The sequence below is a fragment of the Physcomitrium patens genome, chromosome 10, assembly GCF_059467195.1.
Source record: "Physcomitrium patens ecotype Gransden chromosome 10, ASM5946719v1, whole genome shotgun sequence".
Lineage (NCBI taxonomy): Eukaryota > Viridiplantae > Streptophyta > Bryopsida > Funariales > Funariaceae > Physcomitrium > Physcomitrium patens.
In genome coordinates, this window is record NC_143419.1 from 9,142,375 (window position 1) to 9,286,553 (window position 144,179).

At 32.4% G+C, this 144,179-nt stretch overlaps 10 protein-coding genes and 2 long non-coding RNA genes across 26 annotated transcripts; 4 read left to right on the forward strand and 8 right to left on the reverse strand.

Moving 5' to 3' along the window:
- Positions 1-9,702: 9,702 nt before the first annotated feature.
- On the reverse strand, positions 9,703-15,319 carry LOC112287744 (putative trehalose-phosphate phosphatase C). 2 transcript variants are annotated; one of them, XM_024531089.3, is made up of 13 exons: positions 15,142-15,319; positions 14,464-14,579; positions 12,940-13,581; positions 12,586-12,726; positions 12,344-12,415; positions 12,052-12,174; positions 11,867-11,923; positions 11,583-11,684; positions 11,342-11,419; positions 11,135-11,204; positions 10,922-10,992; positions 10,622-10,714; positions 9,703-10,495 (listed from the first exon to the last, which is right to left on the reverse strand). In XM_024531089.3, the coding sequence occupies exons 3-13, from the start codon at positions 13,366-13,368 to the stop codon at positions 10,403-10,405; spliced, it is 1,329 nt and encodes a 442-aa protein (XP_024386857.1). In that variant the 5' UTR covers positions 13,369-13,581; positions 14,464-14,579; positions 15,142-15,319; the 3' UTR covers positions 9,703-10,402. The 2 variants fall into 2 exon arrangements, with proteins under 2 accessions (XP_024386857.1, XP_090109808.1); XM_090253682.1 differs by lacking the exons at positions 14,464-14,579; positions 15,142-15,319 and adding an exon at positions 13,824-13,969.
- A 22,920-nt stretch (positions 15,320-38,239) lies between these two features.
- Positions 38,240-40,438, forward strand: LOC141045829 (uncharacterized). Its single transcript, XM_073536594.2, has 2 exons — positions 38,240-38,417; positions 39,543-40,438. Exon 2 carries the CDS (start codon positions 39,602-39,604, stop codon positions 40,013-40,015), a length of 414 nt encoding a protein of 137 aa, XP_073392695.1. The 5' UTR covers positions 38,240-38,417; positions 39,543-39,601; the 3' UTR covers positions 40,016-40,438.
- Positions 40,439-44,128: 3,690 nt separating this feature from the next.
- On the reverse strand, positions 44,129-44,965 carry LOC141045864 (uncharacterized). The gene is made up of 2 exons (XR_012218392.2): positions 44,824-44,965; positions 44,129-44,585 (listed from the first exon to the last, which is right to left on the reverse strand). It is a non-coding gene; the product is annotated as an uncharacterized LOC141045864 (long non-coding RNA).
- A 62-nt stretch (positions 44,966-45,027) lies between these two features.
- On the reverse strand, positions 45,028-50,282 carry LOC112287892 (T-complex protein 1 subunit gamma). Its single transcript, XM_024531493.3, has 14 exons — positions 50,117-50,282; positions 49,819-49,880; positions 49,398-49,470; positions 49,185-49,252; positions 48,980-49,049; positions 48,556-48,624; positions 48,155-48,226; positions 47,825-47,898; positions 47,326-47,603; positions 46,649-47,033; positions 46,366-46,491; positions 46,004-46,108; positions 45,704-45,778; positions 45,028-45,560 (listed from the first exon to the last, which is right to left on the reverse strand). The coding sequence occupies exons 1-14, from the start codon at positions 50,139-50,141 to the stop codon at positions 45,375-45,377; spliced, it is 1,668 nt and encodes a 555-aa protein (XP_024387261.1). The 5' UTR covers positions 50,142-50,282; the 3' UTR covers positions 45,028-45,374.
- Positions 50,283-52,177: 1,895 nt separating this feature from the next.
- LOC112287488 (uncharacterized) lies at positions 52,178-54,066 on the forward strand. 2 transcript variants are annotated; one of them, XM_024530518.3, is made up of 5 exons: positions 52,178-52,397; positions 52,745-52,891; positions 53,082-53,180; positions 53,280-53,393; positions 53,569-54,066. In XM_024530518.3, the coding sequence occupies exons 1-5, from the start codon at positions 52,344-52,346 to the stop codon at positions 53,728-53,730; spliced, it is 576 nt and encodes a 191-aa protein (XP_024386286.1). In that variant the 5' UTR covers positions 52,178-52,343; the 3' UTR covers positions 53,731-54,066. The 2 variants fall into 2 exon arrangements, with proteins under 2 accessions (XP_024386286.1, XP_024386284.1); XM_024530516.3 differs by having other exon boundaries at positions 52,755-52,891.
- Positions 54,067-55,196: 1,130 nt separating this feature from the next.
- Positions 55,197-56,834, forward strand: LOC112287463 (NADPH-dependent aldo-keto reductase, chloroplastic). The gene is made up of 3 exons (XM_024530468.3): positions 55,197-55,337; positions 55,516-56,179; positions 56,314-56,834. The coding sequence occupies exons 2-3, from the start codon at positions 55,556-55,558 to the stop codon at positions 56,650-56,652; spliced, it is 963 nt and encodes a 320-aa protein (XP_024386236.1). The 5' UTR covers positions 55,197-55,337; positions 55,516-55,555; the 3' UTR covers positions 56,653-56,834.
- A 2,657-nt stretch (positions 56,835-59,491) lies between these two features.
- LOC112287373 (uncharacterized) lies at positions 59,492-67,968 on the reverse strand. Its single transcript, XM_090253943.1, has 7 exons — positions 66,247-67,968; positions 63,685-65,068; positions 63,370-63,572; positions 62,400-63,209; positions 61,697-61,905; positions 61,604-61,628; positions 59,492-61,515 (listed from the first exon to the last, which is right to left on the reverse strand). The coding sequence occupies exons 2-7, from the start codon at positions 64,004-64,006 to the stop codon at positions 60,715-60,717; spliced, it is 2,370 nt and encodes a 789-aa protein (XP_090110069.1). The 5' UTR covers positions 64,007-65,068; positions 66,247-67,968; the 3' UTR covers positions 59,492-60,714.
- A 10,791-nt stretch (positions 67,969-78,759) lies between these two features.
- On the reverse strand, positions 78,760-80,309 carry LOC112287487 (xyloglucan endotransglucosylase/hydrolase protein 9). The gene has a single exon (XM_024530515.3). It carries the CDS (start codon positions 80,041-80,043, stop codon positions 79,171-79,173), a length of 873 nt encoding a protein of 290 aa, XP_024386283.1. The 5' UTR covers positions 80,044-80,309; the 3' UTR covers positions 78,760-79,170.
- An 8,375-nt stretch (positions 80,310-88,684) lies between these two features.
- Positions 88,685-91,472, reverse strand: LOC112287687 (uncharacterized). 5 transcript variants are annotated; one of them, XM_024530966.3, is made up of 5 exons: positions 91,353-91,472; positions 90,941-91,011; positions 90,689-90,734; positions 89,422-90,436; positions 88,685-89,110 (listed from the first exon to the last, which is right to left on the reverse strand). In XM_024530966.3, the coding sequence occupies exons 2-5, from the start codon at positions 90,987-90,989 to the stop codon at positions 88,988-88,990; spliced, it is 1,233 nt and encodes a 410-aa protein (XP_024386734.1). In that variant the 5' UTR covers positions 90,990-91,011; positions 91,353-91,472; the 3' UTR covers positions 88,685-88,987. The 5 variants fall into 5 exon arrangements, with proteins under 5 accessions (XP_024386734.1, XP_024386736.1, XP_024386732.1 ...); XM_024530968.3 differs by lacking the exon at positions 91,353-91,472 and having other exon boundaries at positions 89,422-90,487; positions 90,941-91,331; XM_024530964.3 differs by lacking the exon at positions 91,353-91,472 and having other exon boundaries at positions 90,941-91,130.
- Positions 91,280-97,204, forward strand: LOC112287686 (uncharacterized). Of its 8 annotated transcripts, none has more exons than XR_016505122.1 (6): positions 91,476-92,036; positions 92,293-92,397; positions 92,575-93,680; positions 93,890-94,080; positions 94,272-94,407; positions 94,617-94,716. XR_016505122.1 is itself a non-coding variant. In XM_090253686.1 (5 exons), the coding sequence occupies exons 2-5, from the start codon at positions 91,913-91,915 to the stop codon at positions 93,956-93,958; spliced, it is 1,404 nt and encodes a 467-aa protein (XP_090109812.1). In that variant the 5' UTR covers positions 91,280-91,421; positions 91,808-91,912; the 3' UTR covers positions 93,959-94,716. The 8 variants fall into 8 exon arrangements, 3 of the variants coding, with proteins under 3 accessions (XP_090109812.1, XP_090109811.1, XP_090109810.1); XR_016505124.1 differs by having other exon boundaries at positions 91,484-92,036; positions 94,332-94,407; XM_090253686.1 differs by adding an exon at positions 91,280-91,421 and having other exon boundaries at positions 91,808-92,036; positions 93,890-94,716.
- On the reverse strand, positions 95,270-96,686 carry LOC112287688 (uncharacterized). 2 transcript variants are annotated; one of them, XM_024530970.3, is made up of 3 exons: positions 96,348-96,686; positions 95,745-96,233; positions 95,270-95,573 (listed from the first exon to the last, which is right to left on the reverse strand). In XM_024530970.3, exons 1-3 carry the CDS (start codon positions 96,684-96,686, stop codon positions 95,469-95,471), a joined length of 933 nt encoding a protein of 310 aa, XP_024386738.1. In that variant the 3' UTR covers positions 95,270-95,468. The 2 variants fall into 2 exon arrangements, with proteins under 2 accessions (XP_024386738.1, XP_073392943.1); XM_073536842.2 differs by having other exon boundaries at positions 95,335-95,573; positions 95,745-96,686.
- Positions 97,205-104,321: 7,117 nt separating the features above from the next.
- On the reverse strand, positions 104,322-105,705 carry LOC149988252 (uncharacterized). The gene is made up of 2 exons (XR_016505281.1): positions 105,223-105,705; positions 104,322-105,087 (listed from the first exon to the last, which is right to left on the reverse strand). It is a non-coding gene; the product is annotated as an uncharacterized LOC149988252 (long non-coding RNA).
- Positions 105,706-144,179: the final 38,474 nt, after the last annotated feature.

A 144,179-nucleotide genomic window follows, 5' to 3' on the forward strand; every position in this document is an offset into this window, starting at 1 on the left:
AAGGCAATATTCTTCTATATTGAATTCCATCATAATTTATCAATATATTAGCATTATATTTTTGCTTTCTTACAAATAAAACTAATTGTCTTTCAAATAAATTTGATTTATTTAAATTAAATGCATGACAACATTAATATCAAGAGGATTTGTACCTATATTATAGAAAATATAAGTACATTACTTAATAATATCTAAAGAAGAAATGCAATCACAAAATAAAGAGCATGATTGCCAAAAAAGATAATTTATCAAAAATAAAATTTCTCTAGATATAACAGAGATTTTGGAATTGAAATCTTATATAGTATCTCATAAAGGTCTTATTTTTTTTCAGATCCTTCACCTTATTTTACAATAGAAGTTTATTTTGGACCAAAAATCACAAAGTCTCAGCCTTGTTAGATTCAAATGCTTCAATCTATTTTATAAACAAAGACTTTGTCAAAAAACAAGAAATATCTTTAATTAAGAAAACCAAATTTATACATGTAGAAGTTATAGATGGTCATTTAATATCTTCTAGAGATGTTATGTATGAAATAATCTCTTTAGATATAGCAATAAGTAATCATAATAGTTTAGTAATATTTCAAGTAATTACATCTTGTCAAAGATATAAATCTTAAAGAAAGAAATCTTTAATATACTCTTGTGTCACTCAAAAGAACTAAAAATTCACTCAAATATGATATAATATTAAACTAGAATAGATATTATTAAGACAAGAAGATTAAAAAGTCTTGAAACAAAACCAAGGACTAGAAAGGCATTGACAAGAGTGAAGAAGACTTCACTCTTGCCTCCATATATACTCTTAACTAGGACCTATGTAGCAATGTTCTATAGGACCTCCAAAATGTGTTGACTTTGCAAGACACGTATCTTAACTTGCAAGGTAAGTTTTCTATATGTATGCTACATAGTTAGATTATTTTGCAAGCTACCAACATACAGTTAACTTGTTGACTAAGTTTTTAACCTATCAATTAACTACAAATACATGTAAAGTCAAAGCAATATTTATGAAGCTTTTAGAAAGCTTTTTTAAAAAATATTATAAAATAAATCTAATTTTATCTATTTCTACTTAATTATATAGATGAATATTAGAATAAATATATATATCCTTGATAATATCTTCCCTTCTTGGAACAAGTTCCACAAAGAAGAATCTTTATATATTGAAAAAATCTAAGATATGACAAATCGTATTTGCTATATACATTGATCTTTGTTTTCTTTGAAAATGGTTGATAAGCCTTCTTAACTATTGATAATGTCCTATACCAAGGCAAAAAAATCACCATAATATTTGATCATTGTTGAGACCTTTGTAACTTCCTTCAAATAAAATATTTGAAACACTGTTAGAAATTGTTCCTACCTCTAATGAAATCACCAAATATCAAAAGTCTCTTTAAAAGTCATGATATCAAATACGTTATATCTTCCCATCTATTTGAGGTAAGACATGTTATTCTTGAAGATCTTCATCTCGATTACATCATCTTAAGGGTTGTAATAATTACAATATCTTGTTTGATAAGTTAGCAAATAAAGGCTCTTGAGTTGAATCTACTAGTAGTTGATTCTCTATCTCTTTAACATCACAAATACACAAAAGCTACAAACAAGGATAAAAGATAGAATGCTATCTTCCTTGGATCTTATTTCTTATATAGTGAAGATTTATTATTCTTTATCTTGGTTTTGATGGATTTTGTCAATGAAAAGCCTCAACTCTATTTATTGCATTTGTAAGATTCTTTGTTGGCTTCCATGCTTATTCACTAATATCATTTTTGTACCAATGAACAAGTTATTCTAACCTATTTCAATGTCGCCTTAAATTTAAGACTTCTTTTATCTTGAATTCTTTATTATTATCCACTTCTATAAGAAGAAGTGGCATTTGTCTTATTTCTGAGATATTCACTACCTTATATGATTAAAAAAAAATACATGAAATATGAGATGGATCTTTATAGACTCTAATTTATATAATCAATAAGTAATAGGATTGATTTATTTACAAATAGGAAAAGGTCAAAGCCTACAATAGTCTAACTTGTCATAAGAATATGTAGTCTTAATATTACAATGAAGTAATTATACTTTGTCATCTATATTAAATTTTCAATTTGAGGATGAAAAGTTGAAAAAAGCTTTATAACTACTTTTAAAATCTTAAAAAAGATTCTCTAAAATCTTGATATAAATTCAGTCTTCCTATCTGATATAATATCCTTAAGCAATCCATGATCGCGATAGATATTAGCAAGAAAAAGCTTAGTCATTTCTTTACATGTGATAGATTTTATATATAGTATAAAATATGCCATCTTGATAAAAAAAAATCTAATATCATGAATATAAAATCATACAAACCTGAGATTTGAAGATCTATAATAAAATCTATAGAAACAAAAGAGTATAGTTATTTTGGAATAGATAATGGCTGAAGAAGTCCATAAGATTGATGGCGAGGAATTTTAAATCTTGAACAAATATCACATGATCATACAAAGATTTTGACTACCTTCCACATTTGAAGCTATCAAAAATCTCTCGATATTAACTCCAAAGTCTTGTTGTATCCAAAATTTTTAGCTACTAGAAAGTTATGACAAGTTTGAAGAATACGCAATCATGCTCCACTTTTTAAAATTTATAATTGTCCTTCAAAATAAAGTAGATTGTTTATAAACTTAAACTTTGAAGTATTATGAAATTTAAAAGAATTATTTTTGATATCATAGACAAAAAGATCAGACGACATACTTGATTGAATTTGCTTGACAAATATTGAATAAAAAATCAGTGTTGATTTTATTGTTCAAATGTGAAAATACCTCTACTTCAAGAAAATTATTCTTTATTGATCAAAAGATGCATCTCCTTCTTTTGATATAAGATAAGAATATCTAAAAAAGGCATCTAAAAAATCTTATTTTTTGGATTGATAAGTGATCTTAAAATCAAATCTTAATAAAGATATATTCCAATAAGCTTGGCAAAAATTCAAAAAATATGCCAACATGAAGTACTTAAGGTTCTTGTGATTTTTATACATGGTTATTGGACTCAAGGCACCTTTTAAATAATTTTTGAAGAAAGAGAAGTTAGAAGCCACAACACTTAGCATCAACAAGATTGCATACAAAATGAAGTATGGAGTAAGATGACTCTCACTTCTAACACTCTTTACTTATAGCTGGAATTTACATTGATTGTAGGCAAACTTAATTTTTTTTATCTTTCTTTCTTTTATCCAACTAAATCCTAAATTCTTCTTGATCTAGCCACGACTTAAAAATTCTAGTTGCCTTAGGAAATGTAAGACATCCTTGATTATCATATATTATTGGAATTTCTTCTAATTGCACTAGTCCAATGTCTTTTAAGAGTTATCTTATCTAATATGCTTCTATTGCACAATGACTTCCTACCATGTATTCAGCCTCTATAATTGATCTTGCAATAATAGGTTGTCTCTTGCAATTCCATGAAATGGCTCCGACTCCAATAAAGAACACATATCCCATTGTGGATCTTTTATCATTTGTATCTCTAACCAAATCCACATTACAATATCCTTGCAAATCAACATTATTACCTCTAAGGCATAATTTGAAGTTCTTTGTACCTTTCAAATACCTCAATATCCTTTTTATCATTGTTCAATGCAAAGGTCGTGCCTTAAATATGTGTTGGTTCATAACACTTATACTAAATGTAAGTTCTACTCTTGTGGCCACTATTGCATACATAAGTGAACCTATTATTGTCTTGTATGGAATATTTTGTATTTCACCTTCAACTTATGCATACTCTTCATCCATGAACTTCATCAACTTCAAGTTGGCCTCCAAAGATGTTCCAATGGACTTGCATTCCTCCATATTGAATCGTTTCAATACTTCTTCAATGTACTTGGTTTGGTTCATTGTAATGGTCTTGTTGCCATGATTTTTTATAAACTCCACTGCTAAAAAATACTAGAGCTCTCTCAAATCATTTATCTCATTTTTTTTTTTTACATGAATAATTATCTAAGTAAAATATACTATATTTTATTTTATTTTTTTGATATTATATTGCTTGGATTTTTGTGGTATTAAAACAAGGTTGTCTTGATTCTTATTTGAAGGTATCAAAAACATGAACTAGAAGAAGATGCATAAACTTGAAAAATCTGTGTTAAAAGAAAAGTGACAAAATAACAATAAAGTAGTATGTATATTAAAAGGAAATTGGAATAGCTTTTGCCAAAGGACAAAGAAACTAGAGACTATTAAATCTAAACTAGAAGGAAGAAAAGAGTTGATAAGAGTGAAGATGGCTCCACTCTTGCCTCTATATATACTATCTAACTAGGAGCTACATAACGATGTTCTATAGGACCTCTAATATGTATTGACTTTGCATGATACATGCTTTAGCTTACAAGGCAAGTTTTCTACATGTAAACCATATAGTTAGCTTGTTCTTTAAGCTACTAACATGTATAGCACATGGCCAACTTATTGATCATGTTTCTAATCTAAAAAGTCAATTAAAGACACCTATAAAGTCAAAGAAGCATCTATAAAGCTTCTAAGAAGCTTTTATAGAAGATATTATGGATTTAATCTACTTTTGTCTATCATTATTTAAATCATATAGGTAATTAATGATTTACATGTATATGTCCGTAACATTATTTTCTCTTCTAGAGACAATTTTCATAAGGAGCGGTCTTTATATATTGAAAAATCAAAGATACGACAAATTATATTTGCCACATATTCTAATCTTTGTTTTCTTCAAAGATAATTGATAGGCCCTCTCAGCTATTAATAGCATATTATATCAAGATAAATAGACCACCCTATTATTTTATCATTGTTGAGGCCTTCATAACTTCCTTCGAATAAAATATTTAGAACACTATTAGGAATTGTTCTTACTTCTAATGAAATCATCAAACATCAGGGGTCTCTTCCAAGATCATGATATCAAATATGTTATATCTGGCCATCTATTTGAGGAAAGATATGCCATTTTTAAATATCTTTATTTTGATTTTGTCATCTTGAAGATTATAACAATCATATTATCTCATCTGGTAAGTCTGCAAATGAAAGTTCTTGAATTGAATCTATTGGTTGTTAGTTCTTCATCTCTTTAGCGTCACAAATATACACAAGCTACAAAAAAAAAAAAAAAAAAAAAAAAAAAAAGTAGAATGTAAACTTTCTTGGACCTTGTAAGATTTTTTATTGACTTCTATGTACATTCATTAATATCATATACATGCGAATAGACAAGATATCCCAATTTATTTCGGCATTGTCTTGAGTCTAGAACTTCTTCTACTTTAAACTCTTCATTACAGTCTACTTCTATAGGAGAAAGTAGAGCTTGTCTTCTTCTTGATATATTCATAGTCTTATATGATTGAAGAAGAGACACATAGAAGACAAGAACAAACTTCATTGCCTTTGGTAGATGTAATCAATAAGCAAGTGGATTGATTTATCCACAAATAAAAAATAAAAAATAAAAAATAAAAAAATAAAAATAAAAAAATAAAAAAAACCCAAGCCTGCGATAGTCCAACTTATCACATGGACAAATAATCTTGATATTATGATGAAGAAATCATACTTTATTGCTTACATTGAATTATCATTGTATCTTTTGATAGGCATCAGTGTTGATCTTTTGTCGTTCTTGAGCTTCCTTTAATTACACCTTCATTGTTGCATGTAGCTCTGATAAATAATTTGTCAAACCTTCTGCCACAAGTTTATCAACTTTTGAAAAGTCAAAAGTATCAAATCATGGATGATAACCATAATTGGTAAAAAAAGATATTTTTTATATAGAAGAATGCATCATATTATTATAAGAAAACTTTGCCAATAGCAAGAGGGTTCTTCAATTGTCTTATTGATAATTGATGGTACACCTTAAGTATTGCTTCAAAACTTGGTTTACGTACTTTGTTTATCCATCAATTTAAAGATAAAAGATCAAAGAAAGCTTTATGTCTACTTTTAAAATCTTAAAAAGAGTTCTCCAAAATCTTGATACAAATTGAGTCTCCCTATGCAATATAATATCTTTCAACAATCTATAATATCCATAGATATTATCAAAGAAAAGCTTGGTAGTTTTTTTACCTATGATAGATTTTGGGCATAGTATAAAACATGCCATTTTTATAAAATGATCTACTATCACAAATATAGAATCATACGAACTTGAAACTAAAAGATTCATAATAAAATCCTTGAAAAATAGAAGACCATGGTTGTTATAGAATAAGTAATGGTTGAAGAAGTCCATAAGGTCGATGCCAAGGAGATTTTGACCTTGAAAAAATATCACATGATTAAATAATGACTTTTACAGCTTTCCACATTTGCGACCACTAAAAATCTCTAAATATTAATTTTAAGGTCTTTTTGTATCCAAAATATCTTGCTGCTAGAAAGTTATGACGTGCTTGAAGAACACATAAATATACTTCTATTTCTAGCACATATAGGTGTCTTTCAAAATAAAGTGGGTTGTTCTTGAATTCAAACTTAGAAATATCATGAGACTTAAAAGAAATATTCTTGATATCATGAACAAGAGGATCAGAGGACATACTTAATTGAATTTGTTTAAGAAAAGTTGAATCAACAGTTAATATTGATTTCACTGCTCAAAGATGAAATTGTTTTCATTTCAATAAAAATATCTTTTGTCAATTAAAAGTTGCATTTTCTTCTTTAAGTGCAAGATAAGAATGTCTTGAAAGGACATGAGACAAACTTTGTTCTTTTTCTCCCTGATAAGTAATATTGAACTCAAATCTTGACAAAGACATACTCTAACAAGCTTGGCAAGAATTCAAAACATGAGCTGATATAAAATACTCAAGATTCTTGTGATTTATATATATGGTGATTGGACTAGAAGTGCCTTCTAGATAATGATGCTATGCTTGGAAAGAATCCATAATTATAAGAAGCTCTTTGTTGTGGATCCCATAGTTAATCTTAGCTACTGAAAGTAGAAGAAATCTTAGATTCAAGACAATATCAAAATAGATTGAAATATCTTATTCATTGATGCAAGTATGATAGTAGTGAATATGCATAGGAGCCAACAAAGAATCTTATAAATGCAACAAAAAGAGATGAGGCTTTTCATCAAAGGCATCTATCAAAACCAAGATAAAAAAAAATAGTAAGATCTACAAAAGATAATCACTGCTCCTCATGAAACTTGTTTTTAGAAGAAAAAATAATGTCATTGACATATATATTTATTTCAATAATTATCTATATGATTAGATAGAAATTCGTAAATATAAATCAATTTCATAATATCTTTTAAAGAAGCTTCTTAAAAGCTTTATAGATACGATTTTGACTTTACACATATTTGTAGTTGATTGGTAGATTAGAAACTTGATCAACAAGTTAACCACATGTCACTTATGTTGATAGCTTGTCGAACCAGTTAATTATGTGGTGCACATATAAAAAACTTATCTTGCAAGTTTAAACATATATTTAGTAAAGTCAACATGTGTTGAAGATCTTATAGAACATTACCACATAACTTCTAGTTAGATAGTATATATGGAGGCAAGAGTGAAGTCTTCTCCACTCTTGTCAATACTTTATTAGTCTTTAGTCTTATATCAAGACTTTTTAGACTTCTTGTCTTTGACAATAATGAATCTAGTTCAATATATTAGCATCTTTGAATGGTTTTTTAGTCTTTTCAAGTGATACAAGAGTATATTGAAGATTTATTTTTTCTAGATTCATATCCTTTATATTTAATAAGCTTCAATAAGATTATTTTTATGCTAGTATATATAGAAGTAAGACTAAAGCCATCTATTATCTTGTCAACTCTCTTCTTATGTTTTAGTCTTGGTTTAAGACTCTTTAGTCTCTTTTAAGTTTGCAATAGTTATTCTAAGCACCTTTGAGTTGCCAAACATCTTGTTTGTTAGGTTTTGAGTATCTATAGTTATTTCATTTTTCATAAGAATATCTTCAATATGGAATTGAATAGCTTTATTAATTCCAATTGGAAGTCAAAAAAAAAGAGAATGGATGGAAGATAGAAGAAAAGAAAACTTACAAAAAGATTGATCTTACTTATTTACAATAAATTGAAAATATATTTGATTTTATGTTTAAAAGATTTTTTATCATAAAGACTTTAAAAAAAACATATAATGACTAAAACTTCATTAATTGAGGTTAAATATGTCGACCTATTTATTGTAATAATAGATGCAATAGAATTAAAAAATCTTCTATGAGATTTTGTAGTCAAAATTTATCAATTTTTTTTGTAAGTTAAATAAAATTATTTATAATAATTTAAATAAAAATACCAAATATCATGTCAAGATCCAAATACATAAGAATATGTTATTACTTTATAAAATAATATTTTAAAATATATCTAAATGTATGTATATAAATATTTTATTCTATTTTTATTATAAAATTTCCATTTGCTAATAGAGGTCTTTGCCAAAAGGTTCTTTAAAATACATCAATTCAATCTAAATGTAATTATCAATGTAGAAGAATAATTTTAAAATATACCTTATAAAAAATTCTAATAAATTACTATGCCCAATTCTTATTGGAAATATTAAACTTTTATCAAAAGCTTCTGATTTTTTTTAATAGTATTGTGTTTTCTTGGCTATCTTGCTACTATTCACTTATTTATAAAAGAGTTAGTTGTGGCACTTTTATTAGTTTTTTTTTATAGATGTAAATTTATATTTATATTAAGTACAAGAAAATCATATATTTTTATTATATACTAGTCAAAAATAAAGAAGATCAGAAGAACTCAATAATTTATTTATTTTTTATCAAAACAACAAGCAATATATTTTATCAAAAAATAAATATAAAAAACTGAGTTTTCATAGAATTGCCTAAATTGTGTTGTTTGTTTGGCTTAAAGGTTCTTACATGGAATTTTGACTAAATAATAGCTTAAGTAAGTATTGAAGATTGTTTTTCTTGAAGATGCTCTCTATTGTCATTGACAACTATTTGTAGTTTTTGAGTTTGGCAAGCATTAATATTTGCAAAAATACATTCTTATAGCTACAAATTACTTTACCTTAAGTGAGTGGATAAGAACAAATTACACTAAACTTGTTAACACAATCTTTTAGGTTAGTTAGGACACAATAATTGCTTTTAGGTGTCATTTTATACTAATAAATTCTAAAATATAATATTCCAAAGTAAAGAAAAAAAAAATATTGTATAAATCACACAATTCACCAAGAGTTCGAGCTTTAAAGATAACAGTGATATAATCACTATAATGACTTGTTAATTGATGTATAGAAAGATATAAGAGTTAATTCCACTAATTCTTTTAGTTGCTTTGGTAGGACTTCCAAACTTGTGCACAAAGAATAAAAGTCATCCTTACATTTACATCTGCTTGTTCATATTAATTACTAAATATATTGTTTTGAACCCATGCATTTTATGTATGCTCATCACTTTCAATAACTTTGGATTACATAATTTGTGCTAAGAAGCCCATTCGTTCCATTTCTTATTCATACAATTATGCAGTTACCGAAACAACAATAGAGATCATTCAAACATATGCCGCACAAGGAACTCAAAACAATCAAAGGCAAGACAGAAGCGAGAGAAAAGTGAATATGATACCGGCTTGTACTAGTGTTTTCATTGACGTATGAACCAAGTAATACAGTATCCTCAAACGTGGCCTAAAGGGTTATGTAGAATCAACTCCAGGGGCTAGTAGAAACTTCAGGATGCCACAGCCGTGACCACTGTTGTTTCAATTAGAGTGACAGAATGAAAGGACATAATACCAGAGGCGTCGCTAAAATTGTGTACAGAAAGAAAGTAAAGGAAATAAAAAAATAAAAAAGAAGTAGAAAGCAAAAAGTTCGGCCTGGCTGAAGATGAGACCACTCTCTCTACCCTTGCCACAGATATCTACTCTTTCCCCAAAATTGAGACCTAGGTCCACTACATTGTACAAAATTGCCTACAAAGGGTCTACATCGCCACTTAGCACTTCGAGTGTACTCGTCACTGCAGCATCAATCCTCACCTCCGAAATTATATACAAGAGCAACCAAAGTTGATTGCCTCTGCCCGTGTTTGAATGGTGATCTCATCATTAGATGTTGAGTAATGCGTTTGATGAATAAACATCTTTACAACTGCTGAGGATGTGGTGGTAGACTTCGAATAGAAATAGCCAAAACTTGACAAGGAAAGAAAAAATTTGTCAAGATTGATTTGATAGACTCCGGCAAATGATGTCAAGTGACCAAAATAAAGGTAGCTCTGGTCCAGGTGGCGACTGTCACGACAATCTAGTTCATGAAATATCGACCATTTTGAACGCCATTCCATTTCTCGGGTCCCCATTTTTTCCAATTCACTAGGCGTCCCAGGAATTCCATAACCTGCGGGAGTAATCTCTGTGTCAGAAAAGTTACACAACATACTGATGAACAGATTTGACAAACTATGTGCATTCAAATATTGGCTGCACAATACTGAATGCTGTCACAGGAAAGAAAAAGAAGTACCTCTGAAGGTTCTCGAAGCGAAAGAGTGGCCTTCGTTGACTTAGGGATGGATGAAACCAAAATACTACAGCCGTGCTTCATACCATTCAGCAACTGAACATCACAATCGGAGCATATTGTGAGTTGCGACAATTTTTTCAAATTGTTTATTGGTCAACTAAATGAAGGGAGAAAAAAAATACGTTTTTTACAAAGTTTAACACGATGTTGATAGAATTGAACTAAACATCACTACCCAAGTTTTGCAGAGCAACCAAACAAAACCTCTGCAGATATCAATTCAATCATTTCTGTTAATACCTTGAAGGCATCCTCATCTGTTCGATCATCTCCAATATACACAGGTAGAACATCACTTGAATCAGCAAAACCTGCAAGTTCAATTTACATTTTTTTTTTCGGTATTAGACCCAGTTTTGACACTTTAGGACTGAACTCAACGACATTTGACAGTTGCAATCATGTAACATGGGTTTTCTAGGCAATATTGCTTATCAGTGGAACTGCACGTACCAAGAGAATTCAGAAGATAGTTTACAGCTTTGCCTTTGTCCCATGCAATGGATGGGCGTACCTCCAACACCTGATCATTAGATGCAAAAATACATTCTCAGCACAATTTTGAGCACAATCCTTACCAAAAACTGTATGACTGAGGATCCTTCCAGATTGCAAGAATAAAATAAAATAAAATAAAATAAAACTGTACAATCTGCATACCTTTCGGCCATGCGTGAGGTTTAACATAGGGTACTCTTTCAAAACATTTTGAACTTTTGTCACAAGTCCCTCCCAAAGCTGCACCATAAAACCAAAAACAACTTCATCGGATGACTGTTCTTGTAGAATTATATGCATAGGTCAATGCTGCTAAAGTGCGGCTTCGATTGTGTTCAAGGCATTAAGACCTCAAGCAAATTAAACATTCAATCAGACGGAGTGAGATTCAATCTCAAAATACCTCTTCCTTCACAAGACGGAAATGAACCGTCACACAATACTTGTTGTGTTCAACCCGAGCACCCTTGACGGTTCTTGTGGTCTCGTTCAAAATACTGCAAACCTGCATGCATGCACAGGGATCGTCAATCAACTTCATTTTTGCAAATGAATGGAGTTGAATATCTGCAACAGTCATTTTGAGTTGTCATCCTAAGCAGCCACACCCCCTCTACATTATTACACACCTTACTGCGTAATTGTCCAATATCATCATTAAAAAAATACCAGAATCTAAGTGCGTACCTTGTCCATCATTGGAAGGTATTCGCTTGCAGGCTGGAAGAATACAACATCATTACCCTGTGCAAAGAAAATCTTTGTAAGCAGGAGTAGACAATTAAAATAAGCTTACGAAGGACATATACACAGGTGTCATGTATCGGTCTCAGATATGAACTTGGCAGTATAAGTCAAGTCATGGAACTCACCTTCTTGTCTTTAACTCGAGTTCCGTTGACTTTAAAACCACTTGAACTTTTCGCAGGACCCATTATATCCATTCCATGACTTCCCGCGTAGTACAATTCCGACAGTTGCACAAAATCGTATACCTGTTCAAAAATAGAGTAATACGCCCACATTCAGTTGGCATGAATCACTATGATAAAAAAAAAATTAAAAATGTACCAATGCGAAGGAAGAATTGAAGTACGATGGCCACCCACTAAATATTTTCCATGACCGAGGAAACTGCTATGAAAAGAACGACCGAAGCCTCACCTTCGGGCGAGCTCTTCCACTGATAATTGCTGTTGGAAAATAAGTTGCCAACTCCTTTACTGTGGCCCGCATCTGTGACAAAGCAGAGAGGTTGAGCAATCGTGAAGACGAAGAATGTCAATAATTCACTGCAATAGTACTTCATGATAGCAGAAATACATCACAAGTAAAAACTCAAAGTTGCAACTGCTACGAACCCTCTTTCACTTTACTGTTGTAGATGCTTTGAAAGGCAAGCTCACCTCGTCAGACATTAAAGCCCGGTCTGGATTGTCAACGATGGGTGATAGAGTACCATCATAGTCGAGAAATACAACTATTTGCTTGGACTTTGCATGCTTTACCACTTTGTCAAACGAGCTCAAAGCTGAAGGATGCTTGTCCTGTTATTCACGAGAAGAATTGTTCAAAAATGTCCACTTCCAAAAAGATTCTAACCTTTTTCATCTAAGTAGCCAAGATCTTCGACCTTAGAGTAAACATTGATCACTTCAAACAGGCAGGAAAAAATAGAGGAAGGTTTTAAAAACAGAAAAAAAAACAATATTCTATTGAGTTAAATAGCAATACAAATAAAAAGTTATAGAGGTGCTTACGAGCCACGCGGAGTACGCCGCTGTCTTGATCTCAAAAGCTTCAGGAGCCTCTTCATGTGGAGAGCGAAATCGTGGTGGTGACTGCGACCTCATTGCATCGACCCATGTAATCAAATGACCCTTGTCAGCATAAGGTCCATGCTTCTTCGGCACGGCAACAGCCGTAGATTTTATGGAAATCGAGGTTCCATTCGTTGCTGCTGGCTTCAAAGAGGAATTAGTCAACAGCGATACTGTTCCTGCGCATGGGGTGGCTGGAGACTCTCCACCGAGAGTTGCTCGCTTGGACCTTAATGACATACCACCCACCATTCCTTCTCCTAGTGTAGACAAGCTCGCTCGTAGCAAGCCTACTTCTGCACTTTCAATGTTTCCTTGATCGAATCTATTGAAATTAATCGGACAATCCGGTTCGCACTTGTAAATCATGCTCGTTACCTTCTTTGTCCGACTGGAAATAGTCAGAAAAATGCGTTCCTTGCTAGTACTTCGACTCCTTCAATCAAAGAACTTACTTCGACTATTTTCCAGTGCTAAAATATTTGTTTATCTCAGTGAACTAATATTAGCTCTCTCCACTCTGCATACCGCTGGTAAACAATCTGAGTCAAAGTCGTTTCAGCAGGTATGACGCAAATAAACCTGCACAAATGCACCGAGATCGACATTGAGAAGTCTGAAAAAACATCTCTTCAATTTCTGCTGTGAAACAGCGGTGAATTTAGCATCCTAAGATTTAGCGACAGAGACACTTTGAAACGTTCCTACAAATGTGATGGTCCTATACTACATGAGGTGAGGTATGGAACAAGACATAATCACTGCCAAAACGTAAGGGCAAAGGGATTCATCGACAAAGAGCCTTCACGGAAAAGACTCCTCACAAGCATCACATGAGAAACTAGAATCTTGATTTTCCTTTGAAACTGGATTGTTAACATTGCATGTATCGTTTCATTGAGTCCCGATAAGCCCCCTACAATGAAGGTGAACATAAGACCCCAGAACCTTCTTCCACTGTATAAATGCCAAGATAGTTCTAAACGCTAGCGGCAATTTTTATGCACTGTCGGAAGGACCTTGCATGCAGAGGACCTAGCAGATAATTTTGGGGGAAATCTATGTGTTTATTTTTTGAACAAAAGACTCAATTCTCCAACGCCACATAGCACAAAAGGCAAAGGGCTAAAAAGTTTTCTAAAAATCTTGTTAAAGCCAATCGTAACATTCAGTCCAAATAATCAAGGAAGATTCCCTAAAAAGCGCGGAGAATATTGTCCAAGGATGGGGACCATGTGAGGTAGGAATGCAGTTGCAAAAAAATAAAAATAAAAATAAAAACTACAATTCATCCGAGTAGATCACGAGACTTGAAAGTCGCAACAAAGTAACGGACAAAAACTGACATGCAACACGTGGTGCAAGAACGATGACAACAACGTGCCGCTTCATATTCGCAAGTTCTTGCATATATTATGCTACAATCCTTTGAAGTCCTGAGTGCAAATTTTCACGGGTACGTACCTGAATGACAAGCTGTGATCCAGTTAGAATGTCGAAAAATTAGAGCCTGTAGAAACTTGCTGGAAGATTTTCACTGCAAGCAGAAGTTGTTCGTCGCTCTATAACTGTCCCTGAAGCTGGCAAATAATCACGGAAATAGTTAGTCCATGCCTCTGAAGTCGGCTCACAGCTGCGTACCTCGTGCTAAAATAAACCACCACACCAAATATTGATAAAAGATTTCAGAGTGACTCCGCTTAAGTCCAACAAGTTCTTTGCAATTTCCTCAAACAATGCCAGTTCAAGGACGTGACAGAGACGATGAGGAGGTAAAGATTTGAGTGGTAGTCTTCTAAAAATTAAATCCTCAGAACCGTGGAATAAGCCTAACGACAACGACAACCCAAAACAACGAAACCAAGCGTACTCACAACCTCGGACTCAACACTACCAAACAAGAGTAATAATGGAGGAACTAGAAAGAAACCAGGACCCGCTCATCACCAAAGACCGCGCGTCCGCAAAACTGAGGTCCGACGTGCCCAAGTGCACAATTGCAAACTACACCTAAACGCAATTTCCTCTCTGCTATCTCGCATACGCCAAATTTGAAATCTACAACCAGTACTCGTTTGCACTGCACAACTAAGAAGTCATACGTATGAAAAAAAATAGATCCACGGAGAAGTCGGCCCCAACCTTGAGAAGGTCTCGATTTTGCTCCCTGTCCGCTCAATACGTTAACAACATCCGCTCTCCCTCTCTTCGCCAAGACAGCCACGGAAACACACAGCCTTTGCTTGCAACTGTCTCAAAAGGCGCTAAGCACTAGTTGATAAACACAAAAAGGAACTGCGATCTTCAACAAGAACGATTCACGCGCAGTCTTGTGAAACTGCCACTAGCACTAGCCCTTATAGTATTCTCGTTAGAGATCTTCCTCTCAAAGACCAAGCACGGTTATCAGCCCCTAGTGTAGGCTCCTTTCCGATGCCCCCTCGCCCCCCGCGCATTTATCCGCAGACTTCGCTACAGACAAAGGCTTTCGACGGCCCCTAAAAGTAGCCACGCACCCTCTCACCTGCCCCTTCGCAGTTGACCTCGCGCCCCTCCCTCGCCCCCCAAATCATACCTGCCACACTCCCTGTTCACCCTACGAAGAAGTGAATTTCAATTCTCGATGCGATTCACACTTTCCTCGTCCCTCTGTAATCATTTTCCAGCCACCTTCGCTACCTTAACCGGTGTTCAACAGTGTGCATGAAATGTCGCACTTCCCCCGGTTTGTGTTTTTAGTGGCGATTGACACGGGAGTGTTGGAAAGCTACACATTGCACCCATGATCACACTTTCTCTCGTTCTCTCTGGATGATCAAGGATTCACACGCCCTTGGAAGCAGGTATGAGTGGAAAGTAAAATACTGTCGCCTTGGCATGGATACGCCAAAGCATAGCAACATATGTGACCAGGACGAAGTGACTATGGGCTCAACGCAGATGAACATGATGCACGAAAGATGCAACGTCTGGGGAGCGATACACTTACCATACTTAGAAAACCAAGATTATATATTTCTAGATCTGAGATAAGTCCATGGGAGAAGAATCTTCTTTCCACACTTCATCCGGCACCAACTCATGCATCATAGCTGGTCGGGATAGTGAGTGAGCCCTGGAGTAATTACTTGTGACTCGTCAAGGTTGGAATTCTAATCTTAGAAAGCCAACATCACAATCTGATTTGACCTTCGCTAGGCTAATATTAGATAAACATTCAACATTCAAGCACTCAGATTTACCAGGAAAATTTTATGGAGTTAAGGTAAACAAGACAATCCGGCCGTGGAGGAATCAACAAGGCCGACGAATTATGGCTTGCCATCCAAGATGTCAGTCTTGAATGATACAATCTTGACCATCAAGCTACGGTGATTTTGAATCTTCAAGAGAAATCAATTCACTTGTCTGCACCACTAATGGTCTGGGTTCAACAATTTCTAAATGTGAGTTACAGCTGCCATTCGATCGAAAACTTGCAAACAACTTTGATGTCGTAAAAGTCATCATAACAAAAGTCAAAATAAAAACAAGTCGACACTGTTTCAGATAGCGAGAGTTGGAATGACGATTAGGCAGGAAAACATGCCCCGGATAATCTCCGAGATAAACGCAGGAGAACATGACCCTGACCATCCCGGCAGCACGGAAGCAAGGGCATGAAGAACATTCAACGTTGAAGTTTATGCATGCACATGATGTCATGGAGTGCTGGGAGTTGGTAAAAAAGACCAATCGGGCTAAATGCCTAAATCATGGATGCAGTATTGAATATTCAAGAAAAAAGAAAGAAATGGAATTTTCGAAAACTCTCGATGAAGTAAAGTCCGAAGTGAAATCCGAGATAATAACCGAGCGAAAAGCAGCAAGCCGCCAGTCGATTATGAAGGGCACAGGATCTTGACCCCTTCTACCTGCATGTCTTTCCTGTGCCTTGTTTCAAACGGTCGGTGGCTAGTGATTAAAAAAACAATAAACGGAACTATGAATAATTCAGCCTTGTGTGACCGTCGACATGGCAGGTTCAGCTTCATCATTTTAAGGCTTGACCTTTCATCAGGTCAGAAACATTTGTGGATATATCCGGGAGTCCACAGTGAAAGAATCATTCCCTCCTTCATTAACTTTTTGCTTATATTTTTTGTAATTTATTTTGTGCATCTCGTGATCACCGAAGACAGATGCAACCTTCCACACTGTCTCTATTTGGCAATGCTTAATTCTTCATCGTTTGGAAGAAATCTGCCAACCATGGCCGAAGCGTTCAAAACGAGCTCATGACGTGGAGACGAAAACAATGTCCATCGACATTTACGAATTTACTCTTTGAGCGAGCAATCATATATTTTGACAGCATAAAATATTAAAGAAACACAAGGCTCCTCCAATACCGAAATATCAAAACACGTTAAGTAGTTTTCCTCAAAATGCCAAAAAAAACTAAACCAAACTAAACTAATTATCGTCCAACAATCACCTAACATGACTTGAAACTTCTACTTCCGAAGCCTCAAAAAATCAATCCAAACAACCACTGTAGATGTCCATTAAAGGCTCCCATCCAAGAGATTTGACAACCGCTATCAGCAAGCCACGATTCAAAGACGTGACCAAGCTCCATCAGCAGCGGGGACAATTGCCGGTAAGTGGCAACTCCGATTCAGAGAATCCGCTTCACAAGCCAGACAGCTGGGAACAGAATCCCTTCCACCACGTTCCCAATATTCGTACGCCCGCCTTCCTGATTTCAAATTACGCTGTATAATACGATGATGGGGACGGACGTCGCTGTCTTGCGATCACAAAGTCTGGCGGTGCCAACAGAATATTGGCAGTGCACCAAATAGTGCCAAATGGTATTCCTTGAGGCCTACCACTTGTCGAGATTCGGAGGGTTGCGGTGACTCAGCGTGAGTGCGCTCGTATTATTGACAACGATGGGACTCAATGCCCGCCCTCTCTATTTGGAGATTTGAATGCTTGGAATGCTTTAATGTCATCATTGACACTATGATCATTTATTTGACTCTAATAGTCTCAAAAAGCAAAACATTCTAGCATCCTTGCCTGTACTACTCTTCAATGCTAACTCAGTTATACCTTTTGATTTTTCCTTTACTTCCTTTCTTTTCTTTTTCCTCACTAGGGTGTCATTGGTTGAATGCAACGGGACGAGTATTGGTGATGAATGTATGTCGTGGATGAATTCTGGTGTGTGGATGAATATTTCGTAGTGGATGATTAATGGAACAATGGAACAATGGATGGTTTTGGGTGTCTAATATGTAATGAATGTTGTTGAATTAATTGATGACAGCTGAGGTAATAATAATTTTCAAAAATCAGATAATAGTTAGATTCATTGTTAAAAGAGAATAAAATGTGTATGAATGTGTAGTTTTTAAAACATTGTACTTACTATTTATCAAAATATTAACTGACAATGGTGATATTCTTTGTGAATTTTGAAATATGTGCTATACTTATGATTTTTTTTTATTAATCTGATAAATTTAATTACCTCGTCAAAAATGGCTTTGAAAACTTATAACTGATGACATTGAAGCAAAATACGTATATGTTGACCTCAAAATAGTTATACTTTGATCTCAATGAATTTATTTCTTGAGCTTTTGTTTTAAATAAAGTGAGAAATGAGCTCAAATAAATTAAAGATAGAAAAATACGAAGAAATTTTAATTAATCTAAGAAGATATTATGTTCTGACAACAATCTTTAATAGATTGTTTTACATGAATACATTGATTAGAAACAATGCCATATAAATGTATGTATATATGTATGTATGTCTCAAACTGAAAAGATTGGAATGATTGGAGTTGGCGTTTTTTTTCTAGAATTAAAACCAAAGTATTAAACTTAACACATGAAGAATTAGATAGGACAAGAAGGAAGAAAATAATAATAATAATAATAATAATAATAAAATAATCAAAGAATATAATTTATTTTTTGAAAAATCCTACTTTAAAAAATATCAAAATTTGGATTAAAACTTTTCACTTGGAATTGTGATAAACATTGATTTTATTGTGGAAAGTTAAAGTTAACTTGAAATAACTTGTTGTTGTTGTGTATCTTTTAAATACCAAAAGTCAATTTTAAGAATGAAATTATGTAGATTATTTTTATTGGAAGTAGTGTTGTAAATAAGCATATATGTTCAATTTTTAATGTAGCCTTACACTAACAATATGTTTAAAGAAACATTCGTTTAGAATCACCTATGCTCGAATAATTTGTGGAAGAATGTTTATTCAAACCTAAATTTTTACAAATTTTAATTTGTTGGCACTTTAAAATCCGTTCCAATACTTTTTCCATTATCATTCCTGATAAAAATAACAACATTTGGACACGGACTGCCCACCAAGCGCAATAGATCTGGATCTGGGAGTTCGGGGGCAGGACATTCGTAAAAGGTCTCATGTTTTTTTTCGACCTAAAACTGGGAGTTTTGTTGTGGCAATAGAAGCTTCACAAACGGTGGGGCCCGGTTTCTGGAGGCTCCAAGGTGAAACCCAATTGTTGCTGTTCCCAGACCCAGGTGGCTTTGACAGTTAGGAAGCTGAAGGGAGAAGGCCATGCAGGGGCTTCGTCCCCTGGCTAATGTTCCACGAGCACCTTTTAGTTGGCACTACTCCCACCGCTCGTGCTGCAATTCTGGTGCAGTTGCATGTGCAGGCGCTTTTTCTTCATGTGGGGTCCAGAACATGAAACCACCACTGCTCGCCAAGTGTGTTGTTGTTGTGGTGGGTTACCGCGTCATCGGTACCGCATGCCAGATAATCCTGATTGCTGCTGAGTTATTCTTCGAAGGAATAACCTTGTTCTGCTATATAAAACAAGAAAACGTAAAACCAAACTTGTCGCGTTCTGAAGGCGCAGTGCTGTTTGAAAATAATAAAATTCAAACCAGCTCGAATACTTACAAATAAGACAAGTGCTTTCAGTCGCTAGTTCCTCAGCTGCCTTCACGCCCGTGCAGTTTTTTTTGCAATTTTTTTTTTCCCATTACAAATGAAGTTTATTTCGTCCAACAGCACTTTGTCACTCCTAAAGTTTTGCTGATCGTGGTTGGAAAAGATCTTATGGAGTCTGAGGAATGGGATTGCTCTAATGTTGGGCTTGGAACTCCTCCCGATTTGCCCACCAAACCATACCACCAAACCTGTTGAAGAATAATCAGAAAATCACCAAGACCTTGCTAGTGCTCGAATGGTGTTCAAATGGCTCGCAAGAATTATACAAACTTGGTGTAGGATAAGCTAGCTTTTCACATGTTTAGGAGAACTATTATAGTAAAAAAAAAAGAAAAAAAAGAAAAGAAAAAAAGATTAACTATGACATACTGCTCTTTAGAAATCACATGTAAGAGTTTAGAGGTTGGTCACAACAAAGAAATGCATATAAAAGATACAATCATACATAATCAAGAATTGGAACAATGCCTTGAAAGACATTGAATTGCACAAAAAAGTCCAAGCAAAGTGTAATATGAAACTTTTGTGGCTTTAGAAGTTTATTACTTTACATTTTAAATTAATTGGTTGAAATGAATGAGAGAATGGAATTTTAAAGTATAATCTTTAGAATGACTATACAATTCTAATAGATAAAATTAAACAAAAAAATGAAATTTCTATATTAAAATAGGTTCTTGTGTAAATAAATAATATATATATATATATATATATATATATATATTTAAATACAAAAAATCTCAGTCAAATAATGGATGAAAAAAGAGTTAATAGAATTATTTGAAGCAAAATAAAAATTTATAGAGATCAGCAATAAGAAATAAACAACTTTACAGAAAAATCCAACTTTCAAAATAATTTTAATATTATTGCTAAATCAAACTTAACATCTTAATCTACCAAAATCAAATTAATCAAGAAAATATAAAGGCCTTTTATATGATTAACTTATTTAAAAATTTGAGCATCATCTAATTTTATATTAGATGTATTACAACTACTAACAAACTCTATTACATTATAGACAAGATATGTAATTTTTTTAAGACTTTGTTAAATAATCCAAAAAATTACATTTCAAACATAATATGATTTTAAAACAAATAAGTATAAAAGTTCTATAATTTTATTTTATATGAATAAGAATCAAACAATCTTTACAACATCAATTTATTACAATACCTTAATTTTAGACCAAAAGTGTTTTATATAATCTATATTTCTTTGATGGTAGAAAATACCACAAATATTTCTATGAAATTTATTTTTTAAATATAAATAGAAAAAATATGATATTATCTTTTTGATTAAATATAATTCTAATTTCTTTTAAATAATTGTCATGGATAGAAACTAAAAGTTCTACATGGTCATTTTTTCACCAATGTAATTCAAGCCATTCATGACCATAGAAATCATCACTTCAAAATTATATATAATATATCTAATTTTAAATTTCTAATATATGTATTTAAAATATAAAATAAAATTAAGAAAGAAATGAATCCATTTATTAAGGCGCCTTTGTACCAACCAACATTGAATGAACATAGATTAATTAAAAAAAAGAAGGCCCTTTTTAAGTTTATTTCTATCTTAAATCTTTCAATAATAATCCTAAACTAAGTTTTTATATGATTTTTTAGAATCCATTTATCGTAAATTATATTTGATATAATTTATTTAATAATAATATTAAGATCAATATTACTTTATTTGCTTTTCAACTGCCTTCTATTAAATAAAAGTCTAAAATGCCAATAATTAGTATACCTTGGCTCCTTAAAAATATCAACTTCCAACACTTGCAAAATAATATATTCTTAAGAAAGATTAATATAACAAATTTTTGATGTGTCTAAATTAGCAAAAAAATATTTTATAATATTTGAGTTTTTTATCAATCAATGTCAAATTATCTTCAAATTACTTACAAATTAGATTAATAAAATTTGAACAAAATATACTAATTTATAAACCAAAATAGTCTTTTAGTTTTAATCAACTTTTTTTGTTAATTTACATAAAAAAATTCTTAAGAATTAATTTTTACATAAAATAGAATGCAAGTTAATACTTAAAAAATAATATAATTTTTAATTTGTCTTTTTAAAAAAAATTAATTACGTAGAAGAAAAATTAATACTTAAAAATTCTTGATATATTGAAATTAATACTTGATTTGTAAAATTCTTAATTATTTACACAAAAGACAAACATGTAGATATGTATTTCCATTAGCACTTCTATAATATATTTTATTTTATCACATTGATTGAATCTTTAATATTAAAATTCTATGATTTACTTTTAGCCAATAAATAAATAAACTTTGGATGGTAGTTGAAATTTGACCAAAAACATTGACAACTAATCTTAAACATAAATTAGAGAGGATATAATATTTTTTGACCACCTCCTAATGATTTTTACTATAATTTGTCTTATTTAATAGAATTGTGGAAATTTAAAAGTTTAATTTTTTTATTCTAAATAATAATATTTTTTTAAAGTTCTACAAATAAGATATAGATTGTAAAAGATAAAAAAAAAATACATTTGTTATAAAGGTTTTTTAATCTATTAAATCTTAAAGAAATTTCTAGAATGGTTAAATTTTATTTTAAAAATTAGAATTAGAATTAAAAAAAAAATTAATAAATATTTATACTAAATTACATATAGTATTTTATGATTAAAATCTTCAAAAAAAACTTCAAAGGAAATGAGATAATCTTTTAGAAAAGATTAAAAAAAAAGAAAAAAAAGGGGGAAAAAAAAGATTTATTTTTAAAATCAGATCTATTTATGCCACATGATTTTTATCTATAAAATCTTGTAAAAAAGCTCTAAACTTTAGAAATTAATATATATTATTAAACATAATTTATTAAGATTAATTTTTTTATTTATTTCATAAAAATAAAGTAATTTGAATCTAATGCATAAAATTAAGAATAACTAAAATACAACTTACCATAAAGATTTATTTTTACATAATTTATTAATTTTACTAAAATAAAAATAAAAAATGTATTTTTAAAGTACTTAATCAAAGCCATAGAAACCTTTTACTTCAATCACCAATTTATTATTATAATAAAACTTAAAATTATAAAAATAAAAGATATAATCAAAATCAATAGCATTCTATCTCTAGTTTTTTCTAAAATAAGAAAAAAGAAAATAGTTAACTTGGAATTTTTTTTGAAAAAATCATTAAGATTCTAATGAAAATTTTAATTTAACATATCTTGCTAGTTCATAAAGAACAAGATTTTTTTCAGTATAGACTAAAATATCATTATTATTAGCTAATGCACTAGTAATTTAATTGTCTTTTTAAAATAAAAAATAACTTAAAATAGATATTTCTTTAAACGTAGTTTACAATATTAGCTATTCTTTTTATTTCAAAATCAAGTAAAGATAATTTAATTATATATAATGCTCTAAAGCCGAAATACTCTGTTATGTCGATAATATTAGCAAGATTAATAAAAAATTGATACTTTTTTGATAATAATATTAATTATCTAACATTTGATAACTTTTGGTGTTAAATATTTTTTTAAAAATCACAGCATGGATGTTTTATATATCTATGTAGTCATCTATAATTATTACTATTACTATTCTAGCATATACTTTTTTATTTTATTATAACATATAAAAGATTTTTCTATATAATATGTACTATCTAAAGAATTTTAAGAAATTAATAGAAGCTAGGTAAAAAAACCAATAAAAAATAATATCTTTATATCAATTTACCTAATCAATGTGCGTTATTATGTATTTTTATTTAATTAATTCAAAAAAATTGATTAAAATATTTTAAAAGAAATAGAAAAAACAAATAGATATTGAATAACCAAATTTTTGTTAATTTTCTGCCAAATCTAAATTATTAATAAAAATTTTAAAAAAATAAATAAATAGATACAGCTTAAAATGATATTATTTAAGATTTTAAATACAAGATTATTTAAAAAATAATCATATAATTATATATAGATTTTCTTAAAAATAAAAATAAAAAAATTAAGATATTTAATCTTTTTAATAATTTTTGATCTTTTTATTTATTTTAAATAGTTAGTAAAACATTTAAGGACAAAAATTCAATGAATATAAATAAATAAAATAAGATGGATATTAAAAAAGATAAAAAATAATATATATGTATGTATATAAATATATATGTATATATATAAATATATGTATATATATATATATATATATATATATATATACATATATATATATAAGAAATGAAATAATAATTGTCAAAGTTATGAAGATTGGAAATTCTTAAAACTAGACTAAAAGTAAAAGAACTATTAAGAAGAATGATATAGGTCTCATTCTTATTTCTATGTATACTATCAAAAATAAAATCTATGTTGCATTGTCTTATAGGTCATTTGACATTTGTCCAACTTGCAAGACATGTGTCTAACTTATAATGCAAGTTTCCAATAGAAGTTTGCAATAGAAGTTTAATTTGTAATATAAATAGTCAACATGTGCAAAACATAACCAACTTGTTGAAAAAATATCACAAACATATATATTTACTTCAATAGTTACTGAAATATTGTAAATAAATAAAAGTATGTTAATTTGATAATATCTTATTGAGAAGCTTCACAGATGTAGTTTCATCTTTATACATATTTATAGATAAATAGTAGGTTAGAAACCTGATCAACATGTTAGTCACATGTTGCATGTATTAGTAGCTTATGATACAAGCTAACAATATGGTGTCCATATAGGAAACTTGTCTTACAAGTTAAGACATATGTCTTGCAAATTAGACATGTGTCAAAGATCCTATAGAATGTCATCATATAGCTTCTAATTAGATAATATATATGGAAGTAAGACTAAAACCTTCTTCACTTTTGTCAATGCCTTTTTAATCCTTAGTCTTGTTTCAAGATTTTATAGATTTCTTGTCTTTGACAATAATTCTTCTAGTTTAGCATCATACCATCTTTGAGTGATTTTTTAGCCTTTTTGAGTGACACAAGATTATATTGATCTTTTAATTCTTTGAGATTTATATCCTTCATAGTTTAATAAAAGTGCTAACTTATTGTTCTTGTCTTCTTGTTAAATATGAGTAAACTATGCCACTTCTATTATTGTTTTTTGAAGGTTATGGACTACCGACCTTTAACCTAATATTTTAGTTCTCTAATAGTGATTTTTTTCTTTCAAGAGAGATGACTACTTCTCTTTGTAGAAATTTTTATTTGGTATTAAAAGTTGTAAATTATCTTCCTCTAATTTGACTTATAAATTTATTTTGCGTTGTCTATAGAAGGAAAAATTATAGATGCTATTCTCAACAAAAATGAAAATACATGTGCAATCATGTGAAAATAGATTTGTAATCATTGCAAGTCTTTTTAAATTTGTTAGCATTCTCAAATAGAAATTTTATATATTTCTAACATCAACTATAGAGGTAGTATTTCAATGCTTATAAAAAATGTCAACAATACAATTCAAAGTCTATGCTAAAAAGTTGTATACTTGAGAGAAGCAAGTAGATTAAATTTATAACTAAATTCAAAAAATCTTGCTACTATAAGTATAAAAGATACAAAGATAATTATGCAAAAAAATTTCTTTGGAACAAGTTCAAAATTTTGAGAATTTCTACTATAAATAAAGTTCTATTAAGTTTGCATCCTTATCAATAGCTGTATGGATTTATTCAAGTTGGATTTACAAGTGCACTTTTCTTTGGAAATGCTCTCTTTATTTGCACTTGTGATAGAAAAGAATTTATGACTACTCTATGATTTAAATTCATTCTTGGAAGTCTTCATAGCCATATTTAAAAAAATATTTGAAGAAAGGTAGCAAAGACCAAACTTGTATCTTTATAAGAAAGATCATGTTTAGCTACCATATATACTAATGAATTCCAAAATCTTGCTTGTGACATGGATTTTAATGACAAGGCCCTTATTAATAAATTTTAGTATGGTTTAAAAGATAACATCAAAGATTTACTACTAACAATATCAAAAATATATTAATTGAAGTAATTTATTACTTAAGCCATTACATGCGACAATTAATTCTTTAAAAGATACCAAAAACAAAGATTTGATTAGAGAAGTATAAGTCAAGTTATGTCGATAGTTTCTAAGTTCATAGAAGCTTATTCATCAAGACATGAACATATGCAAATTGATAAGGTACATTTCATATCTCTTACCAAGCAAGAAAAGACTCAATGCCATTAAAAAAGGTTGTGCTTATATTTTTGAAAACCTAAGCACACTGCTCAATATTGTCCAAAAAAACAAGAAAACTACAAAATAAGGAGAATGGTTACCAAAGAAGAGAATGTGTTGAAAAACTAGTTTTTTCAATTATAATAGGAACTATGCGATTAGAATCTTGTGCAACACCTTATAAAGGTCCTATCTTATTTTCAGATCTTTCACCTTATTTTATAATAGAAGTTTATTTAGGACCAAAAAAATCAAAAAGATTTAATCTTGTTAGATTCAAGAGCCTCATCTTATTTTATAAACAAAGACTTTGTCAAAAAATAAAAATATCTATAATTAAAAAAATCAAACTTGTACATGTAGAAGTAATTGTGGTCATTTTTTGTCTTTTGGAGATGTCATCTATGAAATTTTTCTTTTAGATATAACAATAAGTAGTTATAATAGCTTAATAATATTTAATGTGATTAGATTTTTTTAAATTTAGTTATTTTAGGATTATTCTAGCTAAGAAAATATAATCTTCAAATAGATTAGATTTCTTATTATCTTGATTTTTTTTAAAGTTTAATTCAAGGTTTTTTTAATTAAGTAGAAATTCATAAATCCAACATGTCCAAACTTTTATTCATAAGTCCAAGAACTTTTATGCATCCTACAAAAAAAAATCAACTTTTGCTATATATTCTATACTTATTTTTGATAGAAAAAGATTTCAAGTGGAATTTGAAGTAAATATCAAAATTATTAAGGTATTTATATATATATATATATATATATTTAAAAAAATCATCTCTATGATTGTTTTATTGATCTTCAAGAAGGAGATCAACCATCATTTGGATCAATCTATAGCCTATTACAAAATGAGTTGAATGCATTTAAGGAATATATTGATGAAAAATTATCTAAGAAATTCATTTGTCATTTAAAATCTCCAATAAGAGCTTTTATCTTATTTAAGAAGAAAAAATTTGAATCTCTGTAGATGTGTGTGGACTATCGAGGACTTAACAAGATCACTATTAAGAATAGATATCATCTACCTTTGATTTTAATACTTCTTAATCAATTCAATCAAATAAAGATTTATACTAAAATAGATCTACAAAAAGCATATAACTTAATATACATTAAAAAAAAAGATGAATAGAAAATTGTGTTTTGAATCAAGTATAGAAATTTTGACTTTTTAAGATACATCATTTCAGATGATGGCCTTATGATAGATTCTAAGAAAATTTAGACTATCATAGATTAGAAGATTCCAAAAACAATGAGAGATATGTAATTTTTTTGACGTTTATCAATTACTATTGGATCTTGTTAAGAACTTTTTTCTAGTTATAGCTTATTCTATACGTTTGATATGTAAAGAAAAATTTAAATAGAGCAAAGAAGCTAAAGCATCTTTTAAAGCCTTAAAGATAACATTTATTTTTACATCAATCTTGTATTGTATCAACTTTTTTAAGGTATTTTTTATGAAAATAAACACATTAGTCTTTACTATAGGTATAATTTTATCACAAATGTGACTAGATGACAACGTCTACTTAGTAGCTTTTCATTCCAAAAAATGTTTAGCAGTCAAAATAAACTATAAGATCTATAATAAAGAGCTTCTTTTAATTATAGATTCATTTCAAGAATGGCATCATTATCTAGAAGGCACTTCTAATCTAGTCATTATGTATGTAGATTAGAAGATTCTCAAGTACTTCACATCAATATATATTTTGAATCATTATCAAACTTATTAAAATATGTCTTTATTAAGATTTGGTTTCAAGTTCACTTATTGATTCAAAAAATAACAAGCTTTGTTAAACTCACTTTCTAGACTTTCTTATCTTATACTGAAAGAAAGCAATGCATCTTTTGATCAATAAAGAATGATTTTCTTAAATCTAAAGAATTTCCATCTTCAATCCATGAAATTAACATCAATTATTGATCCAACTCTTTTAAATCAAGTTCAATCAAGAATATTTTTTAATCTTCTTATTTATGATATTAATAATAATTCTTCTAAGTCTTAAGATACTTCTAATTTTGATTTCAAGAAAAATCTACTCTATATTATGAAAGATAATTATATATTCCAAAAGATAAAGTATAATTATACGTTATTCAAGTTTATCACAACTTTTCAACAATTTGATATTTTAGATATAATAAAACTTTAGAGCTAATATCTAGAGATTTTTGGTGGCCTCAAATGTGGAAGGTAGTTAAAAAATTTATACAATCATATGAAATTTGTTCAAGATCAAAAACTCTTCATCGTTGAACTTATAAACTTTTTCAGCTATTATATATACTAGAACAAGCATAGTCTTTTATTTCTACAAACTTTATCATGGATCTTTTACTTCCACATTCTTTTGACTCTTTATTCATAATAGTAGAATGATTCACCAAGATGACACATTTTGTACTATGTACAAAATCTACTATAAGTGAAGAAATAGCTAGGCTTTTTGTTGATAATATCTATTACTATTATGTATTGTAATGGATATTATATTAAATATTATATTAAATAGGAAGACATAATTTTATCAAGATTTTAGAGAATTCTTTTTAAGATTTTGAAGGTGGATATAAAACTATCTTTGACTTTCCATCCTAAAAATTCATGGTTAAATGGAGAAAGTGAATTAAGTTCTAGAATAATATTTGAGATGTACCATCAACTTCAAATAAGATGCTTGAACAAGTCCTCTAATATTATTAGAGTTTGATTATAATAACATGATACATTCTTTTATTTAATAAATATATTTTTTTATAAATTATAGTTATTATCTATAATTTGATATTTTTGACTTTTCAAAAATTGATAATCTTGTGGCAAAAGATTTAGAAAATTATTTATAAAAGCTATATATGATAATAAAGGTACAACTAAAAGAATCTCAAGAACAACAAAAGATCAATGCGGATACTTGTTACAAGGAACAACCTCAATTCTATGTTGGTAATAAGATATGGTTTCTTTGTCATAATATCAAGATTATTTGCACTTGTGACAAGTTGAATTACTATAGGCTTGAAACATTTCCTATATGTAAAAAAATTAATCTGGTTGCTTATTGATTGTATCTATTGGAATTTATGAAAATTCATATTGTATTATATATGTCTCTTTTTGAGCCATATTAGACAATAGATGTTGAAACAAGACTAAATTCTCTTTAACATCTAAAATTTTTCTAATCCTTAGCAACATAAATTACATCAAAATATAGGATAAAGAAAATGATAAAAAAATTGAACAAAACTAAACAGAATTGAATATAAAAGGTAAATACAGCAAAAGAAAATAGAATAAAATATAACAAAAAAATAAAAGTCAAATTTTATTGAAATAAAGGAACCAAAGCCATATGTGACCAAATATCCAAATGGCCTTAATTAATCCTACTTATACTTTGTCCAAAAATCTTGGAACTTTTAAAAATATTTTTAATAGCAGATTCTATTAAAATAACCACATCTTTTAGAAGGTTTTAGAGGTAGGCCTTTTTTAGATAACCACTTTCTTAGAAGATTCCAAAGGTGGATTCTACCTAGAGAACTACCTTTTTAGAAGATTTCAAAAAATGTCTCAAATAATTATCCTAAGTTCTTTTAGAATGTTCTATAGTGGGTTCTATATAGACCACCAACTTAGTTTCAACTCTAGAAACTTCCAAAAATGGCTCCAATTACCTATTTTTATGCATCAACAATACAAATATCTTATCCATACTCTATTAGAAATATACTAAGAAAAAAATAAATGCCACTTCTACTTATAGAAGTGCATAATAACCAAAAGTATGAAGTTGGAGAAGTTGTAGATTCAAGGAGGTACTGAAATAAGTTAGAATATCTTATTCATGGGCACGGATGTGATATTAGTGAATGTACCTAGGAGTTTGCTAAGAATCTTGCAAATACATTGAAGTAGGTTGATACTTTTTTATTAATGTTATCTATCAAAATTAAGACGAAGGATAGTAAATCTTGGATATAAAAGAACTGTAGTTTAGAAAAGATTATACTTGATATATTTTTTTTTGTAGTTTTTATATATTTATAGTGCTAAAGAGATTAAAAGATTTTTTTTAATTTATTCTTCTTTAAATAGATGGAAAATTATAAAGTATTTAATATTACAACCTTGGATAAGACTTTCAATCTTTGGTGATTTTATTGGAGGTAGGAATGACTTTTGATGATGTTATAAATTTTTTGTTTGAAAGAAGTTTAAAAGGCTTCAACAATGATCAAATGATAGGGTGGTCTTTTCATCCTAGAATAGGATATTATTAGTGGCTAAGAAGACCTAACAACTACCTTCAAAGAAAATAAAGATTAGAGTATGTGGCAAATACAATTCACTATATTTTGGACTTTTTCAACATGTGATCATTGCTCTTCTTGGAACTCATCTTCAAAAAGAGAGGTAATATCACTAACATACATATTTCTTCTAACAGTTACTTAGATATTATAAATAGATAAAAGTAAATTAATTTGATAATATCTTATTAAAAAGCTTCTTAAAAACTTCAAAGACGTGATTTCACCTTTATACATGTTTGTAAGTGGTTGATAGGTTAGATACTTTACTAACAAGTTAGCTATATGTTAGATGTGTTGATAGCTTGTAGTACAAGTTAATGATGTGACGTACACATAAGAAAATTGTCTTATAAGTTAAGACACGTGTCTTGCAAATTGGACACATGCTAGAGGTCTTATAGAATGTTGTTGTATAGCTTCTAGTTAGATAGTATATATGGACGTAAGAATGAAGCCTTCTTTACTTTTATCAATGCCTTTCTAGTCCTTAGTCTTATTTCAAGATTTTTTAGTCTTTTTGTCTTTGGAAATAACCATTCTAGTTTAATATCATATCATCTTTAAGTGATTTTTTAGTCTTTTTGAATGACACAAGAGTGTATTGATCTTTAAATTCTTTGAAATTCATATCCTTAATAGAAATTTATTAACCTATCAATCACCATTAAATATTTGTAAAGCTAAAGAAACGTCTTTAAAACTTTTATAAAAACTTTTTATCTAGATATTATGAATTTAATATGATTTTATATAATTCTATTTATATTTTTTTATTCTCTTAATTACTTATGAAAATATTAAAGTTTTGAACATTATTCTCTCTTTGAAGAATAATTTCTACTTGGAGCTATGATTACATATTAATGACATTCAAGATGTGGTAAATTATATTTACAACATATTTTGATTTTTATTATATTTGGAGATAGTTGATAGGTCTTTTCAATTATTAATAATATTTCATACTAGGATTGAAAGACTACCAAGTTATTTGAATATTTTTAAGGCTTTTATAACTTTTTTTAAATAAAACATTAAAAATGCCATCAAGAGTGGTTTTTACTTCTAAGACCAAACAATTGGTGTCTCTTTAAGGATTGTGATATCAAACATGTAGTTTTTAACCATCTATTTAAAAAAATAATGTTATTCTTTTAGATCTTCATCTTTATTATGTCAACTTAAAATTTGTGAAAATTTCCAATGTTTGTTTAATAGCTTAATAAATAATAATTTTTTTATAAAATTTGATAATTTTTATTTTTAAATAAAAATATAAATACAAAAAAACCATAAACAATGGTAAAAGATAAAATTTATTCTTTATTGAATCTTATGTATTTATAACAAAAGATATTTTGAAACTTTATCTTGATTTTGATAGATATTGTTGATAAAAAGTATCAACTTTTTTTTATATATTTTTAAGATTCTTCAATTGCTTTAATATATATTTACTAATTTTAATTCCATACTAATATATAAAATTTTCCAACTTATTTTGGTGCCACCTTGAATCTAAGACCTCTCCTACTTCAATAAAAAGAAAAGGTAATTATTTTCTTTCCAATATATCCACTATCTTGTGTGGTTTTAAAAAAATACAAAAAAAAATAGGATTGAACTTCATAGATTTTGATAGATGTAAGAAATATGCAACTAAATTGATTTTTTTATAAATAGAAAATAGTCAAAGTCTATGATAATCTAACTTTTTATAAGAATAAATAGTCTTGACATTCTAACAAAGTAACTATACCTTGTTGCCATTATAGAATTGAAGTTGTTCTTTGCAATAGATATTTACATTGATTTTTTTTGAACTTCCATAAATTATGCTCCTATAGTCATATAAAAATTTAATAACAAAATTTTTAAATATTTTTTTATATGATTATCATCTTTTGATAAGTAAAAACTTTTAAATTATAAATGATAATCATAGTTAGTATAAAAAGATGATTTTTGAGCAAATATATATACCATATTATCATAAACAAATTTTTTTGATGAAAAAAGAATTATCTAATCATCTTAATGATAGATTGCATATATTGTTCTAATACTTGATTCACCTACTCTATTTATCTATCAATTAAAGAATAAAAGATCAAAAATAGTTTTTTATTTGCCTATAATAACTTAAAAATAATTCTTCAAAATCTAAATATAAACCAAGTTCCTCTCTTGGATATAATAACTCTTGAAATTTTATGATATCAATAGATGTTATCAAAAAAAAACTAATTTTTTTTACTTAAAATAATTTTTATATATGATATAAAATATTTTATTTTATTAAATAAATATACTATTGCAACCATAAAATCATTAGAACTTGATTTTTAAATATTTTTTATAAAATATATAGAAAAAAAAAACCATGGTTGTTTTGATATAGATAATGGTTTAAAAAGTCTATAAGGTCAATGATAAGGATTTATTTATTTATTTATTTATTTATTTATTTATTTATTTGAAAATATATGATAAGATTATAAAAATTATTTAATTAATTTATAGATTAATTTTAATGTATTATTATATTCAAAATTTCTTATGGTTGAAAATTTCTAATGAGCTTGAAAAGCACATAAGTATACTTCATCTTTTGTAATATATAAGCATCTTTCAAAATAGAGAAGATTATTCTTGAATTCAAATTTATAAATAATATGAGATTTAGAAGTTTTATTGATGACACTTCTATGATACAATATGTTTTCTTTAAACTCAATCTTATAGTGCAAAATTACTATACTAACATCCAAGTCCAAATATACTTAGGACTATATTTCATTGGACCTCCTAAATTAAAAATCCTAAACTAATTGGCATTTCTATTCTAGTATTGCAAGTAATTTATACATTAGATTTTGCAACAACGTTACAATTTAACAAAATACAAGCTACTATCAACACATATTCTAACAAACTTTATAAAAATTTAAAACATGTATTGATATAAAATACTTAAGGTTATTGGAATTTTTTTAATCAATCATTGAACTAGAAGCGTTTTTAAAATAAAAGCACCATTTTAAAAATAAATCCTCAATTGCAAGTAATTTTTTGTGGTATATTTTATTATTATTCTTGATTATTAATACTTTTCTTATATAAAGATGAATTACAAGATGAGGTGTATCATCTACTCATATTTGTCACAACAATACATCGAAGACAAAGTCTTAGGTATATTAATAAAAAGTGACTTTGATATATTAATTCAATAAAAAATTGGTGTTAGAATAAAACTTTCTTTAAAGCTTCAAATGTTGCTTCAATTTCTTTGTTTCAATTAATTTGTCTTTTTAATTCAAACATGCAAGTAGAATTGTAATCTAAAAATATTTATTGATAAAAATTTAATAGTGATTAGTAAATTATAAAAACAAATATTAGATATTTTTTTATTGTTCTCAAAAAATTTTAATCCATAATAATTTAAACTTTTTCAAAATCTAACATAAGGTTATCATTTGAAATGACACATCTTAAAAAACCAACTTTAATTATATAAAATATATACTTTTCTATCTTAGATTATATTCTTATATTTCTAAGTTTTTGCAACATACATCAAAAATGATGTTTATGCTCTATTGTTCTTTTAGAATAGATCAAAATATTGTGAAGATTACAAACAACAAAATCATTCTAAAATTCTTCAAAAAATAATTTATTAAATATTAAAAATTAGTTAGACCATTTGCATGTCTAAAAAACATGACATTATATTCAAATTGTCTATACATGCTTGGAAACACAATCTTTTATTCATCTTCTTTTTTAATGTGTACCAAGTTGTTTATTCCATGTAGTTCTAATTTTGATATAAATCTTTGATTGATTAAATTGATTAAAAATTCATAATATCAAAGATAGAGGATATCTATTGTTAATGGTAATCTTATTAAGTCTTTAATATTCAACAAGTATTTGTCTAAATTTGCTTTTTTTTTCTATACAAATAAGATAAGAACTCTTATTAGAGATTTTAGGTGGAATATAAAATTTTTGGCCAAATTTTCATCAATATAATCCTTGAGTGAAGCCAACTCATTTTGTGATCAGTTATAGAATGGTCTTAGTGGTGGTTAAATTTATTCTTGAAGCTCTATTGAGTAATTTAAAAAATAATGAGTTCAAAAAATATTTGTATTTTGCCTCTCAAAAAAGTCTTGATAATCTTTACATTAGATTGGAATGTGATTTAAAGTCTTTCTAATCCACTTATTTTAGATTTTTTGTAGATAAAAGATATTTAAATATATTTTTTTTAAATCACTAGTCTATTTCTATACATTTAATTTCAATTAATGTAATCATTATAATAGAATCCAAAAAAACTACATTTGCAAAAATTTATAAAATTTACTAAAATAAATTATCAAAAAAGATAGAATCTCATTTTAAAACCAAATTCTTTGTATCCTAATTCAAATTATTATATATATATATATATATATATATATATATATATATATATAAACGTTTAATTAAATTAAAAAGAAATATAAAATAAATCAAGATCTAAAAGCAAAAATTCTAATTTCACTAATCTGGCATTAGAAGATATTGTTTATTTTATATTAAAATAAAATAAAGATTAGGCTTATTATTAAATTTATAGTGTGAAATTTTAAAACTTTGATAATAATTTTATCTTTTATATAGAGTGCTTTAGTAGCTCACAGAATGTTAGAATAGAATATCAACCTATTATATCAAATAGTATATAAAAGATTAAGATCTTTAATCCATTCTTTATAATTCTAAGGTCTTTAACCTACTCTTTACTATTCTAAGTAATTTTTAATAAAAATGTATCTCAATTACATTATATAATGTATTGTAATCTTTTAAGATATTTTAAGCTGTTAGACAATTTAGAAGCAAATTTGATGTCAAGATCTTCAAAGAGAAAATATAGACAACTTTTAGAATTAAAAAAACCAAAAAAAGTTATCTCATAATATGTAAAAAATAAAGTTCGCTTAAAATTTTGATTTTTCTTTTTTTTTCTTTTTTTTTCTTTTTTGTTTCTTTTTAAAGAGATATGTGCTCTTATTTAAAATTTTAAAATTGTTTATTAGAAAAAATACTATAAAAAATGATAAATAATATAAGAAAAAATAAATTCCTACCTATATAAATTTATATTTTTTATCATATTTTAGATCTTTAAATGACTCTAGATTTATGTAATATCTTTATTTTAAATTAATGATATTGAATTAGTAATAAGATATCATATATTAATTTTTGATATCAACTTACTGGTCAAAAAATAATATTTGATATTCTAATTTACATAAAAACTTTCTAATAATAACCCTAAAGAGTCATGATAAAAATCATATAAAAGTAGAAAATATAGTTTTTTATTTTAAAAAAATGTATTTATTTATTCATACATACATGCATACATACATACATAAAAATATTTGTATTTCTTTTCTAACAGAGCAAAGTTTTTTAGAATACTTCAGATAAAATTTTGCTAATTAAATTTCTACTATGAATCTCATTAATAATTTTTTTTAACTGTTCTAAAAAGGTTTTAAGTTATTTTTATAATAATAAAGCAATAAATACAATGATTGTGGAGATTATAAAATAGGTTTATAAATGCATAAGGATCCCATAAATTCAGAAACATTTTTTATAATACTGTATCTTTTTTACCAAAAATATTCTAAAACATACATTAATCCATCTTAATTACATTAAATGACATCAAGAAACCAGTGGACAAATGTGCTTCATAACTGGTAGTCCTATTGATTGTGTTCAATTTAATAATTTTTAAAAATGATTGGTACTCAATCCAATAATACAAAATTTAAGTCTAAGATAAAAAAAAAAATGCTCGAAGCAGAAAGCTTTTAAGTATGATTGTGCTATATATATTAAAATTACTGAATTTTTCACTTAAATTAGTAAAATCAAAGGCTGGATAATATTATGTATTGAGTTTTATTTCTTAATTGTGCACAAAAATACCTTTTGTATTGGTATTTTAGCAAAACAATCTTTTTAAATAATATATATATATATATATATATATATATATGACTTCAGTTTCAAATTAGATTGAAAAATAGCTCGAAGTCTGGTGATATTATTTTCTTTGTTATAAAACTTACACATAACATCTATTTTTGTGGTTCATTACAATTGTTATGAATTACTCTTTGATGTGAAAAATTTGGTTCTACATTATATTATTGTTGAAATTCGTTTTTTTTTTTTTTTAATTCAATGATGAGATTGCATAAATATTCAACTGTTGATTTTATGAAATTGTATGCATTTTGAATGAGTATACACTCTCAATTGATATTATATATATATATTATATATGAATAAAAATGACAGTTGAATATTTAAGAATACAAAATTAACATAAAATACATAAAATAATATACAGAACTTACCTGATACGTGATGCATATTTATAAAAGAGTGAAATTTTTGTAATTAAACTTATTTTACACAGCCAAACACAAACACAAAACAAAAATATGATCCAATTTGCACTAAAAAGAGTTAAATTGAACATCACAATTAATATTAAGCATGATTTTTGTGTTGTTTCTGTATGATGTAAATAAGGGTTTTTCATGAATAATAGCAAGAAAACGAATCAGTTTTTGAATAGCCGCTCATGAGAGTTTCCATTTTGAATAATTAACATAAATAATACTTGTTTTACTCAACAAGAGAAAAAATATATATTTTATATACATCTCATAATATCAGTTTACAGAAATATTAAAACTTTCAATAAATAAATACATATTATTGCCATTATCTATATTATCATTATACATGCAATACTTCATGATTACAAATAAATTTTATGCTTGTTAAAATTCTTTCCTTCAGTTTAATTAAATTCATATGTTTGTATTTAACAAATTATAAGTTATTACTCTTAATAACAAAACTAGATGTAACTTATTTTATGTGTCCTCCAAAAAGTGTTGTGTCTAAGCCCAAGCCCATGCACACTTTCCCCTAACTATGCCCCACCTTAATCACACAAATAAGTAAAGTGGGCTCAATTGGGGCCCCTTAAAAATCATGAACAATGGATATGGGATGGAGATACACCTCTTATCAATGACCAGGGGAGCCCCATCCTTTTGCAACATACCCCACAAATAAGCAAATTCATAACTTGACAAGGTCCCCCTTCTCATCCCTATTCCACCACAGTCAGCACCATTTTGTCTTGACCCAAGAGCACCCTACCATGGTAGAGCTTATCCTTTGGAAGGCTCTGAAGGGGAAAGAAGAACCTTGGCTTTCTGGAGGGGCCATCTCTCTCCACATTTAGGTCACAACTCAAAGTTCCGATTTAAAGTCTTAGAAAAGACAAACATAAATGTTGTGATCTTAGGAATGAAAGAACGAATGAATATATTAGACTAAATCTTTGTCATAAGCAGGTGCTTATGTGGAATGGGCCCCCACACTCACACAGATGACTTATTTATTTTTGGTGTGGAAACAAGCATGTGTGCCATTTTGACCATATCTTTGATGACCTTGTTGGGCTTGGGTCACACCTCACAGAAGAGAAGGCTTGGAAAAATGTGGATGCATATCGGAGAGTGGGATATGGGTCCATTCCCAAGACATGGAAGTGGACTTGAAACATTGGCTATGCTGACATGGACAATACAGGGATGGAACTTGCCATCTGGATAGGATAATGTGGGGTTTTGCTTCAGAGTTTGGCCCACATCTTTGCATCATGTGGCATTTACAGGACCCACCCAAAAGGGTGAGTTTCTTCTTGTGCCTTCTGCTTCTTCTTGTGTGGAATTGTCTTGATTTAGGGTTGGCTTGGATCCACCATGGCGGCTCTTAGATAAGATGAAGAGCCATCTTATGAGACCCAAACTTCTTAGCGCAGAAGTATGAGAATAGTTAGTTGTATTTGTGCTTTGTGTGTCTATGATTGTTTGGTTCTATGCTTGTTTGCTTGTGTTTTTGCTTTTTTGCTTTGTGTGTCTGCTTGTTTGCTTGTTTGTTTGTCTTTGTGTTTCTCTTTTCTCATTAGCTTAATTCTTTAAATTGATTTCAAATTTTTCATTCACTGTAGTGTGTTTTATTGCTGATGAATTTTTCTTTGCATCAGCTTTCAATTGATAAGCACATATCACTGAAGCTGAAGTTGTTGGAGAAGTACAAAGTAAAGTAGTGAATTCATTCAAAATAAATTTAGTATTGGACAAAGCAACCATTGAAGTTCTATTATGTTTTATTTTCCAAGTTTCAAGTTTCATTTTATTTGCTACATCAAATTACTAAAATAAAAGTAACAATGTGTAAATTATGATAACGATTCAAAAGAATGTAATAGTGTCACTTTTCTCAAATATTTTTTTATTTAAAAAAATTGTAGTATTGTTATTTTTGTTCAGAGAAAATATTAACAGTATTTTTACATGTTTTTCTTATCTCTTATTTAGACTTTTATTCAAACCTGAACCATATTTGATTTCTTTACTTTAACTTATAAACAAATGTGCTTTATTTTTTTAAGAGTGTTTATTATTTATTAAAAATTCTGATTCAATCATTCATATTATGAATTTTATATTCTATAATTTAATATTTAAATCATGCTTATTAGATAACCAATCTTTGTTGATTCCTTCATATCTATCATTCCAAAGAAATTATTTTCTATGTAAGAACTTACCAAGCCAAATAAGAATATTTTTATTTTGAAGAAAAAAAATGCATATATTTAAAATTACTAATTTAGCATATTTGTGTTTAAAAGAGAATGATTAAATTATCAAATTAATAAACCCTAAAAGCTTAAAAAATAATTTATTATTTTATTATTTATTTCTTATAAAATCAACAAAAACGAAGTCATAATGATTGCAATATACAGAAGTAAAATCCATGGACACGACGCCGGCAACATAAAAAGACGTATTGGTGGTGGCGAGGATGAACGGCGACGGCGACGGCGATGGCGGTCTGACGGCGGAACGACGACAGGCGTGGATCCGGGGCATGGAGGCGATGGTGGCGAAGAAGGCCCAGCGCGGCGAACAGAACAAAGGCTCGGGGGCGCGACTTCGGTGGTGCGAATGCGAGTGGCCGCGCTTCCTCACTGACATGGGGAGGAGGTCAGGACCCCAACACTCCTCCGCTGCTGCTGCTGCTGCTATGTTTGTGGGCCATCTCACCGCCGATCTCACCCCCACCGGAGCCTGGACTTTGAGGTGTCAGAGGCGACTGGCGCGTGACCGTCCATATTCGGTGGGCGTCCTGCCGGACCAGATGACGCGATTCAGACGGTGGGGGTGGGGAAGAACTCGATCCATGCCGAATCTTCCTCTCCATGTATGGTATCAGTAGTAGTCATTAGTCTCGATGCTGCCGCCTCCCATCCTTGCTGCGTACTGTGCTGTGCGAAAGAAAGAAAGAAAAATAAGCGTTACGTCGATGTGGATTTGGGCACGGTAGGCGCTAAGAAGCATGCGGCGAAGGAGGCACATCTGATCGAGATCGTCATCGTTTCGTGCAGATTACGATTTCCGAGTTAAATTGTCGCTTTCACCCCAGCGCACTGTAGTCTTTGAGGTCGTGAAAATGGTAGAGCCGCTGTTCTCACAATGTTTTACACCAAACGTGGTGAAGGGAAGCCGGGTAGGGGTGGCGGAGTTTCGGGCAGAGTCAACATCTGCATTCACACATGATTCACGTTTGAGAACTCTAAATGAGATATGGTCTTGTTTAAGAAAGTTCCTTAATAATTTGCAAAATCCCCTTTAAAACCTATATCCACCCCTCACACTCTCATGGTTGAGCTCCGTTGATCTTGTAGATGAATAAAATCTGACATGTATGGTGGTTCTGATCACCCAAGCTGATCCTCTACGTGATCATTTTCTCACAATTCATCAAATTATGCAGATTTATGTGCATGTATTAAAAAACTTGTTGGCGTGTATTTCGTCACATTGACCCCGGATAAAGTCCAACTTGAAAACATGCTTGAACCGATGGCAAAGAGATATAACCCAAAAGGGTGGATGAGAAATATTTACTTCAGTTTTTGCACATGAATACAGAAATATAACCTTGCCGATAACTATTATCCTAACTGTTGTATGATTCTCCCAGCAGGACCCATGGCATGAGGGTGACCACTACGGATGAACTGGAATCACTAACCACAGAATCTACAGCAGGCTAAACCTAACATCATGGCACTCCATTTTCAAACCATGCCGCAAGAGAGTGAAGAATCTCAAGTCCAACATGCACAAAGGAAACCCCGTCGGAAGGAAAGCGTTACTCCTCCAGGACCCACAATCGTCTCAAGTAGGGTCTCTTCCCCAGCAGGTGAAGAAAGGCTGCTTGGATTCTACTTACAACTGCGTCGACAGTCTGTCTGCTCGTAGGTTGAGAATCCTCTGACGCTGGAAATCTTAGCGCGAGCTTGCGGGATGAGGACCCTGGTCCTGGACGGAAATCAACGCGTAATCGTTCCGGTCAAGAGGCGCCCACCAGTGCCTCTGGATTGCTGTGCTAAGGGTTTAACGTTGTGTTAGGTTTCACATTGTTTGCGTTTAAGTTCCAAAATCCAAACAAATGCTAGTACCCTTCCTACGCTTTCCCTTCTCTCCCCTTCCAAGTCAGATGTGGTACTTCGCACAGGAGAGTGTGTGAAATGGGCTTAAAGTGGCAGAGCCTTGAGAGGACAAGGAACTCCACAGCTCAACACGGAGGCTCTTCACATGGTCCAGTACAGTTCGGTTGTATGTATTAATGCTGCTCTGCAAGCTCCTCGTGGCGCTTGCATCGCCATTCACAAGTGGGAGGTACATTCCCAGTGTTAAAAACTAGCATTGAAAATGCCGCTGAGGGGTACATCAACTAGAGATTTCCCACGCCGGAGGGTGGTGAAATGGACCACACGGGGCCATTTTTGCTGCCCTAGCAAGAATCTCAGGCAGATCTGAGCGAGAATTGCTGAACTAGACTGGAGTGGTACTGGTAAGGCGATCTAGACCAGATTACATCGCAGCCCCTTTCGGTGCTCCCGCAGCTTTCACAGACTGATTGACTGATCCGATTTCATGAGCGGTGGCTTTGTGAGACACGTTCTAGTTGGCACTTGCTGGTTCTAACCACGGCTATTGTTTCCATAGCAAGTAGACTAGACATCATACAAAAGTGCTCTTCTATTCCTTTTCTCCCTTCTTCCTTTCTATCCTCTTTCGGAGGAAGGAACCTGCCCTGAAACTCTTTCTCCACACACACACACAGATGTATGTGAATACACATAATCACATAATTGTAAACAAGTGGATTTTATGCTTGAAAGTAATAGCTGTGTACAATACCAATTGGCAGCAAGAAAAGAATCTAAACCAAGACGTAAGATCTGTTAGAACAAATTGTAGGGCACCGATTGAATGATTGATTGAAACAGATTAATAAATAGTGACAAAAAACTTGTGTACTGATCCATGTCTAGGATCGTACATTCCAGTGTATTCTTCACATGGTGGTTAAAGAATATGATGAATGATAAACCATTAAAAATAACAATAACAAAATCAAACAACACTTGCTACACAGAAACTGGCTAAAACTCATTCATTTTGTAAGGAAATTATCTCCCCCTATCCAGTGGTGTAAATTTCAATATTGAAAGTTTTATTACAATAACTTAATAGATATCCTCTAATAATTATCCTGTAATAATAGTGAAAAGAAAAAGTAAAATAAAACAAAGTAACGAAACATATATCTGTTTATATATATATATATATATATATATATATATAAAGAAAAACTGATGTAAAACAAAAAAAATCATTAGTTTCAAAAATAGCATTCCTTAATTTATTTTATTTTTTTGTGCAGTTTTCTGGAACAGTTTCATGGCATGATACTTTTCATTAAAATTTCAGACAATCTTTTGCAAGAAGTTGACGCTGTAATGACACAAGTGTAATTTTTTATTAATTTGTGGCAAGTCATCACCTAAACTTAGCCTACGTGACATTTTTCATTTTTATTATCCAAATTGGTTAATTGCTCAATTGCCAAAAAAAAGAAGTTAATCTTCAGTTAATTGCAAAAGTTGAACTATCCATGAAGAGCCATTCTAGATGAATTTTAGATGAATTAACTTAGAACATTCTTCATAAAAAAATAAAAAAATAAATAAAAATAAAAAAACAATTAAACAAAACATATGATTGTATTATTTTTTAGGTGCAAGTTGGGCTTCAATCCCAACAGAATCACTAGCTGCTGTGCACCAATGGATTGAAAATCATATAGTAACTTTATCTGTCTATTCATCCACCCATCTGTTGCAGTTGTTGGAGGTTTGTTAGTTTTTATCATTATTAAGCCTGATGGTTCCACATGTTCTTATCTGCAATCAATCAAAATATACACATAAATTAACCACCTTATTAAAATGCTATTATTGTAACAATTATTCTCCTTATTCAAGTGCAAGAACCCACCCTCTTTACAGAAAATGGTCAAGGTGCTTCATGGTGATGTCAACTAAACGTGTACAAGCTTAGACTTCGAGATTGTGGCACCATGATTGGTGGCATGAGTACTACATCATTATAAAAATAATAACTCGAGATTGATCTTTTTTTAAATTGTTGCAAATGTATGAAAAGTTAATGATTTCATGTTGCTTTAGATAGGGTTGAACAAATTGCCCACACAGCAACCAACTCAAGATCCCAAAGGTCCCCCCATCCATCTCAATTGAAAAATGGCTGCACAACAAAAGTTGTCTCTCATTTTTTAGAATTTAATTAGTGTTAATGAGTTCCCATCAAGTCCCATAAGTGATACTTTCTCAACGTCAATGAGCGCTTAAGGATTCTGTTTACTTCTTTGGTTTACTGCATTTCCTGATCTTGGACAATCAAGATCGAAATCAACTCTCAAGGTGAGAAAAATATTGTTAACGTATCTTCAGAACCCACCATCCATACATGAGTTCCCAAAAGAATAACACAACTGATTGATCAGCTGACTAATTAGTGATTTGTCCCACTTTTGTAACTGTGGTGATGAAATAGAGGCTGCCAACTCACCCTTGCTGCACAGGATTACCAGAATAAAGACAGTGGGCAAATACCCATGTATATATATATATATATGTGTGTGTGTGTGTGTGTGTGTGAGAGTATATAATTAATTTGATATAAGATAAAATACCGTGGAAGATTTGCCTCAGTAGTGAAACAGGGGAGAGGGTCCTGCAGCTTTGTTAGAAGAGCCCTAGGTGTAGAGAAGCAAATGGAACATTTGATCTTGAGGTAAGAGCACTGTTCTAGCAGTAGATAACAAGGAAATGCATCAGCAAGACACCTCGCAGCAAGTGTTGCACAGCAAACCACATATATAGTCATTATGCTGAGTCTTCATCCACTTGGCACAAATAATGAGGATTGAAGGCATTTCAGAGGACAAGTCGTGTGGGGCATAACAAGAACCATGTAAATAAATTATTTGAACCTCCATAATATAAGTAACAATGTACGACACCCACAAGACAGGCCCCATCCAGTGCCACCTGTATCCTAGGTGGATGGAAGAATCAGATCACACAAGTGACTATGTCAGTACTCCGGGAGCAATGACAGGACACACAGCACAAGGTATCACATGACATAGGTGTGGATGGATCTATTAAGATAATGTCTAAGACAGGTGTCGAATAAGCTACAGTGAACACCCTTGCAACCAGCTTTGAATTAGATCGAGTGTACCTTGTGAAAATTAAAAAAGCAGACCTGCTTCAAGCACCCCATCTAGACTCATGACACATCCGGGGCTGAAGAGGCAGAGCTCCCAGAACAAAAGCTTTGCTCGAATTCAACGCTCCCGTTAAGAGGCATAGTCTCGTACAGCAGTCTATGCACGCGCCAAGTCCCTGAGCATGCAATAGAATCATTGTTAGAAGCAGTTAGTCATGGAACGAGATGAACTCCCGACTTATTGCAAAGTAAGGGAAACTCAGCCCAATGGCCGGCTCTAGGAATGAAGTATATTAACATCATTGTTGACGACAACGTCAACAAGGTCACGCACAGGTTCACAAGATCAAACTGCATCAAATCTCTGAAAGCCAAAATCGACAAATTAGAGATAAGCACCAGCAAAGACACTACCAAGGCCTCTCAGTGGTTGAGTTCGTCGAATACTGTTCGTCTTATCCTCATCCATAAACCACCCCTAGGATCAAACTCCAATCCGCGCTTTCAAATGTGAAAAAGCCTATGAATAAGGCTTGTCGCCCAAGGATAAACCATTGCTGGTCCACTTGTTAGTAACCACCTAGAGAGCCACTATGGCTTGTACCAATACAATTACCATACTGTGAATCATATCCTATAGTTTATTTCCCATTAAACTTAATTGGAACAACTTCGATACCGAACTTCAAAATTTGACTCAGCTCCCTGACAAAGAATGCAAGCTAACCCCTGATGCTGACGGCAGCAGAAGACCTATTCACTACTGGCAAGGTCCTCATCCATCTTCCCTCCTAGTTCAAAACTAGGATGTTTAAAGCAGGCCCTAAAGTCACTCAAGTAACCAGCATTCCACCTCTAAGTCGGTATCCCCCAACACATAGAAATTTGGGCAGACAGCAGCAATAAATATATAGGTAGTGCTGATCCATAAGGGATTTTTAACATTCATTTCACTCTACGTAAAACTACTCCGGAATCATTTGCTCACTATCAACATCTTCCCCGGTCGATGTCATAGGCTGCTTGGGTGCAGCGCCTGGGGCTTGTTTCTTCTTAATACCACTTACAATGTCATCTATTCTTAAAAGCATGCAGGCAGCTTCTATCGCTGTTTTGAAAGTCTGTAACTTGACTCCAAACGAGTCCCACACCTGCTTATTCATAACCAATAAACTGACTAAGAAACTGAAACAATACAAATGAAATACACGCAACGACAAATTGACTCTGAAACTAAAATTTCGATCTACATAACGAAGGAAAGACAGAAAATATTCCGAGGAAGAATAATCACCCCGAGTTCTTTCATGTCCGTTAATTCTCCAGTGTTGCCATCAATACCAAACATAGGATTCTCAGCATTGGCATGCTGCAAATAAACATGAACACGTCATTCAATGATTACTGACGGTAAAGACAACATGTGCAAGACTTCAAATAACTTCGGAACCAATGGCAAACATCTTAACTAGGTAAAAAAATTAAAACTTGGTCTCTACTACCACGTTAAGAAAAGCTTGAAACAAAAGGATATAAAGGTAACCAACATAAAATGAAGCTGGAGGAATTGACAGGTTGAAAACAGAGAGCAAACCTTCGCTTGAAGGGCAGTCATGGTCCGTATCACATTCACACCACAGTTTTGAGCTAGAGTTCGAGGAATAACTTCAAGGGCTTGCGCCACTGCTCTGTATGGCCACTGCCACCAACAATACGGATAACAGAACCAGAATACCTCAGGACTCTTGGAAATATAAGACAATACTTTCAACAGGTCCCTCAACAGAATATATCACGGAACAGACCATTTTTTTCCAGGGGGTCAATAACAACACTCTTTTTAAATTAAAAGTTGAAGATTACCTTCAAAAATAAACATCCAAGAAATTTTGTACTCTGCTTCAACTACATCAAAACAAAAACTCCAATCCAAATGCTTTATATACAATGACTGACCTGTTCAACGCCTTCAATCGACATACTATTTTTCTTCAATATAGCTGAAACAGCCATTTCTGAGGCTCCTCCACCTGGGACCAATTTTGCGTCCTTAATAACGTTGCGAGCTACCCCCATGGCATCCTGTCATGTCGACTCAAAACCAGATCAGAATTATACATCTTCACAAACATGGTATTCATCTTTAAGAGAAGGACAATGAAAAACCATCCAGACATACTGCTCAACAAGAACAATACAAACAACCACGGACAGCAATGGCAATAAAAATTCATCTCACCGCTAAGTTGCGTTCCACTTCGTTTAAAAGATCCTTGCTGGGACCTCTCAACAAGACTGTGCAAGCTTTCGGCTCGTTGCACTGGACAATAAAAGTGAAGTACTCGTCTCCAATTTTTTTGACCTCAAACAAGCCACAACGCGTACCAACATCACTCTCTTGAAGTTCCTCTGGCCGATTTACAATAGTGGCCCCACAGGCACGGGCAATACGGTTGTTATCAGTCTTTCTTAGCCTGCGAATTGCACTAATACCTGCCTTGCTAAGATAATGCGAGGCCAGATCACTCAATCCTTTCTCGGTAATCACCAAGTCAGGCTTAAACTTGATTATCTGAACACACAACTGCTCAATATACTCTTCCTCCATTCGCAGTAACGTAGCCCTGCAAGTAAAAAGAGGCAGCAAACAAGCTCTGAATACATTTGTAGTGGTCAAGATATCCTACAACACAGATTGTCATGCAATGGATTGTTTGGAGTTTAAGCTATTGATTAAAAATAAACACTTGAAGGAGGAACAGAGAAACTGGTATCCTGAATCAAGCATCAACATAAGTCAAAATCATGGGAAATGATACTGTGTGTGCGCGCACTTCGGGGGGGGGGGGGTGTGTGGAAGGGGTTGTACACTAGATTACAGGAGAATGAGCCGACAAATCAAGTTCGACACTTTACCAGTCCTCCTCTTTCATGATCTCTGCATTAGTCTGATTCTCTCCCTTCTTGTATTCCAGAGGAGAATCCAGAAGTATGATACGAGGGTTTAAAATCTTCCGTCGCATTTTTCCAGGAGAAACCACATCCTTGTTAAACATGACTCCCTTAAGCACTTTTGAATCTTCCAACTGCCCTCCTGGAATCTTTTCCACCTTGATATACTTCTTGATGTCAACTTCTCGAAGACCATTTCCCAGGTCAACAGATATAGTAGCGACGGAATCAATTGCCAAGTCCTGCATTTAAACTTTACTCATTATTACATCCAAATATACAATGAGATGCGTTGAGATAATTTTACTACCGCCCTTACTGTCGATATATCCACCATTGGGACAAAAAAGGGATCGCAAAACTCACATGCACATGTTAACAACAAACACAACCTTTCTCAGAGGTACAGTATCAGATTGAACTAATGCGAAGTTAACCACGAATCAGAGGTGTGACGACTTACTGCAATAAGAGTTCCAAACCGACTTGTAAACTTTGTGCCGATACAACTTCGCACAATATTCAACATCATTGTACCTGCACAAATTGATAAGTAACAATTTTTCTTTCAACTCCACTACATGTTTATCAAAACAGAACAACAAGAAACCAACACATACAAATAAATAGATGAAGTCTTGATAATAAAAAGAGGTTGTCTTGATATCTCTCAATAAATTACGAGAACGAAAAGACACAAGCATAGACATCACTGAGGCGTCATAACTGTTTGAATTCATCATCCGTACAATCATACCACTAGAAAAATAACACACATCAAAAGAGTACTCACGATCTGTGATATCAATGTCAAAAGCAATTTCCTTCAGAGCAGCGACTGCATCCTCCAAAGCCTTCGTATAAGCTGCACTCGGGCGCAGGAAACATTGCATGTTTAAAGACAGAACGGCAAGTCACAGCTACGTGTAGACATTAGAGCAGTCGCCAACCGATAATTAGAGACCACTTATGACCGGCACATCTCCTACAACTTGCAAAACTTCACTAGTGACTGACATCCATCCTTGTACAAATATGCCAGCGTAATACAGAACAGTGTAAACGAAGCCTGTGCAAATGCACAACCCCAATCAATATATAAGTTTTGAAGGTTCATTCCCTTCAACTGTAGAATACTGGATATTGGAAGTAACTAATAGAGAAGCCCCGAATAGAAGATTTTAATGTACTGACCTCGGCATATAACGGTGGGGTGGAACTGCCTATCAAGAAACTGCTCGGCAACGTACAGCATCTCACCAGCTGCAAGTTCATTCAAAGTAAAGATCTTGAAAGAAAGCCAAGCTCATTCAAAGTAAAGATCTTGAAAGAAATGTCGAAGTAGACACGAGGCAATTGCCTCGGTGATCATGAGAAATTGAGCCATACAACTTAGGCATCTATTCATCTCAAATTTAAAAACAAACTTCTCAATGTGCGAGTCAAGAACCACAGGGTGACCTTTCATAAAGTGTTAAGCCACTGAAAAGAGATAACTGCTGAATGACAGAAGATTTCAGAAGACTGGAGTAGTGATTATAAGTAGATATTCAAAATGGAAACGACATCTACCATGATGAGATTGAATAATGTTCGAAATTAGAGGAGAGAAAATAACCTAGAATGATCACTGACGTCGTTCCGTCACCAACCTCTTCATCTTGCGTACGACTTAGTTCTATCATAGACTGCAAGTGTGCAGCAAAGTCAATATTACATATCACGAATTGCAAAATCAGCCTCATTGCGTAGTTAACTCGAAACACGACATCAATCATTGCAATTCGATGCAGGGACTAATCGTCATGACTGAAAGGACTAACCTTTGCAGCAGGATGGGAGACATCAAGCTCTCGTAAGATTGCGTTTCCATCATTAGTGAGTACAATACCTGCCAAGTTAGCAAAGACCCTCAGCATACACCCCGTCACAAAAACAAATAACGTAGAGACAATGTCACAACGTGCAGATCTGGAGAGCGTCAACGTGAAAATCACGGTAGAGGATAATTATTTGCGGCTTGAGTAAAGGCGTACCTCCACTGGCATCGAGAAGCATCTTAAGCATAGACCTGGGCCCTAATGTTGTTCGAATAACATCTGCCACCGCCTGCAAAATATGAGGGAAGTTCAAATCCAAACATCGGCACGTCAACTTCTAAATGACAATGAAGAACGATACACAGAAACATTCACACGACCAATATATTTGGGATTGATAACACTGAAATTCTTGCATAAACGAGAGTTATAAGATGGAATAAAGCATCGAATCTATCCTCACAGGAATGGCAAGAAAATAATACAGTATACTCCAAGCAAACTGCATCGCATATTCTCATGCGAAAATTACTAACAATGCTCGAAATCTCATACAAACTGCACAATAATGTATAGCGTCCTGCAACACCATGAGGCGCATTTACAGAAAAATGCGTGGAACAGGAAAGAAGTGAACCTTAGAGGCCTGGATATTCGCATGATGCACCCGACCTCCTGTTTCTCTCTTTGTGGACTCATCTGAGAACGCAACGACGTGGAAGATTCAGATACAGCATTTGTAAGAAAAAGAAAAAAAGAAAAGAAAAAAGACGTTAGGTAGACCCTGAAAATTGGAATCCATATATATAAATCATCACACAATAGAGCGAACTCAGCTGTACACCCTGCTACCAAACATCATCAGCTCCAAAACCCAAAACCTCTGAAGCGAACACCACGTAAACCCTACAGAAATACAGAGAAGAGCTACGTACTAAGGACTAGCACGGGGGCCTGCATGATGACGAAGTGGAAGCGTAGATGGCTGCTGGTCTCGCGATTAAAGAACCAACGGATCGGTAGAATGGATCCGAAGAAGGCTTGAGAAAAAAACTTGAGGAAGGTGAGGACTGCAAAATAGGGCTTCAAACTCCGGCCACACAGCTTGGACACCACAATGAATGACAAGGACACCCTCCGGAGGACGAAGAACGCAATAACGGAAAAAACACTAATTCCGTCTTCTCAGCCCCCCTCTCGACGATTTTCCACTGCTACCTCTTTCCGTCGAGGTTTCACGTCTTGCCACAGGTTCGTCTGTGAATGTCCATTTCCATACAAGGTAAGTAGTATTTACTCCTAAGATACAGTAAGACTATTTTGTGTTCTACAAATTCTCACTAGATTTATTAATTCAAATTCAAAAAACAATTACCCAAAGGCCCAGATGTATATGATTACTTTGTATTCTTTAAATTGTTATTATTAGTATTACTATTATTATATTCACAGACATACATTACTTACCATGGTTTTTTTTTTTTTTTTTTTACATGTTAACAAATTAAAATATATATTTTTTAAATATAAATATGAAAGAGCGTTATTTGATTTCTATAACTTCTTTTTATAGATTGTATTTTTTCAAATATATATAACTACACACACACACACACACACATATATATATATATATATATATATATGTATACATTTATTTATTTATGTACTCTATCATGCTAGGTGTCAATGATGTACCCATCATCCAATGCTTTTCATAGAAAAAGTTGCAAATCAAAGAGGCCACTATATGGTTTGAACTTGATTATGTTGATGATCTTCTCTTTAACTACGAAGATTTTATTGCCTTGAATGAGACAACTTCTCAAAGTTTCCACTAATGGATAAGGGAATGAGAATTTCATATTTGAGCTAAAAGGAATTTTATAACCAAAAAAAAACAATAAATAATAAACATTATACTTGGTGTTATGGACATTCCAAAACTTTTACTGTACAAAAATAAATACATAAATGAAAACATGGATCGTGGATCATTGATTTACAATGACAACTTCAGAATCAATTTGATTAATAATGTTTGAATGAAACCCTTGCAGACATTTCTTGACAGTAATAAAATTTCTTGAATAGTAGTCTTGGAAATTCTTTTAGTTATATATAGTTGTTAGTGTATTGCCTCATTATTTGCCCTGAACATATTATGAAAAAATCAAAATAATACCAAGATTTTAAGTTAATATTCCGACCGAAAACATTTCTAAAAATTATAGGTTCAAACTTTTGCAAAGAAGGCCATGAAATGTATTTAAAACATCAACTTCTAAAACATTGTTCTTAACAAACTCATATGAATGAATGCTTGGAACCTTCGTTTTTCTGTTTTGTCCTAAAATAAAAATAAAGTTTATCTAGTATTTTTATGCAAGTAAATCATTATCACATTGTTAATACAAATGTATTCACATGTAAAAACAATTTTCATCCTTACTGAACATAAAACCTAAGGTACTCAGCATAAAAATGAATCACATATATATTCAAGCCAATCCTAATATATATATATATATATATTTGTGAACAATTTCTTTGATTTCAGCCAATGAGAAGACTTCTTTTTCACATACCTAATACCTAAGCTTCCTTAGAAATTGTACAAGGTTAGACTAAATTTGTTATAGAAATTTGCGAAATAACATCAAATGTACAACTATACGTAGAATACAACCGACCTATACAAAATCAAACCGAGGAAGAGGCAACGAAAATCGTATCAATGAAAGTCGTCACTGATATTAGAGCCATTTACTGAATTTAGCCGTGTTGAATGGCCTGACACATAAGCTCCCTCAATGGGGAAATTTGACGTGGATATCCACTTGGCACCCTACGATCATGACACTTGGCAAAATTCAAGTACTGGCAGCCTACTGTGCCCAGATGCGAGCCAACATGGCACGAATCCAGCCGTTGGATGACGGAAGATTTGACGTGAGCGGTGGACCAGCTTCGGTGAAGAGCATGAAGCTGTTGGATTGCTTATCGGACTTACGATTCAAGCACTCAACATTTCGTCGTATTTTGTTGCTCGTATTGGAAGAGTGTAGTTAAGATTTTGATTTTCAATAAAGGAGGAGAGAGCGAGATCAGTACGAGGTGCTTCAAGTTCGAAAGACAGGATGTCGTCTATGGTTCGTCCCGATGCGGATCATCCCGACGGTGCTCCCATGGCGAGTAGTTTCGATTCAAACTCGGGTACGAAGCTCGCAAAAGGAGTCGGAGTATCTACTGGAATGTTCCATGTCTTCCTTCAAGTAGTCAGGGATAATGCATTTGTTGTCTTGGCAGTGAGACACAATTTCTGGTGGAAGTCAGTTGTTCGGGATGAGTCGCGCAAAACCTCGTACAGTTACTTGAAAGAAGCTTTTTCTGGTCCCCTAGTAATGTTTAGTTTTATAATGTCTTAGGATTTGGGAGAGGTGCGTGAAATTGAACATCTCATCGTCGGCATGCATCTAGATCCTGTAATTATTTATTTATTTATTTATTTATTTATTTGAAGGTATCTAAGAGGATTGGATGTGTCATGTTTTGACTCGAAGTGGTGTTCAGGTTTAACATCCCCTAGAACACGAAATGTGAAGGCCGAGGCTATGGCTGATGCTCACAAGCAGAGGGTAGAAGCTGAAGTGAATGCCTACTTGCAGTCAGAGATTCGCAAGACTGAGGCGCGGGCTGCAACAGCAGAGGTCGGCCTATCTTAAACGTTTCTCATATGATGCTTTAAATGATGTAGTTTGTGCTGGATTGATGCATTTAAATGATTCTACTTTGATAACTCACGGTTTAAGACTGGACAAGCTGCTCTATCTCAATTCGAACCTTTTGCGAGGAAAGCAAAATCTAGCTGACTTTGAAGTGGTTTGGAGTGGTTTGCAGTCAAAGATAGAGCAGAAGAGGATGAAAGATGAAGCACGAGCTATTGAGCATAAAAAGCGTGAGGAAGCCAAGGCTGAGCAGGCCATTCGTACTGCTGAGGTATGTTTCATCTTCACGAAGACACATTTCGTAATACACCGGATTTGAAGTGGTAAATTTGCAGTGCTTCCTTTTGGCTTCCTTATGTGCAAATTGCAGGTGAAAGCCGATAAAATTGTCGCAAATGCTAAGGAAGAAGCAGCAAAAACAAAAGCATTTGCTTCAGAGCAATGTGAGAAAGGCATTGCTGACTCACATACTCAAGCCGAGCGGGTAAGAACTAACATTTGTCTGGTCTACACTTCCTTCTTACTTTCTTTCTTGGTTGCTGTAATACCCGTCAAAAGCTGAGCATTTCTTTATTAACATGATCAGCTAGTGTATTCGTATTGTATTATTTGAAGGTGCATTTTGCAAAATTTCTGATCATGGAAGTTGTTAATAACAGTCTAAAGCTGAGCAAGAGGAATTGAAGAAACGTGAAATCGCCGAGTTAAATGACAAAGCTGAGCAGATGAGAATTACAGGCGAGCTCCCCTTTTACGAGAAAGAGAAGAAGGGAATTGCCTCCAAGGTGAAGGATGCCTTGACTTGCCACCATGGCACATAAATGTAATATTAATTTCTGAGTTTGAACAAACGCATCTGCCACAAATGGATGCATACTAGGCAGAAAAGCTGAACAATAACACTCAGGTCATCTGCACAAATCAAGTTAGTTTAGCCAACAAAGTATTGTGGTGTTATTCCCATCTGAGACATCAATAGTAGAGTAGAAGATTGTTGCAGTTGGCGGTGGATCATTCTTAGTGCAAGATGTAGAGATGATTAAGTACTTGCGTGTGAATTTGTGTAGATGACCATGAACCTTCTTGCACAGCCTTTTTTTTCCACCTTGCAAGGAATAAAAACGTCCCCAAACGGTGACACTTACTTATTTTTGAAACAGTAATGTATACATTGTATTTAAACTGGCACAAATGAGTCATTGTGTATGAACACAGTGCAAATTGATAAATTTGATTGAGTTGTAACTAATCATAATAAATTTATTAAAAGCATGTTTCTTTATATTTCCCTCATACATTTACATTAAACCACTAACTTCTATGTTTCAACGCAAATAGAATATTTCATGTCGGGTAGACAACTACACATTCTTCTATGGTGAACCTGTTGATAAACATAAATAAACACGCATTAGTAATGGTTATAAATAAAAATCAAAAACATTAATTATCCATTTTGTATAATTGAGCATGAAAATTTTACATATCGTTCTTGTTTCCTAACCTCCAGAACTCCATCTAAAACCAAAAAACATACTAATTTTTGAATTCCTTCCCTACACTAGGTTCTCTTGAATTGGGTTTTTTTATCAATACAATTGCATTGCTTCCCTCAAAACCTTCAATAAAGTGCAATCAGTTTTAAAATCCTCCCGATCTCAATTCCACTGCTTTTCTCTAATTGTATTCTATGCGTTTATATATATATGTATAGAATGAAAATCATGTATAAATATATGTATATATATATATATATATATATACTTATTTATTTAGGGCATATTACATTATGTTCATGCAACATGCAAACAATGCTCGGTAGAAATGCACCTCTCCAAGAACATTCCAAAAAATCAAGCCTGTTGTCGTCGTTGCTGTGAATCTTGTAACCTCCCAATTTGATTCATTGGGTGTAAATAAAAAATGAGCCCAACACAAACAACATCGGTTGGGAAAACTCTCGAGTTTTTAAATGAATGCAACCAAAAGAAATCCTTCACTCAAAAATGTGAAAGACAAGTGAAATTCCAAGCTTAAGGACAAAGAAAAATAGTACTTAATGCATGAAAGAACAGAAGCAGTTTTGTGGAAGAGGAGGAGAAGCGGCAAAGTGGGTGGGAATCACCGCGCCGAAAATCTGCATGCAGTCCAAGAATTGGTGCCACGGCCTCGCCATAGCCACGCCAAATGGCGAGCTTCGGCCTCGTGCACAAACCCAACCTTAATGGCTTCCACGTGTTTCCACGTCAATTCTTCTACACCATTTCTCGCACAACCATAAGCGCGAATAATCATCTACATACAGAGCAAATTCATGCAAACATTGCTCCACATCTCCATTGAAAGCTCAGGGTCTCATTCGTTGCTGTTTGGAACGGAGACTGCAGGTTTTGGCTACAGGAATTCGTCGTCAATTGTAGCCCTGAAGGTAGTTTTCTGGACGATTCTTTCTTCTTTCGTTGCTCTGCATTGGACGGTGTGTCGTAGTCGTTCATGTGCAGTTTGGTTCTGGTTGAATTTTGTGTTCTCAACAATCTAGCTATGTCTTAAGCTACGAGGTGTTTGAGTTGTGTTTGAATTTGCGCCGATTTGTCTGTAATTTACAGGAACGATTTTATTGCGTGAGAGAAAGCGATTGCAGCGAGAATGGTGAATCAAGCATTGGAGGCTATGCCGAAGCTTAAGTTGAACACTGGCACATGTATTTCCGCCGTTGGGCTAGGAACCTGGCAGGCGGATCCAGGCTTGGTTAAACAAGCTGTCAAGGAAGCTGTAAAAGTTGGGTACCGCCACATCGACTGCGCCAAGGCTTACAAAAACGAGGACGAGGTGGGAGAAGCTTTGCAGGAGCTTTTCAAGGAAGGCGTTGTTAAGCGTGAAGACTTGTGGATCACGTCGAAACTTTGGTGCACTGACCACAACCCTGCGGATGTGGAGCCGGCATTGGACGGGTCGATTGAGCGTTTGCAATGTGGCTACCTTGATCTGTACCTGATGCATTGGCCGGTCGCCTTGAAGAAGGATGCTCAAGGCACAGGTCCAGATGACTTTGCTCCTCTCAATGTCGCGGCGACATGGGCAGCTATGGAAAAGTGCTACGAGAAGGGGAAAGCGAAGGCTATCGGAATCAGTAACTTCTCTGTAGAGAAAACGAAGGACTTGTTGTCTAAATGCAAAGTACGACCTGCTGTGAACCAGGTGGAATGCCACCCTCTTTGGCAGCAGAAGAAGTTGTGGCCATACTTAAAGTCCGAGGGCATTCACTTGACAGTAAGCACATAACCTCTTCTACAGCTCGTTGCATCGCTAAGTTTCTTGAGTTCGCTAATTGTTGAACAGCAGCATACGGATTCATGCATACTTGAGGATGTTGTCAACTTGGCGTGTACTTTCTTATTGTGCAGGCTTACTCTCCAATCGGATCCTCAAACAGTCCCTTCGCAACAATTAACGTCTTAGAGCTTCCCACAGTCACGAAATTGGCTGAGAAATACAAAAGGTCTCCATCACAGATAGTTCTCCGATGGAACATCCAACAAGGTCATAGCGTGCTGCCAAAGAGCACTCACGCTGATCGGCTTGCGTCCAACATTGAGATCTTCGACTTCGAACTCAATGAAGAAGATCTCAAGGAATTCGACAAAATTGAGCAGCACCGCCTTCTCCTTGGAGACGACATGTGGATAAATGACAAAACCAGTCCATACAAGACGGTGGAGGAGCTCTGGGACGGAGACATCTAAACCCAATTTCTATACATATGTTGAACTGCTAGCGTTCAACATTGAATATGATTTTCTATACATAAAAGACAAATTTGTGCAGAAGCGTTGCGCCTTTCAGGCTGATTCTAAGTATAGTCTGTACATAGAAGAGTAAAGAGATCTCTGCGAAATTTATGAAGAAGTTTCACGTTATCGTGTCATTTTGCGTATACAACTCTGTTGCTCTTCACTCAATTTGATCGTTGCCCTCCGTTGTTTGAGCATCACTTTTTACAAATTCTGTCATGATTCTTTCTTATGACTCACGAACAGTCAAAGTTTCCATGACCCCAAACTAAGATTGATAGAGCCCCTTTCCTGCATCTATTCCATTCAAGCTTCCCACCATGGTCGAAATTAAATGCAGCAATTAAATATGTCTTGGTTTAGGTTTGAAGATTGGCAGTTCCACATTGAGTTGGTACAATCAATTAAAAAAAAAAATTAGATTTCATACCGTTTCGATGTTTTTAAGATAAAAAGAAATAATTCTTTTGTTAACAAAAATATATATATATATATATATATATATAATGTAGATAAAAGAATTGCATAAACATGAATATTAAAAGAATTTTGTTATATAAACTTGAAAATTTAGAAAAGTACTTTCTGTATGATTTTAGTACTTTCTCCAGTAATTAGATTAATTCACTAATAGAAACCTATATTGATGGTCACAAAAAAAATGTAAAAGCTTAATTTTTGGTTAAGTCAAAAATTGACCACTCTAAAACAAAATGTTGACCAAGAAAAAAAGAAAAAATACATAACAATAGAACCAATTGTGTTTCTTTGTTGTAATTGGTCTTTAGTCAATCAACCATCCGTTCTTTATTACTAAGTAGATACTTTAGGTAGTAATTTGATTTAAATGTTTTTTTTAGCAATATCAAATTTTACACAAATGATTTTTTTTAAAAAAATAAATAAAAAAATAAGAATATATATATATGTATATATATATATATATTTAATTTAATAAAATAGTTAATTTTGCACTTGTATCTAAATCTTGGTATCTTGACTCTAATATAATACAAAATACATTTCAATTTAAAAAGCTCTTTTGGAATTAGTAAAAACTTTTAACATTCAAAACTAGCATACTAACTAATAATATTTTTTACAATACAATTATTTTTTATTTAATATTATTAAGTCCTTTTACAAAAGAATCCTTACTTATGATTATTGTATTTTTTTATATATTTAGCTTTGCTAAGTACATGTTGTTGATAATTTATATAATATATAAAAGTAATAATATTGTTGTCTTTTATAAGAAATACATCCATTATCAAAACATTGTCTTTAAAAAACCATAAACCTAAAATTATTTGAATACCTAAAGAAAAAAAAATCTATTTCCTCATAAAATAGGCTTTGAATCTCTTATTCTAGTCAATATTGCTATAACTTCAACCAAGTTAAACTTTTTCACTTTAAAATTGCACCACCAACTTGATGATATCAATTTGCATTCTTTATGCATGGTAAAACTAGAAGAGTTAGTTATTAGGCTTCTTCCACTTAAAACTTCAGTTCATTAATGTAAAAGGTGCACCTTTAAAAAACAATATAAAATATTATTTTTTGATGGTCATGTTATGAGAATTACTAAAACATTGATTCTTATTTATGCAGATTTGTAGAAACTTACAAATCTTTTTTTAAAAGGGTTTTATTTTTATCTTATATATATATATATAGATATATAGACTTACTTTTTAAAAAGAATTCAACAACACTATATAATTTTATTTAGTATAATTTTTTTATTAAGAATCATTTAATAAAACGAGTTTTTACTTTACATTTGGTTAAAAAGAGAATTCATCTCTAAAACTTGTCTGTAATTTTTGGTTGATTATGGCATACAATAGTATTTAGAAAAATTATAGAATATTACTAAAATAGTAAATTAGAATGCTAAATTCGAAATCTTGTGGAATTAGCTTATAATATATTTTAAACTATAAATATTGGTTATTTATTTTATATGATTTATTATTTATAAAATTATTCATACATATCAACTTTTAATCAAGTCATATTTTACAAATTTTAAATAGGAATAAGCCTAATCTAACAATCCTATGTATTTTTAAATATTTTAGATATATTTATTTTATTAATAAAAATAAAATTAAATCTTAATATCAAAACTATTCCATGTATGTTTGAAGCTTATAACAAGCATATGGGTATTAAAGATTATAGACTATACTATCTTGGTACAAGGAACTTCTTTCAAAATTCAGGTATAATTTTTTCAAAACATTTATTATTTTCTAGAAAAACATATTTTGATGACATTTTTAATAAGTTACTTTCACTTCCTATTGAATTTAATAAGATTTACGATCTTCTTACAAGTTTAAGACCAACATCTTAGCTTCTTGGTTTGCCACCTCCAAATAAAATTCTACCTCCAAATAAAATTCTACCTCCAAATATTGATTTTTGTAATCTATTGCACCAATTGATAAAATTCTAATCCAAGTCTAATCATAACAAAATTTCTTTATGAATTCTTATTTACTTAAAACTTTTTAATAGTTTTATAAGAACCAATGGGTATTTTTATAATTTTATGACAATATAGCATTTTTTTTTCTTTTTAATATAAATATTTGACACTGATTCTATCTTATAAGATGCTTCATGAATCTAATTCTTCTTATTGGCATATTATTACAAAAGAGGATTATACATTCTTACTTCACAATAAAAAAATTGACTTTAATTAAGTACCTTCTTAATTACTCTATTACAAGCATTAAATGGTTATTTTTTTGAAAATATAATTTCAATGGTATCTCAACATAATGTTTGTTTTGTGATACACGTTTTTTCAACATGAAGACTTTCATTACTTAGATATATATATTTTTTAATTATTAAGATGACATCTTTGCCCATGTTTTTATCTCTTGCAAAAGTTTAAAATTATTTTATTTATTAAATAAAATTTATAATTTTATTTCTTAATAGTACATTTAAAAAGAGGATTTTTTTCTTGCAAGTTGAAGATTCATAGAATCTATAAAGAAATCTGAATTTTTCTTCTCACACAAATCCTTATTAAAATTAAATCAAATTCTTAGATTTTGGTTTGAATCTTTTTACTACTTCCTCTCAACCAATGATTTGTCAAGTACCAATTGGATACTAATGCCTCTTTTAAGCAATCAAAGTTTGTCTTTCTTATACTTAGGTTGTACATATTTTATTTTATTTTTTCCAACCTTTAATATTTGTAAATATAGAATATATTTTAAGACAAATATAATTATTATTTAGTGTAATAAAGAAATAAAAATATTCTAGATATTTAAGAAAAATGTGATTATTTGTCTATATTCTTATTCTAACTTAAAAAAAAAAACTAACACAAAAATATGCAATCCAATTTTAACATTGATTAAAGATGGGACCTGATGTTTTTATATAAAGACTATAAAAATCTTATCTTGGCATAGGAAAAAGTTCCTAATGGTAGTTCTTTCTTCTACAAAAAAAATAGAATACATTAATTATATAATTGATATAAGCACTTTTTAAACATTAATTATATAATTGATATAAGCACTTTTTAAATGACTGATAAACATACACCTTAAAGGTGTAATCACACTTCCTTTAAGGAAATCAAGGTTTGTGATCTCTTCACATATTAATTCTGAATAATTCAAATGTTTTATCTTCACATCATAAAAAGCCATGGCATCAATTTTTGCCAACAACAAACCAATCTCAACTTTTCCAATCTCTAGAAGTGTGGAACAAGTCTGCCCAGTACTCTTGTGTATTAAGAGTTGTGGATACATTAAATTCCAAACTATCTTGAGCAGTAGATTTTCTCTCCATCAAGGGTCTAGCTCTTCCAAAGACCGCTCAGTCGATGATCTTCAGGTTTGGAACAGCTCAGTGGTTGAGTTATAAAGAGCCATGCACTGGAACCTCCTCCACTGCTTCAACTAAGTCTTTACGACTCCCTTGATAAAATGTAGTGGAGGAATCACGATCATGAATATTTCAGCTTTTTGAAGGTGCAGAAGTTCCAGAAGATTCAGCCAAACATTTCAAGCGTTCAGAGGAGAGTTCACTCTTGCTGGGATCAATACCAAGCGCTCGCGCCAAGGGATGCAGCCATATATCACAATCAACAGAATACGGGGTGCCACAAAGAGTGTCTACATAATCTGCAAAGGCCTTCAAAACAGCAGACACCTCGCCTAATTGTTGTTGGATGATCCGCCGTGCCCATATCCCGTCCCTCCACTGCAAGGCTGCTTCCATACTATCGAACTCTGGAATAAGTCCCCCACAGATGTAGTAAAGAAGGTATACCAAACTCTCTGTGTCAGAAGCAGGAAATAGTTTTCCATCTTGTAAAGCTGCTGTAGACGAAAACTGTGGAGACAAAGCAGGACTGTCCCTCTCCTCTAAAACAGCATGACCCCAGTCCGACACAACATAATAATGCTCTCCATCACTGCCTGTCACTCGAATGACGTGATCCGGGGTGATATTTCCGTGTTGAATCCCGATTGAGCTGGCACTTCGCAGTGCTGACAAACAATCATGGCATATTCGAAGGGCTTCTTCAACCGGAAACAAACCTTCTCTTTCAAAGATCAAGTATACAGTTTCTCCTATAGGAGCTGTGACTAGAGCTGGAGTTCCACACCAAGGATGATCACAAAGACTCGTTGAACTCTTCTTTGAGCAAGGCCCTGGGTGCATCAGTCTGCCGGAGGCAATAATCTGGGCCAAGTATTTGCTGGAAATACCTCTCTGTTGCATTGTATTCAACACTCGCGTCTGCCTCTGGACCTGGCCCACGCATTTGTTGTGTCAATACAGAGATGTATGACTATGTCAAGAAAATACCATTGAAATAACAGCTATGTTCGTAATTGACTTTCGATGAGCAGAGTTTAGGTGTTCTAAATATCGAGACTCCAAGCGCCGAAGTGCTCAACGGCAAAGTGCGCTCAACCCTTAAAATTTTTACCTCATACCATGTGCTCCAACATGAACAGCAAGAGGTTTTCCAACCTCGTCCAGAGATATTGCACTATACACAGAGGAATTCCTTCTGCCAAGGAGCCCCTGAATCTGGAACCCTCGTTGCCAATGGGCGCTCTCAAGCCAAAAAATTGTGCCTGGTTCCAGCTTCATAATATGTTCAGAGGCGAGTCGGCTATCTTTGCCCTTAACCTCCTGTTACAAAAAGCAAAATTTGAGAAGACAATTCAAAATCTGTACATTTTTAGAGAAAAGCATAGCAATTTCACATATGCCAGTTGCTGTTAGAACCTTCAAAGATTTGTGAACTTGAATCAAAAGGCGAAATCCATCTGGTAAACGCTTGCAGAAGATGGATCGCCCCTGCTGTAAGGGTTTGCCTAGTACTTACTGTAACATGTTAAACTCTTGAACATGAAAACCATAGAAACATTCTGTCAAAAAAGCACACAAGTGAAAAAGTGGAGAGTAGTGGACAGGAGATCTAACAGCTAGATAGTAACGATTTAAGCTGGAGAAAACGGACTAAGCTGTAAAAGCTCGCCAGCACTCTATGGTTGTCAACTGAGTTAGTCGGGGACTTCCATAGACTGCAATACAATACTACATTGTGATCCATCTTTGAGAGTTAACAAATGGACCAAACTAAAATCAATAACATCAGGAATTATGTCTCCAACCTCTCTCACCTCCTCTATTTCAAGAATCCCACGCCGGCTGCTGCGTTGAAGCGAATTACTAAGCTGTGAAGATCCTGTTTCACCCGGTTCTTGCATCTCCAAACTTTCACGTTTCATCAGTCTACGCTGTACTCTCCCATTGTGCAAAGCTGCCATCTCTGCGAGTGGATTCCTAGGAGGACCTCGGCATTGCTCAATTGAGTGGAAAATTGCAAGTAAAAGTTGCATAGCACCTATATCTCCCCAATTTGCATTCCCAAACCTATTCCACACTTGTTCCAATGGACACACAGTAACTTGCGCTTGTTCTTTAATCCACTCAGCAGCACGCTCATACACTTTGTCTGTATTGGTTTCCAATTTCGAAACATCCCCTTTGAGCCTAACAACGCCACCGTTTCTTGAATTCACAAGTAAAATGTAGGCAGTATCAGCATTGTAATGGACTGATGGTTTTTTAGCTAGAGATCTCGATGTAAGCATCAGAAGCCCGTGAAAAAGAGCGCGCCCAATAACCTCTAAAGATGTAGCCGACATCAAACTCTTAGAATTAGCTCCTGTAATGTCCGCTCTTACTTCGACATATGCGGCAACATGGTCCCATAGTACACGTCCACCTTTTCCACTGGAACCATTTCTGGCAACAATAGCAGCCCCAGGCAGTGGTGCCTCTCGCTCCAGTGAACTCACCTTATCGAAAACCAAGGCCTTCACATTGATGAGTGATCTTGTCGATGAACGAATCGCTGGTAAGATGATATCAAAATGCGATTCGGAACAAAAGCAAACATCACTGTGACTCAAAAATCGTTTAATCTCCTATATTTTTTTCTTTTGTTACTTTTATTATATTTTCTTCCATTTTGAATTCCAAGATGCACGGTGATAGATGTCCAAGGCCTCCATACAACCTATTAGAATCCAGCGTTTAATGCACTGAAACAATTAACCGTTTTCTTGAGACGAATAATTGTCTTCAAATAGAAGAAAAATAAACTTCAAACTGGGGGAGAGTTATGGGAAACGGAAATACCGAAATAGATTCTGAAGCAGAGGTTTGTGGACCTAAAATATAAAATGGCGTTGGCGCAGGTTCTTCGGATGCATCCCAAAACGTCTCCCACAGCCGTTGCGTTGCCGTATGCATAAAATCTTCCACAGCAAGACATACAGCAGGCTCTGCTAAAAGATTTTTTCAAAAATTGAACCCCTTAGTATCAGCCTTCTGCAACAGCTCTTCACGTCGAGAGAATCCCTGCTGTCTAGACGTAGCTGCAACAGCCAAAGAATTTACCTGGTAAAGAAGCACATGTCTGAGAAACCGGCATTCGTAGCAGCTGCTGAAGGGACATGCTTACTAATGAATAATCGAGTAACCGAAGCTGATCAACTTGAAAAGGTGAATGGAACCCGGTCTCTCCTGAAAGAGAAAGCTGAAGCTTCTGTTCAATCCATCCTTGAATCTCAGGAATGAATGCATCAACATTCATAAGTTTGCGAGAGAATTCCTTAAGTCCCTCTGCCATGGTCAACACACACCAGTACTGATTATTACTTGTCAAATTGGAAATACAATAAAAACTAAAGGTGCATCCAACTAAATGGTCTGAAAGCATTCAGATTCTTTGCTCGCAGAATGATCCCTTTCACACAGCACTATATGAAACAGGATCTACGTTGAACACAATCATTACACTATCCGAACACTAAATTCCATTTGTGTGTGTTATGATTCTGCAGATCTTACAAAGACTCATGATCTGCATACAATTCTGACTTAACAAATGAGGGACTCATTCTATATTTCTCGACTAAGTTCCTTCGAACCAGCATTGATTCCTAAGTGAAACACAGTCTATCAGGATTTAACAAAGCTGCCAAGCGGCTTGAGGAGCAATTCAAATAGAAGATTAGGCCAACCCAACGCAAATTTCCTTTCACCTCTCAGTACCGGACGAAGACCCCTCTCCACATTTGACGCGCCGCCCTTTACATCAAAGAAGATAGAGCTAAATCTTTTATGGCATTCCACCATAAAGTTTTTCACACAAGAGCAATTCCAGCTAGGGATCTATAGCACAGCCACTGATAGTTCACTATACCACAATGACGCTCTGTAATTTTCAAGCACTTTACGATGACCTTCGTCCAAAACTTGTTTCGTGACAGTGAATCTTTAATATGTAGTTAGTCACACACTTAGAAAGAATAAATGCCAAAAGTGATCATTAAAATTTAATGCGTGCTTAATAAGATCCCTTCAGATACCGAGATATTATGAATGGGTAAGCTCTGTGGAAGTAAAAGTTCATATACCAAATCGCCATTTAATGATATTGATATCTGAGGTTTTTCTCCCCCCTGCATTCATGTATTCTGAATTGAACTTCTGATGAATGATATGACAGGAAAGAACAAGAGAATTAAAAGAGCAGGTGATGTGCAGTGTCGCACACCTGATTTCATCTTCGGGAACTGTTCACCTTTTCACCTTTTCACGTAAAATGACAAACCTGGAAACCAAATCCTTCGAATTTCCTAGACTAAGGTATAAACGAGTCCATACCATCGTCCCAAAACGGCCTCCTGGATCTTTCAGCTTCTTACATTTTTGGATCAAAGTCTCTGATCAGAATTTGCGCGAGCACTCCAATCACACATTCAGTTCATCTATTGACCTGTAAGAAATTTCAAGAATGGTAAGTAGGGCAGTTTGTCCGGAGTGAAAAAGGAGCCATATCATAACAGCTCTAGCCTATATTAGAATTTCTCTCCATATTGTCATACATATCTGTTCAATTTAATAAAACGAAGGTGACACATGTGAAGCACGTCATGGTTAGCAAATGCGCCTTGGAACGCAGGTCAATTTGTGCACTGTAAAAGTTTACCCTGTGCAAAGAGCATCATTTAGCGTCAGATTGTCAATGCGCATTCAACTAAAACTCGAACACCGGAGGTCTCAATGCATTTCTGACCAAGTGAAATCGTGACCCTTTCAACATTTTCCACAGTTTACTTCCTTACTACACCATCTGTTATTTCATCCTCCAGTATTCCCTGATGACTGCACCTAACACATTTTAGCTCCTCCTAATCTTCAAACTTCCTAGAATATTACTCGAACGTTAGCTTCACATTCCGTTTCCAACTTTCTGCTCTGGATGGACGAATCTAATGCGGTTTCACTCAGAAACTCGTAAATCCGCACCATCTGTCATGTTGCGTTATGACAGATTTAAAACTGACCTTAATGCGCAAGCAGGCATACTTATGCTGATGAATACATTTTTGTCTGAAACTCGGTAGCTCCAGTCCAGCTTCTCAGCATGTCGTCTAAGTAAGGAGCATGTTTATGTGCTAAATATCAGTGCATCTACAGAATCTATGCAACTCAAACCTCACCACGTCAAAAGAACAAAAACGAAATCCTTGAAGTTGCCTCAAAAGCATCCCTGCTGGCTTCCACAACATGCACCACAACCTGTACTCCAAATACATCCACACACCTTATTCGGTTAAACACGATGTGTCAACGGAGACCACCCGTTGGTAGACAAGAACCACCTTCGTCGACGCTGTAGTTTAGAACCAGAATCATTTCATCGACACACACCTACGTTGCCTTCCGACTACCGCCAACTAATCTCCAATTCCGGCTTGAAATCTTAAAACATCAAGCAAACGACTCCAAGTTGAACTATCCCGCCACACTACAACGAAGGAGCTCTCAAAAATTCCAGCTCGCTACGCACCACAAAAACACCGAATGATCGGCTATCTATCGATTGATTTTTTGTTTTAAAAATCATGTAGAAGTGCATATGAATGAGTAAAATGACGTCAATCTTCGAACCTGTATCGTTTGACCGCGAGCAGACAGCAACAACGAATGAGAAGCGCACGGAGATCGAAGAAGATGCAGCTCCGTGGGGAAGAGAACAACACAGCAACGTTGAGGAGTGGCCTGTGAGGGGGCGTCGGGGGCCCATGCGGACAGAGCGACGTGAAAGAGCTTTCACGTCGGACTGTTTCCTTAATTGTCAGAATAGCCCAGAGCTCAGCTAACATCGAGGCAACCCGATGCAACCCGATGACTAACTCCTCATCCATCCACAGCAAGAAATCAACCGTTATCCGCGGTTTTCGTCCTTCAGGAATCTGTCTGTTGTTGATTCAGTGGATGGATGAGTTTCTGTAGTCACATCACCCACACTCTGTCGACAGATTCCGGAATCAATGTACGCTCATGGGCGAAGCTATCACATTTTAATTTATTTTATTTTTATTTTTTTCTTTCAATAATTTTTGTATGATTATATGTCAATTTTTTGGATAATCGTATTATACAATACATACAATCTTATCATTATCAATATTGGTGGATTATTAATCCTTTGCTGATATGAAGTACGTATTGTACATATTGTACAAAGTTTCTATTTTTATATCCTTTAATGCTATCAACTTTGGGCAAACTTATATTGATTTTCAATCATATTTTTATATAGATAGTAATTAATACAATAAATTCAAACCTACATAAAAAATTTAAATTCTTATACTTTGATAAAAAACTAACCAAATTAGATAAAAGCTCTTGCCAAATACAAAAAAAATTCCATCAAATGGCTTATTGTTTTTAATAATATCTGATAATAATCTATTCGTAGTCTTAAAACAACTCTTATTGGTTATTGGTGCTTTATTCCAAATAAATATTATAATAAATTTTAGCAATCATTTAAATTCAAATTCTACAAGAAAAATAATTTATTACATTATACTTATAAAAAACATAATCATAAAAGTAGAGAGTATTATTTCTTTTACTTAAAAATGATAAAGTTATAATAATAAAAGAAAAAAATCTAATAATTTGTGACTTCTACACAAAAATGCTAATAAAATTCCATTAAAATATACTTTAATATATTTCTTGGTTTAATAATAATAATATTTATTTATTTTTTTAATTAATGTCAATTTCAATAGCTACATTTCTACCATATGGAATACATTGTCTTTCATTAAGTTAATAAATGTTATTAAAAACTTAGTTTTTTTAATTAGATTATATAATATATAGATTGATAATAGTTGGCATCCTTGTGCAGCTACCAAGTAATTGGTTATCTTGTCATTTAATTGAGTTAGACCCAAAATATCAATGAATAATTCTTGTAAAAATTTGATATCTTATAATATCTTAATAATAAAAAAATAATAATTTAATTCAAGAATAGACTTCTATAAGTGTAATTTGGAAACATTACCTTTGATCATAATTATAATATTTGCATCTCACAAAGTTTTAACATCCAAAAGATCTCAAAAAGAATTTTTTTTGTCAAATAATTATCTTACTATACTTAGAATTTTTCTGCTGCCACATCTTGCATTGCATGAAGCCACTTTACATTATCTTCTAAATATCCACACACAATTATTACATTGTAGATTGAAAGATAAAAGATAAAATTATAACTTCTAAGATATTTAAAAGAATTAAGATTTTAAATATAAAAAAATGCAATAATAAGTAGTAATAAAATAAAATAAAATTTTATAAATGTAATTTATTAAATATTATAAAATATATTTATAAATATTATAATTTTTCAACTATTTTTGTCAAATCTTGCAAAAAAGATATGTATTGGTTTTGTAGAAAATTTTCTAACTCCTTTAGTTCTAATTATTATCTTTTTTTAATCATATATTAAATACAACCAACAAAAGGATTATTATTTTTTGCTTAAAAACTTGTAAGTACAAATTTTTGAGTAAAAAGATTCACACAATAGATTCTTTTTTGCATATTAAATAAAAATATATAATTCAAATATAAAATCTTATAAAAAAATAAATATTTTTATGAGTCATATTATAAAAAATAAATTTGACTAAATACAAAAGGTGTCTTTATAATTGGAAACGAACTTCACATATAATAGTAGATGTGTATATACACACTAAAAGTTTATGCACCTTCTTGTTAAATTTTTTTTGATTTTTTTTTGATTTTTTTAAGGATGAAAAGATAAAAGATAAATTATATGAATGAATATGATTAATATGGGGTTTATTATTTCTAAAAATACCATTAATTGCTTAGACAAAGAGGTTGTAAAAAGACTAACTTGACATTGTATTTTTGACAATAACCATTTGGTTTTTTAGGTAGCCAATTATTTTTACTAAATTTATTGTACTTTATGATTTTTAAATATGTGAATATTTATTTCTTTTACCTCAAAAAAATATAATGATTCTATAAAAAATAATTAATAATGATGCAATTTACTTTAAAATCTTTTAATGAGACCAATTTCCAAAATTTTTAACATAAGAAGTAGTAAACTTTAAATTTTGAGATTTTTAATTCTTTTTTCCTCATTTCTTTGCATGTGAAAAAAAGTTATGCAACCTTGTATTTGTTTTATTTCTTTGTAAGCATTATTACTACATACCAATGTTATGCTTTAAAATTATACACTTACATTGCTTTTGTACAAGTGCTATTTGCACATAAAATTGTTCACATTTCTAGTTATGTATAAATTTTATTGCTTTTTATTATCTTGTTTAGTTAATTGAGCACATTCTGGCAAGTCTACAATTTAATTTGATTTTTTTCCTTGAATAATCTTAAATACTTTAGTCTTTAAAAATGTGCATTTTGAGCAATGTGATTTAGAATTGATATATATATATATCTATGCTTACTTCCTTAATAATTAGCCCTCAAAACTTTATAATCTCTAGTAATTAATTAAAAACTTGAAACAATCTCTATTTAGAATTTATGTATTTAGTAGTGTTTGTTACTATAATAATTAATAACTTCTAAAGAAAAATAATTTATTCTATAAAAATGATATTAATTAGCAAACAGGCAATATAATTTATATATATATATATATATATATATATACATACAAACACACATATATATATATATATATATATATATATATATATATATAATAATTATTGAAATGGTTTTAATCTAATAGATGTATCTACAAAAATAAAATAAAATAAACATATTATTTCTTTTGTAATAAATTATGTACCTTGATAGATAGAGAAATTTTAATAAAATATATTAGAATATTTATTCAAGACACTCAATGGTTAATAGTTAGTTTAAAGAATAAATAATTCATATTAGCAAATAATGTAAATGTTTAATATTTAATTTTTAATATATATATATACATATTTTTTTATGCAATGTATTTTATTCTTAGTCATTATGTTATACCAAAAACCATATAAAATATTATTTTAAGAATAAAAAAAATTAAAATAAAATAAAATAAATCATATATTATATATGATGTATATATATATATATATATATATATATACATAGTAACTAAAATTGAAGTTTCTAACTACAATGGTTGATTGAAATTCAAACTGATTATCACTTTGTATTTATCTAAATTAGAAATTTTTATTTTTATTTATATAGAAATCTTTTTAATGATTAATTTAATCTTCTTAAAAAATTAAACATTAGTTGTAAATATTAAAATTATTTTTATAAAAATTATTACTTTATTTTATATGAAACTCTTATTTTGTAATCTTTTATTGTATATAATTGAATTTTTGAATACATATTTTTGCAAGTAATTATCATTAAACTAAATAAAATTAATTTTTGGTTTATACCAGATTCTAAACATAAAATATATATATATATATATATATATAGAGAGAGAGAGAGAGAGAGAGAGAGAGAGATTTGATATTATTATTATTATATAACTATTTTAAGAACTTAAAAGTTAGCATTAATTTTAAATTATTTTAATATATTATTTAAGTATATTACAATAAAAAAACTTTTTAGAACAAAATAAAAAGACTTGCTATTTAATAGTATTTTTTTTAAAAAATAATAATAATATTTTTTTTTTATTTATTTATTCAAGATCAAAAATATGTGTCACGGACATATACATTTACTTCAATGATTACTTATATGATTAGGTAGAAGTAGGTGAATATAGATTAATTTTATAAAGTCTTTTAGTAAAGCTTCTTAGAAGCTTCATAGATGCGGTTTTGACTTTAGATGTGTTTGTAGGTCAGAAACTTAGCCAACAAGTTAACCACATGTTGGTAGATTGTGGAACAAGTTGACTCCGCATAATAGCTTGTGGAACAAGCTAATCATGTGGCACATACATAGATAACTTGTCTTGCAAGTTAAGACATGTGGCTAGCAAAGTCAACATGTTTTGGAGGTCCTATAAAACATCTCCATGTAGCTCCTAGTTATGAATATATATGGAGGCAAGAATGAAGCCTTCTTCACTCTTTTCAATGCTATTTTAGTCCTAGGTCTTGTTTCAAGACTTTCTAGTCTTTTTGTTTTTGGCAATAGCCATTCTAGTTAATATTACATTACCTTTTGAGTGACTTTCTAGTTCTCTTTAGTGACACAAGAGTGTATCGAGGATTCTCTTTCTTTGAGATTCATGTCCTTGACAATTTGACAAGAGTACTAATATATTATTTTTTTCCTATTTTAGAAGTGAGTGAATTATCCCACTTCTATTGTTGTATTTTAAAGGTTGCCGACTACCTAGTTTTTAAACAAACAAATAAAAAAAAATAATCTTATTTTCTAATACTGATCTTTTCTTAAAGAGAGTGGATTATCCTTCTTTGTGGATTTTTTTATTGGAGGTTACAAATTACCTTCCTCTAATTCAACTTTTTGGATTTGTTTGAGTTGCCTATAGAAGGAAAGATTATGGACGCTACATCTAGTAGAAGTGAGAATAGATTTGTAACTTTTCAAGATCTTCATGAGCTTTTTAACACTCTTAGAGTAGAAATCTCAAGTATTTGTAAAGTGAATCATGGAAGTACTATGCCTACACCTATGGAAGAAGTTCAAAGTCTACGACAAAAAGTTGTGTAATTGAAGGAAGCAAGTAGATCAACCTCACAACCAAATCCAGGGAGTTTTGCTTCTATAAGTATGACAGAGACAAAGATTAGTATGCCTGAGAAGTTTGATGGAACAAGATCAAAATTTTGAAGATTTTTGCAACAAGTCAAGTTTTATCTAAAGATGCATCTTTTTCAATAACTTGATGGATTTACTCAAGTTGGATTCATAGGGGCACTTTTATTAGGAAGTGCTCTCTTTTAATTTACACCTTCAATAGAAAAAGATTTACAACTCTTTTATGATTTGAATTCATTCTTAGAAGTATTTACGATGACATTCGGAGAAAGTAATCAAAAACAAGTAGTAGAGACTACAGTCTTATCTTTACAACAAGGATCACAATGAGCCACCACATATGCTGTTGAATTCCAAAATCTTGCTTGTAATGTGGAGTGGAATGACAAAGCACTCATCAATCAATTTTGATATGGATTAAAAGATATTGTCAAAGATTTGTTATTAATAATGTCAAAAATAAAAACTTTAGAATAATTTATTTCTTAAGCCATTGCATGTGACAATTGATTATTTGAAAGGCATCAAGAACAAAGACTTCACTAGAGAGGAATAAGTCACATAATAGCAACAACTTCTAAGTTTTTTGAAACATATTCATCAAGGCCAAAATCAATGCAAATTGATACAATATATTTTAAATCTCTCATAAAACAAAAAAAAGACTCAACATTACTAAGAGGGTTTGTATTTATATTGTAGAAAAACTAGGTACACTGCTCAACATTTTTCAAAGAAGCAATACAATTACAAAATGAGGAGCACAATTACTAAAGAAGACAATGTGTTAGTAAACGAGTTTTTCCAACTATAATAGGGACCATGCAGCTGGAATTATGTGCAATATCTAGTAAAGGTTCTATTCTCTTCTTAGACCCCTCACCTTATTTTACAATAGATGGGCATTTAGGACCTAAAAATCACAAAGTCCTTGTCTTATTAGATTCAAGAGTCTCAGCCTGTTTTATCAACAAAGATTTTGTCAAAAATCAAAAAATATCTTTAATCAAAAAAACTAAATCCGTACATGTAGAAGTCATAGATGGCCATTCATTGTCTTCTAGAAATGTTACCCATGAGATTGTTCCTTTAGATGTAACAATTAAAGATTATAAAAGTCTAAAAGTATTTAATATAATAAGATCTCCATCCAATCCGATTATTTTAGGATTATTGTAGCTAGAAAAATATAACCTTGAAATAGATTAGATTTCTTGTAACCTTAGTTTTTTTGTTAGTATAATTGAAGATTGAGTTAGCAAAGTAGAAGTACAAAAATCTAGTACTTCCAAACCTTTACTGATAGATGCGAGAGCTTTCATGCATGTTGCAAAAGAAGGATCATCTTTTGCTATATATACTATGCCCATTTCTAATGGTAAAAAAATGTCAAGTGGTATTCTTGGCCAATATGAAAAATTTTAAGACGTTTTTGAAAAAAAAATGTAGATATTCTTCTAGAGAATCGACCTTATGATTGTTCAATTGATTTATAAGAAGTAGTTCAATTACCATTCAGACCAATCTATAGCCTATCACAAAATGAGTTGGCTGAATTAAAGGAGTACATTGATAAAAACTTAGCAAAGAACTTCATACACCATTCTAAATTCCTAACCGGAGCTCCTATCTTATTTGTGAAGAAAAAAGATGGATCTTTGGAGATGTGTGTAGATTATCGAGGACTTAATAAGATCACCATTATGAATAAGTATCCTTTGCATTTCATTTCAGGACTTCTTGACTAACTCAATCAAGCAAAGATCTGTAGCAAAATAGATCTATGAGGATCATATAACTTAGTTCATATCAAAGAAAGAAATGAATAGAAGACTACTTTTTGAACTAGGTAATGTCATTTTGATTATAATGTCATGCCTTTTAGACTCACGAATCCACCAGTTACTTTTCAACATCTTATGAATGATGTTTTTTGTGAGTTTCTAGATGATTTTGTCATTGTTTACTAAGACGACATTCTAATCTATTCTAAGAATATAGAGAAATATGAATTTCATATTCATCGTATGTTATATAAACTTAGAGATGCAGGATTATATGCCAAGTTGAAAAAGTGTGTATTCTATACTATTCAAGTTGACTTTTTAGGATACATCATTTCCAACAAAGATCTTATGATGGATCCCAACAGGGTCCAAACTATCATAAATTAGAAGATTCCAAGAACAATAGGAGATGTGCAATACTTTTTAGACTTTGCTAATTATTACTAAATCTTCATCAAAAACTTTTTTCAAGTTGCAGCTCCACTTAAACGTTTGACTTGTAAAAACAAACTTGAATGGAATAAAGAAGCAAAAACATCATTTGATGCTTTAAAGAAGGAATTTACTTTTGTACCAATCTTGTATTGCGTCAACTTTTCTAAGGCATTTTTTATGGAAAAAGATGTATTAGACTTTGCTATAAGTGCCATATTTTCACAAATAGGAACAAGTGATAAGCTCCACCCAATAGCTTTTTATTCCAGAAAATTTTCAGCAACCAAAATTAATTATGAAATATATAATAAAGAGCTCCTTGCAATTGTAGATTCATTTGAAGAATGGCATCATTATCTAGAAGGCGCTTCAAGTCTATTTACCATATATATAGATTATAAGAACCTTGAGTACTTCATGTCAACACGTGTTTTGAATTGTCGTCAAGTCCATTATAGCATGTCTTTATCCAAATTCAATTTTAAGATCATTTATCGAGCCAAAAAACAACAAGGTCTATTAGATGCCTTTTTTAGATGTTCTTATCTTGCATCAAAAGAAGGAGATGCATCCTTTGATCAATAAAGAGTGATTCTCTTGAAGCCTGAGCATTTTCATCTTCGAGCAATAAAATCAACATTGACTATTGATTCAACCTTTATTAAGCAAATTCCATTAAGTATGTCTTTTGATTCTCTTGTTCATAATATCAAGAATCTTTCTTTTAAGTCTCATGATATTTCAATGTTCGAGTTCAAGAACAACCTTCTCTATTTTGAAGGATGCCTATATGTTCCAAAAAGAGAAACACGTTTACGTGTTCTTCAAGCACATCATGACTTTCTTGTAGTAGGATATTTTGGATACAATAAGACTTTAGAGCTTATATCTAAAGATTTTTGGTGGCCGCAAATATGAAAGGCGATAAAAGACTTTGTATAATCATGTGATACTTGTTCAAGATCCAAAACTCTTTGCCATAGATCTTATGGACTATTTCAACCATTATCTATTCTAGAACAACCATGGACTTCTGTTTCTATGGATTTTATCAGAGATCTTCTAGTCTCAAATTCACATGATTCCATATTTGTAATTGTAGATTGCTTCATCAAAATGACACATTTTGTACTATACACAAAATCTATTTTAAGTGAAGAAATAACTAAGCTTTTTATTGACAATATCTAGCACTATTAGGAATTGTCAAAAGATATTATATCAAATAGGGAGACTCAGTTTGTATCAAGATTTTAGAGAATCTTATTCAAGATTCTAAAAGTGGATATAAAACTTTCTTTGAGTTTTTATTCTCAAACTGATTTGCTAATTATGGTTATCATCTATGACTTGATACTTTTAACTTTTCAAAAGTTGATAATCCTATAATAGAAGATTTAGTAAATCATTTTTCAAAATTACATGCAACAATGAAGTTACAATTAAAAGAAGCTCAAGGATAGTAAAAGACTAACATAGATGCTTATTGCAAAGAGTAACTACAATTCAACATAAATAATAAGGTATGGTTACTTCATCACAATATCAAAACTACTTGTCCTTGTGATAAGTTGGACTATCGTAGGCTAAGACCTTTTTTCTATTTATGAACAAATCAATCATGTTGCTTATTGATTACATCTATCGAAGTCTATGAAGATCCGCCTTGTATTTTACATATCCTTTCTTAAGCTATATAAGACAGTGAATATTTTGGAAAGAAGACAAATGCCACCTCCTCTTATAGAAGTAGATAATAATCAAGAGTTCGAGGTAGAAGAAATCTTAGACTCAAGGTAGCGCCGAAATAAGTTGAAATATCTTGTTTATTGGCATGGATATAATATTAGTGAATGCACATGGGAGCCATCAAAGCATCTTGAAAATACAACAAAGAAAGTTAAAGCTTTTTATCTACAAAATCCATCAAAACTAAGATAAAGAATAGAAAAACTTTGCTATAAAAGAAACAAGATCAAAAGAAGATAACATTCTACCTTCTATCTTTCTTTGTAGCTTGTATGTATTTGTGATACTAAGGAGATGGAGAATCAATAACCACTAGATTCAACTAAAGACCTTTCATTTGTAGATTTATCAGATGAGACATTGCGATTGTCACAACCTTCAAGACGGTTAAATCAAAATGAAGATCCTCAAGAATGACATGTCCTTCCTTGAATAGATGGCAAGTTACAATATGTTTGGTAATATGATATTGTATTGTATTTGCTTATAGTATGTAAAATTTAGCTAGGACATTTAATATGTTTATAAGTCTTGGTGTATGTTAGAATGGTTAATAGATTAATTTAAAGAGAGTGGATATAAGAATCTTTATTTTAAATTTTATCTTTTTTGATTATAGCATTTCAAAAAGATTATAGGATCTAAATATTTAGTATGAAGCCTTGAGAAGAGATTAGAGCCTAAAGAAGAAAATCTTAACTAGTAGCAGGCTTATTGAAAGGGATGAAAGCAAGGCATGGTTGGATGAAGGCAAGGAATGCGAATCTTCATTCCTATTAGTCAAAGGCCATATCCAATGGACTTCAAGGAGGCTGTCTGAGGCCTTATTAGGGATTAGGATTTCTCTTTCGAAGTCATTCGAGCTTTGGAGGCTAAGACCAACAAGTTCAAGATTTTGGATATAATTTGGATGAAGAGTTTATGTGATTTCGAGTTTTTGTGAAGGAGATATAGGTATTCAAAGTTAAGGTGTCAAATTTGTACCTACTATCACTCTTTGAAGCATAACGTATGTGTACAGAGAGCAATGAAAGATCAACAACTAAAGTTAGAGAGAAAACTTTCTTGGCTACACTTTATATATACTGTTTGATAAATTCTATGTCAAAATGAAGGAATTATAGGGCATTGAAGACATCACATGTAATTCAAAAGTAGTAAGTGAGTCATTTTGTTGATAGTAATGGTTGGAGCCATATCTTGAGTTTCTGGATGAATTTTTAGCTCAAAACTTCTATAAGTGTGAGTTATTAGGTTAAAAAGTTATAGATCAAATTTTTATGATATTTGAGTACTTATTTTGTGAGATATGAAGAAAATAGCATGAAGATATATATAAGCTAGGGTTTAAAACTACTATAAGGATTTTGGTGATATCTCAAGTTTCGTAATGAATTTTCTTTTGAATTTTTTTGTGATAGTTTTTGAAAATATATCAGTACTTTTTGTAAAATTTAGAATTATTTGGATAGTGCAATCGTGAGATATGAGCTATTGAAGTTCAAAAAATATTTTTCATAAGGATATATAAGGTTTTAAGATACTTTATCATACATTTGGATGTTTTCTTGGTACTTGGACTTATGTATTGATGTAATTGCCCTAAAAGAGAATATATTATATATATAAACTTAATACTTTTATATCTTAGATTTGATTGAGCATTTAGTGGCAGCTAGAAGTCCAATGCTTTCTTGAGGCAAATTCTTTCTACTCCGACAATGACCTTGGAAGAAACTCCTGTTGTTTGGTGATTTTATTAGAGGTAGGAACAACTCTTGACAGTGTTCCAAATATTTTATTTGAAGGAAGTTACGAAGTCCTCAACAATGACTAAATAACAAGGTAGTCTTCTTGTCCTAGTATAGAACACTATCAATAGTTGAGAGGGTCTATCAATAATCTTCAAAGAGAGAAAAGATCGGAGTATGTGGCAAGTATAATTTGTCGCATCTTAGACTTCTTCAACATATGAAGACCGCTCTTCATAGAACTCGTTCTTAGAAATGGGGGTAATATCACAGACATATACATTTACTTCAATAATTACTTATATGATTAGGTAGAAGTAGGTGAATATAGATTAATTTTATAAAGTCTTTTAGTAAAGCTTCTTAGAAGCTTCATAGATGCGGTTTTGACTTTAGATGTGTTTGTAGGTTAGAAACTTAGCCAACAAGTTAACCACATGTTGGTAGATTGTGGAAAAAATTAACTCCACATTATAGCTTGTAGAACAAGCTAATCATGTGGTTCATATATAAATAACTTATCTTGCAAGTTAAGACATGTGGCTAGCAAAGTCAACATGTTTTGGAGGTCCTATAGAACATTGTCACGTAGCTCTTAGTTAAGAGTATATATGGAAGCAATAGTGAAGCCTTCTTCACTCTTGTCAATGCTATTCTAGTCCTTAGTCTTGTTTCAAGACTTTTTAGTCTTCTTATTTTTGGCAATAGCTATTTTAGTTAATATTACATTACCTTTTGAGTACCTTTCTAATTCTCTTTAGTGACACAAGAGTGTATTAAGGATTCTCTTTCTTTGAGATTCATGTCCCTGATAATATATTCATCATCATAATAACAATCAATCTTTTTATATAAATTATACTTTACATAAACTATATTATATAAATTATTATCTTAATTTATTTTTAGATAATATAAATAAATTGATAAATAATATATGATTCATCATACTAAAAATAGTATATATAATATAGATAATTTTTTTTTATACTTAAAAAAAATCAAATTTAAATATAAAAACATTTATAGAGGTTTTTTTGATTTTTTTTTGTTTTTTTTTTTTATCTTAAACTTATTATTATTTTATTGAGTTCATTAACAATCATATATAATCTCATCATAATTCATTTCCTTCTTTCATACTAATATTGAAATACAAAAATGAATTTCTTCTAATATATTATCTTTATATTACATTCCAGAAGAGCTTAATCTTAATGAAAAAACATTTCAATATTAAAACATTCACACACACACATACACACACACACATATATATATATATATATATATATATCTATAGTAAAGAACTAAATGAAAAAACATTTCAATATTAAAACATTCACACACACACACACACACACACACATATATATATATATATATATAGTAAAACACTAAATGAAAAGTTGAAAATTGATTAATACCAATATAGATGAATTACATATGCAAACACATTCTGTTCTAAATTGTAAATTGTAAATATCTTTCAAGCATATAATTCTATCAACATAGAATAGTCAAGCCAAACACTTTTCCATAGCACAAGTTCCAACTCTGTGTAACTTCCAATATACTTCAAACGGAAAGCATTGTTTGAAAACATAATAATAATAATAAAGGAATAAAATAAAATAGGAGGGAGAAAGAAAGAAAAGAAAAGCAGGTTTATTTGAAATTATCTCTGTATCCAACACTGGAAAATCACTTAACAACCAAACAACCGCAGATTAACATTTTTTATCTGCAAGTCCATGATTTAGTTTTATGTAGCAAACAACTTATTTGATCCTGATGGACTTTTTCAAAGCACAATATTTATCCGAAACATCAACATTAGAGAAATTGGACAAGAAACCAGATCATAGAATATATAATTCCTTTGAGCCTATGGGGGACGTTGTCGATCATCACCGCACTCCATAGCGGCAATGCAAGGGAAGTAATGGCATCACACAACGAGTCTCACCACGACCAGGGGAGTGGAGCAGATCACCTCCGAGCAAGCACCATCAATCGGAACATACGGAGCAGCACACTTGGAGTGACAAACAGCAATGCTCTCACATGTACACGTTGTTGAAAGGACACTCGGGAGGTGTGACTTTGTAGCGCGCTTTGTCGGTGCAGTAATCGTATTTCATCATGGAAGCCTTCCTGGCTTGCATCTGCAGCACCTGATCGCGGGTCACTGGGATCCCAGTCGCGGAAGGGTGGCTCTGGCACCCTACTGGTGCATTCTTATCAATCGAGTTCACCTCACATCCACTCATCTGGAAGTTTTCATATGTCGCGACGAAGGGGGCGCTGTTCCAATTGATAGGCACACGCCCTCCCTGCGTTGCCCACGAGCTGCCGTCCCAGATGCTGACATGCATCCCCAAGGCCTTGAACTTGCAGTACTGGAACCCAGCCACTTTGTCTTCCAGGTTGCGGAAGATCCGGACCACGACATCGTCCACGAAGAAGGCAACCAGGTCCTTGCTCCACCGGATCTTGTAGCAGTGAAAGTCTGCGGTGGGGTCGAAGCCCAAGTAGGTTTGTTCCTCGCGACCCCCTTGTCCGCCCACGAAGACGTTGGTGTGAAGCAAGTAGGGCTGTCCGGTGCTGTTTCCCAGGAACTCCATGTCGTACTCGCAATGCGCGTCTCCCTGTGGTGACATCATGTAGAACGTCGTCACAGTGCCGGCAGAGTTCCCTGCGGGCAGCTTCATGCACACACTCCATTCACCGTACGTCCATGATTTTTTCGACACTGCGCCTGCAGCGTATCGCTGGTCCAAGGTAAGCTGCATTCGACTGCTGCTTGGGTACTTCACATTGTCAGTCCAGGGGTAGAACCTGTCAGCGATGGACTGAGAGGCAGCGGCAGCCACCATGCTCAAGCACAGCAGCAGCATTACTGATTGGACACATCCTGAGATTCTGAATTCCATCACTGGATCACAGAAACTCCGCTCCTGAATTCCAATCCGACGACAGAGAGTGGGGCTGGCGATCTGTTAAACCCCTGCTATCAACACCACGCCTCCTTGTCTCGACGTTATCAGTGAATAGATGTTGAAGGAGATGCTTGAATACAATCTGCACGTCTACAATTGAGAATAAGCTGATCAAACTCAGCTTGCAACTGTCGAGACTGGAGTAAAGATCGGCGAAATGGGGTTGGTGATTTAAGGGTGGAGGGCACCGGTGACGATCATCTACAGCGTGGATGATGATCGACGCCGTGGAACTTTCGCAAAAGTGCAACCTACCATGACTGGAATGGGAAGAAACGGGCACCGAAATCATCTACTTTACGGTTGGTTTAACAGTATTGGAAACAATTTTTAATGGACACCAGGAGGACCCTGCACTCGAAGCTTCATTTGAGGATGAAAGGTTGCAAAAATCTTGTCTAATTGCTCGTAATCTGGAATTTCATGATCTACTACCAGGCCGTTTAATGCACGAATCCAGTTTGTTTTTCGTGAAGTTCTTTTGAGAAAAAAGGTTTCGAACATGGTGATTTTAACGCTAGAGGTTCAGCCATTAACTTCATTAGGTTATGGAGCTGACAAAAATAAATTAGATGACATTGATTGAATTTATGACTTCAAAAAGCTCAGTAAAATAAAATGAAAGATTTCACTGTGGTTCTCCTTACTTACGAAGATTTTCTTTTAAATCCAGTCCACTCATCTCAAGCGTGTGTGTATATATTTTAACAACCAATTATGGCAAATATGTGAATGATGTTGCATAAAACATATTGAGAATCTTAAAGTTAACACAGTGAAGTTTTAAAAATATTGAACAATACAAAGAGCTAATCTCAACTTCAAATATGGTGTTTTTTTTTATACTGAAAAATTTCCCAAAAAGCAGTTTATAACAATTTCTTTGTAGAAAATAAGTCATTATTTGTAATGATACAATTGAGTCATTCTTTTTAATTATACAATTGTAGAAAATAAGTCATTTTATAAAAAAATTCTACAATTGAGTATTAAAGTTTTCATAATTAAAGGATGCTTAGATTTATGGTTTCATCAATCCAGTAGACTAAGAGACATCTAAAATTTAAAATTCAAATGATTAGAACTTAACAATTATACTATTCCATAATAATGAATGAAAATTTTACAAAAATTAGAATTTATTTTTAAAAATAATTCCAATTTATTTCAAATGCCACCAAAACTAATAGATTGATTTGGGAATGAATAAGTAAATTGTAGAAAATGTACTTATACTCATACATGATTTTATATTAAAACAAAAAAATGCTAATATAATGTCTAATTTATTTATTTATTTTATATAATATAATCAATGTGCATTATTCAATGGTTTATTATGCTATCTTTTGTGGATTTTTTAATTAATGAATTAGTAAATAAATTTAGAAATATTATATTTGGTTAAAAGAATACTCCAAAGAAAATCATTTTATTGAAATCAAGAATGTCAACTAAAAAAATAGTTTGGAGAATAGACTTTTGTACATGTTAAAAGTAAGATGAAGCCACCAAATCTAAAAGAGAATTCCTTCTTTAAATTAGAAGAGGTCTATATAAGCCAATTAGTTTTTGTCTAATATTTACAAGAAGGTGGTAATGGATTTAAAGTCCCTAAGACATCCATTAAGAATACAAGTCTACTATAAATCCATCATTGGATCCATTTTTTTTACTTGACTTTTTATATTAAATTACCAACCTACTTGTTTATTATGACATTACACAACTATTACTAACATTGCACAATTTTGTAGTAAATATTATAAAAACTAATATAAAGTGGAGTGAAGTACTTTTGCAAAACTATCTTCAAATTTATTTCCATAAATAAATGGTTTTACAAATGCCACCACAATTTTTGCTATTGCTACTACAACTAACTCTTATTGACTTTTTAATTATTATTTGTTAAAATTAAATTTATTTTATATATAATTTCTATTTCTTTGTAAAATGACATTTGCAACAGAGTCTCAAGTGCATAGCAAGATAGATATTTAATGATTATTAGATAACAAATTGAAACTCAAACAGAAACCAAAAAAATTATTCTTCTTTTTCTGTTAAAATTATTTCACACATGTTACACTATTTTGAGATAACTTATCTTCATTTGAGCTTCCCTTGGACTACGTGTAGCACCCTTAAGATACTCGTATCACCCTTGAACTTACCGAAAAAACTGTTAGTCATTTGAATGAAGACCCCTGGTATGGCAGCATAAGTGAAGGGCGGTTGGCCTGGCCTGGAAGTCTCGTGGCCATCACTCCACCTTGCAACCATCCGAGGTGACAAGCATCGGCAAGGCACTGTGTGAAGCTAAGGTTGTGAGAGATGAGAGCAGCTTCGCAGACAAGGCAAGGCAAGGAAAGATAAAGTAAAGCAAAGCAATGGAGATCCTAAAACATGACCACTAGCCTGCACGAAGGCGTCCTTGCAAAGCTTCACGTGCGAGATCTCGACCCAGCTTTGATGAATGCTACGTTACTGCGCACAATCACCGTTGTCACTGCTGCCACCGTGGTTGTGTTGCCTCGGAACAGAGCAAAGCCAAAGCCAAAGCAAATCTTATCTTTGACATAATCAACTGACATCAAGTCCATTCTTTTGCAGTTGTATTCGTTGTGACCCACTCTCTGGACTTGGTGTGTTGGGCATCCAGGGTGAGTTGAGATTCACGTTGTTGGATAAAAGTGTTTATCTTGAAGTGGGTGTCAGACAACTGGAGATTTCAGATGTTCGTTTCCATCGTCGTTGTCGGAGTTGAATCCTGATTCGCGCCACCAGTCTCTGATAGAGCTGACCCCCCCCCTGCAGCATTCGGTACAAACTAGAGATGTGTTGGTGTAAGGTTTACGGAGTAGATCGTTGCGTGATGCTGGAATGCAATTGCAAGCACGTGCGTAATGTTGCTTTTGTGTTCACAATCTTTCTATCTTTTCTTTCACAGAAAGGGATCTGAAAAACCCTCTCCGTTGAATTAAGTTACATGTTGCTTGGTGTTAGCTCCCTGAAAGATTCGCGTTTGGAAACGAAGTTAGAAGGACGGAGACTGCGTAATAAGGTACGCAATCCGCTTTCTAGCTTACTGCTAATGTGGTGGGCTGCTAGAAACCTTTCCGAAGCCTTACAGGTTTCAGGATTACATGCAAACATTCAGATTGGGTCTTCAAACACTCGTCATACCACCAGCGTATAACAGGTTTAACTACATGTTGAGTTTCTCAATATCACGTTTGAAATTACTAACTCTGATGCCTGTGAGACCAAGTGTGTGGTCGCAACGAACAGTACATTTTGTCGATTCTTGCTTTATCAAGCAAGATCACTAAACGGAAAGAAGTCGGCATACAATACCAATGACCCACAGTGTTCTATAATTCACAGCAAGAGTAAAAATCACTGAACACAAAGATTATCCCCGAACGCTAGGACACGACTACAGGTGATAAAACAAGTGAACTGTTGTTCCATTTACAGGGTTGTTTTTATACAGCAAAAGTTACTCTTGTTCGGTGGATATCCTATTTATGTTTGGATCAATATCTAGGACTAAGTACCTATTAGTCTATTTGTTTTCGGCAGTTACAAAGTTGGTGTCTATATCCTGGTAGGTTCTATACATCGGGGCGTCAATCCAGCAGGTTTAATGTGTTCAACTCAATATCCCTCTTTGCCCCGGAGGTTCCAAATTCTGTTTTCAACTGTAGTAAACTGCGAGGGTTTCTTTCTTGAAAGGAGGCAATCGGTGTAAATTCAATGAGGCTCAAAATTTCAATAACGGGGTTGGTACAAGATGGTCAATGCGATTTGCTAGAGGATTTTATCGATTTCTTGTGATTGAATGCTTCTTCCTTTGTTAGCTCTTTGACTGACGATTACTGAGGTCTTTAGGATCGATCATTCTAACTGGCCATCAAACTTTGCTTGTTTTTAGTTCACAACTTTGCAATTGGTTGCTGAGAGGGCTGGAGAATTGATTGTTCTCTACCTCTGCAGGATCGCCCGATCAGGAGAATGCCAAAAATGTTTTGCCAGCAGATCATGTTCCTGATTCTCTGTTGCCTATTCACCTTCACAAGGCAAACAGTGCTTGTATTAAACGATATAATGCCTTTTGTACCCTGCATACCATATTTTCTTTGCTAGGTATTTCAAAGCCATGTGGTTGTGTGGCATAAACCTCTTCTTTTAGTTCTCCATAAAGAAATGTTGTTTTTACATCCACGTGGTATAATTTCCAATTCTTTTGAGCTACAATCAATATCATTGCCCAAATGGTTGCTCATTTAACTACTAGTGTAAATGTTTTGTCATAATTGATTCCTTCTTTTTCTTCAAATCCTTGTGCCACAAGCCTCACTTTATGTTTTTGTAAAGATCCATTTGTATTGAATTTAGCCTTAAACATACACTTTGTGCACATAGCAGATTTGCTCAATGGGAGATTTATAAGAGACTAAGTTTCATTTTTGTATATAAATTTTATTTAATCTTGCATAACTTATATCCATCCTTTATTTTGTGCTACTTAATAATATGTTGTTGGTTATATATTTGATAGTATCATCATTCCTATAAAATGATCTTTCATCCATCCAAGAGGTCGCTTTGTCTACGTGCTTGTGTAACAATTGGTAGAAGTTAAGTCATGTTTTTCTTCAAATTTAAAGGATCTATGGTTTTGACAAAGGATATGTCATTGTTGATTTTAATATTAGGCCATTCATCAATTTCAATGTCCAAAGTGTAGCTAAAGTTAGATATATTTTGGTCTATATTTTATTATTGAAATTCAAATAGAGATGCATTTTTAGAAAGATTTTGTATTTCATTTTCAGGTTCTATTTCATCATCAATTTCTATATTCTCTTATAGATTGGATATATTTTGATAGATTTGTCTTTTGTTGAATTTTTTTTTACTTGTATTTCTAGTAATTTATTATGATTTTAAACTTCTTCTATTGATATTTTTATAGTAATATTTTTGTTTGTAAAAATTTTCATCTTAAATTTTATTATAGTCTATAAATTTATTTTTTTCAAATATTACATCACTTGATACTATGATCTTCTTGAGGTGATGCAAATATATTGTATATCCTTTAGTATATTCATCATAGCTAATAAATATGCCAATAATAGATCTTGGTCATAATTTATTTTTTATTTGGTGTCCAACATGTATATGTAATAAACATCCAAAGATTTTCAAGTGATGTAATTTTGGTCTAATTCTTGAGAATGCTTCTTCAAGTGATATATTTGACTTGTTTATTTTAGTATATAATCTATTAATAATATAAACTATAATTTTAATTACTTTAGGCCATAGATAGGTAGGTAATTTTTTTGATAATTGCATGCACCTTGCTTTGTCTAATATTGATCTATTCTCAAGGATATGAATCTCATAGAATTTTTTTTTTAATACACTCTCTTATTACTTGAAAAGACTAAAAAATCATTCAAAGATGATAATATATTGAACTAGAATAGCTATTGCCAAAGACAAGAAGACTAGAAAGTCTTAAAACAAGATTAAGGACTAGAAAGGTATTGACAAGAGTGAAGGAGGCTTCATTCTTGCTTCATATATACTCTCTGACTAAGGGCTATGTAATGATATTCTACAAGACCTCCAACATGTATTGACTTTGTTAGACATATGATTTAACTTGCAAGGCAAATTATCAATATATGTGCCATATAGTTAGCTTGTTTCACAAGCTACTAACATGTGTGTTACATGGCTAGCTTGTGGACCAAGTTTCCAACCTATCAATTAACTACAAATACATGTAAAGCAAAGCAGCATCTATGAAGCTTCTAGAAAGCTTTTTTAGAAGATATTATAAAATGAATCTTCTTTTATTTACATCTATTTAATCATATAGGTAATTACTAAAGTAAATATATATGTCCGTAACATCTATTTTTTCTTTCTATTAAATCATTTTGTTGAAGTGTATATGGTTGTATAAATTATCTAATAATTCCATTTTTTGTACAAAAATTTGAGAAGTTTTGTTCCATAAATTCTCTTCTATTATTGATTGTGAAACTCTTTATATATTTTCTACTTTATTTTTCTATCATATCCTTGAATTTTGAGAACTTATTAAATATTTGACTTTTTTCTTTAAGAAATTATATTCACAATTTTCTAGAATAGTCATCAAGAATAAAAAAAATATATTTTGTACCTGATAAGGATGTAATTGATAAAGGACCACATAAATTTGCATGTATCAGTTCTAATATTTTTTTTTCTCTTGTTGCACCTTCTTTGGATGTTCAATTTCTTGTTTATTTTCTTCCAAATTAATGTTGTCAAATTAATTTATCTACTTTAGTTTTAAGTATTCTTTCATTGTCTAATATCATTGTTTTATGTAATCTTGCATGATCAAGACAACAATGCCATAATTAAGAATCTTGCTCATATTTTTTCTTAAATATGCCCTTTAAATATTTTGTTTATATATTTGAAGAGGATCCATAATTATATTTTGTATATATATATATATATATATATATATATATATAATTCTAATCTTGGTATATATTGATATAGTATATGATATGTCTTTAGTATGTATCAATGTCTTTATTAAGTATCAATATAATATATGCTATTTCAAATTGATCTTATATAAAAGTATTATGTTGGTTAACCTTATTCTGTTTGAATATTCTTTTATCTACAATTTTTGTAACTAATATTATTCATGTTGACAAACTCTTTGTCATCAACCAATTTTTTTTTTTAAAGGTAGTTGTAATAGATTTTGATTATTGCTTGCTATATTTTTGATATTTGTTAATTTTGATATAAAGTCTACGCAATTAGTATCATTGGTTGTCTTTAATAAATTTCAAGATAAAGTAGTTGTGTTTTTTATGTTTAGTTAATAGAGCTTAGATTTTGAATCCCAATAACCAAGGATGTATATTTTTTGAGGGTCCAAATCTTTTAACGTAATACAAAGTTCTTTTCTAAATATCAAGATCCAATTGTTGTTTTGTACAAAATGTCCAATTGATAAGAGGTTTTGTATCAAAATAGAAACATAGAGTACATTTAATAGTTTTATTTTGTCATTGTTTTCAAAAAATTGAACATAACTTCTTCTTTTTACGAAATGATTTCTACCATCTGCTGTTGCTATAGTTTTCTATTTGAGAGAGTTTTTCATATGTGAAAAGACTCCCTAATCTTCGAAGAAGTGTCTCAAGGCACCACTATTAATAACCTAATCTTTTTCTTGTGATACTATTGACAAAACATGAGAGACATTGTGAATTTCAATATGTGAAGGAAATCTATTAGTAGATACGTGATTTGCTCTCTGTGGTTGTCCATACTTATTCATTGGTTTAGAAGCTCAACAATACCTTGCTAAATGCCCCAGTTTGCTAGGCAACTCATTGATTTCATTCAAGTCATTCAGCAAGTTGTATACATGAAGACAAATACTATTGTATTTTTTGTCATCTTGAGATTTTTTCACTTATCCAATATTCTCATCACATTTGCTATTACTATCATTGAATATATATTTGTTAGGATTTTCCAAGCCATAGCAGGGTCAGAAATATCAAGGATATAGGGTTTTACCATTTCTGATAAAGATAGCCGAAAGAATTCCATGGCCTGCGTTCTTCGTCTGCGGAAGATTTCTTGTTCTTCTTTCGTTAAACCAGTTTTCGAGGCAGAGTCATCCGCTTGATAAGCACTTCCTATTTCTTCTCTCTCCATCAAGACTGAGCTCGATGAGGTGCTACTGACTTATGGTGAAGCATCCTTGTTTTGATCCTTCTGTGTTGTTTTGCTCGAAACCACCACGTCCTACAAGTCTTCATGTTCCAGCATGCTCCAAATCGTGCTGCTCTACATCTTGTAGTTATCGGGTCCTGCAAGCATCTTAGAAGTTGCAATAATTGAGTCCATCGATCCCATAGTTCACTCTCGTAGTTTCAGCTCTCTCTCTCACACATTGTTCGCTCTAATACCATGTTGATTCTCGCTTTATTGAGCAAGGTCACGAAATGGAAAGAAGTCAGCATACAATACCAATGACCCACAGTGTTATATAATTCACAGCAAGTGTAAAAATCACTGAACACAAAGATTAACCCCGAACGCAGTTGATGTCTATACCTTGGTTGGTTCTATCCGATGGGGCGGCGATCCAGCAGGTTTAATATGTTCAACTCAATACATTTTATGCCCTCACATGGCAAGAATGATTCTCAAATATTTTTGAACATGAGGTGAACTTGGTATGTAAGGAAAGTTTGAAATTCCATTGTCATACAAGGAAGGTAGCCATGTTGCACATACTGGTTTACTGCAGGTTGAAACACCTCATGTACCCTAGAGTCCCTTAGAAATCGAGGCATTTCATGAAATTTCCTGCCTTGGTTGAAATTATAAAAGGGTTCAGAAAACTCTATTGAGCAACGCGTTTTCTAACTGAGATTGTGCATCCAACGGAACTGACCCCGAATGAATTTGAACACAGGGTGAACTTGGCTCGATCAGTTACACAAGCATAAGCCCCAGATTTGCTAGCAGAAAATTGCTAGTAATTGAGTTTTCACACAATTCAATCAAATTGCAAAGGTCTCAAATTCCATAAGACAATACTATGCTCATATGTCAGGGTGGACACAATCTCTCAAGGTATTGCATCAGCACTTAAAACTCTCATGGTCGAGTTTTCCAAAAAGGAATTAGGTCATTGTAGCTGAAGACCATCTCAGTGTATCTTAATATGCGAGCAGGTCTGCTTCAGAGAGGAAATGGCGTCCAATTTCAAATTTTACACACAACCTGTTACCTATTCATTTAGTAGATGGAGGAGAACCTAAAACGGTGGAACAGCCATCAACATATCCCAGGCGATCTTAACATGGTTGGTCATCCATTGGAATGAAGGGACGTAATTTGCGACTATGCCCAGAAATCTTGCCACAGCAACCGCCGTCATCTACAAAACACACAAAATAGAAGTAAATGCATAAACTAAATAAATCTGTAACCAGGAATCTTGAACAATGGGTAGCTCAGTAAAATGGACTCTCGACTTCCAAAGCGTGACAGCTCGTCTACACAAGTTCCAGCAAGTCCGCAAATTTGTGTGCAAGTGTATGAAACTACACTATCATGGCATCTTCGGCGTAAATTGCAACCAGCAGCATCTTGAAATCTTGCAAACAAAGGAGATACCACATGAGAGCAGACATGTTGTCATAGCTGGTATAATCTTCGAGACATAAAAATTAGGGCTCAGCAACTGACCACTTTCCATTGTCGGGCAAAAAAGGCATGAAGCTCTTCCCACACTTGAACCTTCAAAATGGCCACCCTCTTCAAATCTGTGGGATCCACTTGCAGCATGCTGATAATCGGCTTCCTTAGATTGAATGCCAACCATGAAATCACAAGGTAATCCAAAGCATAGAGCGATTGCATCATTTTCCTCAACGCAGGTGCATTGGTAGAAAAGACAGCCACAGTTGTCTCTAATATGCGAACCAAGCCGAAGAACGTAAATGCAAACACTAGGTATTTGATGTCGATGGCGATGCGTGCTAGCTGAACATGTTGCATTGTAAGCTCTGTGGCTGACCATTGGTGCACGGCTTCCACTCCATCTTGCTTTTCGATCATGGAAGTACGTAGCTGTAGTACCACCGGCTCCGACTGGTTTTGACCAATTTTCAGTAAGCCAATCACTCCCTGAACGTTGTTCACAACAAACTGCATGCCAGCATCTCTAATCTTCATTATGATCTTCTTTCCTGTTTTGATTGAAAAAAGAGAGGTTCCGATTTCCTTCAACTCTATCTCATCGCCGGATAACTGGAATTCTGTCACGTCCTCTACCGCCTCTTCTGTCACCTCGGATGTGAATTCAGAGGAATCAGAATCTCGCTCATTTTCCTGTGAGTGCTCTGCCTCCATATTTGCATCTGCACGCAGGCTAATACTACCTCCTGCGTCAGCTGCTGACATTTTGCTGCGCATACGTAATGTCTTCGGAACAGCTGCATTTTGCCGAAACTGAGGCCATGAACCAGATGATCCGAGGCGCAATCGCGGCAAGTGTCTTATCCGCAAACTTTTACCAAATTTCCTTCGGGTGCTAGAGGTCTGCATCCAGGTCGAGGGAAACGTAACTGCCGCAGCATTGAAGGAGACAGAACTCTTTCTCGAACTTACGCACGCTCCGGACTTCCAATAGATGTAACTCTTCCATGGGAACTTCAGACCAGAATCCATCCTCCTCGTTGCCAAACTCTTCCTTGAGTGGCTTCACCGATCCACGGCATTCATGTTTATTAATTCGTACTGCATAGGAATTCTGCGGGAACCAAAAGAAATGCATACAACTCGAGCTATAAGCATCAATTACTCCTCAGCCTGAAAAGTTTCTTAAATGACTAGCAAGAACCAAATTTCTAATTATAATATTCAGCGCTCATTATTTCACTCCACAGACACACTACAAACTAGCTCTGAAACGAAATCTTCAGTAAGTAGCGAGCGGGCACGAAGTACTAACCTCGTTGTAAGCCACTTTCTCGATAGCGCAGAATTGATACACCTTCCTGTTCCAAAATGAAATAAATGCATTCACCACTTCGAATTTCAACAAGTAATCCTCCCCACCATCCCTATCTCCCCAACAGGACATTCACAGAGAAATCAATACTGATTACCCGCCAAAATCTTGAAAGGATCCTAAACCCACCTTCACAACTGAGTGCAACAAGAGAGAATTGCTATTAATTAGCCTGCGCTTGAAATTACTAACCTGAAATTTTCGTAAGTCGCGAAGTTTTTGCTACTCTCCACACTGGCATTTCCCATCACAGAGCACCGCAACTGCCAAAATCGAATCAGCGACAAAAACCTCAAGGTGGAGCCACCAAGCAGTCGGTCCCTGGCAGAGCAGGTGACAAGGCTGCTACGTGACACTACGCTACCGGTGCATGCCAGAAAAGTGGGAAAAGATACTCTGTTCTTTTTTAACACATCTCGCACATGCAACCAATTTCTGCCGCAAATCGATTGAAACAATGCTGCCACCTTCCCTTGCTATGAATCTTCCACTGGGAGGCGTAGTTCACCCACAAGCCCAATTCAGCTATCACCGATGAATAACCGACGCAACATTGCATCTGACAAAAGAATGACGAAAGTAGTGACTAGATGATGAGCAATACCTGAAGCTTCTGACCTGCTCGCCTCTTCGTCGGAGGTCGTATCCCCCGAACCGATACTTCGATGGGCGGGTATTCTGCATCGAAATACAATATCTTAATGTCGTTTGAACACATAGTTTAGTTCACAGCGATGCTTTCGATGGTTTCCGTTCAACTGTGTACGTTTACGCGATGATTCATGTAGCAAATTGTGTTGCTGATTAGGGTTTGATTGAGGTGCAAGGAGAGGTGGTAGAGTTGATGGATTTTACGAGCGGTGATGGAGTCTAGTGTGTTGTTAGGGATTTTCTCACGCTCTGGTATAGGGGTTGTTTGCGAGTATAAATTTGGGAGATATTCATTCACAGTGCAGAACCAGGTGATGGTTGTAGGTTTCTGAGACTTAAAAGATTTTTAATTTTTTTACTAAGAGGTTTATTTGATCTGGGTCCATGGTGTCCTTGTATTTACAAAAGCCTCCTGGCGTGGAGGTTAGCAATGACGAAGATGCCAAACGGAGGAGAGAGTGGCTGGAAAGCATTGGAGCTGTGTTGCAGAGGGTGGTGGGAGTTGAAGCTCGGATGTGGCTTATTACTACCCTATCATTATTAGAGGTTCCTTCTCACGTACAGGTGGAATGCTTTTTCGACCTATTGCAAAATTCGATGCGGGATAGTGTGAAACGTAGAGAAGAGAATGCAGAAGGTAAGAGACTTTGCTTTAAGATTCCGCTTTCGCGAATTAGGGTACTTTGGGAAGGATGCAGCAAATTTTAAATTCGTTGCTCTTCTAGACCCGGCAACTAGGAATTCCGATTGTCGACGAAACATTTAATATGAAGCGCCGTGAAGTTTTCATCTTCTGTTCACACACCAGTCAAGGCACTGGATGGTGATCGGTTTTTTACTTGGGCTACTTCATCTTCTGTACCTAAAATGATCACGGCCCGCGTCTTCGCCAGGTCCTTTGGAGCTTCAATTCACAAGGATGCTTTGTGAAAATAGACCTCGAATTGCAGCGAAGTTGATTGCCGACGACAGCAGCATTTTTAAGAGGCTATTTTCAGGTCTGCTTTTAGTGCTTCACTAACCATACGTGTTGGATTGAATTTCGTATTGAAATGTTGATAAAGAGTATGCGTGCAGTAATCGACATTTTCTACCTTTCAACATGGGTCAAGTATATTTAGTTCGGGTTCTCTAGTGCTGTTCCGCGTGCTCACTATTTCGTAATTTTTTTACAGACAATCCGAAAAACATTCTGCTGTGGTTCGGTAAATTTGCGGGCGCTGGACAAACTGAGCATCAACAAGGAGCCCGTGCACTCGCAAATTATGCTTTTAGAAACCGTGACCTATGTTGGCATCTTCTTGAATGGGAAGGGAAGCATGCGCAAGCACCTTCAACGGTTGCTGCTAAGCCGCATTACTTCTTAGAGCTTGATGTTGTTAACACTGTCCAGAACTTTTTGGAAGATGAACCTGAGTTTTGGCGGTCGGATGAGTTTAGGGATTCCTTGAAAGATGGCGAATTCTTGTCCATTGATATCATGTTTTTTGCAAAGGTGATGGTGAAGAAGTTGGCTAGCGACATAGATAGTGCTTTGGACACCTGGAAGGTTCTGAAGAACTATATAAGAGATGAGTCATTTTCAATATTGTGTCAGCAGCTACTCCATGTTGCTAGCGACGACAAGCTGCTAATGTTCGTAAATCATTTGGGATCAGACCTTCCGCGTGGTTACAAGAAAGATGGCAAAAACGGCAATACTAATTTGGACAGAGCAGTTAGGAGCTGGATGGAGGTTTTATCTTTTGCTGGTATGCAGTGGAAAAGTTTGGTGGAACCTATGTTTTGTAATGCGTGCATAAATCATGGGCGAAATCTTCTGCGCGCATTACATCAAGAGGAACATGAAGAAGATGCTAATTTTTTGAAGCAGCTCATTAACAACAGAACCAACGACGAGGAAAAAGAACACTGGGCTCTTAAAGTCAAAATATCAAGGATGGATAAAGCAAGTGTTTGTAGATATATAGCCCTAGAGGCCTGGGTATTATTCTATCAGTTATCAAGCTCTGCTGGTACCAATTTTGAAGCCGTGCTGAATGAAAGTGGAATTCAGTTCCGACATCATTCTCCGGCAAAGGATGTCAGAAACAGGAAGAGGAATAGGAAAAGTAGTAAACGTCCAAGGAAAAGAAAACAAAAGAGACGTCGCTCGATTGATGCAGATGATAGTGACGACGAGTCATCCGACGACATTGAATTGTCAAACCCGGAGATTTTCTCGAAAGACGAGCAGGATTGGCGGGTCTCTATTGACAACTACAGCTTAACTTGGACAAGGGTATGCTACCTTCAGTTGTTCTACTGTTTTGAGCTGCAGGACTAATTGCTAATAATGGCTTTCCTGATCCTCATCCTTCATGTTCCTTACGGTTTCATATGGAACTCTTCTATGGCATAGTTGTGTCTTGCTTTGAATGTATTTTCTCGGATCAAAGCTGCCACTTGTTTATTTCTTATAAAGATTTTCTGGCTATTGTGTCCCTACAGGCAGATCTTGCGGAGTATCTGACAGGATTTGCTGTGCAAGGATGGTTGGATTGGCTGAGTAAATCATGACTTTGCTCGCAGCACGAACATATGTTAAGAACACAATCCATTGGCGCAATACATGACGTTTCTATGCCAAGCTCATTTTCTTCCTGAAATAGCTGGCATTTTTCCTGCGCTTGAGGATATTGGTGAGTTGATGATCACCCCTACATGTTGGTGGGTCATCTATCTAGTTGCTTTTGTAATTCCTGGGGTGCGGGTGTAATTGTGTAGAATTGATGTGGCTTCTGGAGTCTGAAATAACACCTGCAGGCTCACAAAGCCGAACCGGGATTCTGGTTGGGAGATTTATTGACGTGTTGCTTTAAAACTCGAGTAGGATGTTCCCAGACAGCGGCATTACAAGAACGCCTAATTTCTTTAAAATACTTTGAACCAGTTCTGAGAGACGCACCGAAAGAGGCTTCTATCCGCACCTACCACCTGACTCATCATCTATATTTTGTTGTTATGAAGTGAGTTGTCCACTCCATCTCTTAGTCAATCATCATGTAGATGCTAGGACATTGCAACTTAATTAAAGAACGCTATGACTTCGATGTAAAGAGTAAATACACGCATCTCTATTCGCTGTTAAGATGTGATCTAGAGCAATCCCTCGCAACCGGTATGTAGGAAAATACAGTTGCACGAAGCACTGACTAGTGCAAATTTCCTGTTACAGGTGCATTAATCCGCTGTCGAAAGGCGTTGGTGCACCATGTTACTAGGCTTTTATTTGTAATGACTCAAAGTTTTAAAAGAAGAATTATTTTATTGCCTTCCATGAATTGGAAACAAATTATGTAGTTACCAGCTACTGTGCGTCATTCTAATGACGACTGTGGAATCACATACGTCTCGAATTTCGTCTTTTTGGTTTTTTGCTCAATGTTGTTGCTATTCAAATATTTCCGTTATCAATGTTATGCCAGAATGACCGACATATTCCAATGGGATCAGGTGAGTTAGGATCTGGTTTTCTTGTACAGATTCGGGTTGGTTTTCCTGCCGGTGCATTCTTTTCGCTGGTTCAGTAATTGCTAAATTTCTTGTATTGTCGAATAGGTGCTTAAAAATTTTGGTCCACTATTTTCTGTTCTGTGAGATAGTCCTAGAATGGAATGAAATGAAATCAGGATTGGCTTCAGCATCAGCTCTTAGAAACAAATGTAGAACTTTTAACAAAGGAGTGATATCTGAAATAGAGTAACACTGAAGAAAGAAATGGTCATTGCACTCAAGAAATGATCACGCTTTGAAAGCCGTTTCATGTGAAAGTTTGATTCCGGTTAAAGTGTTGCACTTGGTACTAGAGTACCCAAGACAGCCATCAGATGAATGGGAATTGTGCTCACTTAACATTTTAAAAAATTCTCTACATTAGAATGGAGTTCCTGCTAATTGTGTTCAAGAGCTGTTGATCTTATTTAGAAGGTAAATTTTAGCTAAACAATAGATAACTGGTCCTAATCTACCTACCAACTAAAACATCTTTTAGCGTCAGGGCTCGGTTTTGGAGAGTAGCACATTTTAGTCATCTAGAAACGGGCAGTGAAGTCGTTAATGGGCTGCGATCTTTCACTGGGTACATCCTCTTGTTGAATCTGGGCACATGTTTGGGTGATTTGTGTGAAAAGGGCTGCAAAACATGAAATTTTTCCTGGGTTAGCAATCTTTTATGCAGATTCAGTGCTTTGATTTATAAAAGTACAATTGAAGAAAGCTAGAATTACCAACGTTCTTGCGATACTGATAACAGACTGATTCAAACAGGTTGCACTGAGGAACTGCACAAGTACATGTAACGTACCAAACAAGGTGCCAGTATGGAGCAACTCAGTGAGTTCTCGGACTTTATTTCTAGCCGCACATCGGAGGTACGCGGACGCTGCGACCTGTCTATTATTAGTCCTCGCTGCAGGTCCACACTAAATCTTTCAGACTTTCCCATCCCCAATAGACATCTGCTCAGGGCTCCCGGAGTGAAGCTACTCACGACTCTACTGGACAAGCCAATGCTATCAAGCACGTCAAGTACGACAATTTGTTCTTCGCCGTCTAAGCAGATGTATGAGACCTTGCCGCCTGAACTTGAGACATCCTCGGAGTGATGGTGGTTGTTACTTAACTGAAGGTCATCGGTATTCGGCGTGGAAATAACAGAATTGTGCGAAGAGTGTATTTCAGCTGGTCCTCGTGCATCCGCACGACGTTGGCACATGTCTTCTTGAAAGACAAATGCAGCCGCCATTGGGTTGTCGAAAGAGAAATCATCTTCATCAACTTTGATCCGAGCATCCTTGAGAATAATTGCAACAAATATTACCATCAGAGTGGCGAAACTCAAACAAAAAAATTCGCGCAGGCAGCTTTTTGCCGTTTGAATGGAAGGTGAGGCTGAGTGGAAAAGTACCTGATCCTGTCTGCTTTGGACATTATTTGCTTGCTCCATATCTGGCTCAAGCAAGTCCGGCTCAGCCGCGACATCCATGTGTAACGGGCCTGAACTGGGCACCCACATGGACTTTCTACCTGATCCAAGCTCCGGCCACCAGCTTCGCCCTGATCGCGCCCCCTCCACCACACTTCTCGAGCGGGCAGAACCTCCAATACAGCACGTCGTTAACGAAAACGGCATGACTGCATCTTTCCCCCGACAAAAACCTTTCTTGGCAGAAGGACCTGGGGAAGTGGCAGGTAGTTGATGTTTCTTGCTGACCATTGTGGAGACAGTTCTCAGGGGTTTTGGCATCAGAGAGACTCCAAGAGCTGCTGCCCGACGACCAGCAATCGTATGAGGACTTATCCTTCTTCACTCTCCCGGAAATATATATCTCGATAGCAGAACTTCTACGGCAAATCTATCTTCTCACAATCAAATATCTGATGTCCACTTGGCATCTAAGATCTTCCCTTGGTTCATGATGTGCATGAGACTCCGGAACTCCTCAACATATCTGCGTTCTAATCCACGCCCGCAGTCCATGTCCACGGTGAAATGTCGTAGCTTCTCCAAAGTGCTCCAGTAGAGCTAGAGCATCCATTGCACGAACTCTCAACTCAACGTCTGATGTTAAGGCTTTATCCATAAGCAATACCTAGCAGCGTCAAGTACTGTCTGCATCAACTCAAGAGAAAGATCAGAACACGGTGGATAATTAATAAAGGAAGCCCATCTGTAGCTGCAATGTCTTTGGTTCTCAGTAGTCTCAAACTGCAATGAACCTCTGGAAGTTTCCATTTGAATCCAGATCATCGTCTGATCATCAACCAGCCCCCTATGTTGCAAATTCACCTTCTGCTGAACAAGGGATTGCACGAAAGGCTTTGGAAGAACAAACCCACCGAGTTTTGTATCAACTGCGCAAACATAGTCTGACAACGCCAATCATCTACACTTAGCTACCGGGACCTACTATTGGATGAATGCACCCAAACATATTCTACTCCTCATTCATTCGTAGTACCAAAGGATTTCACATGTCTATAAGTTAGTTTAGTGTGTTTGACAGTTCGAGAGAGATACAGTTGCAGAGTGTTATTGAATGAGAGAAAGAATACTTTCAGTATTAGATTCTTGTGATACTAAAGAATTGTGTATGATTGAATAAAGAGATATATGTGTTATGAACGAAATGTACATTGTAGAGAAAGTATAGAATCTAATACCTACATACAGCTGTAACATTGAAGAGTTGTAGGAACCACTTCCGCCAACTACTCTCTCCTGTCAGGCCAACGATTAAAACAACTCAGCACCAAAACTCTTGTCGTGCATCTAGATATATAGAAAAGAGAAACCCAATCATGAAGCTTTTTAGCAGCTTTTCATTAAATATTCCGGTTACAATAGCATAAGCCAAAAGTAGCAAACCCTAACCTCTCTAGCCAAAGTCGGCTACTCTTTTGGGTATTTGTACTCTTTCTACAGCCTCTATCAGAAGTCGACGAACGGTTTGTTTTGGCTGCATTAAACGTGACATCCTCTCCAATGGCTTCCAACTTTTATGAACCAGCGAGGTGATTGATTCATGTGACTCGACTGCATCGATGATGTGAAAAACTCACTCATCACGAGAAACTGGAATCAAACCGAAGGCCTCGAGGAGGGGAAGTCGGCGTTTCAGGGATATTGCGCTGCTTTTGAATAATAGCTGGAATGCGGATATTGCGTGCTTTTTGTCCAGTGCAAGATCCAAGAGGCCATGCTGTGCCAGCTTCTGATAGCCAACAATGAACAAGCGGACAGCAAATGGTTAATCACTCGGCTAGCCTCGTCGATTGAATACGATGAACCACAATTGTGCAGGATCCTTTGGTCCCCATAGCAGGACGTCGGCTGGTGTTCTTTGGTGGAAACTCCCGTAGATTCGCTTGCCTCCTTCTTTTCTGCATCCGGTCTGTCGCCGTTGGGTGACGACTTAGAATTGTCCGCCCCCATTGCAAACAATTCAAATGCCAAGCCCCCCCCTGCGGGAATAGCTCGATACTCCATGGACGATTCCGCTTTCGTCGATGGCTTGCATTGTGCGTTCCAGGCTTCGAGACTGGTGGTGGTGCTCCCGAGGCTCCGTCTCCATTTGGGTCTTGCAATCAGCAATGCAATGAAAACCCTAGAAACGGAATTGACTAGTGCAAGCCCGTGACTTCGAACCCACCAATGCGTTTCTATGAAATGCATATCATTAATATTATAATTCGTAATATCATAAATATCAGAAAAATCTATCTATCCATATATAGTTAAATTTATTACAATAAAATACTTTTAAATATTTCAAAATATTTTAGTCTAACATGACCAAAGATAATTTAGATGTATTAGTTGTAATGGAAATTAGAATTTTATATAACCTCTTGCTCACTTGTTCATTACATATTGTAGTGTTAAGCACCTACTTATGCTCTAATACTTTACTTTGTATTAAAATTCAAAAAAGTTTCAAGTGTTGAAAATAAGACATTAAATGGTTAAGACTTGTATTAATTGTTTTATTAATAGTAATTAAAAATCACATAATTATATTAATGGTGATTTAAAATACTATTATTAAAAATATCAATATATAAAAAATCTAAATAGTATCATAAAATAAAAATGATATTATAATAATTAATATATTTAATTACTTTTGATATTAATAAAGTCTATAAACTCAAGGGTATTATTAATGCCACTAGAATATTTGCTATTACACTACATGCCATCATATTATGGTGTGTATTAGCAATAATCCAAAAGTGCATTGTAGTGTGAATATGAATTTAGGATAATTGAAGTTGTTGCTGCAACAAGAAATTGAAATTGATTGTTATAGTAAAATCAAAAAAAAAAAAGCAAATAATATGAATGTGAAGATAGATTGTTGAAATAAATTTCCAGCTACAACTTTGTGTTTTTATGATATTTTCATCAATCCATTCAATAAGAGGATTCAAACTTGAGGTATTTTCAAAACCAAATAACTAAAGATTTAGTAGTAGTATTTTTAAGATTATTTGAAATATCAAATCCAAAATATCATTATTCAAACTTTATTACTATCTTCAAGATTTTGAAATATGACTTGATATTTTTGTGATGTATGAAGTAATATCAAGTCAACCTAATATGTCAACTTAATATTCTACATCCATTCTTCTCATTCTTTTGTACTATTCATTATGCCTCTTAAGAAGTTCTTGAGCCTTGCAAAGAGTAGTAAAAAAGATCCTTTTAGGATAAATGAATATGTTATAATTGTCAACTTATTAAAAGATAATTTTCAAAAATTGCATAGTTTGAGCAAAACAAAGGTATGTAGAAAGCAAATAAATAAAGTTGGAGCTTTGAAGTATGAAGCTGTTGATATGAATAAGACATCAAAAGATAAGTTTAACTTTTTTGTGGCAAACATGCTAAGTTGATTGCAAATTATTAAAGAAAATTTATGGCTTCATACTACTAATTAATAGGTAAGAACACTAATATCAATAATAAGGATTAAAAGCAAAGTATACATATAATGGCCACAAAGTTGGAAGACAACTATTAACTCTATAAAAAAATGCATGATTTGTATGATACAAGGTTAAACATGACCTTGATCTACAAGAAGGACTTTATTGCAATAAAAAATATAATATTATCATAAGACTCTATGATAGTATTAGTGACCAATTCGTAGATTTTTTGCCCAATTTGAATTTATGACCTAAACAACTACTATCCAAGGCTACTTTGAAGACTTTATTATAAGACAAATTTAATGAATAAGAAGAGGTTTACATGAGGAGCATAATTTCTTAATGTCTTCTATTTCTCCTATATCCTCAGTTATATCACTAATATTGTCTTTTATATGACAATTGTTAGTCGGCAATACCACCACTATTACTTCAAAAAAAAGAATTATCTACTTTTTTAAAGTTCTAAAAGAAATCTCTAAAAAGACACCACATGATGGTCAATTTGTTTGCATAGTCATTATAACAAAAAATTGCCATAATAATAATACTTGATTTTATTAAAGCAAAAAAGTGAGAGAGTTGAGGCTTGTTTATAAAAATAATTAGATTTATAAGAAAGATAAGAAAAGAATAAAATGACAATTGAAATAGAGAAATTAGCTATTGAGTAGGAAAAAAAAGAAGAGATTCAAGAACATGATAGAGAAGATAAGCTCTTTGTTCTTACCAAATCTCAATAAATTCAAAGAAAGAATAAAGAAGAAATAGAACAAGTTTTAACTCTTGTGAAGAAGCATATGAATAAAAAATTAGTTTATGATTTAAATTTTATTTATTATTTCAAAAATAAAATTTTATAGTTTTTATTGTAAGGTTGCTCTATTGTCAATCCTAAAACCTAATGCGTTGGTCCAAATTTCATTGGACAAAGTTAGCACAAGTAGAACAAAATTCTCTATGGCCATGTTTGAACTGATTTGATTAATTTTTTAAAGAAACTTTGCCTTGTCCAAAGTCTTGAAAAGTTAGAATTTTGTTCTACTATAGGTGGATATTTAAGAAATGCAATCTTTCAAGTGAGATATATCTTTAGAAATCAACCTTTTCAAATTGTGTAAAACTTTATTTATCCTCTATACAATAAAGTTGTTGGCACAAATTGCAAACTCCATCCTAAAGAATTGGTGCTATTTATTAAACTCCCTTATAATATAGATACCTTGACCAATAATAATTAACTTGGTAAAATTAAGAATTTACTCCAATCAAAGACCAAGTAATAAAATATTATAATGGAGTTGCTTCAACTAAAGCCTTGCTATTGCATTCATATTTTGTCGTAATATCTCTTATTTTGCAATGCCATATAGAATCTATAAGATGGTGTTATATGGTAATACAACTATATAGTGAAAAATAAAAATATGGATGTTATTATAGAATATTGTAGTTATTATAGAAGATCTTAGTAGAAAGATGTAGTCAAAAAACAATGATAAATTTTAAAAAGGAAGTAAAATGTTTAGTTTTATGTTGCATTTTATAGAAGGAACTTCTATTTATTTCATAGAGGCATAAATGAGCCAAATCATAGTAAATGACATAAGAAATTGATATAGACATGTTTAAAAAAGTTTTAATAATAGGTTAAAATAAAACTTATCTCAAATTACAAAAAATTGATATTCAAAGAGGATTGATTGTCAATTTAGGTCAAATTAGATCCTAAGGCACAAAACCACAGACCTATAGTGACTCTAGGGATTTTTTGCAAATCAAAGAGTAGGATTTGAAAGCAAACATAAAGAGAGATATTTAAGCATTGGTTTTCTGTTATTTGAATCAATATTGAGATTTTGAGAGATTTTCAAAGTTACTAATGTTTTCAATGGATTTAGATTTTTAGAAATAAAAATATAATTATAAATTTGAAAATTTCTTGAATTTTGTAGCATGTGCATGGGTGAAATTTGGATGATTTATTGATATATTTATTGTGAATATGTGTGCAAAATTTGAAATCAATCAGTAGTTAAATTGAAGCATATGAGGATTTTTGTGGATTATGGTTTCAAAAATTTGAGATTTAAGGTCAATGAGTGGTTTTGAGATCTAGTTTTATCTACTAATTGGATCAAAGGAAAATTTGAAGAGCTCAATTAAGAATTAAATATTTATATATAATCCAATTTTTGGAATTATTGAATGGTTCAGCAAGAAAAAATTGGTGTTAAAAGATTAGCATTTAAGTTGGAGAAGGAAGGTAGCCAAAAATTGAGAGCTTTTCTTATAATTGATAAGTTTGATTCTTTTTAAACTTTATTTTTTTGTTAATTTCTTGTTGATTAAAATTTAGATGGAATTTTAGTCAAGAACTATGATTTAATTAATATTTACTGAGGATTCAAATAACTATAGTAATTAATTAAAATTTACTTGGAATTTTCTTAGAATTATTTATGATTTTAGATTTCATTAGGATTTGGTTTAAGATTATGATTTAGGATTTGTTTAGGATTTAGGATTTTTCTAGGATTTAGAATTTCATTGGGATTTATTTTAGAATTTAGTGAAGATTTATTAGGATTTGAATTAGGATTTTAATTGGAATTTGACCTTGGATTTGGCTAAAGTTTATTAGGATTTTTATTAGGATTAAATTAGCATTAATTATGTTTTATTTAATATTTATTTAGAATTTTTATATTTATTATTTTTTAGAATCTTTAATAATATTTTATAAAAATTCTATTTATAGAATTTTAAAAATATTATTATTATTTATTTAAGATATTATTCTTATATTTGTTTAAAGAATTTTTTTATTATATTCTTTTGAAGTTAAATTATAACTTCTTTGTATTTCTTTTGTAAATTCTTTTAAATTTATTTTGATTGATTAAAGTCTAAATGAGATTATTAAATATTAATTAAAGTTTATTTAAGTCTCTATTAAACTTGGTATAATTATTGTTGCATTTCTACTTACCTTTTAGAATTAGATTCCCAATGCATTTTTAAACAAGAACACATATAATTCAACATAAGTGGTAAATCCAATGTGAAAGCTTAAAATATGAGGTATTAGAGTTTGCTTATTTTTATTTTTGTTTTTATTTAATGGAAAACAATAGCAAGAGTTTTGAAGGAGCTATGGGAAGAGTTTCTAGTAGAGTTTCTACTAAAAGACAAGATATGTATATAGATCTAATGGTTACAAGTATATTTTAAGCTTTTATATTATCTATACAAAAATAACAAAGCAATAATCACAAGAAAGCTTTAGCAACCAAATCATTGCAAATAGTGGTTAATAAGATTGATTAATTTGATGGAAGAGACATCTCAAAGTATCTAAGATATTATAAATGAAAAATGAAATAAAATCTAGTTTTTGAGAAGAAGATGATTGAGGTATTTGAACTTGCCATAGTATTGGAGATACAAGAATATGTTATATCAATTATAAAGTATTTTAGAAGTTTATAGTAGATATTTCACATGCATTAAAAAATAAATATTTCTTAAAAGACATTGATCATATTATTAAGAAATTATTTCTAGAATGGATTGAATGGCCTAAGAAGAATTTAGAAGTAATAGAGCTATTAAGGGAGTTTGAAGGGCAATATTCTCAAAAATTAAAGGTGGAAAATTTATCATTGGATCCAAACAAGATTGAATTATTTCTTCAAGTAGCTGATGGAAAATTACAAGAAAAATTGGAGTTGCTTCTTGAAGACAAAAAAAAAGATGAAAGATTGACAACAAAATATGTGAGCTAAAAATAAACCTCCACTAATTGGAAGTTTATTCTAGTTCTCAACAAATGAATTAATTATATAAAATTAGAAGTTATAGCTATTAATTAAGTTTTAATTAATTCACTCTTTAATTTTTTTCTGAAATAAATCAATTAATGAAGCCAAACTTATTACCAACTCACACTTATAATTAAAAATTCACTTGATAAATTCCATGCAATTAAAAAATCTTTATTAATATAATTTTATTTATTTATTTATTATTATTATTATTTTAATTTATATTTAATTAAAATTCATCTATTGACAAAAATTTATCCTTGAATAACATTTCATCTTTAAATCACATTTCATCTACATACTTTATTCATGTTAAAAAATTCATCTTTAATCCTAATATGTCAAACCTTAATATAACTTCTTCCACTTTCTAGTCTAATCTCATCCACTCTAAAAATTCTTACCAAGTTGGTTGATGATGAGCTTCAATGGAGGTAGTAATTGTAGAGTAACTATGGCTCTAGATTGAATCTTCATCTTAAAAAGTACAATATCCACCTCATAAAAATTGACATAATCTTGCAATTAGTAGCATTGAATATTAATGATTGGAGCAGCTTGGCAATTTCTCTAATTCTTCTTGTGAATACAATATATATATATATATATATATATATATCTTTTGCACTGCAAGTGCATTAATCAATCTGCCAAAGAGTGGCTACATTATTAGATTACTACATTGTCTAGTCAATTTAGTTCTACAAGTTGTTATTATTTGTAGAAGTTAAGTAAGCTATACTCTATGGAAAGCTTTATGAAATCAAAGAGCAATTTGTAGCTCCTCGATTCTAGATATAATGCACAAGGAACCAGAAGAAGATGAGATGTGAGGTGCTCCCAATTCTCTTAATTTGTCTCGTTCTTAGAGCTTCTTTTCTACATTGTTTGTCGTTCAATATTAGCACCAGTACTTTGTAGAATTAGCAATCTAGATCTAAGCTTTGAATGCTCTTAGAGGTTCCATCAACTAGAATCTCTCACAATTAAGTAATTTTTAAATCTTCTTCTATTTTTTTTTTTTTTTTTTTTTTTTTGTTTCCTTTACAATTGACTTGCAACTCCACACTCGACCACCACACCTTGTGCTCGATCCGAGCTAGTGAATCTTCCAATATGTGAACATTATTTGAAACTTGAAGCCATGGATAACAGTGTGCAACAGGAACCTAGTGACGGAAGTACTTTGTCGCACAGATATACACCTGCTGTTACTTCTCCCTCTTCTGCTTCTTCACATTTTAAGAAGGGTCCTCTATTTGAACTTGAACTTTGTGTGCTCAAAGCCTTCGCAATTTAGTATCTTTTCTTCATAAGATCTGCCACCACCACGCTACACCAACAAGCTCCCTCATGGTAGCCGCTTCAAAACCACAGGGACTGTCACAGAATTAGAAGTAACTACATCGCCGTTTGCTAAAAAGAACAAGGCATACTCCAAGAGACACAAAACCACAGTCAAGAAACTTTTGCACTACAGCTAGAAAACAAAAATTTATTCCAACTGCAACATACCTGCAGCTGAATATAGACCTAGTACATCGTCACCACAACTCCACATTTCTGCATCGACTTTACCATATAGAACTAGCCACACGCAGAACAAAAAATCAAAGTTGCCACCTCTATTGCCAACCGCATTAGTTCTGCTGCATTACACTGGAACTCCAAGCCTGCTTCAGTCGCAAAATGAATTTGTCCGACCACGATACACTAGTTGTAACTAATCTCGCTGCTTGGCTTCCAAAAAATCCCACTCAGATAGCAAAAGGAGAAGAAACAACTACGCCGTCCACCAAACACAAGGAAAGACAGAAGAGAGAACTTGATCACGGTGCAGCACTTGAACTTCTGCAATACCTCGCCCACACCAAATTCCGCACAATACACACACGTTGAATACACCCACGTCAAAAAAATTCAAAGACAAACTCCATCTCGATCGGAGTTGGGATTCGTACAGAAAAAAAACAAAAAACAAGAGAGTGAGGGATCCGGGCGGCCAAACCCCTATCAACAAAGAGGCTGCCACTGTTCTTGGGCAGCCTCTCGTCCTCCTCATCACCTTTTTTTTTTTTTTTTTTTTTTTTTTTTTTTTCTCTTTTTTTTTTTTTTCCTTTTTATTTTATTTTATTTTATTTTATATTCTTCTTCCTTTCTTCTCATTTTTTTTTCTAAGCCTTCTTTCTACTATATATAATATATGTATTTTCTTTCTTTGACTTTGCTTCTAATTTTTATTTATTTATTTATTTCTTATCATATATATATATATATTAAAAATTATTATATATATATATTAAAAACTATTGATAATTTATTATTATTATTATTATCATTTTTTCACAAAGACTACTTCTTTTGATCCTTCATCTAATATTAGCTAATTAAAAAACATATTCTTTGTAGATTTTTTCTTACTAAACTCTATCTTAGGTTGCATGTCCACTATTAGCTATCAATTTTTAAAATTTTTTCTTTAAATTCCTACTATTAACTTATAAAATCTATGATTTTAAGCAAAATAAGTGAATTTTTATATTAAATACCTAAGTCAGTCAATTCAATAATTCACATATGGTGACAATCTAGGATAACTCAAAGAGGCAAAGAATTCAAAGCTCTTGCTTCATAGGCCAGTCCCTATCTATATGTAATTCCAATTAGTTTTAATATTTTATTAAGATTAGAAAGAGTAGTACTAAAGAATCTCTAAATTGTTCATAAAAATTTCATGGTTAATATTAATTTTAATCCTATTTTCTAATGCTATTTCTATTGAAATAGATAGACTATTGAAGAAAATAGTCTCTGTATTAAGCCAAGTAAAATAATTCTATGAATAAAAAAAAGAAGTAAAATAAAAAAGATAGAAAATAGGAATGAAAAAAAAAAAAATTAGAGATAAAAAATCTAAAAATTAATGCTATATAATTCTTATCTAGGAAGAATAATTTAGATTAAAAGCCATGATGCCTATATATTCTCTAGATTGTACAAGTTGGCCACTCTCTTGTTTTAATACTAGCTCATATAGATAGCTACCTTTGTAGACCAAATTTGAACCTAATCCACTTTTTATATAATTACTTTTGTGACCAAATTTCTAATAACTCAAAAATACTAAATTATTCTAATTTATTCTTAAATCCTATCAAATAAGCTTATATATATATATATATATATATATATATATATAGATTTGGCACAAGATTTATTAGTTCTGATTTAGTAGAAGAGATAATATTCTAATAGAACTAAGAACCATATAAAGAATGATTTTTATCTTAATAAATCAAGCTTTTCTACTTGAGACAATTGAAGAAATTATCTTTCAAACTCTAAAAATAACTCTATTGTAATCAATTCCTTGTTAGATTTTTGAATCCATTCCATGAATGATTTTTTAATTACCCTTTTAACATTCTCCAAAGAATATTTTTCTTTTAGCTGAAGGATAAAATCCTTCTATTTCTCTCTATGGATTTGAATAATCTTTTTTATATTCTCTTTTAGCTTTGATACAATTACAAGTTTAAATATTAGAATCATTTCTTTTTTTGATATAATTATAATCTTAAATATTAGGATCACTCCTTCAAAATCATTATGTCATTATATTATGATATTTTGATGGAATTAAGTCTATATTAATATAATAGACAATCTTGCAAGTAATATAAATGGTAATATAAAAATTGCCATTATTTTAAATATGGTCTTAAAAATAATTATGGCTGTAAGATTGTAGGAACATCACTCACCAAGATTGCCCTTTCTTTGGATCATTGAAAACTTTTTTCTTTTTTTCAACAAAATAAATATGTTATAATTTCAAAGATGAGGGTAGCTCCCAAAACAACACCAACAATTCATCCAATTATTGTACCACTATTTGACAGACTTGATTTTAAATTATTGATTTAGTTGCCTCTAGTTAATAGAAGATCCTTAAGATAGTACCTATTTATAAGAAAAAAAGTTTTTACATATTAAGCTATGTAAAATTTTAAAACTAATAAATATAAAATAATAAAAATTTACAGATGAAATTCAAGAAGTTGGATGGAAACTCATATGAGCTTCAGTATATTAAAAGAGAGAAAGAACTTGGAATGGTCTACTAAAGTTGTTATTTTGCAAAAACATGTCCATAAGGTTTTTGACTTTGAGAATTCTTTACAAATTGGTAATACAATTTAGTCTCAACAAAAGTTGTGAAAGGTGCCATATGGACTAAGTGTGGTTTAATTTTTAACTTGATGTTTAATTCAAACTATCCTTATCTATTACAAGACTAAGGATAGTACTCATATTTATATTTAAAATAGATGTTAAGAGTCAATACTTGATCTTTCATAGTATTGGTTTTAATTTGAGCAATGATAATTATATTTTGATCATTTTATACATCTTAAAGGGATTTTTGGAGCTAAGACTTTATATAGGTGTTATGAATGGATAAATAGAGTTACGACAAAATTTTAATACAAAAATGAGTTTGAAAAAAAGATCATGGATTTTTGAAGTTTCTGATGGTTTGATTTTTCAATAGATGGATAGTTATTGTTATAAATTGGTATAGTAAGGACTATTTAGGATTTTCTTAGATACTAGAAGAAAACCTATGTACAAACTTATAAAAATTATAAAATTCTACTTAAATTGTATTATTTTAATATTCTTACATTTTATTTGTTTTCACTATTAGAAGCAAATCACTTATTAGTGATAATCCAATAAGTCATAAATAAATTTTTTAAAGCTATAAATATAATTTATTTTAAAATTAAAGATCTTATCATATAAAAATGGATATAAAAAAATTAGATGCAAATGAAGCCTTCTTCACTCTTGTCAACTCTTTTCTTGCTTCCAGTCTAGTTTCAAGGGTCTCTAGTTTTCTTGTCTTTTGGCAATAGATATTCCAATTTCTCTTTCAATATATATACTTGTTTATTTATATTTTGTTACCTTTTTTTGAATTAAGGCTCACTTGTCTGAATTGTTTTTTCATCGAGTTCTTGTCCCTGACAGATTGGCAAGAGTACACCTACAATATCAGAGCTTTGTCTAATCTTGATTAAGAGTGGATTACCTCTTTTTCTTGATAAGATATAAGCATATTAGAAGTTGTGGATTACCCTCTTCTAAATTGATATTGTCCTTAGTTTTTTCTTTGTTCTCAAGTCCTCTCTTTTATTTAACTTGAGCGATACTAGACATCTTCTCTCTTGTAAGTGTTATCATAGCAGAACTTGTTGAAATGAAGAGTGCAATGGCACAAATGCAAGAGCAATTGAGGGAGTTAATGCTTGCAATGCATCAACTCAATTTACAACCACAAGGAGCAACAAGATTGGCAGGAAGTGAAGATATAGAAATGGTTGGAGCTGCTTCAACATTTGCACCAAACCATGTCCTTTTTCCTATAGTGGAACACCCTTCAAGTGTTAGAGAACCAAGAATTGCCTTATCCGAGAAGTTTGATGGAACCAAATCTAAGTTTCGAGGATTTATCAATCAAGTGCAACTTGTGATTCAACTTCAATCCCAAAGCTATCCAACTCCAGGATCACAAGTTAGATTCATTAGTACGCTTCTTTCAGGTTCAACACTATCGTGGTTTTCATCTTTTCTTGAACGACGAGATCCAATATTGGATAATCTAGATACTTTTCTGGTAGAGTTTCGATCCATGTAGGGAGAACATGAGGTAATTCGTATTGCAACCAGTAAGATCCATATTTTATGACAAGGCAATTGATCAGTAACGTTGTACGCTTCACAATTTCGATAACTTGCAACTGATATCAAGTGGGATGATGCTACACTTATTAACCAATTTCTCTACGGATTACAATATGAGGTAAAAAAAATTAATACTCAACTTACCTGATCTTCAAACATTGAATAAAGCAATTGACTTTACTGTGAAGTGTGACAATCACCTTTTTGAATTTCGATCTGAGAATCGTATAAATGGACCTCAACGTTACTATAATTCAATGGCAATACCAACACCTCTTCAACACATACATTCGAAAGTAGAGGATATGCAAATTGATGCAGTATGTTTCAAACCTCTTACTGAGCAAAAAAAGACTCGTTGTCGTCAAGAAGGATTATGTTTATATTGTGGAGAACCAAAGCACACTACTCAACATTGTCCAAAGAAACGACGCAATCACAAAATGAAGAGTATGGCTATGAAAGAAGATAATATATCGGAAAACAAGTTTATCTAGCTACAATAGGAATCGTGTGGCTGGAACCTTGCACAACATCTAGTAAAGGTCCTATTCTCTCCTCAGAGCCCTCTCCTTGTTTTACATTAAATATTATTTTAGGACCTAAACATTACAAAGTCTCTGCCTTATTAGATTCGGGAGCCTCAGCGTGTTTTTTAGATGAAGAATTTACTAAAAGACATAGCATATCTTTAGTAAAGAAAACTAAACCTATTCATGTAGAAGTCATAGATGGTCGTCCATTGTCTTCTGGAGATATTACTCACGAAACCCTTCCTATAGAAGTAATAATCAATGGTCATAATAGTTTTGTAGTATTTAATATCATTAGATCTCCCTCTAATCTAGTCATTTTAGGTTTATCGTGGTTAGAAAAATACAACCCTCAAATAGATTGGATTTTCCGAACTCTTACTTTCTCTAAAAGTATAACTAACAATGTAGTTAATCGAGTAGAGAGTCATAAGTCCAGTTCAATTAAACCCATATTTATAGGTACAAAAGCTTTCTTGCATGCTGCTATGAAAGAATCACCATATATTATTTATGCCACACTTGTTCCTACTAGTGAAAAGACTTCAAGTGGCATTCTAAGCCAATATCAAGAATTTGAAGATGTATTTGAAAAAAAGAATGCAGATACACTCCCGGAACATTGTCCCTATGATTGCTCAATTGACCTTCAAGAAGGAGCACAACCTCCATTCAGACCAATCTACAGTTTATCACAAAATGAGTTGACTGAATTCAAGGAGTATATTGAAGAAAATCTAGCCAAGAATTTCATATGCCATTTTAAATCTCCGACAAGAGCTCTAATTCTATTTGTGAAGAAAAAAGATGGATCATTGTGGATGTGTGTTGATTATCGAGGACTCAACAAGATTACCATCAAGAACAAGTATCCACTAACTTTAATATCTGGACTTCTTGATTAGTTGAATCAAGCTAAGATCTATACAAAAATAGATCTTTGGGGCACATACAATCTAGTACGCATCAAAGAAGGAGATGAATAGAAGACTGCGTTTCGAATTAGGTATGGACATTTTGAATACAATGTCATGCCTTTTGGACTTACAAATGCACGAACAGCTTTTCAACATCTAATGAATGATGTTTTTCGAGAGTTTTTGGACGATTTTGTGGTCTGTTATCTAGACGACATCTTGATCTATTCTAAGAATCCAGAAGAACATGAATTTCATGTTCGTCGTGTGTTACAAAAATTAAGAGATGCAGGACTCTATGCTAAGAAAGAAAAGTATGTATTCAATACTACTCAAGTCGATTTCTTAGGTTACATCATTTCAAATGATAGACTTATAATGGATCCTAAGAAAGTTCAAACTATTGTAGATTGAAAGATCCCAAACATGGTAAGAGATGTCCAATGTTTTTTGGGATTTATCAACTACTATCAGATCTTCATCAAAGACTTCTCTCGAGTTGTAGCTCTACTTACACGTTTGACTGTAAAAACAAACTCCAATGGAATCAAGAAGCGAAAGTTGCTTTTGAATCTTTGAAGACAGCGTTTGTTTCTGCACCAATCTTGTATCGTGTTGATTTTTTCAAAGCATTCTTTATGGAAATAGATGCATCAGACTTTGCTCTGGGTGCGGTTTTATCACAAATGGGCATAGATGACAAACTTCATCCAGTAGCCTTTCATTCAAGAAAATTCTCAGCAGCAGAAAATAATTATGAGATCCACGATAAAGAACTTCTTGCAATTGTAGATTCTTTTCAAGAATGGCATCATTATCTAGAAGGCGCTTCCAGTCCAGTCACCATGTATACGGATCACAAGAACCTCGAATATTTTATGTCAGCACGCATATTAAATCATCGTTAAGCTCGTTGGAGCATGTCTTTATCAAGATTCGAGTTCATCATCACTTATCGACCAGAAAAACAACAAGGTTTGTTCGATGCCTTGTCTAGATGTTCTTATCTTATACCAAAAGAAGGAGATGCATCTTTTGAGCAACAAAGAATGGTTCTGTTGAAGTTGGAGCAATTTCATCTTTGAGCAATAAAATAAACATTGATTGTTGATTTAACTTTTCTTAAGTAAGTCCAGTTAAGTATGTCTTCAGACCCTCTTATTCATGATATCAAGAATAATTCTTCTAAATCTCATGATCCCTCTAAATTTGAATTCAAGAACAACCTACTCTATTTCAAAGGACGCCTATATGTTCCAGAAGGAGAAGCACGTTTACGTGTTCTTCAAGCTCATCATCACTTCCCAGCAACAGGATGTTTTGGATATAATAAGACTTTAGAGCTGAAATTTAAGGATTTTTGGTGGCCTCAAATGTGGAAGGAAGTCAAAGATTTTGTACAATCATATGATGTTTGCTCAAGATCAAAAACTCCTCGTTATCGATCTTTTGGACTTATTCAGCCATTACCCATTCCAGAACAACCATGGTCTTCTATTTCTATAGACTTCATCATTGATCTTCCAATCTCTGGTTCTTATGATTCTATATTCGTGATAGTAGATCGTTTTACCAAGATGGCACATTTTGTACCATGTACAAAATATATCACAGGTGAAGAAAAAGCTAAGCTCTTTCTTGACAATATCTATCGCTATCATGGATTATCCAAGGATATTATATCAAATAGGGGAACTCAATTTATATCAAGATTTTGGCGGACTCTTTTCAAGATTCTAAAAGTGGATGTAAAACTATCTTCGGTATTCCATCCTCAAAGTAATGGACAAACGGAGCGTGTTAATCAAGTTTTGGAGCAATATTTAAGATGTATCATTAACTGCCAACAAGATGATTGGACAACTCTTTTGCCATTGGCAGAGTTTGCTTACAATAACACAATATATTCTTCTACAAAATAAACACCTTTCTTTGCTAATTATGGTTATCATCCACGACTTGATACTTTTGACTTTTCAAAAGTTGATAATCCTGCTGCAAAAGATTTGGCGATTCATTTATCAAAGCTACATGCAACGATGAAGGCGCAGTTAAAAGAGACTCAAGAACAACAAAAGGTCAATGTAGATGTCTATCAAAAGAAACAACCACCATTCCTCTTGGGTGATAAGGTATGGCTACTTCATCGCAATATCATGACCACTCGTCCTTGTGACAAGTTGGACTATCGAAGGCTGGGACCATTTTCTATTTCTGCACAAATCAATCCAGTTGGATATCATTTACATCTATCGGAGTCAATAAAAATCCATCCAGTATTCCACGTATCTCTTCTTGAACCATACAAGATAGTGGACATACCAAGAAGATGACAAGCTCCACCTCCTCCTATAGAAGTGGACAATAATGAAGAATTTGAAGTAGAAGAAGTCTTAGATTCAAGGCGGCGCTGAAATAAGTTGGAATATCTTGTCCATTGGCGCGGATATGGTATTTGTGAATGCATATGGGAGCCAATAAAGAATCTTGTAAATACAGCAAAGGTAGCAGAGGCTTTTCATCGATGACATCGATCAAAATCAAGATGAAAACCTTCTTTATAAAAGAAACAATATCTAGGCAAGATAACATTCTACTTTCAATCCTTGTTCATAGCTTCTTTACAGTTGTGACGTTCAGGAGATGGAGAACCAACAACCAATGGATTTGACTCAAGAACCTTCATTTGCTGACCTATCGGACAAGACATTACGATTTTCACAACCTTCAAGAGAACGCAATCAAAATGAAGATCTTCAAGAATGACATGTTCTTCAAATAGATGGCGAGATACAATGTGTTTGGTATCATGATTTGGGAAGGGACTCCCAATGTTTGGTGATTTTGCTAGAGGTAGGAACAACTCTTGATGTTGTTCCAAATGTTCTATTCGAAGGAAGTTATGAAGGCCTCAACAATGATCAAATAACTGGGTGGTCTTCCTGCCTTGGTATAGGACACTACCGATGATTGAGAGGCCCTATCAATCATCTTCAAAGAGAAGAAAGATCCGAGTATGTGACGAATACAATTCGTTGCATCATAGATTTCTTCAACATATGATGACCGCTCCTCGTGGAACTCGTCCCTAGAAGGAGGGGATAATGTCACGGACATACTCATGTAAACTAGTATTTACATATACAAATAGGTAGAAGTAAGTAAAAGTAGATAAAAATAAGTTAATTCTATAGTATTTAATATGGAAGCTTCCTAGAAGCTTCATAGATGTTACTTTGACTTCATAGGTGTCTTTAATTGACTTTTTGGATTAGAAACGTAGTCAACAAGTTGGCCATGTACCACACATGTTGTTAGCTTGAAGATCAAGCTAATTATGTGGCCAACACGTAGAAAAACTTGCGTTGTAAGTCAAGGCATGTATCCTACAAAGTCAACACATATTGGAGGTCCTATAGAACGTTGCCATGTAGCCCCTAGTTAGATAGTATATATAGAGACAAGAGTGAAGCCTTCTTCACTCTTGTCAACTCCTTTCTTGCTTCTAGTCTAGTTTCAAGGGTCTCTAGTTTTCTTGTCTTTTGGCAATAAACATTCCAGTTTTTCTTTCAATATATATACTTGTTTATTTATATTTTGTTACCTTTCTTTGAGTGAAGGCTCACTTTTCTGAATTATTTTTTCATCAAGTTCTTGTCCTTGATACCTGTTCATGTAGAAGTCATAGATAGTCGTCCGTTGTCTTCAGGAGATGTTACTCATGAAATCCTTCCTATAGAAATAGCAACTAATGGTCATAGTAGTTTTATAATATTTAATATCATTAGATCTCCTTCTAATCCAGTCATTTTAGATTTATCATGGCTAGAAAAAATATAATCCTAAAATAGATTGGACTTCTCATAATCTTGACTTTTCTAAAAGTATAACTAAGAGTGTAACTAATCAAGTAGAAAGTCATATGTCTAGTATAATTAAATCTATATTTGTAGGTGCAAGTTCTTTCTTGCATGCTGCAAAAGAAGGATCATCTTGTGTCATTTATGCCACACCTATTTCTATTGGAGGAAAGACTTCAAGTGGCATTTCAAGCCAATATCAAGATTTTCAAGATGTATTTGAGAAAAAGAATGCGAATACTCTTCCAAAACATTGTTCCTATGATTGATCAATTGACCATCAAGAAGAAGCATAACCGCTATTTGGACCAATCTACAATTTGTCTCAAAAAGAATTAGCTGAACTCAAGGAGTATATTGAAGAGAATTTGGCCAAGAACTTCATAGGCCATTCCAAATCTCCAATAGGAGTTCCAATTTTATTTGTGAAGAAAAAAAATGGATCATTGCAGATGTGTGTTGATTATCAAGGATTCAATAAAATCACTATAAAAAACAAGTACCCGCTGTCGTATTACGTGCTTTCTTGCTCGAAAATGCGCCGGGCGTCTGGCTGTAGAAGGTAGTATGGACATTCGCCGATAGTCAAGCAGTCTATCAGTTTTTACTGCTGGAATATAAACGACTGCAAGAATACACCGTAAATCTTTACTGATGCCCTTCGACTGCTTATCGAAGTCCTTTATTTGTCCCAGCCGGTAGGTCTCTAGACGTTACAGAGAACCCCGAACAACCCAAACTGTTAATCTTCAATATCCCTTTGTACTTACGATCTTGTATCCACTGACTGCCCTGTTAGATTAACCCAATAAATTTCATTCACTCCGCATACTCAATCCTATAGACACCCCTTTAATCCTTCAATCACAAACGTAACTCGATTTTATAAAACAGTCAAGAGTATTCAAACCCACTTCATTTAAAAATCCTGATTTACCATTACAACACTGACTTCAGCAGCGATTGCCTCAGTCGTCCCAAAACTCTACGAAGAAGAAAAATCCAAATTCTATGTCTTTCCTTCTCTGACCCGAAGCATGAAGCTCCTCTCTCTAATTTCCCTGATCTTCCAAAAACCTCCAATGAAAACCGAACTAGTAACCTTGCAAAAGCTTGAAAACTCGCTCCCCCCGATTCCCCCCCTAAAACTATATCCTCTCCTAACCTTATCCTCTGAATTTCTTCAATCTTCCATCTTAGATCCGGAATTGGCTCCCACCTCAAGCTTGGATCCGAAATTGGCTCTCGCCGTCAAGCTTTTTCTTCCGTTTTTGCCTTTAAGAAATCCATTTACCGAAAACAACGTTCCCTGAAAGGGCACAGAGAACACGACAGCCTGAAACAGAATCGAACCCCGTAATCGGGACCACATTGAGTCGCCCGACCAATTCAGGTCTTATATTGGGAAAGATGCCCGTAGTAACCTGGATGTTCCCGCAATTGGGTCAAATTGGTCCTCGCGTCAGATTGGATAAGACCCGTAGTAAGACCTGGATTTCCCGTAATTAGACTGCATTGGGTTGACCGGCCAATTCAGGTCTCATATTGGATAAGAGGACCCGGATTGGATTATCGAAATTAGATCCAATTGGCTCCTCGAACTCGTCGTGTGAATTGGTCCTTCTCTTCCTACTGACTCCCGTTATTGGAATCGAATGGAGCATTTCAGTATGCCCCGGCTGACTGTAACGGAGTGACTGAACATGACCACTCAGTATTTGTACTGGAGTTGGTCGATGCTCCCAATATTCGAGGTAACTGAATATTAATAAAATTCCCCTTTCTTTTTATTTTCACTGTATACTCATGTTACAACACGACATCCACCCCCTCTGAACCTATGCATCCTCCGGTATGCACCAATTTACCCAATTGCTGTTTGATTCAGAATATATCCCCTACGTCTTTGTCGAGTTCGTCTTCGTCACCTTCATTATCCATATCACTTTCATCTTCTTGCTGCGGAATCTCTGTACCTTCATTAAGGTCTTCTATATTCATCTCTGCGTGTCTTCGTTTAAATATTTTTACTCTCTTCCCTGCAATTGGTATTTTCAATTTTGTACCATCTAACTCCCGTAATGAGTAAGTCGCATTATCACGAACAGTTGTTACAACATATGGTCCAAACCAACGTTTTGAAAATTTCTGCAAAGTACTATGTTGATTATCCAGACTATTGTCATAAACAAGTACCCAGTCACCTTCCTCGATTGCTTTTGGTCTCAATCGATGTTGCTTATCGAATCGCGCCTTGTTTTATAACCTTGCTCTTTTTAACCTTTCCAATGCTATCTGGACATCTTTCGTTCTTTGCTCCAATTGTCGAATCCTAATAGCCAGAAGTTCTTCTCTTGTCAATCCATCTTCCCATCGTAGCATACTCCAAGTAAGTACCTTTTCTTCAATCGGCATAATTGGTTTTTGACCTGTCATAAGTTCTACTGGCATATATCCTGTCACTGAACTATGTGTTGTTTGATCAGCCCATAATGCAAATGACAAAAGCCGTGGCCACTCTTTAACCTTCTCATTACAAGCTTTAACCAATGCTTTCACAATCGGCGGGTGACCACATTCGCTTTTCGCATTCCCTTCCGGATTATAAGCAGTAGTCAGTGATAGTTTAACTCCACATTTTTCAAAGAACTTACGAGCTTCTTGTGCATTTAATTCTCCACGATCTGCAGTGATTTTTCCTACGCACCCGTAACGGCAAATGACATCTTCAAGCAAAAACCTACAAATCCCCTCTGTAGATTTTGTCCTCAATGCTCTTCCTTCTACTAGATTTGATAAATCTTCACGAGCTAAAACCAAATATCTCATCTGCCATAACCCAACCGGCATAATAACCAAATCAACAACCCATTTAAAATGAATAGCCAGAGGATACGTAGGATGAAGACCATCTCGATGTCGGATATTAAAATACGATTGACAGATTTCACATGACTCTACAAATGAGAGCACATCTCGATACATATTTTTCCACCAATATCGTTCCTTGAGTTTAGCAAAAGTAGCCCAGATTCCTCTATGCCTTGCCCATAAACTATCATGAAACTCCTTTAATAATTTTAGTTTTTCTTCCCTTTTGCCTATCACTCATTGTGGCATCCCAATTCCTTTCTTCGGTCTCTTCCATAAGAATCCATCTCAAAGTAAAAATCCATATGTTTTTTTTCTTATTTGTTTGAATTTTTTTGTAGACCAATTCCCCTGCTTAGACAAGGTATTCAAATAATGACCAATATCCAATAATTCTCCTTCATAAGATTCTTCAAGAAATAGCTTGTCTTCTCTGTTGAGATTCGATATTGAATAGAATTTCAATCCGACATCATCAATGTCTTCAATCATTTCGTCCTCCCTCTCGTATCTTGCTCGAGATAGCATGTCTGCTACTAAATTGTCCTTTCCAGTGATATGCTTAAATTCTGGATTTAGTGACTTAATATAAGCAATCCATCTCAACATTGCAATATCTGGCGTTGAACAGTTAATAATCATTCCAAGCAATGGCAAGCAATCTGTTTCAATTACTACTACTGCCCCAATCAAATAGTCCTTTTCAGCTTTCATAGCCGAAACGACTCCCCAAAGTTCTCTTTTGACTTGCGAATATACACGCTGACGAATACTTAAAACTTTAGTCCCAAATCGAACTGCAAATCTACTCCTATTCGAATCATCTTGACCCACAGCCCATCCAACGGCAATTGGACTAGCGTCTACAGTAAGAATCACTGGTCTATTGCACTTATAATCAACCTCCCTCAATATTGGAGGTGACATCAATAATTTCTTCAATCTTTGCATTGCCTGAATATGCCTTTCTTTCCATTAAAATTGGTAACCCTTGCGTAACAGTTCATATAATGCATCCGCTATGTGAGCAAAATGAGGGATCCAGATTCGATAAAATACACATGCATCCAAAAACCTGCGAACCTTTGTTAAAGAACCACAATCCTCTTTCATCCTTCCAATTGCATCAACTTTAGTCGGATCTGGTTTTCTTCCGTAAGATCCGCATAAATGTCCAACAATTACAACCTCTCGCACTCCAAATACGGACTTCATACCTGATAATGTAAGATGAACTTCTCCAAGCCGAGTTAAAATCTTTTCACAATCTTGTATATGATCAACAACATATCTGCGACACCCCCTCGTATCTAAAGTTTCATCCTTGTCTCCTTCTCTGCACCCTTTTATAGGAACATCATCCAGAAAAGGCATAGTCTTTTCCGGAATAAAATCTCTCAATACCTTATTCATCCCATTCATCATATGCGCAACCGAGTTGGTCGCGCCTTGAGGAAGAGTGCACATTCTAACCAATCCAAGCGGTGTCCTCATCGTTGTCATATCTCTACTTCCTTCGGCAAGTTGAAATTGATCATAACCTGAATACAAATCACCCATTGAATAGATCGCCCTTCCAGCAAACGTCTCAGCAAATTCATCCACAATAGGTCCAATTCCTGCATTCCTGACAGTTACAGCATTCACCGGCTGCATATCTTGAATAAAACGTAGTGACCCATTCTTCTTAGGTACCGTAAACCATCGACTAGAATATGGCGCAAATGAAGGTTCTAATATTTTCATCTTTATCTTTTTTTTCTATAGTTCCACCAATTTAGGTAAATGTGCCCTCGCTACTAGAATCGGTCTTAGATTCCAAGGTACATGCGGTACAGTGAAGATAACCATAGGTGTTATAATATTTGGATTCACACACCCAATTTCATGAGATTCGAAGGCAAACGATCTATCTTGTTTAGCCAACATCTTTTTGAAGCAAGTAATTTCCTCTGGCAATAAAGAACCATCAGAACCAATCTTCAATTCTTCAAAAGTCTCTTCAGTAAACTGATGTCCAATATTCATTGGATCTCTTAAACTTGCTTCTTTTGATGCTTCTCCCATTTGTTCTTTAGAATCCTCTGGTAATGGTCCGGCAACAGGCTTTACCTTCTTATCTGTCGTTTTATATCTCGTCTCTACTGTGACTTCTGGTGCTTGAAAAGATTCAAGCATGGTATAAACCTCTCTCGAATGAATCTCAACAATCTTATCATTATCTCCTAACCCAATAGATGTAATCAATTCCAATGAATCTTCCAGCCCATTTTCTTCATAAACACCCAAAATCCTCTCATCATCTTGCAATGTACCTATCTTGTGTAACTGTCCTTCAATATCATATAATCTTTTTCTTTCTTTTCTTTTAAAATCATCAACTTTCTTATATATAATATTTCCATTCTCCAATATACCAATAAAACTCGCATCAAAGGCACCTTCATCTTGCGAGAGTACTTCCTTTTTTGTACCTCCATAATCTCGCTTTACAGTGGTACCTCCCCAAAATCCTTAAATCCTTCAACAATCTTTGGCAATGGTTTCTCCCTCAACCTATCTCGATTCCGTTCATGGTTAGGAGGTACTGTTAGAAATTGTACAGCTTTTCTTCCATCTTCGCTCCGTACCCTTGCATAAGCAGAACCATCGTCAAGTACCTTTGTTTCCATCCGTGTTGCCGTGATATAAGGTTGTCCTAAAATCAACGGATAAGACGTTGTATCTTGAACGAAGAAATGTTGCTCCGTCGCAACATCCCCAATCCGAATTTTGACATCTGGACAAGCTCCATATAATTCGCCTCATGTGTTATTAGCTGCTCGTATTGCCCATCCATGTTCCATATCAATTGGCCATTTTTGCTTCTTATAAAGATCTTTAGACATGAGATTTATTTCAGAACCATGGTCCACCAAAGCAACTATTGGTTCTTCTATATCTCCTACCTTCACCAATACCTCAGTAGTTGCCCTTGCCCAATGCTTTCGAGTATAATGGCTCAAAGTTTCCATTTCCTTGTCACTAGAATCTTCGAAACGTACTCGCTGATTATACCCATTCTTTTCATTTGTTGGTTGCTTGTAACCAATATCAACCTCTTCTTCATCTCTACATATTCTTGCATCAATAGCATGACTCATTCCAGTTTCGCTCATTAATTGCCTCTTTCGCTTAATGCTCTCAATGATAACATCATGAAACTCCTTCTTTGCAATTTCCAAGACTTCTTTCAATGTGAATTCCACCTTAGCGTTTAATATACGTTCTTCCAACACCCCCTTCAAATTTCTTGCCGCTTCAATGTCAGAAAGTAGCTTATAAGCAATTGATTTGCCCTTATCTTTTGTCTCCGTTGTTTTTTCTCCCAATGATGTTGAGGTATCTTTTACAGGCAATTCTTGTGAAGCTGCCTCCCGAGCCTTGTCTCCTCGAGTTTGCCTCTTAAAAGAATTTCCTTCTCTAGTATCATCAAAATTTCCTCGTCTTTTTTCTTCCATCAAAGCTTCATGTTGGCTCTTAGCAATATATGCATGAACTGAAAGAGACTCAACAGGATCCTCCCAACCTGTTCTTCCTCGTATTGTAGCTGCAGTTCTCAATAACGCTTCTCGAGGTAATTTCCCTTCTTGCATTGTAGAAACGGCAGAAGCCCAAAACTCACTAGTTTCCGTACTTCCACCAATTGCATCATCTACTCTAGCACCATAACTTGCACTTTCTCGTACTACTGTTTCATGCTCTTTTAAGTAATCTTGAACCAATGCTCTCATTCCTCCCTTGCCAAAATTGGTTTGAAGAAGATCTTCCCTATCTTTTAATGCTATCTTCCCATCTTTCCAGCAAATAATTCCCTGCCGTATCATATTATTAAATTCATTGCAATCTTTTCTAGTGTGTGAAGCATCATCACACCAAATGCATCTTTGTACATATCCTTGTTTTGAAACATTCTTCGAATTGTTTATAGAAGTATTCTCTTCAAGTCTTGCCAATTTGATTTGAAGATCTCGCATTCCTCGTATAATTTCTTCCATACCCATATCTGCTTTCTTTGACAAGGATGTCGAAGGTTGAACTGTAGGCATTGTCGGTGGTGTTGTACGTACTGGAGCTTTGGGTGCTTGTACTGTTTTCGGAATATTACTCCTATCCTTCCTCTTTTCTTTTTTTGTAAGGAACCCCACCGCATCTTCAATGTTCTTCCACTTCGTTGTCAATCCTTCATCTTCTTCTTTGTCTTCAAGAAGGAGTTCTAATTTCTCTTGCAATTCTCCATCAGCAGCTTGAAGAAATAGATCAACTTTGTTCGGCTCCAATGTCAATTTTTCTACCTTCGATAATTGAGAGTACTGCCTCTCAAATTCCCTTAGTAGCTCTGTTGCTTGCAAATTCTTATTGGGCCGTTCAATCCATCCCAGAAACAGCTTCTTAGTAACGCGATCAGCATCTTCCAAGAAATATTCGTCTTTCAATGCATGTGAAAAATCCTCCCATGAATTCCCACAACGATCCGTAATCGATGTAATGTGGTCCCTTATCTCCGGTATCGTGGCAAGTCCAAATAGTGCAACCATTTTCTTCTCAGAAACCCGATTTAATTCCATTTCACGAACATAACATCTTAAATACCTTGAAATATTCCTCCCATCAAATTGATCAATTTTATTGACCACTGCTTGCAATGCTTTGGTTGCCAAAGCTTCCTTTCGATCATTGCTTTGCTGTTGCTACATTGACAATGAGAAGGCTTGAAACAAACTAGCAATAGACGGATCCATGTGCATACCTTGTCCTTTAGAAGACTCCCCACCAGAAACTTCTCCCAAAAATCCTTCAAAATTTTTATTTTCGTTTTCTATAAAAATAAAGATAAAATCAACCGAAATCCAATACCTTCTACCTCAAGCTTTCACGTCGGATTTACCACTTATGTCGTATTACGTGCTTTCCTGCTCGAGAACGCGCCGGGCATCTGGCTGTAGAAGGTAGTATGGAGATTCGCCGATAGTCAAGCAGTCTATCAGTTTTTACTGCTGGAATATAAACGACTACAAGAATACACCGTAAATCTTTACTGATGCCCTTTGACTGCTTGTCGAAGTCCTTTTTTTGCCCCAGCCGATAGGTCTCTAGACGTTACAGAGAACCTCGAACAACCCAAACTGTTAATCTTCAATATCCCTTTGTACTTACGATCTTGTATCCACTGACTGTCCTGTTAGATTAACCCAATAAATTTCATTCACTCCGCATACTCAATCCTATAGACACCCCTTTAATCCTTCAATCACAGACGTAACTCGATTTTATAAAACAGTCAAGAGTATTCAAACCCACTTCATTTAAAAATCCCGATTCACCATTACAACACTGACTTCAGCAGCGATTGCCTCAGTCGTCCCAAAACTCTACGAAGAAGAAAAATCCAAATTCTATGTCTTTCCTTCTCCGACCCGAAGCATGAAGCTCCTCTCTCTAATTTCCCTGATCTTCTAAAAACCTCCAATGAAAACCGAACTAGTAACCTTGCAAAAGCTTGAAAACTCGCTCCCACCGATTCCCCCCCTAAAACTATATCCTCCTCTAACCTTATCCTCTGAATTTCTTCAATCTTCCATCTTAGATCCGGAATTGGCTCCCGCCATCAGAGCTTAGATCCGAAATTGGTTCACGTCATCAAGGCCTTCTCCTTCGTTTTTACCTTTAAGAGATCCATTTACCGTAAACAACGTTCCCTGAAACGGCACAGAGAACAGGACAGCCTGAAACAGAATCGAACCCCGTAATCGGGACCACATTGAGTCGCCCGACCAATTCAGGTCCTATATTGGAAAAGATGCCCGTAGTAACCTGGATGTTCCCGTAATTGGGTCAAATTGGTCCTCGCGTCAGATTGGCTAAGACCCGTAGTAAGACCTGGATTTCTAGTAAGTAGACTGCATTGGGTTGACCGGCCAATTCAGGTCTCATATTGGATAAGAGGACCCGGATTGGATTATCGAAATTAGATCCAATTGGCTCCTCAAACTCGTCGTGTGAATTGGTCCTTCTCTTCCTACTGACTCCCGTTATTGGAATCGAACGGAGCATTTCAGTATGCCCCGGCTGACTGTAACGGAGTGACTGAACCTGACCACTCAGTATTTGTACTGGAGTTGGTTGATGCTCCCAATATTCGAGGTAACTGAATATTAATAAAATTCCCCTTTCTTTTTATTTTCACTGTATACTCGTGTTACAACACGACACCGCTACCTTTGATATTTAAACTTCTTGATCACTTGAATCAAGCTAAGATCTATACAAAAATAGATCTAAGAGGAGCATATAATTTGGTATGCATCAAAGAAAGAGATGAATGGAAGACTACATTTCGAACAAAGTATGGACATTTCGAATACAACATCATACCTTTTGGACTTACAAATGCACTAGCAGCATTCCAACATCTAATGATTGATGTCTTTCAAAAGTTTTTAGATGATTTTGTTGTCTGTTACCTAGACGACATCTTAATCTATTTTAAGAACCCAGAAGAACATGAACTTCATGTTTGCCAAGTATTACAAAAACTAAGAGATGCAGGACTCTATGCCAAGATAGAAAAGTGTATATTTCACACTACTCAAGTCAACTTCTTAGGATACATCATTTCAAATAATAGACTTATGATGGATTTTAAGAAAGTTCAAACTATTATGGATTGGAAGATCCCAAAAATGGTAAAAGATGTCCAATGCTTTTTGGAATTCGCCAATTACTATCGGATCTTCATCAAAGACTTCTCTCAAGTTGTATCTCCACTTACACGTTTGACTTGCAAAGAAAAACTTCAATGGAATCAAGAAGCAAAACTAGCATTTGAAGCTTTGAAGACAGCCTTTATTTCTACACCAATCTTGTATGCACCAATTTTTCTAAGCCATTTTTTATGGAAACAGATGCATCAGACTTTGCTTTGGGTGCCATATTATCACAAATGGAAATAGATGATAAACTTCATCTAATAGCTTTTCATTCCAGAAAATTTTTAGCAACCGAGATCAACTACAAGATCCATGATAAAAAATTTCTTGCAATCATGGATTCATTTCAAGAATGGTGCTATTATCTAGAAGGTGCTTCTAGCCTAGTCACAGTATATACGGATCACAAGAACCTTAAATATTTTATGTCAGCACATGTTTTGAATCATTGTCAAGCTCGTTGCAGTATATCTTTGTCAAGATTTAAATTCAAGATCACTTATCGACCAAGAAAACAATAAGGTTTATGAGATGCACTCTCTAGATGATCTTACTTTGTACCAAAAGAAAGAGATATTTTTTTTTTATCAACAATGGAAAATTCTCTTGAAGCTAGAGCATCTTCATCTTTGAGCAATGAAATCAACACTAACTGTTGATTCAACTTTCATTAAGCAAGTTCAGTTAAGTATGTCTTCTTATCCTCTTCTTCGTGATATTAAGGGAAATCCTTCAAAGTCTCATGATACTTCTAAGTTTGAATTCAACAACAATCTAATATATTATGAAGGACGCCTATATGTTCCAGAAGGTGAAGCTCAATTATGTATTCTTCAAGCTCATCATGACTTTCTAGTAGTAGGACATTTTGGATACAATAAAACTTTGGAACTAATATCTAAGGACTTTTGGTGGCCACAAATGTGGAAAGTAGTCAAAGATTTTGTACAATCTTGTGATGTTTGTTCAAGATCAAAAACTCCTTGTCATCAACCTTATCAACTTCTTTAGCCATTATCCATTCCAGAACAACCATGGTCTTTTATTTCTATGGATTTTATCACGGATCTTCCAATCTCAGGTTCTTATGACTCTATATTTGTGATAGTAGATCGTTTTACCAAGATGGCACATTTTGTACCATGTACAAAATCTATCACAGGTGAAAAAATAGCTAAGCTCTTTCTTGACAATATTTATCGCTATCATGGATTACCCAAGGATATTATATCAGATAGGGGAACTCAATTTGTATAAAGATTTTGGCGGACTCTTTTCAAGATTCTAAAAGTAGATATAAAACTATCTTTGGCATTCCATCCTCAAATTGATAAACAAATGGAGTGTATTAATCAAGTTTTGGAGCAGTATTTAAGATGTACCATCAACTACCAATAAGATGATTAGACAACTCTTTTGCCATTGGCAAAGTTTGCTTATAATAACACGGTACATTCTTCTATAAAATAAATACCTTTCTTTTTCAATTATGGTTATTATCCATGACTTGATACTTTTGACTTTTCAAAAGTTAATAATCCTATTGCGAAAGATTTGAAAATTCATTTGTCACAGCTATATGCAACAATGAAGGTGCAGTTAATAGAAGCTCAAGAACAACAAAAGCTCAATGTGGATGTCTATCGAAAGGAACAACCACCATTCTACATGGGTGATAAGATATGGTTACTTCGTCACAATATCAAGACCACTCGTCCTTGTGATAAGTTGGACTATCAAAGGCTTGAACTATTTTCTATTTTTGCTCAAATCAATACAGTTGTATATCGGAGTCAATGAAAATCCATCTAGTATTCTACGTGTCTCTTCTTGAACCATACAAGACAGTGGACATACCAAGAAGAAGACAAGCTCGACCTCCTCCTATAGAAGTAGACAATAATGAAGAGTTTGAAGTGGAAGAAGTCTTAGATTCAAGGTGGCGCCAAAATAAATTGAAATATCTTGTCCATTGGAGCGGATATGATATTAGTGAATGCATATGGGAGCCAGTAAAAAATCTTACAAATGCAGCAAAGGTGGTGGAGGCTTTTCATCGACGACATCCATCAAAATCAAGATGAAAACCTTCCTTATAAAAGAAACAAGATCTAGGCAAGATAACATTCTACTTTCAATCCTTGTTTGTAGCTTCTTTGTAGTTATAATGTTCAAGAGATGGAGAACCAACAACCAGTGGATTTGACTCAAGAGCCTTCATTTGTTGATTTGCTGGATGAAATATTACGATTGTCACAACCTTCAAAATGATGCAATCGAGATGAAGATCTTCAAGAATGATATGTTCTTCCTTAAATAGATGGCGAGATACAACGCGTTTAGTATCACGACCTTGGAAGGGACTCTCGATGTTTTGTAATTTTACTAGAGGTAGGAACAACTCTTGATGGTATTTCAAATGTTTTATTCGAAGGAAGTTATGAAGGCCTCAACAATAATCAAATAACTGGGTGGTCTTCCTGCCCTAGTATGGGTTACTACCGATGGTTGAGAGGTCCTATCAATCATCTTTGACAAGAACAAAGATCAGAATATTTAGCGAATACAATTCATCGCATCATAGATTTTCTCAACATATGATGACCACTCCTCGTGGAACTCATTCCTAGAAGGGGAGGTAATGTCACGGACATACTCATATAAGCCAGTTATTACATATATAAATAGGTAGAAGTAAGTAAAAGTAGATAAAAGTAAGTTAATTCTATAGTATTTGATATGGAAGCTTCCTAGAAGCTTTATAGATGCTGATTTTACTTTATAGCTCTCTTTTATTGACTTTCTGGATTAGAAACGTTGTCGTGTTGTAGTTTGGCTACTATATGAAAATAATGTAATTATGTACCTAATATATAATTTATAAAGTAACATAGTGAGAGCCATATTAGTAGTTTTTAGTTGGTTGTAGAATATAATTTGATTATTACCTTGAGAAGAGGTTGTTTAAAAAGATTACTATAGAAATTGTATAATTTTAATTTTTTTTTGATAGTGGCTTTTAAGATTGGTTTTGGTTGATAGTAACTTCTAAATATTTGTTAGACATTGGTGACCTTTGAAAACTTCTTTTGATTCTTTTATTTAGTGTTTAGAGCATAAATTATGTAATTATTTTAAAAAAAAGGATTGAAGAAGGATTTTGGTAAAAAATGGAGTAATTAGGGCATCAATATAGATGAATGGAGATGAATAATGAAAATCTCCATTCCTATTGGTCAAAAATCATGACCAATGGGCTTTGAGGAGGCTGCCCGAGGCCATATTAGGGATTAGGGTTAGTTTCTCGAGGCCATTTGGATTTTAAAGATGAAGGTCAGAAGGTTTAGATTTTTGGTTATGGTTTTGGTACAAATCTTATATCATTTGGGATTTTTATGAAGAAGTTATAGGTGCTCAAAGTTAAAGTATTAGTTTTGGACCTACTGTCACTCTTTTGGGCATAACGCACGCATACAAACAGCAATTGAGGATCAATAATTGCGACTGGAGAGAGAACTTTTGCAGCTATACTTTTTATATATTGCTTATTGGATTACAAGTTGAAATGGAAGAGTTAATAGATTTTGAAGTCAGTACTTGGAATCTAAGGGTAGTAAGTAGCCCGATTTACTTGTGCTTGTGATTTGAGCTATATCTTAGACAATTTGACGAGGTTTTGGCTCAAAATTTCCAAGATTGTGTATAATTTTGTTATAAAGCTTTCTACATAAGTTTTGTAGAATTTAGAGTTTGGAGTTTTTGAGATATAAGGAAAATAGTTTTTTGGGTGCTTATAAATTAGGGTTTAGAGTGCTTGCTAGGGTTTCTTAGATGCCAAAAGATCGGGAGTGAATTTGTGGTTGATTTTTTTGTAATAAAAGTTAAGGGTGAATTCTACCTATCCTATAAATTTGAGACAAACTGAATGGTTAAATCAATAGTTATGATTTTCTAAAGTTCGGGGCAAGAAAATCCTTCGCGAGAAAAATATGTTTTGAAGGGATTTTATTATATTTGGAGTTTTATACAAAAATAAAGGAGTTTTGGAAGCTAAGACAAGAATCATATAAAGGTTTAAGGTACACTCTCTACAGCTAGATATCGAATGTACTCCCAGATAGCAAATCACGCCATACAACAACGTGGTCAACAAGTTGGCCATGTGCCACACATATTGTTAGCTTGAAGACCAAGCTAACTATATGGCCTACATATAGAAAAACTTGCCTTGTAAGTCAAGGCATGTGTCCTACAAAGTCAGCACATATTGGAGGTCCTATAGAACATTGCCATGTAGCCCCTAGTTAGATAGTATATATAGAGACAAGAATGAAGCCTTCTTTACTCTTGTCAACTCCTTTCTAGCTTCTAGTCTAGTTTCAAGGGTCTCTAGTTTTCTTGGCTTTTTAGTAATAGCCATTTCTTTCTTAATATATATATCAAGTTATTTCTATTTTTTTATCTTTCTTTGAGAGAAGTCTCACTCGTATATTTGTCTTTATCGTGTTCTTGTCCTTAACAGATGAATATTTTTTTTTAATAATTGCATATAATTCAAAAAGTAATAACAAAAGTTAATATGGATATTTTTGATTGTTAAAAAATTAATTAAATCATGCAAGGAAAAGATAGAAAATTGACCTAAATTATTATTATTTGCACAATGGGTACATTACACTATTCATAATATAGTTACGAGATTCATATTAGCAACATTAATATATGAATAAAAATTGATACTGCCATTAGAGGAGGTTGTAGTAATATAAGATATATTGCTTTGAAAAGATGGTATATTTAGAAAAGAATTATTGGCATCATAAATTTGACAATTTGCAAAAAAATTAGAAGATATTGATGTAGCTGTGAAAAAGTTGAAAGAAGCAAGGAAAAAAAAAAAAAAAAAAAGGTTTGACAAAAAATATTGATCACATCCAAAAAATTTAAAATAGTGATTGGATATTGATATGAAATAGTAACTTAGATGACCAACATATTATAACAAAAAAAATTTTAAAAAAATAGAGAAGGTCTTATGTTAAATGAATTTTAAAAAAATTCTATTTAATTATTGTGGTAGTTAGATGGAAGAGAATTAAAAATTGAATTTGTAAGAAAATAAATTAAATTATTTCAAAAAAAAAGAAATGACTATGTATTTTTAAACTTAGAAGAACATATTACAATATCTTATGGATAAGGTCATGAAAATATATAAGACTATGACAAAGTAATAAAAATATATAATTTTTTTAAAAAAAATAATATAATATAAGAAAAAAAATAAGATTAGAAGATCCAAATTAGACTATAATACAAATGTTGTTAAGACTAAGGAACCCCTCAACCTTGACACCTATATACACTAAGAAATAAAAAGCTTCCAAGTAGATTTTAAGTAGCTTCTAACAAAAGACTTTGTCTCCAAGTCATCTTAGGATATTTCTCAAACCAAAAAAGGTAGTTCTTTTGTGATATATGCAACTCTATATATCACAAAAGACTATTTTTTTTAATTTATAAAGTTGTATAATCTAGCCACATGATTTCTATTATGGTTGGGCATATTCATTTCTTGACTTATGATAATCCTCCATGCTTGTATTTCTTACTTGATATATATACTTTTACTTTTCAAAATAGTTATTTACTTTGTGACTTGGTTTCTTGCAATATAAATATAATTTTTTTTATTAGTGCTATATTATTTGGCTTGTATCAATGGTTTAAATTGAGTTGCATCAAATTGCATACTTTTTACCTATGATTGTCTATTTGAAGTAGCCATTGTAGTCTTTGGAAAATTGTTGGTATGTGAAGATGCAATTGTGTGATCTTTTGACTAAAATTTAAATAGATGGTTGTCACATTTAATAGCAAAATCAATGGCTTGACGTAATATCTTAAAATCAGATAAATTTAGGATCAATTTCTTAACATTATATATTAATTTATAAAAAAATTGGCTAATAAATGCAGCATCATCCTAACAACAATTATCAATTGTAAAAATTGTGATATATATAGATATTGAATAATTTTTTATTACAAAATAAAATTTTTATTGATTTTTATTTAGATTATATCATACTTTCCATATATAGATCAAATTTTTATTAAAAATATATTAAATTTATCTAAAATTAGATATTATTACTCTAAAAATAATAAAAATTAAGATAATCAAGATCTAATGAATAAAGTTTTGATAAATTTGATTTGAGATGCTTGTATTAAAAAACTTTGTAGTTGAAGTTTAATAACATGTCACTCTTTATTTATAAATCCTCTAAACTTGGATCTTGTACAATTAAATTTTTTAAAAAGGCTAAGTCTTAGTTCTTTAAAAGCCTCAAGTGCTTATCGTTGATTATTTATAGCAAAAAATATAACTTAAATTAATATAGCCATTGCCATCTCTATATCTTTTTGAATAAGCATATAGGATGTTAATTATAATATAAATATAAGCTATTACATAACTTTCACTAATTCTTTCATTTATTCCTTCATCTAAGCTACAACATTTTTTATCTTTATTGAGATAGCAAAGATAGCAAAAAAAAGTTGAGATAGTAAAGAAAGCAATGATAGATGAGATAGCTAAGATAGCAAAAAAAAGTTGAGATAGTAAAGAAAGCAATGATAGATGAGATAGCTAAGATAGCATAGATAAAGATAGAAAATACAAAAATTTCAATAAAAATGATACAATTCTAGTTTAGAGGTAGGTTGACCACAATCTCTAAAGCATTTTGGTATTTTTTTTAAAAAAGGAGTAATTTGCTCTTTTTCAAAAAAAAGACTAAGATCTGATATTACACTTGTCAATTTCAACAAATTCTATAGTTAAGGTCCAAAAATTATGCAAGACTATGACAAAATAATAAAAATGTATGAGTCTTATTTCAAAAATAATACAATATAAGAATAAGAATAAGATTAGAAGGTTCAAATTAGACCACAAGATATCCATTGTTAAGATTGAAGAACACCTTAGCCTCAACATGTATATATACTAGGAATTAGAAAGCTTCTAAATAGCTTCTAGTGGAAAACTTTGCCTCTCAGTCATCCTAGGACACTTCTTGAGCAGCATTCTTATTGCTTCAACATGAAGAACTTTTTTTGTAGCTTCTTACATTATTTAGAAGTCAAAAAACCTTAAAAATTTCTTCTAATAACTTTGTTGAAGATTCCTAGTCACATCTATTATTTAATCTATTAGATATATGCATGACAAATTTCTACTTTTAAGATATTGTAAAGTACCTTCAAAAACTTTGATACAAATTTAAGGCCTTGATCAAATATAATATTACTTTAAAAGTCCATGATATCAATAAATATTATCAAGAAAAAATTTAAATATTTTTTCTATATATAATGGATTTTATATATAACACAAAGTATATTATTTTTGGTATATAATCTACTATCATTAAAATTAAATTATAAGAATTAAAAAATATGAGATCTATAATAAAATCTATAGAAATAAATAAAAAAAATATTTTTTTAAAAAAAATTAGAATAGCTAGTACTAAGTGCAAAAAAGTTAAAGAATCTTCAACAAGATTGGAATACAAGAAAAACATTGATAAGATTAAAGATGGCTTTAGTTTCGCTTCCATATATACTAGCTAATAAAAATTCTTATAGAAGCTTTTTAATAGTAATGAGGCTTGCAAAATAAGCATCCAAGCTATACGATACTTTCTCAATAGCTTCGTAGGTCCAAAAAACTTGTATAAGAAGTTTTGCTATCATATAGCATTCTTAAGATAAACCATTAAATCTAAATAGCATCTAAGAAGCTTTTAGGAAATTTTAAGTAACAAAATTTATCAATCTAACATATTTCTACATGTTTCTATTTATTTTTACTTAATTATATCTTATGAATATTTATAATACATATAAAAAATTAATTTTATTAGTATACTAATAAAATATAAAGACTATCAAGATATATTTAAAAAAAAATATGTAGATATTTTATATGAGTATAGTTCTAATGATTGTACAATTTATCTTTAAAGAGAAGCTTAACTACTATTTAAATCAATCTAAAACCCATTGCAAAATAAGTTGGCTTTTCTTAAGGAAAATATTAATGAAAATCTTACCAAAAACTCCATATAATATTCAAAGTGTCTGGCAAGTGCTCTAATCCTATTTGTAAAGAAAAAAAAGATAGATTTTTATGCATATATATGGATTAATATAAACTAAATAAATGGGCCGTAAAAAGCCATCATTTTTTATTCTTCATATCTGAACTCTTTGATTAATTAAGTCAAGTTAGGATCTATATTGAAATTGATCTACAAGTAGAATATAATTTGATATACATTATAAAGTGAGTTGAATAAAATATTGTATCATATACTTGTAGCATTTTGATATTTGATGAATGATATTTTTTGAATTTTTTGGATGATTTTATTATTTTTTCTTTAGATGAAATTCTAATCTATTCCAAAAAGGCAAAAAAAATATAAACAATATATTTATCACATATTATAAAAATTAAAAGATGTAAGAATATACATCAAGTTGGAAAAATATATAATTTATACAAATAAGTAGAATTTATTGAAATATATTAGTTTAAATAATAATCTTATAATGAATCCATTGAAGGTTCAAACTATTATAGATTAAACAACCTCTATAGCAATAAAAGACTTTCAATATTTTTTGATATTTGTAAATTTTTATCAAATTTTTATCAATTTTTTTTCCATATTACTATTTCATTAACATGATTGGCTTTTAAAGACAAACTTGAATAAAAAAAAGATACAAAAGTATCATTTTAAAGGTTAAAAACAGCATTTATTATAGCTCTTAATTTACATTGTCTAAATTTTACAAAGCCATTTTTATGGAGACAAATATATCAAAATTTGCATCAAAAGCGATATATTACGAATAAAAGAAGATAGCTTATTTTACCTTATTTCTTTTTATTTCAAGAAGTATTTGTTAGTTAAAATTTATTACAAGATTCATAAAAAAGAGCTTCTTGTAATTATGGATATATTTTTAAAATAATATCATTATTTAAAAGATTTTTTTAAACTTGTTATAATATATAGTAACTACAAAAAATTTAAATACTTCATATAAGCTCATGTCTTCAATTGTTGTCTAATTTTTTAAAATATATTTTATCACAATTTTTATTTAATATTATATGTTATTTAAATAGCCAACAAAAATTATTAGATGCTATATCTAAATACTCATAGCTTATATCAAAAAAAAATATAGCTTATAATCTACAAAAAATTATAAATTTAGAACTAAGTCAATTACATCTTTAAGCTATAAACTTGATCATTTTTGTTGATTTACTATTTTAAATCAAATTTATTCAAGTAAGTTATCAATCTTCTTATTCTTGATTCAAAACGACAATCTTATAAGATTCATGATTATCCAAATAAGTTCAAATTTAAAGACAATCTTTGTTATTACAAAAAGAAATTATATATGGTCAAAAAAAAATGTCCATTTGTATACTTTTCAAATTCTATACAATTTGTTTTGTAACAAGACATCTTAGACTAAGCAAAACTTTTGAATTTGTAATAAGAGGCTTTTGGTGGTATCAAATATAGAAGCTAGCTAAAATATTTGCATAATCATATAATATTAGTTCTTAAACAAAGACTCTTCAATATCAGTCTTATGGATTTTTATAATCATTATCCACTCCAATTCTATTAAGAAATTAGTTGTTTGTTCAAAAAAACACAAGTGTCATATTATGATTTGGCTACTATATAAAAATAATGCACATACATATATAATATATAATTTACTATATAATGTGATAAAAGTTATATTATTAGATTTTAGTTGATTACAAAATGTAATTCAATTGCTACTTTGAAGTAATTAGTCTAAAAAAGCTTTTATTGAGGTTGATTTTTATATTAATAATAGTTTTTATATATTTAGAGCTATCTTTATTAAACATTGGTGACTCTTAAAATCTTATTTTGTTTCTTTTATTTGGTATTTAGGACACATAGTATATAAAATTTATTAAAAAAAGAGTAAAGAAGGATTTTTGTATGAAAAGAAATAGTTAAGCCACTATATGGATGAATAAAGATGGATGATAAAAATTTCTATTCCTATTGCCTAAAAGTCAGGTCAAATGGATTTCAAGGAAGCTACTTGAGGCCTTATTAGGAATTAGGATTATTCTTTCGAAGACATTTGAAGATAAAAAAATTAAGATTATCAATTTTAGGATTTTGGATATAGTTTTGATACAAATTTTGTAAAATTTGGAATTTTTGTAAGGGAAATATAGATGCTCAAAGTCAAGGTGTTGATTTTATATCTACTGTCACTTTTAAGGCATAGCAGACATATATAAAGGACTTTTGAAGATTTAATTATGTGATTAAAAATTTAATTTAATGGACTATATTTTATATACAAAAAATAAAATTTTTACATTGATTAGAAAGAACAAAAATTATTTGAAGATAACACTTTCAAATTGAGGTTTGTCAATGAATGAATTTCATAAGAGAATTGGTTTTAGCCATATCTTAGAGATTTAGACGAATCTTTAGCTAAAATTTTCTATAAATATATATTACTATGTTATAAAGCTAAATATTAAATTTTGTGATATTTAAATTTTGGATTTTTGAAATATGAAGAAAATAGTACTTTGGTGATTATAAATCAGAATTTAGAGCATCTGCTATGATTTCTTAGATGCCAAATAATTGGTAGTAAATTTGTGATTTATTTTTATTGTAATAAAGCTTAAAAAATAAATTATATATTATTTAAAAATTTGAAAAAACTAAAAAATTATATCAAAAGATATGAAATTCTAAAGTTTGAAAAGAAACAAATCTTTTACAGGAAGAACATGTTTTGAAGGGATTTTGCTAAATTTTGAATATTTTATACAAAACCAAAGAATTTTTGAGAGTAAAGACTTTAAAAATATATGTTAAAGTTGGATATATGGAGCTATGATAAAATTTTGATATAAAGATGAATTTTTGAAAGGAGATTATAGATTTCTTTGGAATTATTGAAAATCTAATTTATTGGCAAATAACTAATTATGATTTGGTATAGCAAAGGACGTTAGGAAATAATTAGATACTTTAGAAAGCCTTATATACAAATCTTTGTAAATATAAATAGTTTTTTTTGGTAGAATTATTTTTGATATTATTAAATTTAATTATCTTTTATATTAGGAATAAATCACTTATTAGAGTTTGGCCAATAAGTTAAACTAAACCTTCTATAGTTAAGTATTTGGAGTATTTTTAGATTATAAATCATATTATACAACATTGAGCTCTTAATTATAAAATTTCTTATGATTTGAATGTAAAATCCTTGATTCTTGATTCTAAAAAACTTTAATTTTATCTTAATCTTAATCTTAGCTAAATTATAATCTTTTGTACTTTTGAGTTTTTTTCCAATTTGATCTAGTCTACTTTCATCTTTAATATCATCTAGATTATAATATAAAATTATTTAAGATTTTTGCAATAGATTGCACATATCATGATAATATTACATACTAAATTTTATGTCAATTGGAGTATTTGACAAGCTATGGTGAGTGTTTTTTCAAGAAATATTTTTTCCTACAATTACTATCTATTTCAAAACTTCATATTTTATCTTGTCAAGAAGAAAATTCTAAAAGCTTATCTGAATTCATGCCTTCAATCATACATCAATATAAAAATCTAAAATTTGCCACTTCTATTAATTAAAGTAAATCTCACAAAATAGTCTACCAAATACATATACACATTCTTTTAGGTCTTTTAAGAAATTTCATACCTTAAAATTATTAAGAAAATATCCTTACATCCAAATTTTATTTGAATGTCATTAAAAAATTAAAGAATTAACTGTAGCTTCTTTTTTTATTTCAATCTAGCTAATAACAGCCCTTTTAAATTATTTATCTATATGATCTTTAGATTAGTTTTATTTATAGAAAGAGAAGAATATAATTCTAATATATTTATATATTTAAATAGAATTTAAAGTAAAAAATTATTACCTTGAATGAATTGTTCAAACTTTGAGGGTATTGCCTTTTAAAGTATATGTGTGATATGAGTCATCAAAATGACTTACTTGAGTATTTAGTAAAAAAAATGTAATAATCATGCTTAAAATCACAATATATAGTGAGTAGTATAGAAATCCTTAGATAAATAGAAAATTAGAATATTAGTTAAAGAAAAGGAGTCTTAGTAAGTCTTTAAGGTAATTATCTAACTTGATTTAATATTTTTATTTATTCTTGAATATTAAGGATTAGTTATAAAGATCAATATTTATATTGACCTTCTATCTATATATATTACTTATAAAAAACTATGAATGTTAGTTAGTAGTTAAAAGAAGCATGAAAAAAGAACATTATGTCTTTTTAGTTATTGATATAAAAAATAGTATTTATAATTGATTTACATTAATTTTAATATTATGAAATATTAATAAGATAGATAAATTTATTATTAAATTTTTATTAATATTTATAAGAGTTTTTAAATTTTATTTAGAATTTATTCAAAAAAAATTAGGAATTTTTAGAGTAATTTTTAAGACTTTGGTAAAAATAAGTTTTATTACTTTGAGAGCTATTATGAAGAAATGAAGTAAGATTTGAAGGCCACATATAGTTCCTAGGCTAATTAGGTATTTTTAAATATTTTGGTGAAGTTAAAAATACAAAAATATTGCTAGTATAGTCTTTATACAAAGGGAGGTGCACAAGTCCCATATGGATTGTAACACCTTTAATATAGTTAGGAGTATAAGACTAAAGCCTCATGGCATCTCTTGGAGACCAATATATACTATATGTTAGCCTTAGTGAGGCTTAGATCCTTAATCTATAAGCAAGTTATCTTTAAGGTAAAACATTTTTACTAAACTTTTTAATTATTGACTTATTATCTTTAAACCTTCATAACTTGCTTATAATAATTCAAATTTACATGTTTCTTATGACATTGAAAATATAATAAAATTAAATATCTAAAAATATATAGTTTATTTTTTAATTTTATTTTTTACTTAATAAAAACCTAAAGAAAAAATTGTGACTAAGTTTTGAAGTGTGTATTTGCTTGAATACATTTCATTCATTTGTTTTATGATTGTACTTCTTTTTTCTTATTATTTGCTTATCTCACTTCATACCACCAACTAAAAGCAATTCTTAATTGAAGTCATCTTAAAATTTTAGACAAAAAATGAAATTTATCCTCATATCCAGCTCTATAAAGATTCTAGGAGGATATTGGAAGAAAATTAAGGCAAGGGTTTTTTAAATCAAGTGAATTTCCTTGAGCTAGTATGATGAAAGGAAGGAGGTTGATAGATATTTGGAGGCAATGAAATTCAAGAATAATTCGGATTTTTCGATGCCATCTATTGTATTTTTATCTTTTGTATTAAAATTTTGAAAAAAACTTGATCTTATTATTAGCTTTTCAATGAGCCTTTGAATATTAGATACAAAGCTATAAAAAGGAATATCTATGAAAATTTTTAAGAAGGAGGTGGCTGGAATTTTTGGATGATGGAATTCAAGACTAGTTTAGAGTTTTGTATACTATTTATTGTGTTTTCATCTTTTTGTAATGAGATTTTGAAGAAAGTTAGATCTTATTGTTAGATTTCTAACAAAACTTTGCATGCAAGAAAATAAGTTGTAATGAAGGAGATCCAAGCTAATTTTTAGATAGGAATTTTGAAGGCTGCAACTACTATAAGTGGTCAATTTTTTCTTTGGTTTGGCTCTAATATTTTTTGAAATTTATTTATTGATTTTGATATTTTAAAGTTTATAGCTTGAGTTAATTTCAATGAACTAAACTTTGCCTAGATTGGATTAATAATAAATAAATTATACATTTTTTCAATAAGAAAAGATTTAAATTTGAAATAAGTTTTAGAAATTGAATATATCTTGATAAAAGAAAGGAATTATTAAAAAAAATTCAACCTTTGGGCTACTCTTTTATATTTGAATTCATTTGAGACAATATGTGTTTTTTTACAATTTACTTGTAATCAAGGATCCCATATTCTCTTGAAGAGGCTTGCCTTTTTGATATAAATTTGGTGCTGCTATTGAGAGCATTCTTAGAAGCAATTATGTCTACAAGTAGAGTATAATAGAGTTATAGAACTAGGATGCAAGCTTAGAATATGAAGAAGAGTTCAAGAGTTTAAAAAGATATATGAGAGATTTTTAACATTTAAAAATGATAGATGATTTTGAAGGGCTTGGTACAAGTAGTATTGGAGGAACAAATACTAATGATTTATTCTTGGCTTTGAATATATTCATGAAGAAATAACAAAGGATACAAGAAAGTCTGAAAGGATTGACCAAGGCATTCTAAGACATGATTAATAAGCATGAAAGGTTCATTGAGAGGAACATCACTAAGTTTCTCTAAGCATATATAGGAGAGATGGAGGTTCATCAAGTTGTCAAGTCTCACTATATATCTAATTTTGAGTTGGCATACATTCTTGAAATTAAAAAGATGATGAAAGATTTATATAAAGATAATTTAGAAGCTTGAAGTAACTTTGAGGGAAAGTTGAGAGATGAATTTAATGATCAAGATTTTGATAGAGTCACCAATAAGTCATTTTTGGATTAAATTGAATAATAATTAAAGAGGTCTATAGCCCTCAATGAATTGTTTAGGAAATTTAAGAGAAAATCCTTTCAACTTTCATCTTTAGAGAAATTTTTATTAGATGCAAGGAACATTGAGTTCTTCTTGCAAGTAATAGATGAAGTATTAGAAGATAAGCTTTTTTTTCTCTAATTTGATAAGTTCACCAAAAGAGAATTAATTAATGATTAAAGGAGAGTGGAAGATGTAATATTATTAATAATTAAGCAATAGTAAGTAAAAGCAAGAGAAGGGCCTTTAAAATGTGAAGTTCTACCACCTATGATATCAATCACTCCATTAAGTTTGATGATATTTATTCCAATCTAAGAAATATGTAAGACTCTCTCCAAAGATATCCTTAAAAAATTGATTTAAGGCATGAAAGAATTGAAAATAGAGATAAGAGAATTGAAGAGGAACTAAAAAACTATTTCTTTGAGTGCATTGGAGGGATCAAAGAGATTTGTTAAAAAGTGCAAGTATTATAAAAGTCCCGATTATGAAAAAAATTGCTTTAATTACACTACAAAGTTGAAAAAAAGAATTATATTCTTTAAAGAAGGCATAATGAAGCTCACGACTTGAGGGCAACCTTTGCACTCAATTTTGGAAGATATGGTATGAAGAAGCTTATAGAAGACTTTGTAAGAAAAGTAAGTAGATTGCATGTCAGAGAAGTCAAGTCTTATCTCATTGAGATAAAAACTAAGACTGTGGTGGCTATCTCTAAGCTACTAAAAGAAGCTATTATTAGAGAAACAAAAGCCGTTAGGAAGACAATAAATTGAGATGATCCAATTGATGCGAAAGTCTTTCTAAATAGTAGTAAAGACATCCTTAAAGAATTCTTATATAACTTCACTCACTGATTATTACTTAACCTTTCTTGAAAATTCTCACCAAATTGAAGCACCTCAAAGATGTGTAAATAACCAACCTACTTCACAGCACAATCTTCGTAGCAACGAGCTGATGAAGGCTGCAACTCTGCACCTTCAAGCTCCCAGTCCACCAACACACAACGACGACCTCGAAGCTGACTTTAATTGGTCGGATCAACCTCCAACTGCCTCATAGAACTTGGGCTGTGATATTGACTCAGAAAAAAAAATTCCACGGATCAGAAATGGAACCTTCGTTGCTAATTAGGTAATTGTTGCAACTTGTGCAGTGCACACAATCAACCCCACCAAAGTCGTGGCTGCTAACAACCGTTCCAGAACAACAATGCCAGTCACCATCAGTAAGGATTTAACATGATCAATGTAGCCGCACGATTTTTTCTCAATGTTGATGAAGAGAGAATCCACAACCACCGTCTCAATGTGAGCACGCCACCACGCTGCAGCATGAGATTGATGCTGATACGAACTCGTCTAGCCTGAGAACTCTACCATGGTGCACCGCAGCACCTCGCTTCACAGCCGATCAACTCGACTCCCACCGCAAAAAAGAAACGACCGCGGCAACAAAAATTGCCACAGTATGGAAGATATTGAACGAACTTCGAATGCCACGGCCGAGCAGCAGCAGCCGGGTCACAAGCCAACTCCCTAATTGTAGCACGCCGATCCTTTCCTAACAATTTGTATACAGGGTGTAATGTCGATGATCCAACCACTGTATTAACCCGTCCTAGTTATAAAACTCAGCGAGCTTGCAGTCGCCCTCTACTAAGCATGGAGCACCAACACTAACAAGGATTACACTCCTTGGCTGGAAATTCTATACTCTTGATTGTCTATCCCAGATCACAGCATACCAGCCCTTTAGTATCTTGCTGCAGGCTAATGCGCCTCTAACGGCACTTAATCGACCCAATGCGACACGAATGAAGTAGAACACGTCAGCTCGTTGATATGTCATCCAGCTCTTGGATTCATCGCCAGCATAATGAACCTGACAAAAATTATAACAGTTGAGGGTGGACCCCCAAGTCCAAGTGATGCCTTCATCTCAAACAAGGAGTGGAGTTGGAGTTCAAGAGTGTAGAGCAAAAGACAATGAGAAGGAGGGCTCAAACAAGCCTAAAGGTAAGGACTCTTCCTATAAGCTTCAATTAGATATTAAAAGCTTTATGATATGAAGGAAATTTTGGATGAAAGGATGTTTGATACAAAAATTGAGTTCACCTTAAGGGAGGCACTTAGCATAGTAAAAAAAGACCTCAATGAACTTACCATTGATGTCATCAAGAGAAAGAGATAAATGATGGTGGAGGCAATTATGGTAAAGGCATTAGACTCCTATTTGATCAATGAAGAGGACCAAGAAATAAGGCAAGTCTTCTTTTTGACTTTGTAAACCTAGATTTGAAGAAATGTTACTTAAAAGGAAGAAAGAAATGACTATTTAAAGTCATGATAAAGGCAAGGATCAAGGAAGAGTAAGAAGGGGCAAAGAGGTAGAGCATGGAGTAGACATAAGTGAAGTATATGTGTCTAATTGTGTTTTTTATAAAATATTTGAAGATGAGTGGATGAATGTTCAATTTGCACATCTTTTTTAGATAGGGCTACTACAAAGGTTCAAATGAGGTTTAGAGAACTTGAAAAGCACACCTTGCTACTTATTGATCATGGATCAAAAATCAACGTTATGTCAAAAAGGGTTTATGAGGTGGATAAGTGGCACATTCATATTAACCATGGATAGGTATTCAAGGCCACCAACAATGAATAAGATGAGTTATATGGAGCATGTTCAAGCATTAGGAAAAAGATTGGAGATGTGGAAGTAGAAAAAAACTTCTTTGTGCAAAACTCTGCTACTTACTTGGTGATTTTAGGATAATCTTATATCACAACTACAAAGATGGAAACCAAGGATTTAAATAATGGCTCTTATTATACAAAGATTAAGAACTATGATAGAGAAAAGTCAATGCAATTTTTTATAATGAGACTAGATCAAGAATAAAATAGAGACTAATTAAGAGAAGTTCTTCAAAAGACCAATGTCATAGAGTATGCATAAGATAATCATATTGTTGATGCATAAAAATAGGTAATTGGAGCTATATTTAAAAAAAAATTAGAAGTGTTTAGAATTGAGACTAGGTTAATTCTACATAAATAAAATATAAATAAATTATTCTATGATAGATTCTACATAGATAAGATATAAATAAAACTAGCTAGGACCATTTGGATATCTAATTAAATATGACTTTGGTCTCTTTTTCTTAATAAAGTTTGATTTTATATTTTTTTTCTATTTTGTTTTATTTTGTTTTAATTTTTTCTATCTTTCATGTTTCAATTTGTTTAGATTTATTCAATTTTATTTTGGTCTATACTATCTTACGTTGTAATGGAATTTATGTTATTACAGATTGGAAGGATCTTAGATTTTAAAGATAGTCCAATCTTGTTTCATTAGTGTCATGGATATACATATATATTTTAGTAAATACTTATATGATTAGGTAGAAATAGATAAAAATAGATAAAATTATATTAATTTTATAATATCTTCTAAAGAAGCTTCTTAGAAGCTTTATAGATACTATTTTGACTTTATATGTGTTTGTAATTGATTAGTAGGTTAAAAACTTAATTAACAAGTTAATTACATGTTGTTAGTTGTAAAACAAGCTAACTATGTGGCGTACATATAGAAAATTTGCCTTGCAATTTAAGATACATGTCTTGCAAAGTCAACACATTTTGGAGATTTTATAGGATATTTTCATATAATTCATAGTTAAAAGTATATATGGAGGCAAAAGTGAAGCCTTTTTTACTCTTGTCAGTGCCTTTTTAGTTCTTAGTCTTATTTTAAGTCTTTTTAATCTTTTTATTATTAAAAATAGTCATTCTAATTCAATACTATATCATCTTTGAATAACTTTTTAGTTCTTTTCAATGACACAAGAGTGTATTGAAGATTTCTTTTTTCAAGATTCATGTCCTTGATAGTTTGACAAGAACGCTAGTTTATTATTTTTATCTTGTTTTAGAAAAAAATAGATTATTTCACTTCTATTATTATATTTTGAAGGTTGTGGACTATTTATTTTTAAATAAAAAATATTATTTTCTAATATTGATTTTTTAACATTGATTTCTTTTAATTAAGGATCATTAAAGCATAATAATATTTAATATAATAAGATCTCTATGTAATCTAATTATTTTAAGATTATCTTGGTTTAAAAAGTATAATCTTCAAATAAGTTGAATTTTTCTTAATCTTAATTTTTTTTAGTAGTTTAATCCAAAATCTTGTTAATCAAGTAAAAATACATAAGTCTAATACATCCAAATTCTTATTAATAGATACAAAAGTTTTTATACATGTTGCAAAAAAAATTTTAACTTTTGCTATATATGCAATATCTATTTTTGATGGTGAAAAGATATCAAATAATATTTCTAGTCAATATCAAGATTTTTAGGACGTTTTTGAAAAAAAATATAGATATTCTTCTAGAACATTATCCTTATGATTATTCTATCGATCTTTACAAAGAAATTCAACTACCATTTGCACCAATCTATAGGCTATTACTAAAAGAGTTAATTACACTCAAGGAATATATTGATGAAAACTTGGCTAAAAACTTTATAAACCATTTTAAATCTCCAATGAAGGCTCTTATCTTATTTGTAAAGAAAAAAGATGGATCTCTACAGATGCATGAGGACTATCAAGGACTCAATAAGATCACCATTAAAAATAGGTAACTTCTACCTTTGATTTCAATTCTTTTTAATCAACTCAATGTTAAGGACATATATATTTACCTCAATAGTTACTTATATGATTAAGTAAAAGTAGATAAAATAGAATAATTTCATAAAGTCTTCTAAAGAAGCTTCCTAGAAGCTTTATAGACACGGTTTTGACTTTAGATGTGTTTGTAGGTTAGAAATTTGGCCAAAAAGTTAACAATGTATTGGTAGCTTGTGGAACAAGTTACCTCCATGTAGAAGCTTGTGGAACAAGCCAACTACGTGGCACATACATAGATAACTTGCCTTTCAAGATAAGACATGTGGCTAGCAAAGTCAATACATATTGGAGGTCCTATAGGACGTCGCCACGTGGCTCTTTATTG

What these genes read in the sequence shown, in the direction of transcription:
- LOC112287373 (XM_090253943.1), bottom strand. Translation starts at nt 64,006, where the DNA reads ATGCTTTCAGACCATTTAGTTGGATGCACCTTTAGTTTTTATTGTATT. An exon ending in AAGTTTATTTTTCTTCTATT is followed by an intron (nt 63,210 to 63,369) that starts TGAAGACAATTA and finishes AAAAAAATATAG; the next exon opens with GAGATTAAACGATTTTTGAG. An exon ending in CTAAACTCTGCTCATCGAAA is followed by an intron (nt 61,516 to 61,603) that starts GTCAATTACGAA and finishes TGCGTGGGCCAG; the next exon opens with GTCCAGAGGCAGACGCGAGT.
- LOC141045829 (XM_073536594.2), top strand. Translation starts at nt 39,602, where the DNA reads ATGAACGGCGACGGCGACGGCGATGGCGGTCTGACGGCGGAACGACGA.
- LOC112287488 (XM_024530516.3), top strand. Translation starts at nt 52,322, where the DNA reads ATGTCGTCTATGGTTCGTCCCGATGCGGATCATCCCGACGGTGCTCCC. An exon ending in TAGTTTCGATTCAAACTCGG is followed by an intron (nt 52,398 to 52,754) that starts GTACGAAGCTCG and finishes AGTGGTGTTCAG; the next exon opens with GTTTAACATCCCCTAGAACA. An exon ending in AGGCCATTCGTACTGCTGAG is followed by an intron (nt 53,181 to 53,279) that starts GTATGTTTCATC and finishes TGCAAATTGCAG; the next exon opens with GTGAAAGCCGATAAAATTGT.
- LOC112287688 (XM_073536842.2), bottom strand. Translation starts at nt 96,686, where the DNA reads ATGCCAAAACCCCTGAGAACTGTCTCCACAATGGTCAGCAAGAAACAT. An exon ending in CCATACTGGCACCTTGTTTG is followed by an intron (nt 95,574 to 95,744) that starts GTACGTTACATG and finishes CATGTTTTGCAG; the next exon opens with CCCTTTTCACACAAATCACC.
- LOC112287744 (XM_024531089.3), bottom strand. Translation starts at nt 13,368, where the DNA reads ATGATTTACAAGTGCGAACCGGATTGTCCGATTAATTTCAATAGATTC. An exon ending in GGGCTTTAATGTCTGACGAG is followed by an intron (nt 12,416 to 12,585) that starts GTGAGCTTGCCT and finishes GCTTTGTCACAG; the next exon opens with ATGCGGGCCACAGTAAAGGA. An exon ending in CTATCTTCTGAATTCTCTTG is followed by an intron (nt 10,993 to 11,134) that starts GTACGTGCAGTT and finishes TTGAACTTGCAG; the next exon opens with GTTTTGCTGATTCAAGTGAT.
- LOC112287463 (XM_024530468.3), top strand. Translation starts at nt 55,556, where the DNA reads ATGGTGAATCAAGCATTGGAGGCTATGCCGAAGCTTAAGTTGAACACT. An exon ending in CCGAGGGCATTCACTTGACA is followed by an intron (nt 56,180 to 56,313) that starts GTAAGCACATAA and finishes CTTATTGTGCAG; the next exon opens with GCTTACTCTCCAATCGGATC.
- LOC112287686 (XM_090253684.1), top strand. Translation starts at nt 91,784, where the DNA reads ATGGTGTCCTTGTATTTACAAAAGCCTCCTGGCGTGGAGGTTAGCAAT. An exon ending in TAGAGAAGAGAATGCAGAAG is followed by an intron (nt 92,037 to 92,292) that starts GTAAGAGACTTT and finishes CGTCTTCGCCAG; the next exon opens with GTCCTTTGGAGCTTCAATTC. An exon ending in TTTTAAGAGGCTATTTTCAG is followed by an intron (nt 92,398 to 92,574) that starts GTCTGCTTTTAG and finishes ATTTTTTTACAG; the next exon opens with ACAATCCGAAAAACATTCTG.
- LOC112287892 (XM_024531493.3), bottom strand. Translation starts at nt 50,141, where the DNA reads ATGCAGGCCCCCGTGCTAGTCCTTA. An exon ending in GCTTCTCGATGCCAGTGGAG is followed by an intron (nt 49,253 to 49,397) that starts GTACGCCTTTAC and finishes CTAACTTGGCAG; the next exon opens with GTATTGTACTCACTAATGAT. An exon ending in CGATTGAAGGCGTTGAACAG is followed by an intron (nt 46,109 to 46,365) that starts GTCAGTCATTGT and finishes TGTTGGTGGCAG; the next exon opens with TGGCCATACAGAGCAGTGGC.
- LOC112287687 (XM_024530966.3), bottom strand. Translation starts at nt 90,989, where the DNA reads ATGCCAGTGTGGAGAGTAGCAAAAACTTCGCGACTTACGAAAATTTCA. An exon ending in GCGACTTACGAAAATTTCAG is followed by an intron (nt 90,735 to 90,940) that starts GTTAGTAATTTC and finishes ATTTTGGAACAG; the next exon opens with GAAGGTGTATCAATTCTGCG. An exon ending in AGAAAGTGGCTTACAACGAG is followed by an intron (nt 90,437 to 90,688) that starts GTTAGTACTTCG and finishes GGATCGGTGAAG; the next exon opens with CCACTCAAGGAAGAGTTTGG.
- LOC112287487 (XM_024530515.3), bottom strand. Translation starts at nt 80,043, where the DNA reads ATGGAATTCAGAATCTCAGGATGTGTCCAATCAGTAATGCTGCTGCTG.